Genomic DNA, 144179 nt, shown 5'->3' on the forward strand with positions numbered 1-144179 from the left:
CTGCCCAGCGTCCCTCACCTGCCCTGGGTTTTGCCTCCTGATTTGTTCTGTTTCCCCCTCAGCCAATCCTCTGAGTTCTCCGGCTTGTCCTCCAGCCCCTTCCCCAGGTGGGTCTTGTTTCCTGGTGAGTCTCTGGTGTATTTAAGGCCGGTTTTCAGCTCTGTCTTTGTTGGTTCATGGTGTGTGTGTGTGTGTGTGTGTGTCTTGTCATGTGTGTTATACTATATACTGTTCCTTAGCGTCTGCTCCTGTCTCTGCTTCTGTGTTTCCGTCCACTTTCCTGCCAACACGTGACTTGGACAAGTTGTTTCTTCACTCTCGTTTAGTTTTACTTTTAGAAGTAAAAAAAAAATAAAAAATCCAGTTGCATCCAAAATCCAGCCCTGTTCTCAAAGTCCCTCCCACCACCAAACTTATATGGATGCTTTTCCATCCTATACTCTACCCGTCTCAGATCTACCTGCTTTTTTTTTTTGGTTTTTAAATTAGACAAAAGTTTGGGGTAGTTTCTGGTACCGATAGTACTTTTGGAACCACCTTCCATGTGAGCTGACCACAGACTGAAATGTGACGTGAAACACTGCAGCGTACCAGGAAATACAAAAAGCAAGACGCACGAGTCTTGTGTCATAGTTGATATAATATTGTTGATCTGAAGCAGCCATTTGGAGTTGGTCTTGCTGATTTTTTTTTTTTTAATAAAACACCTGTGTGGGAAGGAGGGAAGAAAAATGTGTGCAATGGAAATGAAATCCAGAGAAGTAACCAGTGCGTACAGCGAGCAGAGCAGGTACAATGTGATGGAAAAGTCAGATCCCTGCACTGACGTCCCTCCAGTTTCTTGTTCACACGCAAACACCATCCTGTCAATGTAATCTGTTGTTTCTGTGTTTGTCGCGTTGAAGATGACATCACGGCAGTTTTGTACGGAATCGCTATGACGACCAGCTACACCGAGGGGGTACTATGTGCAGTGGAAAATGAAATGCAGAAAAGTACCTGGTACTAAAAGCAAGTAGAGTCCAGTGGAGGTGAGCTGTACCGTGCAGCCTAAAACTCCCCCAGGAACTCAGCCTTCAGGGAAATAAAAGAGGATCTGGTTCCTCCAGTGGAAACAAGACTAAGGCTCCCAGTTCCCCAAAAGGATTCCTGTGTTCCAGGGGCAGCTCCTGCACTGGTAAAGCAATAATTGATATATTCAATATTTAAGCAAAACCTATAGTCATAGCTGAACTCATTCCACATCATACAGTTGGAGTGCTACTGATCTGAGTTCTCACATCTCAAGACGATAACTGGGCCTGACATTTCTCAGGTAAAAGTGACCTGCTCTGTTTGGGTTAAGACAAATCAAACCTAAAATAACTCAAGGCAGTCACAGGTCTGTAGTGTGCCTACCAGTGGCAGAGCCTGTATGCAGTACAAAGTTACCTGATCATGGATTCGTTTCGTCCCACAGCCCCACTGAGCTTCTGTTTTTGGTTTCGTGCGCGGTTGTAAAGTTACCTTGGCTGGTGGGCACAGAAAAACATGCAACCAGACATGATGAACACAATATATCTCTGTGTATGTGGGATGCACTAATGTACAGCAACAATTGAATCACAGAAAATATTCTGACCGCAGTATCATAAACTAGTCATGGTTAACCAAGATGTCTTTATGCATTCTGTATGTAAGCATGCAAACTATAGCTGCGTGTACCACATCTGGATGTGTGTGCTCATGAGGGTTTTATCTGCAAGCTCCCATAGCCCCAGACTATTGTCTGACTTTATTGTTTATTTCGTTCTTTGTCTCTTGATGTCTTCCTTTGTTTTGTCTCGTCTCCCTGGGATCAGCCTCGCCTCTCTCTTTCTTTCTCATTCTCTTTTTTTCTCTTTTTCTCCCCCTCTTTCTGTATTAAACCCAACTGTGTGGGGTTTTCTGGGATAAATTGTCCGGTCCAATCTACGATCATCCTTCGCTCTCTCTCTCTCTCTCTCTCTCACACACACACTTACACACACATATATTATCACATGTAAACACACAGCATGCACACACCACACAAAGAAAACACAGGCCTCCACAGTCTCTTTCTGTGCTGCAGCTCTTCTACCTGTCGCTGTGCTTTCCCAGACAATGACCCACTGTTGTACACGCAGCGCTCAAACTGTGTCATCCAATCCCTTGCTGCTCCCTGATGTCACGGCAACCATCTGCGGCCATTTTGTATCCGTCCTAATGAAGGCGATAAGAAAATGCACTTAGTGTCAGTCGGGAAAAAGAAGTCTTTCTTACTGCTGTGAGACACTCATCATCACAGATTTGTTTTAGCCTGAATTACTTGCACGATTGCTCAGGTTTTTGCTCCCCTGGTGCAGATTATAAACCAAAATGTTGAAGCAATTAGTCGACTCAGAGATTATTTGATCTACAGAAAATGAATCGATTAGGATTTCGATAAATGACACATTATTTTGGTCACTGATTAAGTAAACGTCACAAACATTTGCTGGCTGGAATTTTACTAATATCACAAAGATGCTAAGATTCATTTACTTTTCTCCGTTCTTATGATCAGCAGACAGTTTTTGAAGTGTCAATGCTGCATCTTTAATTTTTATGAATAGGGCATTTAATTCGTAAGGACAAAGTAATTACAGTCCCCATAAAAAATATTAAGACTTCACTGATAGTGCCGCTCCTTTTGCACAAGATGCATCACTATTATTGCAAGGTTTATTAAAAAAAATAGTAAAAAAAAAAAACAACATTACACTACACTACACATCGCTCTACATGGAGGCTCACCGTGTAGAGCATGTACCACGTGGCACTTTCCTGTCTCTCTCTGCTGTGGCTGTGTAGTAGAGTGTAAATGCTGAAAAAAAAAATCAAGTAAGCAAACAAAGAAATAAAACTAGAGCATCCACTTGCCCATCCACATTATTTATATCTTCTCTTTATAAATGGATTATAAGTGGATTAAATGAGCAAAATGAGGCATCATGAGCGTTCACTTGGACTAAAACTGACACTCTGCGACTTCTTCTCCCTGAAACAGTTGTAGAAAAACTTTTATTATCATACAAGAACACAAGGATTTTTTCTTTTTTTTAGGTGGATTTTCCCTTTAACTCGACGGTCAGTTGCGTGGGCCGCCCCCCCGCTGATGGAAACTCCTGCGCCTGTTCCTCTCCTCAGTGGCATTCCTGTGTTAATGCATGTTAATGCATGAATCATGACACTCTGACTCGTTCTCTCTCTTTCTTCCTCTCTCTCACTGCCATTCCTCCGGCTCTCCCTCTCTTTTCGTCTCAGCCCCTCCCTCCCTCAGTAACGGTTTAACCCTCCGCAGATGGGTTTCTTTTGGGACTTCCTCTGAAGTGCTGATGGGTCACATGCATGACGACCAGGTTAACAAGCAGGTAGGCTTGAGAGGAGGGGATAAGCGCTTACGGTCAAAGGTCGGCATAACAGGGAAATCCCACAGGTCAGTGCACAGCCACCAGACCTACACTGCGCTATGTAAAGCAAATCTTTATTTATAGAGCGAACAGAGCAAACAGAAGCTACCAGGTGCTTCAAAGAACAATAACAGACAGGAAAAAATGACTCAACAAAAACATGCCGCACATGCATACAGAGTAAAATTTAAAACAGCATAGAAATGAGCAGTAAAATAAGCAATAAAAACAAACTACAAGTAAGTAAAATGGTGCGGCTGATGAAATGTAGCAACGACAGCAAAAAGCCTCATAAAAAGGCAGAAAACATCAGTTGCACATAATAAAAGAAGTAAAACATGAGAGCACAGCTATGATTCATCGCTGGAAAGTTAATTTAAAAAGGTTTCTTTAAAGGCATTTCTTAAATATTCTGCTGAGAGGACACCAGCTTGCTGCAGTGAAGGCTTGAGGACAAGCCTACGGTTGAAAAACATCTCCTAATTACTACCCGCATCTCGGTTTTAGACCATGATGTCCTTGTTGTTGTTGTTTTAAATGTGCGTTCTGCCTGGGAAGCAAACCCAGGTCATGGTGGGACAGAGAGCAAAGCCTCTACACCTTCATCATCATCATCACGGAGCTTCCTCCAGCCATCATCTGCTGGATCTGATGAGCCGATGGGACCGGTGCTGAGACGGAGGATTGACTCCGCCCGGACTTTAGCTCATGTTATCTCTCCTGTCCTTATCTCATCTGTGTAAGTTAAAAAAAAAAAAAAAAAAAAAAAAATTCTTGGGCTGCCGAAGCCTCTCCACATGCCAGTGATGTGAACGAGGCTGAACCGTGAAAGCCACAAATCTTGTTGCATTAGTCGGCGTGCAAAATGACTTTTGTCACCTGGCAATGTTTGCTTTGAAAAGGTGCATCCCCGGGGTTGAAAAAAAAAAAAAAAAAAAAAAAAAAGGAAAGGCAGCAGTTTAACTGACCTTTTAAACTCAGTCACACCACGGTGGCGTCTTCCTCGGAGTAAATCACAGTTCTGGCTGTAAATGTCTGTGAAACTCTTTGATCACATGGAAGAGAGAGAGAGAGAGAGCGGTAGATGGAGGACCGAACTTGTGGAGTTTTCCAGCTCCGCCGCAACTGAACAGGCATTTTTGGGATGTGCTTTGTACTCTTACAGCAGAACACACACATCACATGCACCAAAAACGTATGTCAGCAGATTGCCATGGCTTCCGAGATCATCTAACTATTTTTGAGTGTCAACCCAATCGCCGGAATTAAATGTTGTCGTTTCATGTTGCTGCAAACCCACAAATATGTTCAAATGTCACTGTTTCTGATCCCAAAGTAAAGCAGCAAATCACAAACAATCCAAACTTAATTTGAGAGATTCTTCTGTGGGTGAGCTTAACACCTCGAGTTTTCACGCAGCATAGCACAGCCAAAACCTTTGGATTCCCAGCCACACTTTGTAAAGTATTGTTCTCACATTCTTTTTGGAGTGTCTCTATCTGTGTGTGTGTGTGTGTGTGTGTGTGTGTGTGTGTGTGTGTGTGTGTGTGGTGGAGGTAACAGCCCAGTAAAGAAGACTATAGCCTCCTCAGCAGGTACATGTCACCTCATCCTGCTCTTTGATAAACACGGACACTTCCCTTTAGCATAGAGCTGTCAAACACACACACACACACACACACACACACACACGCATACCAGTAAATGTGTGCACAAAGGTAGAGCTGAAGAAAGCGACTATGACATGACAAAGACAGGAAAATTGAGAGAGAGAGAGAGAGAGAGAGAGAGAGAGAGAGTGAAATCGCAAACATCCAGAAAATGAGCAACACGCTGAGCAATAAAGGCACAACAAGAAAGAAAGAAAGAAAGAAAGACAGAAAGAGGGAAAGAAAGAAAGAGGGAAAGGAAGAGGGAAAGAAAGAAGGATCTCAGAGAAGCCTCTTAAATAGTGTAAATGAGGTCCCGGTCCCCTTAGCATGTATCTGTTAAAGGTAACAGGATGTGTGTGTGTGTGTGTGTGTGCGTGTGTGTGTGTGTGTGTTTGTATGAGAATGAGAGAGAGAGAGAATAGCAGTAATCCTTGAGGAGACAGGTAATGACCCTGCTGCCTTTAGAGCACACGTGCAAAATCCTCCAAACTGCTCTAATGATGCTGCCACCGGTTTGCCTACTGTGCATGCATGTGTGTGTGTGTGTGTGTGTGAGAGAGAGAGAGAGAGAGAGAGAAAGAGGGAAGAGAGAGAGAGAGATAAAACATTTCCCTCAAGCCTCTTCATGTTAACCTTCCATCCACACTAAGCCGGTGTTTCCCACCCATGAGCCTTTCCAAAACCATCTCCAAATCTGAAATCTAAATCCAAAATCTCCATCTTGGCGTTTTCACACGGACGGTAAAATACAGCTTTCTGAAAACAACGACAAAAGATCGTCACGTGATCTAACGGCTCAAGTTGAACGTTGTGTTTTTAAGCTGAAGTTACGCGGGCCAGCACATGAGGAACAGGGGATTTTGCGCTTCCTTGGGTGTTTTCAGAGTGAACATGGCCTCAGAAATGTGTCGGGATGGACAGGAGAAGCTTCTCAAACAGCAGCGACATCACGTGACACTAAACCCCCCCCCCCTCTCTGAAAACAGCAGCGTGTTTCACTGACATCACAGGGATGAAACGACACAAACAGTAGTGAAACCCGGGCTTTTAGATTAGATTAGATTATCTATCTATCTATCTATCTATCTATCTATCTATCTATCTATCTATCTATCTTTCAAAAAGCTCCAAGGGACTTGTTAAGAGAGAGAGAGTGTGTGTGTGTGTGTGTGTATTAGGAGGTTAGTTACAGGATCATCTCCTACCGTCAATGAGGTGTGAACCCCGGTCTTCTCACCTCCACCCCTCTCCCACCCTCTTCTCCCCCCTCCTCCTCCTCCTCCTCCTCCCCTTTCCACCAGCCCAGGTGTCAAAGCCCCCACTGAGGTGACACTTATCACTGCTCTGGGAAAGAGCTGCTCGGCTGCAGCACACACTCGCACACACACACACACACACACACTCGCACACACACTCGCACACACACAGATACGAGAGGAGGATGACTGTGGGTGGAAAATGTCTCAGATCTAGACGACGATGACAAAACGATGAAGAGTACTCGACGATAGAAACACGACGTCAACATGCACAGTAATTTTCCACTATTACTCCAAATATGACGATACTCAGAATTTATGCAGGTCATGTGAACTGCATATTCTGTTTAGATAGGCCTTTCACCAAATGTAGCATTTTCTGATTAGGACATGTGGGATACACCAGCATTATTCAGGTTTTCGAAGCACTCTGTGGTCATGTATACAGCGCATCCAAAAAAAAAAAAAAAAAAAAAAATGTGTTTGACTATGACTTTTCTCCATGGCTGTGTCCGCGCCTGTTTATGATCAGCTCTGTGTGCTGTAAACAAACCAACTCGCAAACAGTTTGCAAAGGCCGGGGTGGAGATGCACTCACAAAGGCAGCTTTTCACATCTGTGGACAATAAAGATTAACTTAAAAGAAAAACCCACATTTCTGGTCAGAAGGAGAAACACACGCCGACCTTTAAACATTTTGAAAGACTTGGGCATCAGCTGGGTTTTGGATACGCGCAAATATTGCAGTGTCGACCGTTTTCAGTGAGGTGATAGAGGGGCGCTGTGCTCGCACGGTGGAACAAGTCAGAGTACGCACGGCTGGATTTAACGGAAATACTAAACGGATATTCATTTTCATTAGCCATGTTAACAGCTACATAGGAATATTGCTTTTTTTTTGGAATAAGGCCCAAAAAATGTAATATTTTGTGCATGTAAACGTAATCAGTGAGACCTTGTCTGATCTCAACAACTTTTTAAATGTGAACATGTGATCCACGGGTCTGGAAGCAGGCTACATGAGACCAACACTGGAGCCAGAGTTCATTTTGAACCAAAATGGCGACGGATGATTCCTCTGAGTGTAAAACTGTGTCTGCTCCCGGTGCTGGTTTGTAAACCTCCGCTCTCCCTCCGTCTAAAGCTGATCTACTATTCACAGATCTGTGTTATCTGGTCATACTCGGCTCAGCTGGCTCAGCATGTCGGGTCTCAACTCGGTGTCTCTCTCACACACACACACACACACACACACACACACACACACACACACAGAGTCACACAGACATTTTATCTCTGACTACCTGACTAATGTCTGTTTTTAGGCTGTGTATCTTGCTCTGCCCTCCCTCCTCCTTTCCTCTGAAGATAAGTGTGTCACTCATACTGCACAGGATGTGTGTGTGTGTGTGTGTGTGTGTGTGTATGTGCGTGGTGCTAACCTGGGATGTTGAGTCACCCAATACAGGGCAGATAACGCAGCAGACAGACCAGCAGACTGTGTGTAACAATCCCAGTCCTCCATTCAGTCGTCAGGACAACAAGAGACTTGATGAACCCGGACTGGACTTATACATTATTCATTATTATTCAAACCTTATTGTTTTAAAAATGGTTCACTCTGCACTGGGCCACAAAGCCATCAATCCCCGGTCTACCACACTAAAAACTTGACTATGTTTGCAGTTTCTTAGATATTATCAGGTGGGCTAGCCAGCAGGACACAGAGGCACTGATGAAAGGTAAAACTGGAGCTCATGGGGCTTCAGAGAGATGAAGATCACTTCAGAGGGAAGGGATGAGACTTGGTTTACCCATTTTCTACCTTAACAAGTGCAAACAATATTCCTGTGTGAGGATGACAGTGATCAAATGTTGGAGAACTGACCCGGTGAGCTGGTGGAGTGACACCAGCTGAAATGTCTGCACTGCCTGGGAGGGGACGGGACCGATACTCTGCCACCAAGGTGCCTTTGAGCAAAGAACGTAACCCTCAACCAGTTTGATGGACGTTTACAGTTACCAGCAATGGCAGACTGGACTGCAGTTGTACTCCAAGCAGCTTCGGGATGTTAACAACTGTATGAATATGACTGTCTCTCTCTGTGCCACAACAGCACTCACTCAAGCCGGTGCTGTAAAGATGAGTCGTATTAGTTAAACAAACTAGTCAATGTGGTCATGTTGAAAAGCCAAGTGATTTGCATTCCCAAATGAATCATGGATGTTTGCATATAAAATAGCATTGCACAATGAACAGATAGAAGCTCTGACATGCATTGCGTTTACAGGCGAGTTACTCATCGGGCTATTCACCAAACATTGACAGTTATCTGATTTAAAGGATTAAGGATTAAGAGAAACAAGACAGCTAGATTTGTTCTCGAGAAGTCAAAGTATTGCACCACATAAAACTGGGATTTCTGAATGGAATTTTACGTGTTCATGTGTAGGGAAATAGGGTGAATAAGAAAACAGATGTAATAAAGACAGGAAACACACATTGTGCAACGATTGGGATGGCAAAACCTCCAAGTTTTACAAGGTCGCTGAAGAATGCTGAATAAATTTATGTCAGCATTACCTCTGATGAAAATGGGTTGCAATGGACATTAGGGTTCCATTATGGCTCTGTTCCATAGACTTAAATAGGAAGGAAACGTAATTAATACTCATTGGTAACACCGTCGTTTACCCTGCCATTCATGCCTAAATATGAATGCAAATGCAAAAGGTCTGTCCTGAGTGTAAAAACAGCCAGACCTCAATGAGAAATCTCAAAAAGTTTCAGGTTCGTCTAAAGCTTGTGTTTCTCTGTGTTTTTGATCAAGCCCGGTTTGGCAGAGTAGGAGTTCCTGTTCCTTTGTGACACATAGAGCAATAGCAGCATCTCTTGTTAAAACAGATCAGTGTGTGTCTGAGCTTTCCACTATTTCTGGCGCAGTGTTTTTATAGACCAGACAGCACCAAGTTCAGTCCAACAAGTATTTCATTACATGTTGTTTCGAGCGGGATCGGTTGTTGTAGGTCAAACAGAGAGGACCCAGCTTTTATTTGCTGATTCCGCCAAATGGCTTTTCTGATGAGCTCTCAGGTCACACAAAGTGGAGAAGTTGTTGCCGCAGCTCTTATGACAGGATGACGGCTCCACTGGTGTCTTGTGGTTCGCTACCCGTTGCTGAGAGAAACACGGAGTCGGTGCACGGCTAAGATGTCAGCCTGATGTGAAGGTTCATGTGTTTGAGGGTTTAAGTCGCCTCATGCTGTGAAAACTCCCAATCAAAGCAGAACAGGACATCAGCATGTTTTCTTTGTGTCTTTTCTTTTTTTTTTTTTTCTCAATCTGCTGAAACTTGAGCCACACTCAGCACAATGACTGGACCTTTTCCCCATGTCGTTTTTTTTTTTCTCTCTCCATCTCTCTCGTGTCATATTGGACAGTAGACTTTGCTACAGACAGAACATTGGAACGGTTTCTCTGCAAAATGAGTTGTGGGTGCGCATCCAACTTTTCCTCTGGGAAACTCCTGCAAAAAGGAGACTGATGTGGCCACCCAACCTTCCCCCTGCCTTGGGACTCTTGTTTGCATCGCTGTTTCTCTCTGTGGCTTTTTCCACAGGCATGTTAATTTTCCTCTGAGAGTTTTGCGAACCTTTTATCGTACACGGGGCAGAGGAAGACCTCGCTCTTTTCAGGGAGCACCAGTTGCGTGAGTGTCTCTAAATCAGATTCCTGAGGAAAATGCCTCTGGCAAACAGGATATTTGAGAAGTTTCAGACTGGAATGGGTTGGCAGGTGGTATTTCAATTGAGTTACTATAGGCCTCTGTTTTGAGTGCTTTCTCACATGGACACTCAGCTCAGTTCTGCATGTTCCCCAGTGAAAATGGAGTGGTATCATCACTTGCAGTGTCTACATAATTAGTGTTATTCCTTTAACTGGAGGTGTCATGACTTTTTGCATTCCAGTAATAATGGGTGTCACCTCTTGTGGACCCTGTGCAAATAGTCTGTTGCATTGTCGTTTGTGTAACTGGAGGATCATCACTTGCAGAATCCCTATAATATAAAATGACTACAGTCACCACTTGTGGCTTCTTCATAAACGGTGTCATCCATCCCTTAACAGTCCTAATCACTGCAGTCATGTCAGCGCCTCTGCAGAGGACACTATTTTCTTGTAATGTGTTTATATTGACAGCTTGCCCATATTAACTTGTGGTGATGTTAGTTATGATGTCATTTTTATTTGTCATATTGTCACTGTTGCGCCCCATTTGACTGTGACATCCTCTGAGGCGGCCTACACCACAGATCTGCACTAAAAAGCAATAAAACAAACAACAACAAAAAAATAACCGCAATAATTTTTGACCTACACACATAAATGAATTTATATGTAAGGATGGGACTGTGTTATTCCTTGTACCTTCCAGGAATGGTGACCTGGTTACCATTAAAAAATATACATATTTAAGTTAGACTTCATCTCAGTTCTGTCCAGTGGTTTGTGTATTTTCCGAACCCAGAAGTTCCAAACCATACAATAGAAGTTCAGTTCATATCTAAATATCAATTAATCCACGGGAAGTGACTTCCTCTGCATGGAAAGCAAGGAAATATTGTTTTATTAATTAATTATGCGCGCGCGTGCGCACACACACACACACAACCCCTTACACCTGACGTTTTCATGTTTGTAGTGACTGTATCACAGTTAATGGTATTTCAGATTTCCTGTGGCGTCATCAGTAATCCTGTAATATTCCTGTAGGGAGCTTTGGGAACAATGCAGTGAAATGCATGTACTGTCTATATTTAGATAATTATAAGAACAAACAGAATAATAAGAAGAGGAATAATAGGCTAGTAGTAGTAGTAGTATTAAGACTATATTACTAAGATTATATTTCTTTTTACATAAGCATGTCTAAAATCAAATTGTTTTGAAGTAAACCGGGGAAATGCAAATAAATTTAATTTCACATTTAATTTGACACTAGAATCAGAAATACTTTATTGATGAAAAAAATTTGTGAAAGAAAAATTAAACATCTTTTAGAAACCTGTCAGTGTCTTTTACTTGTTGTGTGTGTGTATATGTGGCAGCTTCATTGTGTTGGTCAGCTGCAGCCGAGAGTCAATGGACGGCTCCTGGAGGATAAAAATTAAGCCGTTTCCGCCGCTGTACCACTGAAATTATTAGATCAGTAACTGCACCATGACTGAGTGACTGGAACAAAAATAAATCTCAGAGGGTACATTCAGAAAGAGCACGCTAAAATACTGAGAATCACACTTTTAAATGTAGAACTGAAAGAACAAATGTACAGAAATGAAAGAACAACACACACACACACACACACACACACACACAGAGTCTACAGTCCAGCTGCTAATCTCACAGGTGATGTGAAACCATCCTAGTCCCAGATAAGATTTATTTGTGTTCTCAGCAGTGAAACCCATGAAAAAAATAGTTGTGTTACAAATTGCAGATACCAAATGTTTACCTTTAAAACCAGCCCACACCCTCAGGATCCTGTGACAGGTTGTGTTACTGCTGTCTTTAAGCCGTCAAGAAAATGAGGATGGTGATGATGATGATGATGATGATGATGCAAGCAGCAAGGAGAAGAGCAACTGCGCCCTCTGGTGCAGGCAGGCAGTAACCACAACACGCTGGTTGATGGGAGAATTAGAATTTGCTTCTGAGACTGCAGCCTCTTTTCCATCGATTGCTCTGATTGATGCAGTGATGTTAAATCAGAAATCATATGGACTATAGAATCTATTATGTTCTATGCTGGCAAATGAAGCAGCCAATCGGTTACGTTGTTGCTGAGCAACAGGTGAGACGATGGATAATTACAACAATATTAAAAAAGGTAATGAGGAATCTCTCAGAGAGGAAAATTGACCCCTGGCCCTTGTAAAGCGAAAGGGGTGGATCAAATGAACTGCACTCGATGTGCACACACACACACACACACACACACACACACACACACACCTGACTGCAACACTCAAGGTGGATAAAAGGGCAGATTCTTATTACTTGGCTTTCTGTTAAAAGCATGGAATTAAAAAAAAAAAAAAAAAAAAAGCTCTGCTCCTCCTCCTCTTCCTTGTCTTCCTCCTCCTCCTCCTCCTTCTTCTAAAGCTTATATATATTTTCTTTTCTTTTCTTAATACTCAAAGACATGTTACAGTAAAAAGAGATAAAATCGTATGAAATAAACAATACCACAAAAAATAAAGTAGTAGAGAATTTAATAACAATGACATAATTTAATAAATGGTGTCGGTTAGAGGCATGGAGGCAAGGAGTCAGATGTTGTGATCTTTATAAAATTTAATTTTGGAGATCTCATGAGTTGTACTCTAGCGCCACCCTCAGGCCAAGATCTCAAACTTGCACTCAAGGTGTCACAAAATGTAATATGTTTATGTCATGTAGTATGTTTATGCCTGTCTTGTAAAACTAAATCACAAAGCGGTGATGTGACAGAAAAGTCCTATCCCTCCTAGCAGAGACCCTGAAGATTTGAAAATGTGTGGAAAATCTTCATTCCACTGAGATTTTTTTTTTTTTTTTTTTTTTTGACAGATTCACAGTTTAAAAGCAAAATCTGACCAAAGATAAACAGATTTAGAGGTCATGTCTCATTCATGTGCATGGCAGTTTCATGGGAACACGTCCCGCTCTCTGCTTCACCCACCTATTCACAACCATCCTCTCATTAAAAACCAATGGGATGTCCTGCAGCATCCAAATGGCCCCTAAAGCAGTGACTGATGGTCCTAGTGGTGATCATGAGTGAGCTGCACACAGTTTCACTTTGACACCATGACGCATGAGATTTCTGGGTACTGACGTCCTCAACATTCAAGCCTCATGTCATCATCTGGGGCCGGCAAATCTGAAACACATCTAATGAATCTTGAATCTTATTTTTTTTTTTTTCCATTTCTGGCTTTTGCTCACAGCTCGTCATGCTTCGCAAACATTATTTTCACCACGATGAACCTTAAGGAATTATATGTATGGATTCCTGTGTATATGCATAGCTGCTTTTCCCTTCATCTAAATGTTTCATATGTTATGTGGGATAGCAAGAGTGCAAGAAGAAAATAGTTTTCCCTAAAAGTGTTAAAAATGAACCCACAGCGAGTTACTGCAGTAACTGGCAGTTTAAGGAGATACTCAGTGTTTCATAATCCTTCTACCCCTTGAATAAACTTAACATGCATCAAAGCTGGAGACTAATTGGCCTATCTTGCTTCAGTGAGGTTATTTTCCTGCAGGGAACTAGTCAATGCACCATCAGTCACCAGCATGCACCAGTAGGAGGCACCATTTGGGCTCCATAGGGGACCCTGGGGTTTTTGGCTATGTTCACCATAGAGAGAGAAGCATGTATGAAGAAGAAAGCCCCTGTTAGCCGTGATGTGTGTCTGGGTTACCACAGTTAATATTAATATTAATATTAATATTTTTGTATCTCCACACCACACAGGTTCTTGTGAGTGGAGAGGAAGAGGCAGATTTTGAAGACTAAAAAACTCATTAAAAATCTGTCAATCTGATCTATATAATAACCTGAAATTGGAAAATATTTATTGGACTTTGCTTAGCCCAGAATAATGTGTATACAAAAACGTACATATTTTTGGACCCCTAACTGTATTCGATATATCTAAATATATGTATTCAAAATTAATAAATAAATAAATATATAGCATGTGTTTTTTCAAGTGGAGGGCATTGTAAGTAAATATTATAAAGCGCAGTTGAAAAAATTCAAATTCAAAAATGTTTCAGCTGGATAAAACAGAAATGTCCCTCTCAACTTCAAATCAAACTTCAATTCATTTTCATTCATTCATTAAGTTGCTTATCCTTATTAGGGTCACCGGGGGCTGGAGCCTGTCCCACTGCTCACTGGGCCAAAGGCAGGAACACACCCCCCCCCCCCATCGCAGGGCAGATCAAATTCAAGTTATAAGTACAACCTTTTCTTTTTAAGGATTTTATTGGTATTTTAGTTCAAGTTCAAGCTCAGGTTTATTTTGAACTCAATATCACCTTTAACAGTCTCAAATGGTTTTATATGCCCACAAGTTTACAACAAACAGGACGACACCCCCTGACTTAATCCTTACTCCATTCCTGGCCAGACAGGTGTGCAACAGGCACCACCCAGAGAGCAAAATGCAAACATTACACTCATAAAGCAAATGAAAACACACTAGCATTTCTGCTTTATTTGACGTTGACAGTCAAGAGAGACAGGAAAGACAAGGGAGAGAGAGCGGATCACATGCAGCAAAGGCTCCAGGCCAGATTCAAACCCACAATGCAACACATTAGTTTCAATTTACCTATAAATTAGATGTAAAATATTTTGGACTCATTATTTTTTTCTTCCACGTGTATTCTTGTTTTACTTATTTGGATAAAACACTCCATCTATCCAGGTGCAGTGTCAATTCAACATCCACTTCCTCATGGCCTGTGGTTCACCGAGCCACACAAGGCCTGTGATTGGTCGGTTTCAGCACAGTCCTCCCACTCCTCCCTGTCTCCAGCCTGGGATTGGTGGGAGTCAGTAGGCAGGACCGTCCTCACAGGAAGGACTGTTTTTTTTTTCTTTTTTTCAATTCGTTCATTCACGTATTTGCATATTTCATTCATATGTAAGTGAACACAGCACAGTGCTCCTCTATTTTTTTTCCCACTCCTCCCACCTTCTCCTCCCTCATCATCCCTCTCCTCCACCCTAAACACCCCCATCCCATCCCATCCCATCCCATCCCAAACCACATCTCTTTCTCTCCTCCTCATTATGCCGGATGAATTGCACTGCTAACTCCCCTCTGTACACCTCCCCCCCTCTCCCTCTCCCTCTTCCTCCCTCCTCTTCTCAGTTTGCTCCCATCTCTCTGTGGCGGTGTTGCGCTCCTAAACCCCTCCCCCCTCTCTCAGTCCTCCTCCTCCTCCTCCTCTCCTCACTGGGTGCCGTATGGGGCGATGGTTGTGGTTCCTGTTGGTGATGTCTCCAGAGCTTACACCAGCATACCGGCAGGGAGGGATGAAACTGCTTCAGAACTACAGAGGCTTGTTTCGATTAGGTAGATAGATAGATAGATAGATAGATAGATAGATAGATAGATAGATAGATAGATAATGAAAGAGAAGACACTGAGAAGATTTGCACAGGAAGCTGTTCATTGCCACTAGCAGCAGCTCCAGCCACTGGGAACCCTGCGTCTGTCTCTGACTGCTACAACTGGACAGGGATTAACAGCAACAACAGGCCAGGAAGTAGACTGAGCCCACGCCATTCAGTTTCATCTGGGTCATCGCCATCGAGTCCCGTACCCAGCCAGGACACAGACTTATCTCCTTTTGGACCGGGCTGCAGTTTGCAGTGCTGCCGGCCCCGACGGACCAACAGTGGATCAACAAAACAAAACACTCCCTGCCATCTGAGGTGAGAGACGATGATCACGTGATTATAAAATGTATAACTTATTGTACAGCATATGAATGCACAGTAGAGCATATTATGTGTGCCCGTACAGCTGTGAAATACACTGGAGTGTACACAGATAAACTCTATTTCAAGTTTTGACTTGTTCTGTTATTATATCCTCCCTCTTTGTAGCATTTACTCATGCTATTAAATACTTGTATTCATGTTATTTCTACTTATAATAACAATTGTCATACTAAAATTAATGAATGAGCATATCAGAATGAACGAGAAAAGCCCCCTCCGCTCCAAAGCAACCGCAGAGACACAGGATGGCTACTACAATGAAACAGCACCTCTCCCTGATTGGTGGAACGGGTGCAGCTCAGCGGCTCTGATTGGACGGTTCGGCTGTCCGGTGTGGCAAACACACACACCGGCCTATTAGCTTGCAGTGCCGCTCGGCCGTGTTTGTTTAGGTTCGGAATAAAGATGATGGAATTTGGAGAGGGTGAAGGGCAGCGGGGTGGGGAGAGGGGGAGACAGATGGACGGAGAGATGCAGAGATCAACGACAGGAAGGAGAGAGAGACACACACACACACAGAGGGGGAGAGAAAGAGAGAGGGAGACAGGACGAGAGGGGATTGGCTGTGTTAATAAAGGCTGTGGTGAAGGCATTTTTTTCCCCTTTTAGTTGAGAAAATTCAAGTCAAGCACATGAAGTATACATGATCTCATTAGACAAGTGGCTGCAAATATATTACAGTATAAAAAAAATAATAATTACAATGAATTTCGATGATCAACACATCCCAAAAATAACAAAAAGCTAAAATCTGAATTATTTCCAGTGTGCAACTTTCAGACTGTTTCATCAATATTCTGCCTCTCAAAGCAGAATTTGAAAATTGTTCAGCCGGTGCATTTTTCTCCAAAATCTGTAAGACAAAAGTAAACATATACCCAGAGTGTGATGTATGCCTGGTCATAAATTGTTGTCATTTTGGGTTAATTTCTCCAAAGGGCGCTGTGTCAGCAGTGGTTAGATGTAACGGGGTGACTCTGCATCTCTCCACAAACACACACACACACACACACACACACAAACATGCCGGAAGAGAGAGAGAGAGAGAGAGAGAGAGAGACAATGAGGCATGCAGATTGTTTAGGAGTGACTTCTCTCGTCTTGTTGATCCAGTCAGGGAGCTAAACAGTCGGGCGGCGAGGCAGGCAGCCAGGCGATGAACCACACAATCAATCGGAGAAACAGTTAGGCACAAACAATGAGTCAGTGAAACAGCAAATCAAGACATACACTCATAGAGACACAGAGGAGAGGAGAGGCAGTCGGGCAGAAAACAGTCAGATCAGCAGAGAGGCAAACAGAGAAAGAGACTGACAAATAATAAATAAATGCATAAATAAATAATAATAAATCTTCTCTGCCTGATTGTTTCTCTGCTGATCCGACTGGGTATCAGAGGAATGACCATTCAGAGTGAGACAGGGACACAGCCAGTGTACAGACAGCCAGGGAGTGTACCGATCTGCAGGAAAGCAGTCATATGATCCCCGGTCAGCCCTGAGCTATTAGAGAGAGAGAGAGAGAAAGGAGCAAGTAGAAACAAACAGGGAGAGAGAGAGAGAGAGAGAGAGAGAGAGAGAGATACAGTGAAAGTGACACGCAGGGAGAGACAGGCAGCATGGCAAACCGAGAGGAAGAGACAGAACGAGAACAAGGGAAAACAACAGGAGAGAGAGAGAGAGAGAGAGAGAGAAAAGGCCGGGGCCCCTGTTCTGCATCTGCCTGCACAGCCTCCACCTCGTTCCCCCTCGCTCTGGGCTCTAATGGATCCAGCACCATGCAGTTTTGGTGGGGTCGCAGGCGCCTATAAACAGCGTATGCCTTGCAAATTAGTGCTGATGTAGAGGCTGCCGTCCTCATAGGCTACTCCTTGACAAGAAGGTAAACATATCTCCTTTTTTTTTTAAATTTTAAAACAAATACATTCTGTGTATCCGGCAAGAGAAAGGGAATTTGGAAATAAGGTCATTCTGGTGTCTTCTGATATAGCAGTAAGAAGGATCTTGTGGCAAAAACATTTATCTCCCATGTATTTATTGTATAACTCCTAAGGATCTCATACTGTGGAATATATGTGGATGGTGTCTGTATGAGTCAGTGAAGAGGAATGTAAAACACAGAGAGATGAATGTTTGTGACCTAGACTCTAGATAAGGGACTACACCTTACATTACATTCTAGGGCGATGCAGATACTGGCTGATTTTTGCAACATCAGTTTCCATTTCTACTGAGGACAAAAGTGCCTATCTGAAAATATCACTCGTGCATGACATTTGCACACCGTGCCATACTGAAACTCCATGGAAACGCGTACCCACCCTAACCATTCAGGGGAAATGAAGACAATGTTGAGAGACATGTGCTTTAAACAGTCACCCAATTTGAGCGTAAAAAAGATTCCCATGAATTAAACTGACCAAACGGATCCAAGAGAAAGTAATAATCCCTTTTTGTTCTCCGCTGTTAAATCTACTTCAGTCGCGAAGTGATGCAGATGAAGAGGGAAAGCAAGATTACAGAGGGATTTTTAAGCCTCGGTACGTGTATTTTTACACAATGCGTGCCAAGAGGGCCAAGTCAGTATTAACAAGATTTTTTTTTTTTTTTTTAGAATCTGGATACATATATATATTCTTTATTTTGCTGCAATTGTACATTAGAGCTCATACAATGGAGACAGACATGGAAACAGAAGATAGAGGGGGTTCATGTTACATTGGTGGTGAGCCACATTCAGATGCCCGATACTGAAATGATATAATCTGCTCCTTTTCTGTCCGATCCAACAGGACATCCTACGTTGTTCATTTTTAACAAAGACAATTATTGGGCAATATAGGACTGATTTTGCTCAGGTCATCCCTATTTTCTGTAAAGATGTATGATTAGAAAAGAGCTTATCTACCAAAAGCCATCATATTCCCTGTATGGTGATATAGTATAATATTGATGCGCATCTTTTTTCCCTCTCTCCAGTCTCCCATGTGTGCCCGGCCACCACTGTAAATAAGAATTTGTTCTTAATGACTTGCCTGGTTAAATAAAGCTTAAATAAGTGTGTTAGTGGGTCTTCGTCTCTCTTCTCTGTTCATCTAGGCTGCCCTGCTCTTTCTGACGCCAGGCCAGCAGACCAGACCAAACCAAAGCTGCAGACTCAAGGGCCAAGGCCAGCTCGCTTTGTGTACCCTTTTTTCTTTCCTCCGGTTCAACCCGAGACAAGACGACAGCACCAGTCCGCTGCAGTTCAGGAGCCAGGCCCAACCTGTGTCATCATCACTCCCTCAGTTCATGCAGAGAAACTGGGCCAGGTCACACCAGACCAGAGAGACTTAAGGACTGGGGGATCCTCCTGCTGCTTTATCCTCACTGCACCACGACACTGAGGAGGCCTTCAGTGACCATGTACTCGCCTCAGAGTCTCCACCGCTGGGGCATCACCCACAGCGAGAGCATGGAGCGCTTAGCCTACAGCCAAGGTAGGCTGCTAATCGCTATTTAAATTACTGACCCATTAATTACTGACTCTTACTCCTGTCACTTAGACGAGAAGGTAAAATGAAAAAGTGAAATGTCAAGAGGAATTTTTATTGCAACTGAACTGAAGCTTAGTGCAATTAACACTTTTTGAAACACTATTTTGCACTTGCATGTGTTGTGCACTGTAATTGATACATCAGTGGTAATTCAGTGCTTAGCAGTGGCCATGTGGCGCAAATGTGGCTGCCACTGAAAACTGCAGTGTCCACATCCTCTTTAATCTTCAGCTCCGGGTGCAGGGATCCTCAGTTCTCCAGCTGCAGTGTCACTTCCTCATGGCCCAGTGGTTCTCTGATCCACACAGGCCTGTGATTGGTCGGTTTCAGCACAGTCCTCCCACTCCTCCCTGTCTCCAGTCGGGGATTGGTGGGAGTCAGTAGGCATGACCGTCCTCACAGGAAGGACTATTGTTTTCCCTTTTTGTTCATTCATGTATTTGCATGTTTCATTCATGTGTAAAGGCTCGTGTGTGTGAACATATGAGCAGATAGAGGAACACAGTGCTTCTCTATCCATCTATCTATCTATCTATCTATCTATCTATCTATCTATCTATCTATCTATCTATCTATCTATCTATCATACTACCCTTAACCTACATTGCTGTAATATTTTTGTTGGATTAATGCACATATTTATAGATAATGCACTTTTTTCCCCCAAATTTCTAGTGCAAATTTTTAAAATTTCTTATGCCTTTTTCTATTTGTGATAATTTCACTAATGTTTAGAATTTAATTAGAGTTTGAGCAACTGCAAGTGAACCAGTTTCTCCTTAGGGATAAAAAAAAAAAAAAAAAAAAAAAGCTAAGTACAACACTTTACTCAAAGTAAGGGCCATTTTTGTGCAGTAACCCACTCACATCCCCTAGGACAGGGTATTAGGGGCATTGCAGGGGAAATAAATTATGGAGCTGGGAGAGCGGGGGTAATATTCCAAGAAAAAACTCAGATATTCTCTGACATTAAAGTGGTTAATTTATGAAAAAACAAAACAAAACTCTGAGATCATATAGTCACAAAAACCTGAAAATTCTGAGATTAAAGTGGTAAATTTAACAGAAAAAAACTCACAAATGTATGAGAAAAAACTCAGAAAAACTGTTTCTATACTATCAGATTTAGTAACGAGGACATGCTCATGACTTTAGCCCAGAATCATAATATTATCATAAGAAATCCTAAAATTACAAGTATTTCCTTGTTACTAAATCCGACACAGCAAACGTCAGCGTCTGCAGTGTGTGGTGGATCCAGCTTTGCAAAGTGAAGCCTGATGTGGTTCCTTTGCCTAAATAAATAAATAATAAATGAATAAATAGATAAATAAATGAATCTCAGAATTTTTATTTTTTTCATCATAATTTTGTGACTTCTTTCTCATAAATTTATTACTTTAACCTCATTGATTCTCTTAGTTTTTTTTTTCTCTGAATGTTACCCCCTCCTTTTGCTCCATATATTTTTCCCCCTACAATGGCCCACACACACCGCCGCACAAATCTGCCTGTTTTAGAAATGTTGCCGCAACGGGCAACATTTGCCACCAGGGAAGTTGCCCGCAGGTTAGTGAAGCCGTGCAGTTTCCGGTTCGACCAGCAGGTGGCGGCCGAGCGGCGCCCCTCCTGCCACTAAAACCATTACGTAGTGCTTTGTGGGTCTTGTGAGCTTTTTGACACCGCCCCTCCCGACGGGGTGCAGCGGGACCAGGAGGCAAGTGACGGCTATAGGTGTGCTCGTTGTAAACAAATCTCTACAACAACACCGCGATGAATGGCGGATATTCATCTCCCGGACGGGTACGTTGGAGTCGCCGCTGATTTAAAACATGTAGACGGACGCCTACGTTTTGCCGTCCGGTGTGGGAGTTGATTTCTGACACGGGTTCCGTCATTGTTTTGGCCAACGGCAGCTTTATCACAGACAGTGATTATGCTATGATGGTCGCCCGGTTGAATTATCCATAAAAGCTAGCGTGCTAACTTTAGCCCAACGTATGAATCTGCTGCTTCTGGCGTCGAGCAACAATATCGATTATAGTTTGAACATGGCATCGCCCGCCGAACACGACTTGGCTCTGGCCGAAGCGGATGGCAACAAGGAAAAGGCTCAGGTGTTTGGGATTTTGAGGCTGCAGGAGGAGAAAGGTGCCGGGGGAGAGAAAGCTAGCGGCGGTGTACGAAGTGGAGGAGGAGGAGGAGGAGACGGGCGATGGCAGGCTCCTATCTTCGCCCTGGCCAGGAAAGCATCCGAGACATTTTCAGGGAGCATTCACGTCCTGCCCAAAGTGTCGGAGCACAGGACGTCCCTGCCCGAGGAGTGGACTGTCAAAGGTAAATCGTGTCTTAAGGAGGTGAAGAGTGTGTAACAGAGAACAGGATAGCATCATTAATTGATTAATAACGCACATGACACCAATTATGTCCTCTTTTTTTTCACGGGTAAGATAAAGTCTGGACCGGTGCACTCATCCAGCCGTGATGACACACAGATTTCCTGAGTTTTTTTTTCCCACCCCATCCCATCACTGGCCCTCGTAAACTGAATTAAATAAAGCAAAGCAGTGATCAGTCCCATTTTACACGGTTGTGGTGGTCTTTGCTTTACAGTTTTCCATGTGGAATTTAATATAAATGTAGATAAACCTCTCTCTCTCTCTCTCTCTCTCTCTCTCTCTCTCTCTCTCTCTCTCTCTCTCTCTCTCTCTCTCTCTAATTACACCATTTTACTGTTTATTTAACCATTTTATTCTGCAATAATATATACCTGTAGGACTTCACAACTGTTCAAAAGTGCAGATATGGTGTATATAGGTAGAGTTTTTTTTTTATGCATGCTCAATTTCTTATTTCTGGATTTATTGATATAATACTTTGTAGGATTAATGCACGTATATAGACATAATGCACACACTGTTTCTTCTTTACAACTACATTTTATCATTAAATGCACAAGCAGGATTACTGCACATATGTAGACATAAGGCACACATGTATTTTTTCTTTCCAAGTTTTTAAGGCACATGTTTTTGTGTTTCTTGTAATTTCATTCTTCTCTTGAGAATTTGAACCACTGCATCTGACCCAGTTTCCCCTCAGGGACCAAGACAGTATCTCTAATTCTGATTTATACATCTACCACTGTGTGGTTAATTGATTTCTCATAGACTGCAGATGGTCACACAGTGATGCTCAGCTGATACTGTTAGTTCTAGTAGCTGTGCTTTAGTCCCCAAGTGTCACATGTTGCACTGATGCACCGATGCAAACTCTGCTGTATAATTTATCTCCTTTCATATCTTGTGAATAGGACACCTTGCTCTTGAGGCGTCTTAGCTTAATATTTAAAGTCTGCGTGTGCATCACTGCTGTACTGAAAATTAGCTTGATTTCACGAAGAATCATCCCGCCAGTCAACTTTGAGTGAGGCAGGATTTGACAGCAGAGGAGGCCTAATGCTGTCGAAACTGTCAGATACTTTCCTGTCAGCCAGTCTCACTCTCAGCCTCTCTCTCTCTCTCTCTCTCTCTCTCTCTCTCTCTTTCACACACACACACACTCACACGCTCTCTGTCTCTCTTCACCATCCAACATCTCCAAGGAGCGATGCCCACACACACACACACACACACACACACACACACACACACACACACACACACATACACACACACACGGCTAGAATTTCTGTTGTTTTGGAGATATCCATCATAGATCCACATCTAAATTCTGTAGCCGAATTCAGGAAATTCCAAAATCAGCTGGTACTGGTGACAGTAACAGTTCTCTTCATAAAATCCTAGAAGCATGCGAAGAGATGTATTTAATTTTCTGAAATCTAGTTTTCTGTCCTTTAATTTAATGATAATTATGGAGGGTGCTGTTTTTTACAAGCCCTTTGGACTGTTTTCTATTTGCTTTTTAACTTGGATCATGTTTTCTAGGACTGGGGCGGTGTATTTCCTGATTTGATACTATCACGATACTTGGCTGCCGATTCGATTTATTACGATTTTTGTTTTTTGAATTATCCTCTAGTTTGTGGATGTAAAGTTCCATAAAGCTGTGATTATCTTAGAGGTCACGATAGGTCATTTTATTCAGTGATGTCAAGTTTTTAAAAATGGCCTCACTACAATGAAATGGTTACTATGGGAGCTAATATCATCACACATGAATCAAATGTGGCTCACTGAATCCTCAAGAGTCTCAGCTTTCCAGTCAAACCCAATTTATGCCCCAGTATGTTTAGGCCCCAGAATGCAGAAACACACCATTTTACATTAGGCCAACGTAACACATTTGTACTACATGCAAAAGCCTGCTTGCTTTGTGCCCCAAACCGCATGGGATCAGCATAAGAATCAGAATCAGAAATATTTTATTGATCCCCGGACGGAAATTGGGTAAAGTGGGCATGTCTGCAAAGGGGAGACCCGTGGGTGCCCGTACAACCCATTTTCATTCAGATATCTGGAGGTCAGAGGTCAAGGGACTTTGGAGCGATTTTTAGTCCCATTGCCAACAACCTGGCATGACATGCTTGGTTGTGGACAAGGGGACATACCAAGAGATGCTAACGGATTCCTTAGGACATCTAGTTTTATATGGTAACCATATCCTCTTTACTTTAACTCGATTCAGTAATAATAATAAAAAAAGGGTAAAACATTGTTTAGAAAATTGATTGTTTCCCAGTGCTAGTTTCTACTGTCATTTAATTTTCTGCATCAGTAAACTAAATTGTAGGAAAATGATCCGTGAGAATGAAAATGCCTGTCTCTCTGTTGAATCTCGAATCAAAATGAAAGCTTTGAATAGACCCACACTGTTCAGTGATGCTGCTTTTTTAATATCCGTGGCTGTGGCCCTAATAGTCTGACAGATCATGGTACAGGTAGAGGCTCTGAGTGGCAGGTCAGCAGCTCTGTTAGGGACGACATCAATCCCCAGAATTCCCAGTGCTCAATATTACCAAGGGCCCCTGATCCCCATGTAACCTTTAAGAAACTGCAAGTCGGCCTGCTCTGCCAGTGAAGTGGCAGAAAGGCCAGGCTCGGCATTGCTAGGCACCGTCCCTGCATGTTCACGTGAGCTTGTTTTATCCTGCTCTGGAGCTTGTGGGCTACATATTAACCTGGAGAACAACATGTGGAGTAGTTACAAGCATGCTGGAGGTTAAAGTGACAGTTGCTTAGGACTAGTAACAGCCCAAGGCAGATTTAATGTGTGGGGTGCAAACTTTGAATGCCACGCCTTGCGTCTGGTAAAAAGCAGTTAATGCTGTGGCTGGAGCAACAGTGACACTGGTCTAGAACAGACATGTTAAGACGTGATTTTACTGTGTTATCAAAATTTCTAAACAATCTAGGAAGTCAACCAAGTCGCAGAACCTGGAGCTGCTCCAGTGGAAGTGACAGTGACTGTGTAAATCCAGCAGCATAACAAGACGTCTGTTGTTTAGCCATCCAGGTGTGTAAAACTGGCAGAGGCCTACCCAAAAGACTGATGCTGTCATCTCTGCCAAAAGTGCCAAAGCCCTGAATAATGGATCTGGGTGCTTAAATGAATGAGACGTTGGTATCATGCACTGGTTGATGATTTAACCCTCCTGTTATCTTCAAATATTTTAACATTTTTTTAATCATTTAGGGTGAGTTTGACTCCAGTAATCTAAACCTCCAGAAAGTGAATATAATAAAATTTACCCAAGCTTATGTGTCAGGTACTTTATGTGTCATGTTGACTACATAAATAGCCTTTTAAATAAAACATAACCTCCCCCACTCACCTCCCCTTATACATCAAAGGTCTTGTGGGAGTCAGGTTTTCCACTCTCAAACATCACATTAACTATCAGTGATCCTCACACTACTACAGGTGTGGTTATGTTGATATTTTTGGTATGTTTTAATCAGCTGACACAGCCTGGGGTCAAACTGACACCAAAGAAACACAGATGCATACAAAATGTGTACAGGATATTGAAATCATAGCATCATATTGATTTTATGTTTACCCACTTCCACTTGTCCCCATTAAATTAGGAAAAGTCATGAAACATGAAGCCAAAGAAACAACGTTAATCATTTATTTAGAGAGGTTGAGCAGTGAATTGGGTCAAAGTGACCCCAAAGAGAATAGCAGGGTTAATCCATTTTAAATGAAGTTGATAACAAAGCAGTAAAGTGAAGGGCTCTGAATACTCTCTAAAGCTGCTGTATGTGCTTTCTGCTGTCGGGTGGATGGTGCTGCATTTTTCTACTTGAGTAGATTACTTAGTGATGACATTAGCTTGTAAGGCTTTCACCCGGCTAATAGGTCGGCAGGGTTGTTTGATGATACACAGGTCCCCGAGATCGAAAACCAAGTCTGTTTTGAATGGTTTGAGGGCCTGTCAGACGTCCTGTACTCTGTCTTCACCAGCCTTGGACCTTATTACTTGACAGTTACTGGACTGTTTTTTTTTGTTTTTTTTTATTTAATTTAATCACATCCTCATGCCCACTGTCAGGTTTATTTTTATCTGTATGTAAATGAAGACCATAATCTCATCAAGTTTTCTTATATTTTGTGAGTTTTAGCAAGCCATGCAGTTACGTAGTCTCTTCAAGCCATTTGGGTTTCATTTTAAAGTAAATAACCTAGAGCTGGGTGATATCTGGGATTTCAGATATTGTAATATTATGATAAGGCGAAAGTGTGATAAGTCTTTTCCTGGTTTTAAAGGCTGCACTATGGTGAAGGGATGCAATTTTCTGAACTTAGACTGTTTCAGCTGTTTTCATATTTACCTCTACCTGCTTGGTCATCATATCCACATGACTGATGAGTGTTTAGCAAAAATCATGTGTGTAAATATATCATGAAAGCTCCAGCAGTCATCCCTACAATATTGTCACAACATCAATATCCAGGTTTTTTGGTCAAAGATATTGTACTGTTTGCCCTAAAATAACCTTTTCTCTCCTAAACTACGGAAGAACACAAATTGAACCGAATCTTATCATCTTTGGATAATAAGATCTTTAGATAATCTTATTATCTTTAGATAATAAGATTTCAAGATGTCATTCATTTGAAACCTTAAAATAGACCTAATTGTGGATTTCAATTTATGTATGCAGGATGGTCAACAATTGCTGGGTACATAAAAAATGGATGTGGTGGTTGAGGGCTGGCATGCTCGAGTATAAACCAGCAACCAAAACAATGACAGTAGAGCACACAAAGATGACACTGGAGTCTTGATCTTAGTTTCTAACATCTGTAACCGAGATGTGTCTGTCAGTGAAGGTCAAGTGGCATCCACACAATTGTTTTATGAAACTGTGGACTCACCAGAGCTCTTTGATGTTTTTCTGAAGACTGCCTGAAGGCAAATAATTCAGGCTATCACTCATCAGCTAGCCCGGCCTGATGTGGTGATAATTTGCATAATATTGCATAAGAAAGTGACTTTCTTACTGTAGAACATTAAGAACAAAAATACATGACTCGAAAACTGACTCAAATATTGTATTGGGAGCTCTCGTTGATTCCCTTCCTTTCCCTCCAGTCAGTAAATAAATATTTATTTACTGATTGATTGAAATCACATTTTATAGACGCCCCTTAGTGGGTCTTTTGTGCAGACAAGAAAACCAAACAAAGCAAGAGCAGTAATGATGTGTACATATCACAGAAACATGATTAATGTAGAATCGAGCCAGGCACCTTAACCAGGTTTCTCATAATCAGAGTAAAGATATAACAGAGTTATTATAACTGAGTTATGACACTGACCTGGGTTGACCCAAAATCAAAATCAAATCCACTGTGCATGTAAACACAGCCAATGAGGAATAGTGATGGGGGGACTGAAATGGTTTTCCTTGCAGTATGAAGTTTGTTAATGCATATACACAGTTTTTAAATGAAGGAGTTGGTGCTGAATGGGACTTTGGTTTTTGCTCTGGTATCAGCTACCAGGACATCGCTAGTACCAGGACGTCCCTAGTGTTTGTGTGTGTGTGTGTCTTCTCCACAGCCCTGCGAGACACCGACTGAAATGTCATGCACTCAGCCTCTAATCATCTTTATCCCAGACATATACAGTTGAGTGAAAAAGTGTTTGCCCCCTCCCTGTTTTCTTATTTTTTTGCAGGTTTGTCACACTTAAATGTTTCAGATCATCAAACAAATTTAAATATAAGACAAAGATAACACAAGTAAACACAAAATGCAGTTTTTAAATGAAGGTTTTTATTATTAAGGCGAAAAAAAAAATCCAAACCTACATGGCCCTTAGCATACTTCTACTTCATCGTGGTTGCTGTACGTTTTGACCATTTGTGTCTGTCTCTTCCTCCCACAGCCCTGCGAGACCCGATGGCCATGGAGCGAGCCAACCTGCTGAACATGGCCAAGCTCAGCATCAAAGGGCTGATCGAGTCGGCTCTGAGCTTCGGACGAACTCTGGACTCCGACTATCCACCGCTTCAGCAGTTCTTTGTCGTCATGGAGCACTGCCTCAAACACGGCCTCCGAGGTAGGACGCAGAGAGAGAGAGAGAGAGAGAGAGAGAGAGCATGTGGGTGTCATTTTTAGGTTTTAATAAGCCGGTTTTTCTCTCCCTCTCCCTGCCACCAGTGAAGAAGTCTTTCCTGGGCTTTAATAAGTCTCTGTGGGGTCCTCTGGAGCTGGTGGAGAAACTGTGTCCCGAAGCAGCAGAGATCTCAGCTTCTGTACGAGACCTACCTGGACTGAAGTAAGGAACGCGCACACACATGCATACACACACACCAAGTTTATTATCGTTAACAAGAACTAACAAAGTAACGAAAACTAGGTGTGAGAAAACATTTTTGTTAACTGAAATGAAAGTAAAACTGAGGCTCAAAAAAACAAAAAAAAAAACGGTAAAACGGTGTTCATCTGTTCTACACGAACACACTTTCAAAACTGACACTTGGCACACACAACGGGAAACTTAACAACTGAAACGACTGCAGCAACATGAGCCAACACACACACATGCACAGTAGAACAACATGAGAATGGGACGTGAACCAGTGGAGGGAAGTACCTGAGCGTGATGTGCTTTCACTTCACCTTCCCTCTCACTGCTGCCTCACCCCTCCCTCTCTATTGTCTCTGTCTCTCTGGCACTAAACCACAAACGCTCTGAGTTCATATGCAGCTTGCTGTGTAGATTGGTTTTAACAATAACACTGAAACAAGGCGTTTATCTAATAACCAAGTCAGATAGTAACTGTTTGAGCCGGTTTGCACACTGCAGTGTTTTCCAACAATGTGCCCAGAGCCTGGAGAGGAACAACAGAGACTGCAGTTGAAGCGGTGTCCCCTGGTGGCTGCGGGGGAGCGCAGACCCCTGCTGGCCCTCATTCGGGCCCTTTGATCTCCCCGGCCCACAGTAATCTTTATCAGTTGCTAAATAGTAAAATGTCTGGAGCCGGGGATTCAGCTGAGCGACGTGCAGCTTTTGTCTGATCTGTCAGAAAGAGGAACAATGCAGCTGTTAAAGATGGAGAACAAACAGACTCTCTGTTTCCTCTGATGGTGCTGAGTCAGACTGACAGACGTGTGGCAGAGGCCTGTTTTTCTAACGGCCAGTGTGGACCTAACAGTCGTAGGCCATAGGACAATGCATAATGTGCCTCCGAATTTTGGTGTTGTTGCCAAAATGATGGTGAGGCTGAATGAAACATGCTGGTTGAGGAAAACGTAGAGTAGCTTGCTCGGTATTAGGGGTGGAACAATAAATCAGTAACGCAATACACTGTGATACTTCCTCTTGTTATACATTATCGATACACTTCGACTTGCTTTGCGCAGATGCATATGTGAGTTCCTAGCTGGAGTATTTGTTCCCAGCCTGTAGGTGTTTTAACTGGAACTGTTCTGCCATGTTCATGTTGCAGATTAAAACTTGAAAACACAACTGATTTCTGCTTATTGGACAATGATTTTGCCTTTTCCAGGGTATGTGTTTCTTCCTCAGTTACAGATGTCATGAGGTATCATACCTGATTATGTATTGCATATCGCACAGTCGCCTGTATTGTGACAACATGGTTATTGTGAGTAAACTACTGCCAGTTTTCCAGCTCAGTAGTCTGCGACAAAAGATTTAGATCCTTGGAAAAATTCATTTTGAAAATGTTTATGGCAGAATCAGTAGGTTGTGTATGCGTCTTACTATATAGTTTTCTAATCACACACTCACCATTTAAAATTTTTAGTCACTGCACAGTAACACTAACCACAGGAGGATGGTGTCAGCATAACATCCAAAACACAGAGGTCAAAATCAGTGGCACCCTTAAACAATATTTAATAAATTCAGCTCAAATTCAATTCAACACATTCAATGCAGATTTCTTTAAATAAAAACAAAGAAGTGTCTGTGAGAAAATTCTTTTTTTTTTACACTCATCTCAGTTTCTAGAAACTGTATTTCCTCTTTTATTGTGATATAAATAATGAGGCTACACACATGTAAAATACGAACGAACAGGGTAGGACACAACGGCAAAACTTCAGAATATCAAGGATCTTGAAATTTTCTGCATGGAGGAGCAGTTCAACGAAAGAGAGAGCAAAAGTTTTCCAGTTGTGTCAGACATTACAGGAAGAGGAAGCTTAACAAAATATTATGAAACATAATAAAAGTATTTACTTTTCTTTTACAGCCATTTTTGCTCATTTTCATGAAGCATGCCAATAATTCTGGAGTTTGCTGTGTGTGTGTGTGTGTGTGTGTGTGTGTGTGTGTGTGTGTGTGTGTGTGTGTGTGTGTGTGTGTGTTTCCCAGGACTCCGCTGGGCAGGGCCAGGGCTTGGCTGCGTCTGGCTCTCATGCAGAAGCGGCTGGCAGACTACCTGCGACTGCTCATCACCAGAAAAGACCTGCTCAGGTACACACACACTACTGAGTGTAGATTAATGAGAGAAAAAATGAATTTAAACGATTGTAGCATCAGACTGCAACATAACAAAAGTGATAAAAAGTGAAGGGGGTCTGAATACTTTCTGAATGCACTGTATATAGAGCTAAATCCTCTAAATAATGTTTGTCACTGTCATGTCTGCGTCCTCCTTCCCAGTGATTTCTATGAGAATTCAGCCGTGATGCTGGAGGAGGAGGGGGCGGTGATTGTGGGCCTGCTGGTGGGGCTAAATGTCATCGACGCCAACCTCTGTGTCAAAGGGGAGGACCTGGACACTCAGGTAAACACAGAACACACAGAACTGGGGTGGCGGGTCGGCCCGCTGGGAGAGGCGCTGAACATTAACTGGAGTCGATGGGGCGGAAAAGCCTCTGAAACAGCATCAGGCCATGTGACGGCGGCAAACGCTGCTTCTCAGTGTTTCTGCTGCCTTCCTAGCACTGAGTTTTTGCCATGTTGATGTCTTTGTTGTTTCGTTGTTTTAAGGTTGGTGTGATCGACTTCTCCATGTACCTGAAGAATGACATTGACGATTACAGGAGTGAAGAGAGGTACGCTGTTGTTTTTTTTCTCTGGATTTTGTCTGTTGATCTGTTTATGTGTTTTTCAGTCCCTTCCCCGTCTCTCCCCATGTACAGCATGATGGTGCTTTTCAGCTTACACAGCTCTGCTTTATCTCTGTTTCCATGCCAACAGGAATAGCCAGATAGCAACCATCTTGGATCAGAAGAACTATGTGGAGGAACTGAACCGACAGCTCAAGTAAGACATGCACTGGCTTTACATAGACAAAGTAGTCCTTTTTTTGCCCTTATTCTGACAAAGACAATATTGCTACTAAGCCATTTACATGGCTAATGAATAATGAATATTCCACTAATATTTACATGCAGACGTGCATCCTTCAACTTGTTGAACCGTGAGAACACAGCCTTGCTCTTTCATTCGTTCAACCACCTTATTGAAAAGGTCGGCATTGCAATATTTGCCCATATCCAAAAACAAGTTGATGTCCAAGTCTTTCATAATCAAGAGTTGGTATTCTCCTTGCAGCCAGAAATGTGGTTTTCGCCTTTTTTAATGCATCTCTACCCCAGCCTTGCAAACTGTTGACTAGTTGGTTTGTTTATAACATACAGAGCTGATCATAAACAAGCATAGACATAGTCATGGTGAAATGCACATTCCTAAAGTGCTGTTTACATGTCCAAAAAATGCTGCCAAAACCAGAATAATATTGGCATATCCCACGTCTTAATTGGAAAATGATACATAGAATAAGGCCTAATTCAGAATATCTAAACAGAATATGCAGTTTACCTGACCTGTATCAACTTCTGAATATTGTCATATTTGAAATAATAGTGGAAAATTAGTGTGCATGTTGGTGTAGTGATTGAATCTTCCACTGTAGGTTAACGTACTGACTTACTAACAGTAAGTATAGGTACAAACCAGCTGGTTTATGAATTAGGCAGGCTGTTGCAAACGGGTCTTTTCAAAATGTTGTTCCTATCCTTAGTTTAGCTTGTTCTAGTCTTTTTTAATTAACGTGTTGCCATATGTGTTGACATAATGATTGACACAGTATGAAGCAGTGTCCCACGACATGTCTTGAATAAATCATTTTTGGCTGATGATTGACACGGGTAGGCTTTGGCACATCACTGCTGTAAAGCACAAAGAAAGATAATTATCATTACTTTTTCTCTCAGTATAAATTTGTTGATTCAAACTGCATTTATGTCAGCTTTTTTTTTTTTTTTTTTTTAAATTGTGACAGCTTGTGTTGACAACTTGTGTTTGTCCATATTGGGAGGCATTGAAGCATCTTCCACTTTGAATTGGTGTGTGCCATTACTGGCTGTTAATGAGGGTCCCTCAGTGGTTAATCTAATGGAAAAAAAAGAAATGGTCTTGTGGTGGCATGCATTTTTTTCATCTTAAGCTTCAGACAGTGGCCTTGGCTGACCCAAAAGTTGTGACATTCTCCTGTACATTTAAATGCAGTCAGCAAATACCAAATGTTATTTCATTATTCATCCATGTAACTTCACAAACAAGAAAAACTCAAAACAGCTACTCTGAAAGCATCTGTGGGAAGTTTTTTCCAGCTATGATCATCCTCTGTTCAGAAGCCCAGCTCTGTTGACTGTGGCTGGGCTTTTTAAACCTCTCAGCCAGGAGCCAAAATCAGAGACACTCTCTTAGGGAGCCAGACTCATTTAAACAGACTAGTGCTTTTGTCATGTGGAGACCAAGCAGAAACAGGCCTGTCATACATTTTGGTCTTGAGAATGTTTTTTTTCCCATGGCACTATTGCCAAGGCAACGCATGCATCGAAAGGCAAATTCAGGTCAGTGACAAAGTCAGAGGTGAAACACTTCAGTCCTGTATAGCTGGGTGTGCTGTTACACGTCATCCACTTCATAACAGCACTTAAGAAAATCATTTTCTGCAACAGAAACAGAAGCTAGGTTTAACATGGAACATAAATAGCTGTGATTTTTGACTCCTGCAGTATTTTTTTCACATATTGTGAAAGAATGCTGTGAGTACTAATGCAGGGAAACGAGGCCTGATGACTGAATGTTGGTTGTTGCTGTTTGCCTCTGTGTGTCCAGCTCCACAGTCCATGGTCTTCAGGGCAGGGTGGATTCTCTGGAGAAGTCCAACTCTAAACTCATAGAGGAGGTAAGACACCTATTAGTTTAGTTCAGAGGAACAAAGTACCAAGAACACTATCCTAATATTGAGTTGCTCTTGCTCTTTGCTCAGTTTTACATCTCAGATTTCCCAAGCATGAATGGAATTGCTCTCACTAAAATGAAAATCTGTTCACTCTGGTTTTAATCAAAACTCCACAAAAGTTCATGGGAGTTCCATTCAATCTTCCCAAACTATTAAACATAGATCTTGTGTAATCAGGGTACATTGTGTGGCAAAACCACCAAATAGGAGTAGTATCTGTAACTGATGGCACAGTGTTGATGTCAACATTGTTGATATCAGACTGTTGCTGATATCGGATCGACTGTGTATTATTTTCTTCATCTTGGTGTGTGTCTGTCTGTTTGTGTGTTTAGTTAGCCATCGCCAAGAACAACATCATCAAACTGCAAGAAGAAAACCAACAACTGAGGAGTGAAAACAGTCTAATTTTACTGAAGGCACAACAGCATTTAGAGGTACACATGCACATACACATATGTTAATACCCACCACTCACACAACAGAAAGAAACATGGTGTCTAAATAAGACTGAAACCAAAGCTAAGCCCAAAGCTGGGCCAGCTGTGAACTACCACAAACCATCACAAGTACAGATTTACCGAGAGGGAAACTGATACACACACTTGGTGTTATTTTAGTTTTTTTATCATACTTATAATGTTATCAACTTTAGGTGACCCAGGGCGACGTGTCAGTGGAGAGAGACACTTACAAACAGTCTCGTCAGGGTTTGGATGAGATGTACAACGAGGCCCGAAGACAACTGAAGGAGGAATGTCAGCTCAGACAGGTCAGAAGGCTGGACTGTGTGTGTGTGTGTGCACATATAAAATGTGTTTACAAATTACTCATGTGGGTGTGTGTGATAACGGTTCATTTGTCTGCGGTGTGTTTTTAGGATGTGGAGAATGAGTTGGTCGTCCAGGTGTCAATGAAACAGGAAATGGAGCTGGCCATGAAACTTCTAGAGAAAGATATTCACGAAAAACAGGTCAACATACATTTACTCCCCTCTCTCTCTCCCTCTCTCTCTCTCTCTCTCTCTCTCTCTCTCTCTCTTTCTCTCTCACTCACTTTCTCTTCCTTTTGGCTGTGGTTTTAATGATCATACTTCCTTTCCTTTCTCTTTAGAGAGGAACTTGTCTGTCCTAACGTGTATGCTTTATGTACAGGGAATTTCAAGAGCGTGAAGGAAGTAGTCAAAATTTGCTCAGAGAAAAATAGACATTTAGCAGACACTCTCCCTAGAGTGACTTATGGAGTGCAACAGTATAAGGACATGACAAAAAGGTTTAATATGCAAATGTTACAGGGCAAGGTCTCCATGAAAGTTGCATCCTCCAACCTATTTGAGGTCTGCAGTGAGAAATATGGAGTGAAATTAAGGACATTTTATGATCTCTTCTGACCTTTCGAGAGCTCTTAAAGTAAATTGATTAACTTGAACACGTTACAGCTTTTATACTTTGCATCATATATCTGTAATTTCTTATCTCTTTAATTATCTCCCCCTTTTTTCTTTCCTTTTCTTCCTCTTATTTTTCTGAGTGTATGCTTCTATTTACTTATGCCCGGTGTTACTCTAGACTTTGATGACAGAATATATATTATGTTAAAAATAGAACTGAGTATCCAGCAGAGCCATATAATATCTTTTTAAACACTCTGGACTTACTCTGTGGGGCAATAAACATCCAACATTAGTCGCCCCAGATGTACCTCTACCATCAGTGTCTTGGCCTTTTTCTTTTCATCATCCATAATTGAAAACGTACTAAATTACTCTTTAGAAATGCCAACCCACATTTCAAGGGAGGGAAAAAAGATAATATCATCTTTATTGTCCACAGATGTGGAAATTTGCCTTTACAGCAAATCCAAAGCAAAACAAAACACTTGGTCAGCAAGCTGCAGTAATATAAAGTAGAATTTTAAGTCTGCTATTTAGAAGACAGAAACAATGGCATGACCATGGTTGGGGCAGGAATGAGTCTGTGTTTGCAAAAACTGTCGAGTTTCTGTTGCTGTTTTACAAGGTGCAGTGATGCAAGGCAGCTTTTTTCTGCTCTGGTTAACAGGACACACTGATCGGACTGAGACAGCAGCTGGATGAGGTCAAAGCCATCAATGTAGAGATGTACCAGAAGATGCAGGTACACACACACACACACACACACACAGAGAGAGAGAGAGAGAGAGAGAGAGAGAGAGAGAGAGAAAACAAAACTGGGCAAACTTAGTTTAGCTGGACTGCCATTTCAATGTGCATCAATGAAACTGAACATTTTCTTGTCTGCAGTTCCATGTTTCTAGTGTCAGTGCCTCAGCGTCTGCTCTGGTCAGTTTTGTTTAAACTCACTAAACAGCCTTTATGCAATTTGGTCGCCTCCCTACAGGATAGTAGAGCTTGTCAGCAGTCGTTTTGTGTGGGCTGGTCAGGTCCAGCAGGTCAGTTGTGCTGGACGCTGCACGGCTCCTGGGAGCTCAGACCCGTCCTCTCCTCTCCTCGCCGGAGCAACTGGCCTGCTGGGACTCCTACCAGCCGTCTTCTCCCACCTCCTGGGAGCCCTGCAACCTTCTTAAAAGAGATTATTTTTTAGGTCCTGCTGCTAAACAGGCCATAAATTCTGTCATCCATGGGCTGTGACAGTCACTTTAACTTGAACTTTTCTAGCAGCTGGGAAACAGACGAGAATTGTCTTGGTCTTGAGAAGCGGCAGCATTTATTACGTGACACGCTGCAGCCTGTTACTGCGTATTTACTGCCAGATTCTCAATTCACAGCTAATCTTTTCCTCTGCTCCGCTCATATTCATAGTCTATTTTCTGCCACTCTATGCAGTGCCCTGTTCTTTAAAGCAGCTACACATATCTTATAGGAGTACCTTTCATGTAGATGTCATTTGAAGAATGAGGAGAGGGGGGATTCTGGGATTTGATGCACTAGTTGATGACTCCAAGCAGTTCACAATGATACATTACGTTATCATAGTTGTTTAAATTGGAAGTAAATTTGATATTAATGATTGTGCGACCTCTCATGTGTCCAGTGTGTCCAGTTAGTTACCTAAATACAGTTCAAGCCCTCAGTATCCGTGTCCGTAGCTGGATATTGAGCAGTGGGGGGGTCAGTCATAAGTGTCTCAGTTAGCACCATTCATGATTCTTAGCCAGCCCCAGTTGGGTGTTATGCCAAAAAAAAAAAAAAAAAAAATTAAACTTATCTTCTTGTTATTTGCATGATAAAGGGAAGAAGCAGAAATACTAATACTAATTATGCTGTTACTACTACTAATAATGACACTAATTCTCATCCATCAGACCTCTGATGAGGGAATGAAGCAGAAGAACGATATGATCAGTCGTCTGGAGGAGAAGACCAATCAGATCACTGCCACCATGAAGCAGCTGGAGCAAAGGTGAGACACAGTGCCTGAAAAGGCACAGCACACTCATCTCAGAACAATTTAATTATTTTCTCTCATGTCTCCACCCCCACCCAACAGTCTAAAATAGATTCTCCACTGCTCCGTGAAAACATAGTAAGTCATATGACCCTGAGACTAACTTAAAAGTCACTGCATAAAAATATGGGAAATAAGTTAGTTTGCGTCCCTTCAAAATAAAGGTTTAATGATTCAGTTATTTTGTTTTACAGCAAGGATTAAATACCCTTAATTCCATTTTTTTTTAAAAATGAAAAATATGAAATATGTTTGCTTTGTGGTTTGTGTATCTGCTTTTAAAGTAAAGTTGAACAAAATATGTTTAATTGAACAAATATATGTTACATTTTTTTTTTAAAAAAAGTTTAATTGAACCTATTTCCCCTTAGGGATCAATAAAGTATTTCTCATTCTGATTCAAAGTACAGGCTTACATGGGAGCAGCATTCTGTAAAGAAATACAGTGGAAAGAATCAAATGGGATTCTGATCCACGGCCCCAAAAACACTCAACTTCCATGTGGTTTCTCTGATCTCTAGACAAGATGATCTGACCTGGGATGCATGCCTCGCATGCCAGTTTATGCAAATTCATGATTTCTGAAAGTCTACAATGTCTATGGGTCTTTTGCAAGTCCTAGTCTAGAGCTATGCAGAAGAGAAACTAAGGGAACCGTGAAAAATGATTTGAATAAACTCCTCCGTCTCATCACTAGTACCTATGAAACTACTTCATCACATGACATACAGATACCATTGACAGAAAAAAGTATTTGGACAGTGAGCTAATATTGTACAGTGAATTTAACATGAAAAGATGAATATGAAGTAAAAAAAAACAGACTGCTTGGTTTTCTGCATATTAAATCATACTAAAAATGCCAATGCTTATGCTGTATGTCATGTCTAATAAATTAAACTAGATATTTTCCTGCATGCCAGTTTGCTCACTTATTATAGAACTATGTTCCTGTGTATAAATCCTTTGCATTCATCAGTGATTTTGGAAACTTCTACCTAGCTGTGTGCTGGTTGGTTGATGTCATGTGACCCCGCCCCCTCACTCCTCCAGCTTTGTCATGTCCCAGTCAACACGGTCCATCCCCCCCTCCCCTTTTCTATTGGTTTAAATTCGTTCCATCCTCTTTGTGATTGGTTGTGAATGTTTTTTGCTGCTCTGAAGGTTTTTCTAGGCCAGTAGGATGAACACAGACCCCGGTTACACTTGTCATTTCAACAGGATTTTTTTTTTCTTTTTTTGCTCTGTTTGACTGTCCTGAACCAACTTTCAAATGAAGGAGTCTGGTTAAGCCATACTGTTGTTGTTGTTGTTGTTGTTGTTGCTGATATGGCAAAGTTGGTTATGTTGTGATTGAAGCCACCGTTTGAAATCAGATGATTTACCAGCTCATTAGAGATGAAGCTCCCTCTTTGATTCTCTCTTATTCTTGAGAGATCATAATGCTGTTAAATAGATCTGTGAACACACGTCTTTGCTTGCCAGGCTTAAAGGTCTCATGTTGACGCTACATCCACCTGACAATGTCAATTAATGTGTCTCCTGTAAGTGTGTTTTTTTTTACCTGTCCACATTCCTTTTTCCTGCTTGTCCTCTCCATCTCTTTGCATCCTTCATCTGCCCATTGGACTGCAGTCAGATCTAAACTGTGTAGAAGCCTGGCCACCTGAAAACAGGTTTTTGTGTGTTGAAGCCTGTCGTCTAGCACCTCCTGCTGTGCACGCGATGGAAAAAAAGACTCATTTTTAAGTGTTAAGTGTAACCGGGGCCACTTAGAACACTGATGTATTGACATCCTTTCTTCCTTCCTTCCTTCCCTCCTTCTTTCCTTCTGTTCCCCTCTTTCATACCATCCATCCATCCATTTTCCTCCCTCCATTCTGACATCATTTTATTTCTATTTTTAACTCCTGATTTTGTTCCTCCTCCTCTCCTGAGCAGCGATAAAGACCTGCTAAGTCAGACGCGAACACTAGCCATGTCTTTTGTCAAGTGTGCCAGCACAGACACGGAGCACCAGTACAAACTAGTCAAGGACATTTCCTTCTGAGAGCAAACACGCGCACATGCACGCACGTACAGGATACATGATTGCCTATGAATGACTGAATGAATGAATAAATGGATAACTTAAAGGAACATTCCTGCTTTGTTTTTCACACAATGTTCAGATGGTTCCATGGCCCGAGAGCAGCCACGGGGAACAGCAAGGTGAAACTGGGACGCATAGTTCGGTTCTTTGATAATCACCATACCAACATCAGCAAAACTGTGGGATTCATAGAAACCACTGCGACACGTTCCATGATTTTTGTTTCATGCTAAATGAAGAACATTATGGCCCAGATTTCACGTTGCCATGGCTCCCTTTCATTTCATCGATGGCTTTGTTTCTCGAGCCAGAGAAGCATCTGAAAATTATGACAGTTATACTTTAATAGATATTTCAGATAAATTGTGAATCAATGGTATACTTCTTTATTTGTGCACTTACATGCTCAGGCACACACACACACACACACACAAACACACACACAAATGCTACACATTCTTCCTGTTGCCAGTAGTCGGTTTATATGCAGTATCACTAACGTGCAGGTAGTTGACTGGATTTTGGCTCAGAGATGTAACCCTAGCTTTGCAGAGGGCGTTCTGTCCTGTTCATTGTCATTGTCACATTGAGTTAGAATAAGTACAATGGGCCTCCCCATTCATATCCAAACTACTGAGTGGTTTTATCCTGATAAACCCACAGCCACAGATTTAAAAGAGTTTGGTGGTTGTAGTTTAATAAAGCGGCGTCCGTGTCAGCTACGCAGTGGTTGCTAAGTGATTCTGTGCCGCCTGATCTTTAGGATCTTGGTGACCATGACGACGCATTAGGTTGCATTTGTTGTTCCATTTTTGCAGCCAGCACTTATTAGGACTAGAGCACAGAAATAGAACTGAGTAGAAGTGGCGTGGGCCTTTGGTTCACAGCAGGTCGATGTATTTCCAGGTGGCTCCCCCTTGCCAAAGCAGCAGCTGTACACATTCACTGATGCATCGGCAAAAGAGTTAGTCAAGGTCAGTGAAGGCAGTGGCTTGCAGAACACTGTAAGACACTGGATAAAAGACATTTTAAAATAACCTTGTGGTTGTTATAGCTCACTTTTTTCAAATAACAAAATATAGTTTGTTCTGGGAGTAGCTGCATCTTATCTGGTAACATTGGTAGCTTTTGCAATAGCTTTATTTAACAAATTTAAACAAAAAAACAAAAAATATAGTTAATTAGAATTAGTAAACATCATCACTAATTTGCCGGCCCATAATATGACCTGATACAGCTGTCTTTCAGCTGCACTTGGTTGAGCGACTGAACTGTGAGCTACAGTGTCAGCCTCTGTTCAGATCATTAGTGCGGTATCTTTCATTCATTCATTCATTCTAATATAGATAAAGATATTCAGTCGCTTCCCCCATAGATGGCTGTTAGTTGGCCTGGTAGTAGCCGTAGAATCGACCCATACAGCGCCAAATCTGCTCAGTTCAATTTGTGTGGTCTAGAGAGGACAGTTTCATCATGGCCAGCTCAGTCCACACGGTCAGTGCACACCGGAGTGCAGCTGTGCAGCCTCTGATGCATGTTGCAGCCATAGAACTTGAATGGAGTAGAGTGGTCATCGTTGTGTTTGCTGAGGCTGGCACAGAATAAAATGGTGATTGTAGTTCTATGCTGTAGTGATGAGTCAGTAGGGCTGTAAAGTGTGTACTGTGTGCATCATCCTGTGGCTGCAGTCTGAAAACAATTCTGAACCTGTTTCGCGTGTTACAGTTACGTGCACTTAAACTAAAAAACTCAACTGAAATGTGACATTAGCGATGAGGTTACCATAGCATCATCAGAGACTTAGCTCCTCCAGCAGACATCTGCAAACTAGCAGGCCTACCTGGTAAGCATCGTCAAACATACCTAATGTCCTTTAGTTTTTTAGTTTGCCCAAAGTGTGTTTATATAGAAGCTAGCCCAGAAAAATGACAGTATATATAAAACTGTTTGTCAATCTGGCCATCCTATTATGTTAATTCACATGGGACAGACTGTTCTACACCATTCAGGTTCTGTGGCTGCAAATTTAAGCTGCACCTGCACCCTCTGCTTCTGATTGGCCAGCCCTCTCCTTGTTGCACATCCTCCTATAGATACACATGTTGAGGATTAGACGGTCCAATCAGGTTTTACAGATTTTAACAGCTGTTAACAGCGGGAAGTCGTGTGTGTGTGTGTCACGCTTTTGTTTCTGCTTTGACATTTGAAACAAAACCGATGAGGTCCGTTCCAGTGTGAAGACCTGGAGTTACGTGGTTGCGAAACGTCTGCATTGTTGTCAAGGAAACCTGAAAGTCTTGTTCATATCCTGTCTTGACATTACTGTGTGTATCGACTTTGTGATAGCTCAGGAAGTAATCATTCTACCTATTCTAACTCCATGTTCCTAGTACTGTAACCTCCTGTCAGACTGAAGACGAGTAATGACTCATTACAATGTTAAAAAACAGACAGCTACTGTCTTTTACCACCATGACCAATAAAAATAGATGTTTTGAAAATGCTTGTTGTGGGTTCGGTCTTTAGCATTGGTTTGTTATCAGTGTTGTTGGCATTTACTGTAAGTATTGTAATATTTAAGCTCTAAGTTACCAGACATTGTAGTTCATGGGTGTTGTCAGGTTATCCTTCAGATCTTCTAACATACAGGCATGCAGCTGTATCTCGACATTTTTCAGGGCTAGTGCAAACTGTTATCTTTGCGTTTGACTTCAGACACGTCACGCTTACATGCCAAGTAGCGTCCATTCCCTCTGAGCGTGCCAACGTACGGGCTCAGGTCCCGTTGGTTAGCTGGCCACCCTCTCCTCTCCTCCTTTCACCCTCTCTGTTCACCTGTAGGCACTTTCCCTTGGCTGATTTGACCGTTTCAACACCCATTTTTATTTGCACCTTGTTGTTGTGTTTACTTCCTGCCCTCCCCTTCCATTTCACACCCCTCTGTCTTCCTCACTGTGCACCATTCCTCCTCTGATTTGACTCATTTCACCCCTCCCTCCCTCCCTCATCCCAGTGTGTTTTACTCATTGGCATGGTTATAGTAGTACCAGTTACAACCACTCCCCTCCCTCCTGTCATCTTCATTTATCTTGATCTATTCATCCGTCCCTCTATACTTTCCTTAATCTTTCCACCCCAATACCTCAGTCCTTCCCTCGCTATCTGTCCTCCATCCTCCCCCCTACCTTCCTCTCTTCTTTTTTCCCTCTCCCTCCATCCTTCTCCCCCCCGGTTTTTTCTCTCCATGGTCCTGAGTTTGTCCCTGGTTATAATGGTGCAGATTACAGGAGGCAGAGAGGCACCGCACCTCAGCCGAGGAGGGAGCCAGACGCTTCAAACTGGACTTTGCCAACAAGGCCGACAGCCTGCAACGGCAGATCGCACACAGAGAGAGACAACTGTAAGCGAAAAACACACAGAGAGGCAGACTCATGCACACACACACACACACACACACACACACACACACACACAGTCTGTTCTGCATAAAACAAGGCAGCATACACACATTTACATGTATAGTTGTGTAGGAAGTTAACCTGGCTTTTGATGTGGGTTTTTTTTTTTTTTTTTACCTCTTGAATTGAATCTAAGCAAGGCTCTTTATTTGAACTCAGGATCGATGTCTCACATTTATAACGCATGATTTTACATGCATAGCTAAAAAAAACAGATTGTTCGATTGACTCTTAACATGAACCCATTGGAGATGAGATTTTTTTTTCTGACAATACCAATGTGGTGATTTATCTATTCATGTATCAAAAGAGAATTTTACCCATCATGCTTTATTTTGCACTAAGAAATATAGAAATCATCCTGAGTCCTACCCCTCATACAATCCTAAATTAATCCTGTTTTAATAGAATGTTAGCCAGTTCTAAATTATCTTGCAAATCCAAGTGGATTGATTTCTCAAATTTTGGATGTATTTAACTATAATAGAAAAGTCTCTAAAATTTAGATATGTTAAATGTGTATGTATTTACAGTTATGACTTTAGCCCATACTGCATCATTATAGTTGTCTAAATTTTATGCATTTCAGTTGCATGCCAAATTACCTCTAAATTGAATTAGGTCATTATAACTTAAATTATCTTGTATGACACTGACTCAACTAGAACTAAAATAAATTGAATAATATTGAATGTATACAGTTTGTGCCAATTCATTTCACAGCTGCTAATTATATTACTGTCAAATGACAAATGTCCTTAAGAGTGAAATGGTCATGCTCTCATTTTATTTGCTTGGACTCGCTAATGTGAAGCCAACTTAATTTGAATTGGTTCTGTATTTGTAAAATATTTTACTCAAATATTTTACTAAATTTCACTTTTTAGTGTTTTTTTCCCTTCCTGTTGCTTAATGAATTATCATAGAGCCTGATCTGTTGATGCCTACATCCATGTCTGGAAATGAGTTCATGGAGATATCATAAAAAGCCATGCTCATAATCCGACTAATTCAGATTAAACCTGCCTTTTTGCAGGGTTTGACTGAAGTAGTTGTGTTGGTAGCAAGTTAGACTAAACGTGAAGCTTTCATCTTCCGAGGTTACTTCAAATGATCAGACTGTCTAACTCGATCATCAACATGTGAGGACCAGGGTCCCGTTCCCCAGCGTGTTGATGTTCAGCACAGTAGAGACGGTTCTGAGCAAACTGAGCTTAACATAATAGAAACCACATAGAAACAAATATAAACCAGTGCAGCAACTAAATATAAAGTCTAACCAGAACTGCAGCATCCAGGCCTGTGACAGTCAGACATGATCTCTTCTCTCCTTCTCCTTCTTTTGTAATTGTCACTCATGCTTACATTGTTGTTGGTGTTGTATATGTTGTTGCTGTTTTTTTTTTTTTTTTTTTTTGTAGCCAGCAGCTGGAGATGGATCTGAAGATTGAGAGGGAGTGGCGCCAGACGTTACAAAATGATCTGGAAAGAGAGAGAGACACTGTGTCACAGCTCAGTGCAGAGGCGCTGCAGATAAATGGATTGAAAAAGGTAAAGAAAGAGAGGGAAAGACACCGCACTTTGTAAAGTAAAGGTCATATCCGCAGTTTGTACAAAAAAAAAAACAGTCATGTGACTGACGCCTGAACCCTGAATGACTGCAGTGAAACTAATTGCAGTCACATCTTCCATGCAAGCCAAGAGATGCTCACATGGTTCAGCAAATCGCTCCACCAAACAGGGAAAGCCAACATTTTCAATCAGCTCGGCATGCACTGCAGTAAACTCAACAAGTCTGTAACTCTTCTATTTGACTCTTGTCATTGTCATTGCCTAATTTAAAAAGCAAATCTGTTATTTGTGCATGGTGTGTAAAGTGCTTGGTTAAACTGGTAATGTTGTAATTAGCTCTGCTGCTCCCATCCATCCCTGCACTTGGACTGTAAACATTACAATTAACTGTTTGACTGCTTGTAGTCATCAGGTCAGAGTAAATCCAGACTTCAGACATCAACAGCTGCCTCACTGCTCACAGCTGGGTGACGCCTTTGTTAGCAGATGATTCCTAGTTTGGATAAATGGATTACCTGTAGCTGATAGAAAACATCACCAAATAAGAAGAATTGGATCTGATGGACAAACTGCTTATTGGATCAGTGCATCCCTAATTGGAGTTGTGTGTGTGTGTGTGTGTGTGTGTGTGTGTGTTATTGTTCCTTAGGAGTTCCATCGTCTCCAGGATGAGAACATTCAGCTGAAGACCATCTGTGAAGACCAGGAACAAGCTCTGGAGGAGCTGGGCTCCAAACTCAGCGAGTAAATATTCCCTGGTTGCGTGATTTTCTGGACCATATCAAGTTGTGTGCTGCTCTGCATCAGCCTCTGTGGAAAAATTAGCCCAGTCACACACACCTGATATTCTCACAGAACTACTACGTGTTTATTTTGTTTGTTCTTTTTTTTCAATGGCAAAATTTGCCTTGTGTTCAATTTTAACTGCTATTAAAATGATCTTTTAATGTCTTAAATCTCTAGTGTTTAGGATCTAAACTCATTGTCCTTTCTGTTCAGTTAGTCAGTATCCAGTCATGCCATATTAAATAACTAATCATGTTTCCAGTCCATCTGTGAAGACTAGATACAGGCCTTAGAGGAGCTGAGCTCTGAATTCACACACAGAAATATCATAAATATTAAATTAAAGGGGCAGCAGTAGCCTTGATGCAAAGTGAACTCATGTTGTTTCCTTCTGTGATGAAGCCAGACAAGTTGTGGGCGAGCTGGACAGTAAAGTCTACCAGGAACCGTTCTAAAGGGAAAAAGAGAGAGAGAGTTTTGAACAGTGGTATTTAGTGCAGGTAATGTTCTGCTGACTTGAGAATCGTGACCTGTGTGGGTTAATTATAATTTAATATTTTTTCTTACTACTGCCTGTCTTCTGTTCCTCATCAGATCCAAACTGAAGATTGAGGACATCAAAGAAGCCAACAAAGCTCTTCAGGTAAGGCCGTAGTCAGATAAGAGACAAAAACTAGACCAAAAAAAAAAAAAAAAAAAAAAGTATTTATTGCTTGTATCAGACAAAAAATGAAAAATTAACCTCACCACACTCTCGTCACATGGTGGTAGAAAAGGATTGGCCTGCTGCTGCTGTTTGGTTCTCAGTTAAATAACAGCGCCCGTCTAATTTTGAGTCACAGTCTGTTGTCCCGTGTCTACAAGTAACTTACATCCAAACATTTTTGAATGAGAGCCATATCTGTAATTTATTTTCCTTGTTCTTTGTCTATCTTGAATTTTCTGCTGTCTCAACCAATAATTGTGATGCAAATAAAAAATAAAACATACAGCAATAATTGTGACGACAGTAAAGAGGCCCTGTTTTCTGATGGACACTCAAGTACAGTAACATAACAGCAGAAGACTATTTTATGACAAGGTAATTAAACCAGGGTCTTTACTGTGTTAGGTTCCCACGCTCAGGCATGTTTCAAAGCAGTGAGGGAAAAAAATGCCAGATATATGTGAAAAAATATGAATGGCTTCTAAAGGAGGTTGGAAAGTACCGTCTAACTGGAACCGTCTTTTATGTATCCATAAAGCAGCTGATGTTGCCATAGTCATGAATGAAGTGTTTTGTTGTTTAGTCAGGTGTGTCACAGAGTTCAGGTGAAACACTGATGTGTTGTTCTGTTGCAGGGGGGGCAGGTGTGGTTGAAGGACAAGGAGGCCAGCCACTGTAAGCTGTGTGAGAAGGAGTTCTCCATCTCAAGACGAAAGGTCAGCTGTCAAATGGTCATGAAATTATAATTTCATAGGTGTGATTTCAGAGGGGGGTTGGCTGGGAAAGTGGAGAAATCCTCTTATATATTACATGTTTCCAGCAGCAGAAGAAAAAAAAGAAAAACATAAATCTCCCAGATTGCCACTTGGAACCATAATATAATTTCAGTGACGGATGTTTTGGTATTTAGCATTATTGTTGTAGTTGAGGTTTGGTTATGGCTGCTGACTGTCTGTGTGCGTCTCCCTGCAGCACCACTGTAGGAACTGTGGCGAGATCTTCTGCAACAGCTGCTCTGACAACGAGCTTCCTCTGCCCGCCTCCCCCAAACCAGTCAGAGTCTGCGACACGTGCCACGCCCTCCTCCTCCAGCGGTGCTCCTCCAATCCCACGTGAGGAAGTCCCACGCCCTCACCGGAACTGCCTCAATCAAAAAAAAAAAAAACAAAAAACGACATCCCAACCCTTGAGCACCCGCCCTCCAACCCTCGGTCAGATCCATCTCCCCGGTTCTTTACATTTCAACATGTTTGCTGCTAGGACTGGACCACGTGCACAAAGCTGTCCAGTAGACCTCTTGGTTTGACTTAAACACAAGGTGGAGAAGTGTCACTTGTGCATCATTTTATTGTTCTGACATTTCTGGCCTCCTTGTTTGCTGTCACTACTTTTTCTACATTTGTTCTGCAGTGTAAAGCATCGAAACATCAACATCGCCTGCCAGTTCAGACAGAGAGGAACGGGCAGCGCAAACACGAGGTGTCAAACACATTGTAGTGGGAGTGTCGAATCAGTTGTAAGCCCAAAATAAGATACTAAATATGCATCATTTGGAGTTGGACAGGGTAAATTGTACAGGATTGTTATAATTTAGTTTATATTTCAGAAACCATGACAAATATCACAAACAGACCTGTGAGCTCTGTTCCCTGTGAGATGACCCTCTTTGAGTCAGCACAGAGGGCCCAAGAAGACCTTAGGACCATAATTACTGCGCTTTAGGTTTGAGGCTCTCACTGCAGGCAGCACAGTTGTAACATACAGGGTACAGTTCAGTCAGGGAGAATCAAACACCACAATATCTCTGATGGAATACCTCAGTGTCAATATTGTAGCAATGGCTATTCATGTGTGCATAAGACATTCACACCAACATTTTTGATAAACACTCATCGGTAATGTGGATATGACGGCCAAGCAGGTAGAGACAAATAATAACACAACACCTGATCCGGTCTAATAAGTTCAGAAAACTGCATCGCTTCACTGTAGTTCAGCCTTTGAAACAGGGAAAAGACAACGTTAGTCTTAAGTCATGACGCTACAACAGGCAAAATCCCAGATGATGTCTAGTCTCATATCACGATAATGATAAAATATGGATTGATTTCCCAGCTGTAGGTCCAACAGAACCACACATGCAAACAGATTTGACTGAACACAGTTTTTGCTCTACCTGACAGTGATGAGCACCGCTGCTTTGTTGTGACCAAACCCCCTCCGGCCGGTAGTGCAGTGAGTAGCCAAACTGATTTCAGATCAGAGCTGGATGTGGGCAGACGGTTGCATGTCTCCCTGCTCTGTGGTAACATCAGCAGACGTCTGGAGGCTTTAATATCGGCATGACTGGTAGTTATTGTTGAGTTTAATGAGTAGAAATCATCTTGTCACTAAGACAGTGGTTTTTTTTTTTTTCTTTTTCCTTTTGGAGAAGTGAAATAAATGTGAACATAATTCTATAATTATAATTTAAACAGGCACAAAAGATCAAATTTTCAACTGATTGATGTGAGAGGCCAAACTTGATTTATTTCTGTTTGGTGAGCTGTGTGAAAATTGGACCTGTGCCACAAAGGGTAAATCATTTTGAGATGTTGTGTTCCAGTTTAGGTGCAGCCTTCTCCCTCGAGCGACAAAGTGACATTGCAGAACGAACGAGGCCTGCCAGGCAGATTTCCTCTCCTCTGCATGTCAGTGTAAAAACTGCAATGCAACTGAGACTGTTTGAGCACTAAAATGAATCTGCCAACTCATTTCCGGAGCTTGTTTCTCCCTCCTGACAATATGCCCACATCTGACTTTACCAGGTGCCATGTTAAGCCTCATGGTTCCCCTTGGCCGTTCAGCCAGTCACGAGAAAAGCAGATCTGTATCTTTTGTGTCTGTGCAAAAAATACCAAAAAAACCCTCCAGAATCTGCTTGTCATAGTGCCAAACTGGGCCCTATGTTACTTCAGGATATCTGCACTCAGAGAATCTGAAATGCCAGAATGTCCCGAAAATGTTTCAAACTAGCAACACTAGCCAATGCTAGCCAGACATGTACTCAGTCTTCCCTCTGTCTGGATTAAAGGCACATTTACCTGTTTTATATGTTTGTTTGAAGCACTAACGCTGCAGCTGCTGCTTCAGAGACGGAGAGGAGCAACGAGAAGCAGCACAGCAGCTGATCCTGTTTCTGGTGACTGACCGGCTGCTGTTTGGCAGTTAAACTGGAAACTGTCTAACTCGTTACTGCTCGTTGAGGAGAGACTAAATGGAGTATTACACACTTACACGGCAGAACAGTCACATTTGCCAATCCTGTGTTCTTTGTAAAATACAATGATTAATCCGAGAGTATTTATGTTTTTATTCTGTTTTATGCACAATATTTTGTACTTTTAAAAGTTCAAGGAAGTTAAAGGAATGCTCCAACTTTTTGAGGAAAATACCCTTTTTTTCAGCTTACCCAGACTCACTTTGACTAAGCTAGGCTAATGACTCCCATAGACTTTAAGTCTTTATGCTAAGCTAACATGAAATGCTATCCAAACCAGTGGACGTACGGAGGTGAAAATGATATCAAACATCTTGTGTCAGTCTGGGCAAGTTGGGAAGAAGGTATTTTCCCCAAATCTCTGAGTATTCCTTTACACATGGAGTAAGATACACAGAGAATGCTTGAACCACTTGAAGTCAGTAGTACTTGGAGGAGATGGAGCCGTCTTGGAAGTCCCACGGTTTACCTCTTCTCCGAGGCTCCACTCCCAACAGGGGAAGTCTGGAAACTCTCGCTCGGTTCCGCTCCCCTGTTAGCTATCAGTACACTCAAAGAAAGGTGCAGTGAAGTTGTGTATATTGTGTTACAATGTACATCAAGTGTTTTATGATGACTGTGAAGTGTACATAAAAACAAATGTGTACAGCGGCCTCTGCATCACCGCTGCAGGACGGTCGACTCGTGTGATGGTTACCAGTGTACATTCTGCTTTTGTACTCGGACACGTTTACAACCTGTGATTTTACTATAACTGGACATACTCAATCCCATGAAATAACATCACAGGCCCTGGGTCAGTTCAGGAAGTTATGGTTTTTATCCAAACTCAAAGATTTAAAAGGCTACTTATGTTTATACCCTATCTACTGGACAATAAGATTATAGCACTATAAAATCAACTGATGTTTCTCTTCACATTTTGACTGATTGAACTGAGTCTGGATTGAGCCAAGGCCTCATTTGTAATGTCTCTTATAGTCAATCCCAGTTCTGAATGGGACTTGTACAGTGTTGATTCCACTGTATGTTGTATGTATGTTGGTTGTCAATCAATGTGGCCCTTTAGCTTACTAAATGCTGCCAGTTGTGTAACACAAACTCTATTGCCAACAATCTGTTGCCTATACAGTTAAGCAGTTTTTGATTAAATTATAGACGATGATGGATGATTAATGGAGTTAGCCATTGTTTCTGTGTGGACGATTGAACCAATTTTATTTTATTGTCTCTCCCATGTGGAGATGTATTGTGTTCTTGTTTCTCATTTCTGTCTAGATCTCCAAAAACAAACAAAGCACGATGCTTACTGGAGCCACGTCACAGGAAATGAATTTTGCATGATCTGGGGGGAATTACAGGATGGTTTGTTTGTTTGACCATTTTCCCAAAATCAATTTAAGTCTAATACAAACATACAGAGTCAGGGACACAAAAAGAGAATTAAATATAAAATTTATTAGGCAAAATGTACAACAGCTGCTTAAGCTATCTTACAGCTCAAATATAGAGATTTTCATTTTTTATTTCCGCTCTTTGAGAGTGGAATATAATATTCAGCTTTGTTTTTGTTTTGTAATGAACATGTGAAAACATTCATAGAAAACACACTGACTCACATTTATCAAACATTTCAAAGCAGGCAAGCTGATGAAAAGTCACCAGTATGTTCAAATCAAAATCTGTTGCCCTCATTCACTCGGTTTTGTTTTCATGCATAAATCAAACTGAAGGCTTACAAAGACAGAAATTACAGCCACAGAGGGGGCATTGGCTGAAAACGAACCTATAAATCAGTATAAACTCAAATACAACCCAGTTTCTCTCAAGTTAAATAAAAAGACTGTCATTTTGGCTACTGCCTTTAGGAAAAAAAAATTAAGAAGGGTGCCCTGCAGTCTTCTTTTCTTTAGACGCTGCCAGCTGTTACTACCCAAAGAGCCTGTATCGCCTGACACACTGCTCATTCTCCTCAGTGATGTGCCACAATCAACAATTCATTCGTTTTTTAAGGAGGTTCTTACAGTGTCTCCATGCCCAGCCACAGCAGTGACATGACAGTCACAATGATTCTGCTCCAACAAAGCAAACAAATCCTGCTACATCTGTGACCCGTGAAAGTGCGCCCCCTGCTGAATCTTCAGTTGCTTATAACTATAATGAAAGATGGAGCACGATCAACGATGGTGGCGTCCAATAACATAATTTAAAAATTAAATGCCACATTCTAACTTTATCTACACGGGGCAAAAAAAAAAAAAAATCCCAATCCAAATTTTAAAGCATAATACATAACAGAACTTTACATGTTGCACCTTCAGCCAGGCTCGGTCCCTGCCGGCTACAACCACCACATACTGAGGCAGCCCTAAACAGGAGGGATCAGTGGTGCGACACAACAAAAGGGAAGCTCTTTTTTTTTTGTTTCTTGTAAAAACCAAAGTTGTCGGTGACTTTGAATCAGCGCTCCTGCTTTGAGACACTTGAGGAGTAAATGAGGCCTTAAAAGATGTGGGACAAACGTCAGGATGGGTTGGAAGAATGGGATGATGTCATCAGAATGCACCTCGCAGCCCGCTGCCCCGTGAGCCTCCACCTCCTCCTGAGTTACCATAGTAACCACCGCCACCACGACCTGAAAGGTATTTAAAAAAGTAGGATTACTCAGACAGGTCTGCATAAACATGATCACATTATTTCTTAAATGTCCATAACACACTGATGTTTGACAGAACTACAAGATATGGTAAGAAACAGTATACATGGAGAAATTAAAAATTACAAATTGTTAAAACAACACACTCCAACTAAAGCAATGACTATTGTCAAGTAAGATGTCAGCTTGATGCCTCCATCCCATGATAATTTTACTGGGACTGAGAACTTTAATTTTCCAAAACTGAACAGAATATTAACAATTCTTGTGAAACTACAGCAGTCTACCTTTATTTTCAGGTAAAATAACAGGTGATTCCACACACACAGTTACCAGAGAGGATGCATCAAAGACCAGAAGTTGAAAATTAATAAAGCTGCTGAAAACTCACTCATCTCGGCTGCTCCGCTGGCTGTCGAGTTGAGAAACAGCTCGATGTAGCGGTGCTCTGTGGAGAGAGCATCAATCAACCAACCAGTTTACAAAAAGCTGGATCTCTAATTCCTGTTGAAATGATTATGAACCCACCTAAATAAATTTTCAAAGCACCAGAGGTCCACTCTAATCCAAACCTCACGCTTCATGAATGAAAAATACTTGTTTTTTGATCAATGTTCTGACTTACAGGAGGGTCTTTCCTGAGCACAGGGCTTCTGAATCACATTAGTCGGTTTAAGTAGGCTTAGTACCACGGCTGTGTACGCATAAACTTTAAAAAAGCATTAACAAAGCCTCAAACAAACAAGCCTTGAACAAGAAATCAAGCTTGAGTGGCTCATCATGGATCGTGGACATGACATTATTCTGTCTCCATCTACAGCTGGTTCACCCCTTCAAGTAGTTTTGTCTTGCAACGTCTACAGCACGGTGTCCCCACATTACAAGGTCAGGTAATACTTGCACTGTTACAGCGTGGTAGCATTAATAAGTTGCGTCATAACAGTCAAAGTGAGGAGCAGAAGTCGTACGCATGTGGTTCTTGTCCTTGGACATGGCCGCCACAGCGTCTTCATGAGAGCGGAACTCCACGTCCGCCTCACCGGTCGACTTGCCGTTCGGAGCCACATCGATGTGAACCCTCAGCGGACTCAGAGGAGCGAAGAACTGAAACACACACACACACGCGCACAGACAAACAGGAATAAGCAGACACACAGACTGGCTTGAATAACTTCATGTCCACACATCACATGGAAATGTTTCATTGATTCTCACAGCTGTTAACATCGACGGTGTTTATCTAAATGTAAATACAAATGAACATAATGGCTTTTTACATTTGTTTCACTGACAGACAACAATATACAGCATGAAAACATGACATGCAAAAATATCAAAACAGGCAACCATTATTGGTCATGTATTGAATCTAGCTTTTAAGTTTCTCATGGTTAGAAATCTTTGAAGAAAAATTATATCAAAGTGTGTGTGTGTGTGTGTGTGTGTAATTCTTACTTTAGCTATGTCTCCCTCTGTAGCGCGGAATGGCAGACCCCTCATGTGGACAAAATGACCGCTGTGGAAGCCTGAACCAGCATCACTTGACCCACTATAGCCATGGCCTCCCATACCTGTGCATCCACGCATGCACGCACGCACACGCACGCACGCACGCACACACACACAAAATGCATCTACTGGTAACAAACACTATTATCTGGGCTGTGGAAAAGTATCTAATGTGCACCACAATCATCGTGATACTGAAACTGATCACAACTTCTCAGCGGCACAAGAACCATCTATCCAGAACAGAACCAATTTCTGTTAAGTGCAGAAAATTAACTCTGGAAACATTAAAAAAGTAAACATTCTCCACTATGGATAACTTAATTTATTTTGAATTGGGCTCAGAACCAGTCAGTATAATTTACAACAGTGATTTTCAACCAGGAGTCTTGAGATCACTTATGAGAAAGGGGGGTGTAATCTACTATACTAATTTATTGATCATGTAGTCTACATTTTTTCCCCAGTGTGACACATTTTGAAATGAATAAACCCCTAGAACAGTTTCAGCAGTACATGGCAGCCTGTAGCAGGTAAATAAATAAGGTCTTTACCTCTTCCTCCCCTCTCTCCTCTGACCCGGTCATCAAACATGCCGTTGCCAAAACAGTAGTTGTTGAAGCCGTTGTAGTTGTCGAAACCACCGTAACCTGACACAGAGAGGAATGAAAACACACAGGCAGACTTACTGAGTCAAACAATGGGCCCACTGGATAATCTAATGAACTCCCTACCAGTTTTTCCTGCCTCATGAAAGGGCCTTAATGCCACTTGTGGGCCAGTTAACAGAGCCAATTAGCTCTGTACCATAAACCGGGGCCCTTATGTAGGAAGACAAATAGGCCCCAAATAGCATAGATAGCAAATCAAATGATATTAAGCAAGACTTCCAGGACTTTGTTTGTAAATGGATTTTTACTGGCCCCACTCGAGATCAGCTGTCGTATGAGTGCTACAGTGCTTCCGTCTCCTTTTGTCCTGACATAGCTTTCAGTACTTAAGTGGCTTGATTATAATTAGGGTGTTATGAAATTTTTTTTTAAGCGGCTATCAATTCAATTTAATTACACAGTCAAACTAAACTAAGACACTACAAAACAAAGTGATGCTGACCTACTTTTGATTTAATGCCTGAAACACTGAGGTGCCAAACAGATCTGCCTTGCCTTCTAGGAAGCTCTGAACTATTGTCTCATCTTTGAGTAATATTATTTGGCAGATCAATCTGTTTAATTCTGGCCCAGAGCAGTTAAGGCAGCATATCATTTTGTTCCAGTTTTTGCTGAAGACTGCTTGTCATATTGCCTCTCACTGTAAACAGCACTTAATTGCTTTTTACAGCAGCTTTACTATCATTTTTCCATTCCGGCAGCTGTGGCATTTTCAAATTACATTTTGGCAACTGCCAGACAAGTCTCTAGCCAAGAAAATCCCCGCTCACCTCCTCCGTAGCCTCCGCCACTCCTCATGGTGTCCATTAGGGCTCCTCCACGGCCAGGCCCAGGCCCAAAGAACCCTCCTCTGGGCCCCCCCATCATAGGTCTATCATAGGGCCCCGGTCTCTGGCCCCCCATCCCACGTCGGGGCAGCTCATAATATGCTCTGATCTCATTACGACTGCTCTTAAAAATTTCTATATACCTGGAGTGGGAGAGGCCCATGGGGTGAAGGGGAGGCAGAAAGGAGGGTTAGGATGCAGAAAGGTCTTGGCTCTTGTTATATACATACATGTAATTTATAGAGAGAAAACATAAGAAGACAAAAGACAAACACTTCATGTTACCCTACATTAGCTGGCTACCTGTCTTAAATAGTCTATTATAACAGGACTAATTCACTCTAACCTGGAACTAAGTATTTGAATGACTTTGAAAGGCTCAGCCTGGGGGCACTGATAAAGAATTTGGACACTGCATTATTATGTAATGTTAGCTAAAACAAATTGCTCCATAGCTGCTGTTAAGTAACCAGTGACAGCGTCTCACCATGATGGCACAAAAGTCCATAGTGCAATCTGCCCAAACTCTCTATCAGTAGATCTACACTTAACAACTGCAAATGATGGCTTTTAACTTCATCTACACCCATCTCACCACTGCTAATTACACTTTAGTCAAAGAAATCCTTTTAGGACTTAGTATCTGTTACATTAATGATCATAAATGATTTAACAGTGATCATAACAGGGCAGCAAATATTTCCACAGTTAGATGGCAGAGGAAAATGGAGTCTGATGCTTTTAAATGGAGACTGCCTTGACTGTTCTCTGCTGCATTTCAACAGTTACTCCCCTCTTCCCAAATAAATGAGCTGCATGATACATGTATGAAAGCTAAGTGAGATACCCTCATTACTGATACAACTATCCAGTATACCCATATGCACTTATAACCCCATTAAATAAAGCCCCAAGATCATAAATGCCCACAAGACAGTAAAACAGTCTATGGCATAAAATAATCATACCATCATCCCCAATATTCAACACATACTGTAACCATGGTTACTACAGTTATATCCCTCCCATTAGAAATTTAAAAAGTATAGATTACTCTACCCACCCAATTGATAATGTACCATAAATATCACAGTCCTCTTTACCATAGTTATTCTAACAAACCAATCCATCCTTAAATCATTCAACCATAACACAGCCCAACCCAATTTTACCATAATTACTCTAATATGACAACCCAGTAATTTCTATGATAGAAGCCCAACCCAGTCCATCCCGTCCCTTTCCCCTCTGTCCCACCTGTGCCCTATTCTTTCCTTGTGTTTCCCCAGAGCCTTTTCTGCTATCTCCTTTGAGGCAAACTGCACGAAGGCTTCCCCTGTGCTCCTCCCCTGGTAGTCCACTGGCAGAGTAATCCCATTTGGCACGATTCTCAACCCTTTAACCCAAGCACACATAAATACATAGATAGGTAGGTAGATAGATCGATTGATAGATAAATAGATAGAACAACACCCACTGCATCACTGGAGCTTATAGTATTAATATATCAAATAATAAAAGTGAATAAATTCTTATGTTATCATGGTATAAATTACAGTGGAAGTAACTAGTATCAGTGCATTGAGAGGGGCATCTCACATAACTGGGGTTACAGCTATAAGGTGCCCAGTGAGGAAGAGGCCTCACAGACAAACACTGGTCTGGAATCAGCATGAGCCAACAGAATTAAAACAGATACAAAAAAACAAACAAACAAACAAAAAAAAAACACTTCCTGCATTGTCACAGGCTTTGGTTCACATAAGAACTCCTTCATGTATGAACGGCACTTGAGAATCAGAAAGAGGTGAATTTCCCCAACATCTGATGTTTAGCCAAAATGTTTGTGATGGTAGGTTTCATACACAAAACCAATGTTTTTTTCTTGTAAGAACATCATTAAAAAGATTACCAGCACAATTATCATTCATGAATTGTGAGTAACTGTGCCGTCTCTATCCATTTTAATTCTGTGGCGTTAACTCTCCTGATCAGAGAGCAGAAACACAGCACTGACCCCAGATCAGTGCGCTGAGACTGTCTCCCCTCAGCCCAACCCAACCCATCCCATTCCCAATCCCCACTTCAGATAGCACACTGTCTGGGTAATAACAACAAAACACACTAATAGGTGTTAATATCACATTAACGTGGTGAGATCACACTAAACATCATCGCAAAGAACATGTTAATCAGTACAATATGACTTTACAAAGAGAACCAAGAATAAACTAGGGCTGGGCGATGCAGTAGTATTATCAACAAAACTGCCATATGAGACTACATATTGCTTTGAATTTTGGATATGGTAATATACATGTGGTTGGTAAAATCCATATGGCTGATATGGCATATCATTTCCTGGCTTTAAAGGCTGCACTGCAGGTAAAGGATGCATTTTTCAGAATTTATTAGACTGGCTAGCTGTGTTATTTTCCTCTACCTCCTTGGCTATCATATCCACATTACAAATACCTTGCAAAAGCACTGATAGTCATCCCTGCAATATCATCACAATATCGATACTGAGATATTCAGCCAAGGACAGTGACATTTGATTTTGTCCATATCGCCCAGCCCTAGAACAAACATACATTAGGCCTTACAACTATAACACAGACATGTTGAAGCAATGCAGGCACGCAATCCTGCCAACTGAAGGCCTGCTCATTGATACATGAGGCCAAATAAAGTTAGATACCACAGTACTATGTGAGAAAAATCAATTATATGAAAATGTTAATTATAATAGTTGGCAAATCAGTACCTTTCAAAATTATGATAATGTATAATGGCTCTTATGGTCCACATAACAGTAAGATCACCGTAGTCTTTCAGTCATGTGTAGTCACCTCTACTCTTACAAAGTAAAGCTCATTTAAGTATTAATCATGATTGTTTTACTATTGATAAAATACACATTTTCACAGATTCAGATATCTAAAAAACCAAAGTTTTAAATACTAACAAATCATAAAGCCAGTGTTTCTCTGGCAATTTGTATATCAGATGGGACAAAAACACACAGTTCTACCAAGGGGGGAAAATAAGGAAAAAAAAAAAAACTCTTTTTGAGAGTGGCTGTACTAGTGATTTTTAAAGATACAGTACAAGGAAAGCCATACTTCTCATTCTCATTCCACTGTTTAACAAATGGCCTGTTAATATTAAGTTATCCAAATCAAACATGAGAGATGGGAGGCTTAAATGAAGAAGCAGAATATTTAACTTGCTGAAGTGGTACATAAATTTGGCTGAGTGAGAAACAGGGAACATAAAGCGTTGGTTATGTGCAGACGACACAGGTGACACACTTCACACTACAGCTCTGCTTCAGGCAGTATTTACTTATAGCCAACTTTCTGTGTCCCCTGCCTCTATACAGCAATGTTGTGAGCAAATTAAACCATAATTCTGCTTTCAAGTGGTCTCTCATTTTTCATTTACATTTTTTGCATTTCTACGGCTGGTTTTCTCACTGATCACTAGTGTATATACAGATGTAAGTGACTCTAACAATGGAAACCTTGCTAGGAAAGCCTGTCTTTGTTAGACAAAGCTCTTTATAGCCAAAGCAGGCTAGCTGTGATAAAACATTTGGCACCTAAAATATTTTAAAAAATCCCACAACTCTATAATTTATGCGAAGAAAGCACTTGAATCGGCTTGTATTTGAAATGTGCTACACAAATAAATTTGCCTTTCTAAATTTCATTGAGCCAAAAGCCATGCAACTGTGATGAATGCTAATTGAAAATGACAGTGCCAGCACTTCAGAGCATATTATTTGAGGAACATTACATCAATTGAGTACAACTTTGTCTAACTTTTAAGTCATATCTTTAGCATTCTCTAAAATGTATAGTTTAAAATGTTGGTACTTAGCTCCAAAAGCAAGGATTCCCTCAAAATGTTTTCTTTCAGGGCATCGAAAATGATTTTCACTTTGCATTCCTCTCTGAATTAAGTGGTACATTCTGGTAACCAACAGGTACACCGATACAAATTTGATCTTGACCTGATATTTGTTAGTGTTTTTTTCTACACTGCTCGTATTTATGCTGTCATTGAACAATAAAATGATATAAGTAACTAATTTTATTTAGTAATAGATTGTAAAGTGATGAGACGCTACTTTCTTGAATATTCATAAATTCAATTCAATACATCTGCGTCACACACACTTGTATATGTCTGTACATCTGCTGCTATTTCCTTCATGTAAAAGTAAACTGAAAAGAAGGCAAACCTGGATACACAGTCTGTGTGAAAAACAAGGCTCAGATCCACTCAGATTAAAGTAAACGATGAAAATTAAACACAGTCTGTGTGCATCTGTGCATGTACCTGAGAAGAACTGAACGATCTCTTCCTTGCTGCAGCCAAACGGCAGGCCTCTGAGTCTCAGCATGCAGCCACTGCAGCCGTCATAGTCAGCAGGGCCGCTACGTTTCAACACCCAGTCCATCTCACTACGGTTTGACTTGAACACTGATCAGACACACACAAGCATAGGCCGTGCGCACACATGTGCGCACACATACACACATCAAAATCAGAAATATTATGTAAAAAAAAATTCTCCGTTTCACCAGAGATTCATTTGAAACTCAACATACACAGACTATACAACTAAATGTGAAAACCACAAAAAGGTATTTTGATGAGAAAAAAATGAACATATGCAAAACATCAAACAAACTAGCAAAATGTGACACACATACAAAACTGATTAAGACAACAGAAAAATTTGCCCTCCTGTAATAGCACATAATGTGCAATCACAAGAAAACATTAGAGCACCAACACTCACTGGGCCGCTGATCTGTAACAATCATCTACAGAGCCTACCTTCTATGTATCTGTGTCCCATGTATTTACGGTCCTTGGCAATGGCGTTCTTGAAATCCTCAGCTGTCTTCAGCTCAACAAAAGCCTCTCCACTGGGACGACCTTCTTTTGAGAAGGTGAAACACACACCATTTACCTTCCCCACGATGTCACAGTCTGCACGAAAAGGAGATTGCCTGAGATTTCTTGAAATTGAAGCCTTTTCTTAGAAACTGATTCCTGTTTCCTGCAGAGGATAGCCATCTCATAACATTTGTTTACTAAAACTGTTGAAAGTTAATTGTCTTTAATTTGGTACAAGTTTACATCAACACACAAATTAATAGTCTCTGCTCTGTTTAAGTGCTATAGACTCTCATACAAGGGAACCAAACGCACGCACATTTCACATCTCTTAGCTGTCAAGGTGATTACATACACACACACACACACACACGTGTGTGTTTGGGTACAAGGTTTCTGCTACATGTAATTGATTGTGGCACACCACCACGGCAAAATAAAAGCCATGACGCCTTCGGAATGATGATTTTTTTTTTTCAAATGTTTGAAATGATAATTTAAATACGCTACAATTAACTTTATTTTGAAAAATGAACACTGGAGTTATCAACCGCCTGTTTAATTCTACTGCTGTGCGCTTGCAGAGGGAGAGAAAAGGGCGAGAGACAGGTACCTAAACCAGATTAAGTTTAATCCATTTTTTGTTTAAGCCTGTGAAAACGACCCTAATGTTATCGCTAATCATTAACATTGCATTGTTATCGGCAGTAAAGTTTAACGTTAAGGATGCACAGTTTGGCCTTCACGTGTTACGTTTCACATAAGTTTTGAAAAATGGTATGACATAGCTTAATGTCAGGTAATTTTCTGTAATGACTCATTCAGGTTCCCAAGGAAGAGAGTCAGGTAATGTTAGATAAAGGAGGCTCAATGTTCTTGATTTATCATAACATTATGCCCTCAAATTCTGAGGAATAGAAATGATACTGATGTGTACCTTGGCAAGTGTAATATTTAAATGTTCCTAAAGTACACAGGCAGAAATAGTGGAGGTGAGTGGAGGAGAGAAAAGCGGAGGTGCAGAGCAGGAGGGTGTGTCTTCCTGCTCTGCAGGTGAGCATGGTGAGGCAGGAGAGGGCAGCAGGGAAGAAGAGAGTGAAGGAGGAGAGAGAAGGAAGAAAAAAAGTAAGCACAGGGAATCCGGCTGGGACCCAAAATGGATCGATTAACCTTAGAGCTCTTTTTCAAAAAAAAAAAAAAAAAACAGGAAAGATAAAGTGCTCTCAGCCAGGCTGCACACTGTGCCATTAGATAGGGATACAGTGACATCTTGAGATTTAAATATAGTATTTATTTATAAAAACATTCAGTTTTAAGTTGTCATTTAAAAAAAATCCTGGAGGAAACCCTTTATATATATATGTATGTATGTGTTTACATGTATGGGTGTGTGTGTTCTAACCAGAGAAGAAGCTGGCCACCTCTTCCTGAGTGCAAGACCAGGGCAGTCCTCTGATCCTCACTACATAACCCTCGTCGTTCAAAGACATCCTCACTGCCACAGAGCGGAAACAGAGTCAATTATTGTGCTAATACTTTGATCATGTAACAACACAGACATGTGGCTGAAAGCCCATCAGGTCACCATCGAATAGCACTGCACTTGCACTCCATTACCACTGTATCCTGCTATATCCTGACCTACAACCATGCTGCTTATTCAGTAAGGGTGGGGAAAAACTGATTCGCTTAAATATTGTGATTCTTCTTCTTCTTTTTTTTTTTTAAATCAAGTTGTTTGTTTTTTACTGAATCAATACATAAATACATATAAATACATATATCTAATCAGTCCCCAAGTATCACAATAGTATTGAATCAGGAGATAAACATATTGTCCTAGCCCTATTATCCAGTGAGGTTCCAGGCAAAATGTATTGACAGATGCATGAAAAGCACTTCCACTGAGGGCTATGACATTTTGTACTGTCCTGAGTATCTGCATTTGTCAAACTCAGTGTCTCTTTGAGTAATAATTTAGCTATTTTTTCAAGTTTTCCTCTCTGTTCTGTTAAACAGGCAACAAGGCAGCCAGACATGCACATTCCCCCTTTATGTTGTTGTTTTTTTGTGTTTCACATGCATTTGCACAGAGAATATTGTCATCAGGGCACTGACACTCAACTATGGAAGAAACACTCTGTTCAGTGCAATTCTTACAATACTAAATCTTTGCAGTAAATAAAGTGCATGCAGTCCTTTCTGCTGGTGGGTTGGGTTGGCTTCTGAAACAGCCAAACTGTCTTGGAGACTGTAGGAAACCAGCTAAACAAGTACAACAACCGAAAGATGCTGATGACAACTAGTTAGCAGCCATTGATTGAGCCACAACCATGGAAGGCAAAAATCGCACGAACCAGGACTTAACACCAAGTCACTGCAGCAGTCACAGCAAATTTTAAAGTTAATTAAGTTACATGCTCTTCCCAACTGAGAAGTGTCGCTAAAACTAGCTTGAGGTTAGCTACCGAACCTAGCTAGGATAACAATTAACGTTACAGCTTTATAACCAAACGTAACCGCACAGACATCCACTGTCTCTTTTAAGGCCTTTGGTTATTTCGTTATAACATTTTACAGCGAAGAGTCAGCCAATGCTACTCCTATAAACCTTCGTGCTAGCCGTGCTCTCAACTTTAGCTAGTTGCAAAGCTAACTTGCTAACGTTAGCAGTTGCAGTTTGCAGTTCGCTGGCTAGCGGCTAACGCTAACTGTAGGACACCGACATCGGTCAAACGCACAAGGCCAAAGAGTTCAATTCCCAGCGCTGTTACGATATCCCCGTGCATGAGAAGACGCCGATATATGTGAAGATGACAAATATCAATGAGATAATGTCAGAAAAGGGATGATATTGTCTCACAGTCGCTTCTTGTCCCCTGTCTCCTGTCCCCTCAGCCTCAGGTGACACAACTGCCGCTCAGGTACGATGTCGCGAGATTAGGCGAGTTGTTCTCGGAGCGGAGCCTGAGCAATGGATATGGGAGAGAGAGAGAAAAAAAAAAAATCAACTCTGTTACCCTTCCATGATGTTTCCTAACTTTGTGTTTCATACTGTTTTATACATGTAGCCTACTGTTGTCACATTATTGCACAAATAAAAAAAAAAAAAACGAATAATAAGGGGGCAAATACATATACAGACAACCAGTTCTTAAATAACAACTTCTTAATTAGTTGATCTGACGGAAGTTATGCGAACTCTCACTTTGCTTTGACATTTGACCATTTTTCTGCACAAAATGGACCAACTGCGTGCCGCCTACTTCTCTCAGGAGGATGAGGAGTACAAAAACTATTACTGCAAAAAGCCATACTGCAGTTATTGCAAAAGCCAGAGAGGAATGTTGGCGGAAAAATGTCAAGTAAGTTCATGAGTTATCTTCCAGTTTACTTCCATTAATGAAACATTACACTCGAGAATTGCATGGACTCACATTATCCTTAAACTAAGGATATATATTAATCACTGCAGTTTTTGTCAGTATCAAGTGAAATAAAGGCCCATGTGTGATACAGGTTGATTTTCAACCGGTGTTTTGTTTTAGTACAAGCAGTGTCAAATGAACTTGGTACCAGTCTGAACTTGCTGTTGGTCCCTCAATGCAACATAAACATTTGTTGTGTCCGTCAGCTGTAGAAGGTCTTTATCTAATTTTCAGTTGTACACACACGCGCGCGCGCGCAATCACACACACTCACACACACACACACACACACACACACACACGCACGCACGCACGCACGCACGCACACACTAGAGTGTAGAGCCCGAACCCGTTGGGACCCATCGGGCAGGATACAGACAAAAATTTAGAAATTATGATCATGTGACGTCATTGTCATTTTAGTGAAACTCTAGTGTATTGAATAAAATTGACGGACCTATACTGTCTGATCTGGGCAACCTCCTATACAGTACTGGAGTTTACCTGACGACACTGAAGGCAACATGTAGGCTATTAAATGTAAATGTAACCCTGCGATGCAAACAAAGTGTCGGGCTCGGGTCGGGTTTGGGCAAAATAATGCGGCCCAAACTCCAATCTGCACTCTAACACACACACACGCACGCACGCACGCGCACGCACGCACGCACGCACACACACACACACACACACACACACACACACACACACACACACACACACACACACAGGGATCTGTTGAAGCAAGTTGTCATACACCTGTCAGTGATTTTAAGCCGATTTTAAGCCGAAACTGTGGACATAAGCAGGTCCGGAGCGGGCTGGGCTGGCTGCGGGGCCAAAGCCAAAGCCAAAGCCCGGCTGTTAGACTCAGCACACCCCGCAGACCCGCGGAACTCCGCCCCGGGGTCAGAAGTCCACCGGCAGCAGCAGGTCGATCACCTTGTGGAAAAGCTACACAAGTTCTTACCGAAAATCTGCTTTTGTATCTCAGTTATTCCTAATGGAGATTTCAGTATACACGGTGGACGCCTTCACCAACTTACCATTCAAAGGAAACCCTGCGGCAGTTTGTCCACTTTTGCATGTAAGTATTGGAAAATTGAACGTTTTTTTTTTTGTTTTTTGTTTTTCCAATGTAGTATTGGAGCTACATGCGCCTGTCCTGTCCTGCCCTGTCCTGTTGACACTGGGCGATTATCCCCCGTCAGCCTCTCGGGAATCAACAAAAATGCATAGCCTATTCCAAATGGAAATTTGCTCTTTTTTTCAGAGGTGGTTTTAGTGAAAATTAAAATTGCATGCTAAAAAATCTGATCTCCTGTATTCCCTATTGCTTACTACATTATGAACTAGGCCATTGAGATTATTTGCTTGATTAAAAACGTTCAGTTCAGTCTTATAGTTAGCTCAGCTTTTGACTAAATGTCTGTCTGATGTAAAGATGATGAAAATATATATACAGTATAGCCTGTATGATGACATATGATGGTAAACCACTAAGGAGACCACATTTAAGTCAATTGTACCTTCCTGATTAATTAATTACAGCAGCAATTGTATTTGTTAGATCCAGCATACATTCAGTCCATAAATCAGTCAGTCTTTTCATCTATCTATGGTAGTTTGCATTGAGCAGGCACTGATGATGATGATGGTGATGATGACGATTACATGTGTGTTTGTGTGGCAGTGTGCCATAATGATTCTACATGAGGAGTATGAAGAACTGTGTGATTTTGCAAATGTCGCTGTGTGACAGGAGCTGACTGATGAGCTGTACCAGCGGATAGCAACAGAGATGAACCTGTCAGAGACGGCTTTCATCACCACCATCAACCCCTCGGACAATTTCACCACAGGTCACATGTGATGATGTCTGTTTATGTGTTATGCATTGACATTATGCCACATTTTATTCACAACTATCAGTTTGGTGCGATTATAAGGATTAAGCAGGGCAACATGTATTATTAACAGTCTCGTCTTTAACAATTAAATAAAGCAGAAATGCCATTTCTGCCATTTGATTTGGGATTAAAATAGAAAACATTCTTTTATCACCACAAACAATCCAGAGAAACTACAGAGAAAAAATGCAAAGCAGATTGATAGTTTGTCATACTGAACATCATGCCAAGTTAGGCGGAAGACCTCAGATTTACTGCCATGCCAGTTTCTTTCAAATCCTCTACACATCTGCTTACTGTATTCATGCAGATATCATTATTAAACCAAGGTTTTGAATACTCCCATCTGTTTTTTTTTTGTTTTTTTTTTAATATATATAATTAGTGGTGCTATCATGTTGACTGTATTACAGAGGGTTGAATTTACAATGTCTGTCAAGTCGTTAAAAGACCCTTGCTGCTCAGTGAAAGAAGTGAATGCAACCGTGGCACAGAGGTGACAGGCGGGACGAGGAGTGTCACCTGGGAAGTAATGAGAAAATGGCCAGAGATGGCAGTGGAGTCGGGAGAGACGACTCCGTGAGAGACATCTAGGCTGTGAGCTGAGATAAGATCCGAAGTGTTGCCACTGGAATGAGTGGGTTTGAATGAGTGGGTTGAATGGGAACTAGATTGTTATGGTCTGTCTGTGTCTAGACTGAAAGAAGCTGCGTGGGCGGGATAGTATACATAATGGGAAAAGCCAAATTAGTGCTGTCAGAGGGAGAAACAGAGCCCAGGTTATGGTGTACAACAAGGAGGATTAGAGAGGGCTGGATCATGTAGTCTCTGCTGAAATTTCTACACTATCTGAGTATCTTGTCATACATATTTTTTTAAATGTTATATTTTGGGCATTTCTGCTTCATGAGACAGTCACAGTGGAGAGAGAGAGAGAGAGACAGGAAAGACAGTGCAGAGAGAGGGGATGACATGCAGCAAATGAGGTCTGCGCCCAGGCTGCTGCGGCTTAGCCTTTTTTTTTTTTTTTTGTGGTATGCACTCCACACGGTGAGCCACTGGGGCGCCCCCAGTCATATTAACCATAACCTTAGATTGTCATTGTCGTCCATCCCTTTCTGAGATGAGCTGTTTCAGAGTTTTGTAAAAGACTGAGGTCAAGAGGTCAGTGGAAGGGGTTAAAAAAAACACACCTGTCAGCAGCAGTGAACAATGTTACATACACAGCTGAGACTTGCTTTGTTGAGATGTAGCACTGTGACCCCCGGCACTGTGGAATGCTAAGCAGAGCCACTGTGTCCGGGTTTCACAAATTGTACAAATTGTAGATTTCCGCACAATAGAATAATTTAATTCACTCTTATTACAAATGACTTGCCCTTACATTAACGTTTCAACCTAGGTGACATAACTACAGTAGGGTTATTTGCAACCAAACAATAGGACTCAAAAGACACTAACAGGACGCTCATGCCAAATACATTCATATCTTATTTATCTATTTATCTGTCTATGTATATTGATATAGATAGATAGATATAGATATAGATATATAGATATGTGCCACAATCAGAGTACAGTAAACTGTCTATTACTATTTATATGCAATAATCTTTTTACACTGAATATGTCTTTTACATTGCAGTGATTTACAAATGGGATTAAATCGTCTTTTTCTCAGTAAATCAATCAGTGTCTTTATTTGTCCCCAATGGGGCAATTAGTTTCGCAACCGAGGAAGCACACACAACAAAGTATACAAATACACATGACATAATAAATTACAATTCCAAGTGCACATTATAGATCTAGTAATAAAAAATAAAATAAAAAATAAAAGATCACTTGAATTAGAGAGATAATTTCAAATTAGGAAGACTGACCTTATACACAAAAGTCATCCAAGTCAGTGTGTTTCTAATGCATAGTGAAATAACTCGGTCTCTTTGAGCAGGCAGTTCATTTGCAGCACTGTAAACAGCCATTGTTATTTTTTTTTCCCCAAAGAAACATACCTTTGGGAATATTAAACTGTAGAACAGGCATTCTATTGTTCCTTGTACGGAAGGGTAGGAGTGTAAAAACTTCCCATTAGACAACAAGGCTTTGCATAATTTGGAACAAAGTAAAACCGCAGCAATCCATTTTCCTCCAGTGAATGACCTCACTGGGAGGTATCCTGCCTAAGATGTGAGTGAAAGAAAAATAGAAAAAAAATGTTCAAACACACTGTAACAGTGGCACCAATGTGGTTTGCAGACATTTAAGACATATAACATGATGTAAGAGTGTCATTAGTGATGTGTTTTACTGTAAGAAGCCCGTCTGACAACGTGATTGGTCTACAGGATCGAGGTTCCGCCTCCGATGGTTCACACCGACCAATGAGGTGAAACTGTGTGGGCACGCCACTCTGGCCTCTGCAGCAGTGCTGTTTCAGATGAAAAGTAAGATACAAAAGGACACAGACGTAACCCAACATCTAATTTATAGATAATTCTGGTCATTACCAACGCAAGACTTAGTTTCCTAGATCTTGCCACCATGCTGATTAATTGTGTTCAATTTAGCATCAATTAATTCACACCTACCTCCAAGTTGTCCAAGATAATGTACGGCAAAACAAATATCAAGAACTGTTTGCAAAATAATTAAAATAACTCATATTAGACAGTCACACACACACACACACACACACACACACACACACTTGCTAAAAAAAACTTCACATACGGGAGCATTCACACACGTTCTGAGAATTTCATCCTGACATTTCAGCAGATCTAGGTTGCCCGTTGCATCTGTGTGCAGCTTTATGCGTAAATTGTGCATGTGTGTGTTTTACCTCTGTCAGAGAATGTGAATCCCATGCTGGTGTTTGAGACTCTGAGTGGAGATCTGTCTGTCATCCAGCAAGGGGAGAGCATTGTCATGGACTTTCCTCTCAACCCACCCACCCGTGAGGTAAGGGGGTAGATATTAAAGGCAGAATGATTTAGGATTTTCCTAAAAAAAAAAAAAAAAAAAAAACTTGTATCAAAATATGTACATGAGGGAGAGGATGAGGATGAAGAGCAATGTTCTGATGGTCTGTTTTCTGCTGTACAGATAGCTGCCAGTGAGACAATTTTTTTTCTTTTTGCTAGGATGGTGAGGTTACATTTCATTTGGTCGTCATCCTAGGAAAAGAAAAGGAGGGGCCAACTCTGAATGTTGCCAGTGCATAGTGAATGATATGATATGATACTTACAAATATCATAAGGAACAACTAAACAGTGTGTTTTTATGGTCATTCTCAATGTTTCTTCTCAGGATCCCAGAGAGTTCAGAGACATCATCAAGGTCAGTAACACAGCAAACACTTCCTGTGTCTAATCAAGGGCTTTAACTGTGGTGTGTGTGTGTGTGTGTGTGTGTGTGTGTGTGTGTGTGTGTGTGTGTCTGTGTGTGTGTGGAGCAGCACTGACCTCTGCAAGTCAGCGGACCTGTCTGTGTGCACCACAGTGTTTGCATTTGTGTGTGTGTGTGTTTCCATGCAGGCAGCTGTAGGTGACCACCCAGTCCAGGATGTCTATCTGAGCTCCAAAACCAAAAAACTGATGGTCCGACTGGCTGACAGCTGCGACAGGTTACCATGCCATGCCATTTTATTTTTTAAATCACGAGACTTACAGCCAGTCCAAATTGATCACCAGCTTGTTTCCAGCTGGCCCGCATGACAGGGCTCATGGATCTAGGTTTGTTTGTAGATGAGCTGTGGTTCCTGAGTGAGGAAATGTAATTTACTCAGTTTGGCTGTCAGGAGCATCTGCTCGATTTAATTTGGCACATCGCGCAGCATCCTTACTGGTTGTGTAAGCTTACTGTATGTGGGGCAGTGTAACTGGTATGTGTGTATGTGTGGGTGTGTGTGTGTGTGTGTGTGCTGTGTGATGAACCAGCCTATTCAAATATAAATCATCTTGACTGGTCGCTTTCACTCACTTTTTCAAAAGAATTTACTTCAGCACTTGAGGGAAAGACATAAAATTTTGACGTTTTGGTGTTGTTTTTTTTTTTTTTTCTCAACTTGTACATTATTTTTTAGCACTTTGCTGAGTAGACCTCTTTACCCCGCATTCATTCAGTTAGCCAACATTCACACATGTAAAAATTGATTGTCAGTCTGATGGATGTTGCAGAGGGAAGCAGGTTACTCGCTCACTCTCCTACGTCTTTCCCAGCAGAGGAGATTCAAACAAGTGACCCTTAAATCACAAACCTTCTTGTGCTCACACCCACTTTTTTCTTCACTGTACGTGTGTGTGTGTGTGTGTGTGTGTGGCTCCTCCAGGTCCGTTCTAACAAGCCTGAAGGTGGACCCGAACACTCTTATGGCCAGTGAGAAAAGCAGCAGAGTGCAAGGAGTCATCCTCACCATGAAAGGTGGGCGGGACCACAAGTACAAATTCAGACAGATTAGGATTGACAGATTTAGTCTCATGACAGCACGGGGCCACACAGATTACAATCTGCTGTGACTGTCATAACTAGACAACAAGGCATCGCTGAAAAGCCACTTTTTTAGAATAGCCTACAACATGTGACTCTCTCCCTCCATGCTCCTGACTGCCTCCATTTTTTAAGTGTCATTGATGTTAAATGCTCTGCTTGTGTTAATTATTGTATTATTTCATGCTATTTTTTAAATCTCTTTCTACTGTAAAGTGACATTGAGTATTAAGAAAAGCACTATACAAATAGATAAATTGATCATTAGTTACTCTTTCTGTCTGGTTATTAAACTGTCAAACTGTTAAACTGTTGATTGATGGAAGTCAGTATTTTCGTCACTTTCTCCAGAACAGTGCAGACTGAAAAACACAAATCCTAGTTGATTAAATTGCCACGGCCTGTGCTTCTTTGTCGGCCCACAGGCTCCCCAGGCTGCCAGCCCGGGTATGACTTCTACTCCAGATATTTTGCACCATGGAACGGCATCCCAGAGGATCCTGTCACAGGTGGGACGACACAGCGTGCACAAACACACATGCATACACACTCTGCACAAAAGTATGTAGCCAGAATCAATGTATTGCAGTTGGAAATAGCTGTTAATATGCAGAAAATTGTTTTGCTCCTCAAAAAAAAAAAAAAGAATAATTGTGATTGCAATATCTCGCAAATTAATCAGCGGGATCCTTTTAGTCAACATCATTTACATTCATACACAAAGACTTGTACATGAGGATATAACTGCATGTTACATTCTTTATTGTTTTGGCTGTCAGTCACTTTTGCAGCAACATCAGTGAATGTGCAATGTGTCTCATGTGATACTGATCATGTATCGCCTGTCCACGCAGGTTCGGCCCACACTGTCCTAGCTTGTTACTGGTCTGATAAACTGGGCAAGAGGAAGATGCTGGGTAATTACCATTATCAGTATCACATTGTTAATATTATGGATTTTACCAGCAACATATGAGCCAACAGAACTTCCAAAGTCTAATAGCTGATGGCTGATGTTGCTGTTCCACCGTTAACAGTCTATTACCAAACTGTATTCATGTCTTTGTAATACTTGACACAAATATAGTCTTTTCATGTGTGTTTGTGTGTGTGTGTGTGTAGCCTATCAGTGCTCCAGACGAGGCGGGGAGTTGGAACTGGAAGTGAGGGATGATGGGAGAGTCAACATAGCCGGACAGAGTGTCACCGTCCTGCAGGGGACGCTCAAACTCTAGACTGACACTTGGTGCTCGTTAACGGGCTGGGGGGGCGAGGGAGCGGTCCCCACACTACAGGGGGACGGTGTGTGTCCTCACACACAGAGAGACAGACGCGTGCCACTGTGAGACAGATGAGACGACTTAAAGTGAAAGACGTACCACCGTCTACACTGCTATAGACAAGGTTACTGTTAACAAAAACTGGGTGTGATAACACATTTTCCTTAACTAAAATAAAAATGAAAATGAGGCTTAAAAAAAAAAAGATAATTAAAGCCATATTGTGAGTTTACTACTCTAGTTGAAATAAACAAAAATTGGAGTCTTTTTCATCTTTGTCTATTTTGTACAATGTTTTTAATGTGTTTAGTTTTTACTGCACAAATTTTCTGACCTTTTTGAATCCCGCCCGACAAATACCCATCTTACAAATATGATTAAAACTAACACTGAAACAAATAAAGGCTAAACTGGCAAAGCCACTTTAAAAATGGATTAAAACAAAACTGAAATTGAAAACATAAAGTCAAAACTAAATAAAAATAAAAAGTAATAAAAAATACAAAACTATAATAACCTTGATTTCAGTGTTAGAATGCTAACTAACGGGAAACAAAACTTTTAGACTTTGTTAGAATTAATATTATTTATTCACAGAAGAAACATTTTAAAAAATGACAATAAGAAAGTTAAAAAACAAATCCTGCACACACAGCCTGTTGGAAATCAAACAGATGAGAGGTATGAGCAGAAAACTGGACGGTGTCAGCGGTTTTAAGTCCTCAAAATGAAATAAAAAGTTTGAAAATGATTATCTAGTTGAGCCTGGAAGTCCATAAAGTCCAACAGTTATGACCGGCTATGAAATCATGAAGTGTCCTTTGTGATCACTGTGTTATCACTGAGCTGAGTTTAATACGTGCGGGTTACATTTCACTGAGGTGTGGCCGTCTGTACTCGCTCACCAAGACAGAGGCAGCAACTGAGAGGGGGAAAAAAAAACTCCACCAAAGCCGCGGTTTTCCTTTTGTTTTTGCTGTTTCTGACAACCGAATGTTGTAAAGTCATCATTTTTGGAACTGGAGTCAAATTATGTATGTGTCCATTCCCATACATTTGTTTTGCTGCAATACAGGCTAGAGCAGCTTGTTATTCACATGCAGCCCAGTCACAGCATAAGAATGAAGTACAGTGATAAACCAAGAGGTAAAGTTATTCTGACACGATGTAATAACTCCAGCTGAGGTCTGGTTTTCTGAATAAGAAACAATGAAGGAGAACAACTGGCCTGCCCTCCACTCTGCCTCAGAGAGGATCTAGCTGAGGCTTGATGGTGTGTAGCTTCCCGGGAGGAAGTTCACTTTAGTGTCCATTTGCTTCACATTTAGCATGTCACTCCCTCGAATTCAGTTCTCCTGTTCTCCAGGGGTGTGTCTTTCACAGCGTACGTGTTAACTATGACACTAACAATAGCTTACATTACTGCAAAACTGGAATTCTTCAAGTGTGGTGATTTAACGCAAATAAATAAATAACCAGAGCACACAAACACATAAGCAGCCATGGTCTCAAGGTGTCTAGCTTACAACAAGGTTTGGTCTGTGAATGTCCAGAATCGCTCTTTCTGCCGGGACTCTGTCGGAGGTCTTGTTTTCCTCGGATACATCACATTTCCATAAATACAACAGATGCTTCTGTGAAAACCAGCTGTCCAAAACCACAAGTCACAACACAAAAAGCAAACATGCAGCACGAGGAAAGCCTGTTCTGCTGGTGACGGTGGATTATCATAGGAATGATTTGGGTAGTAAATAAACAGCAGCACGTTGACAGCGTTTACACGGATTTGAGTATTCCAGTTATGATTTTAAGCCCTCATCCTGGTTTTGATAGATCCTATAATGCTAGCTGGAGTGCTCCAAAAGAAACCAGGATATTGCTGCATGTATACAGCTTGTCCCCGTTTCTGACAGCCCGACACCGGTCAGAGTGGAGGACATGTTTAATATTTTCTTCTTCTCTCATCGCTGGCAATAAGGTGGATAAACCAAATCTAAAAAGCAATATTATCGTTTAATAGTGTTAAGCCTGCTGTAAACCAAAGTGGTCTCATTTTCAATAGTCACAGTCAAATTAATGTAAGGTTAACATTTAGAGGAGTATCACTTTAATGGTGTGTGTTGTAAACATCACAGGCGCCTGCAGTAATCAGTAACCAGGATACTAGTATTTATATGAGGATGTGAATAACCAGATTTCTCTGTTTCCCATGTAAATGCCTTATCCCGTATATCAGGGGTCACCAATCATGTGCCATGGAGGGCCGAGAGGCTGCAGGTTTTCATTCCAACCAAAAACTCCACCAGGTGACTTCACTGATTACCTCACCTTGTATCAGAAAGGAGGAGCTAATCAGTGAAATCACCTGGTGGAGGTCTTGGTTGGAATGAAAACCTGCAGCCTCTCGGCCCTCCATGGCACATGATTGGTGACCCCTGCCGTATATGATCAAAACTGGGATAGGCCTCATAACTGGGAGTCCATGTAAACGCAGTCTCTTCATATTCTGAGTAAGATTGGGTCCAGAGTGTGAACACTTTTCAGTGCTCGCTCCTGAATCTGTTTCAGTTTCAGTATATATCAACTAAACAACTTTTAAACTTCCATTTCTGAGGGCCTTGGATTATGAGCGTTCTATTGCAAAATCAATCATCTATGATAAAAAAAATAAAAAATAAAATAAAAATGTCCCAAACACAGTGCAGGAGAGATCAGAGGTAGAGCCTGATAATGTAAAAGTCTGCACATTTTTCCTGGATTTTGGACAGAAAAAGATTCTCACAGTGGAAGGTAAGAGCGGCTGAAATAATTTCCACACATTTTAAAAGCGTTGGGGCAAATTTTTTAAGAGGCCAACATGGCGACTGTGATTGTTTCTGACTTGTTGTTTGCTGGACAGCTGGCACCTGCTGCGAGGCCACAAAAGGAGGTTCAAGTCATTTTCAGATTATTAAGCAGCTAAAATCAAAATCTCACAGTGTGTTTGACAGTAAAGCCTGTCCATCACGTGAAGTGTCAGTGTGACGTCCCGCTGAGGCGTCACAATTATTTTCTGTTTCTTACACATTAGAGAAAATCAACGTGAAAAACCATGGGGGGTGCTGAGTCACAGGCGCATGCCGGGCAGCATCTTGTGGGCGGCTGGAGGGAGCTGGACGCTGTGATGACAGAGTTCAGGAAAACACACACAGCAGACACAGGACACACAACACACACACACACTGCACGCTCATTACACCACAGATGAGCGGTCTTTCAGAAAACAGCTGCACAGTCGAGGCAAACCTGGGATTCTCAGGTCAGTTGCTATGGTAACTTGCTCTCTGAATCTAACCTGCGCAGTTGCAGGTTCACCTGAACTTACCTCGAGATATTCATCAGAAAACTGGTTGAGCTGCAGCATTTTAACCTGGGAGATCGCTGTCGGACATGGCGTGCCCTTTTCTGTCCACATTGAAGACCAAATTATTATTTTTTTGCAATAACCAGTTTTTTTTATAAAGTCTGTCTTGGTGAGGCAGTGAAAACTCTGGGTTCTCTCACCCTCATTTCGAAGGGGTTAAATCATTTCAGATTTGTTTTGGCGTAATGACAGATTAATATTTCTATACTTTAGTTTGATTAAGTTCACCTGTTTTGTTTGTTCCTCATGCATATTAAAATAGGTACTAACCCTCAGTTGAATCACCGGCACAAGTTGGGCTAAATCCTCTGCACCGCATCGCCTTGAACTAACTGGTCGACAGATTTCAAAAGGTCTTGTTGCAAACTAGCTCATTCATTGAACTACATAAAACTTAAAAAGTAACACTGGACATATACAGGACTGTAAAGTGGAGTGCTGAGTGAATTTTGAATTAAATGAACAAAAAGCCACAGTAGAGGTTATGTTAGTAGAGAACATCATGTTTTCTTATGGCCCTTTTCCACTAGTACCTACTCGGTTCGACTCTACTCGGTTTAAGAGCTTTTCCATTAGGTGGTAGTAGCAGATACTATTTTAGGACCTACTCAGCCAGGGCTCCAAGCGAGCTGAGTCGAGCTCTGAAATGTGACATAAATGCCGTGCAGGCCTTTGATTGGACGGGGAGCGATGACACATGAGAGTGACTCCTGCACAAAAACCCAAACCCGGCATTAAAAAAAACAACAACAAAAAAACGGCAACAGCGACCGTGCGCATTGATCATCACTGAAGTTGGCAAAGTCGGAAAATGGCAAGCAAACCGGTACTGCGGTCAAATGAAGAGGTGGAGACTTTTCTGTGCTTGGTGGCGGCCCAAAGAGTTCAGAGGGAGCTGGACGGTGCGCCTCCTTGCTATGACGACCCCACCCACGGCGAGGTGCTACTCAACTGTAATGGAAAACCATCTAAACTGTGTCAAGGCGAGTAGAGTCGAGCCGAGTAGGTACTGGTGGAAAAGGGGCATTAAACAGCTGAGGAATTTCCTATTGAGTAACGTAAGAGGTGGTAACTTTACTGTTAGCAGTAACAGTGATTAGTCATTTGTGGCAAAGTAATGCTGAAGGATAACCGTAAAACTGCTCTTGCTAAAGGATATCATGTTCTCCTGTTGGAGATGGTTGAGCAGTTTCTCCAGCGGAGCGTAGCGTCGCAGCGTGGCGGCAGAGCCCACCATCAGCAGCTTGTGTTTGGCTCTGGTCACCGCAACATTCAGCCGCCGCCAGTCCTTCAGCAGCTCTCCTAGCTGCACAGAGACGGAGAGAGACACCGGGTCAACGCTGATCGAGAGTCTACTTTTGTTTTCCACTGTCTTTTGCTCTTTTTTGTTTTTTGTTTATTTTATTCATACAGAAGCGAGATGTGACACAGGAAATGGAGGGATTCTTACGCTTCCTTCCTCTGCAGTGCTCCTGACAAAGGAAATCACAATAAGACTCTTGTCACGTCCTTGGTATCTGTCGACTGTGTTAACCTCCACGCCACTGAACACAGGGGACTGCAGCAGGGCAGAGATGCTCTTCAGCTGCTGTCTGTAGGGGGCGATCACACCGATATCACTGGACTTACAACCTGCCTAAAAAGGAGATGGAAATAAGCAGGCATTAATATGACAGGTTATGACCCTGGAACCAAGTTGGGTCTTTTATAAAAAACACTCTATTGTGTTAAAATCCTGGAGCATCAATAGTTGCATTCATACCTTTATCAGCAGCGTTAGCAACATGTGAACGAGGGCAGCCTCGGTGTGGTTGCTTACGCCTCCCTGCTCCACTGACTCCAGCGCTGGAACCTGAGGGAATCAGTGGAGAGAAACCAGATTCACACCAGTACCCCTCCATCTTTCAGAGATGTAGTTAAAATGATCCCACATGTTTTTGATAGGTTCCTGCAGCATGTTTGCAAATGATATTGAGCACTTGTGTGAGCTGTTTGGATTTCTTCTGCAGTCTTAACATGCAGCAGTGGCTAAAAAAAAAGCACATAGTAATGAGAGATGTCCTGATACCAATATTGGTATTGGTATCAGGACATCCCTGATAGTGATGCTTGATGAACTTAGAAGATTTTCTCCTGCACTTGGACATTTAGTGATGCATTTCTTGATTTTTCTTGATTTTACTGAGTTTAAATGAGGTGCATTGCTGTGATTTTGCTTCTACGGCTCTCTTCACTCTCAAACCCACTAGTCCTGTCCCTGCTAGGACAGTGTACAGCTGTGCAACCAAGTGAGTCATCTATACAGCACACTCTTGAGCAAAACTAATGAGCTAATGTTAATAACAGTGTCAAAAATGATAATAAACAAATGTCTAATGTATGAAAACATTAGCTTGCTGGACACATCAGTGATTTCAGAGGTGTAGATGGCACTCTGAAGCACACGTATGTGACTTCCTGCTCGATCAAAAATCGAACTATACAGACTTGTTGTATGAATTGAAAGTGGCATCAAATTAGTGGCTCGTTAAAAAAAACATTCTTCAGCCAAGCCAAAGTGAAGATGATTTTTTCTTGTAAGCTAAAACTTATTTTTGGCTATTAGGAGACAATGTGAAAAAAATCGCAGCTGCTTTCCTAGCTGAGAATATGCAGCATTTCTTTCATCCTAGCGGACGCTGCAGGGACTTGAAAATGCTACAACACAAACCAACAGCTTCATTCAAGAAAAAAAAAAAGAATTCTCCAGTCAAATCCAATCATGGCACTCCTCATTTCATCTCGAATTCACCAAACCCAGTTCCCAATTTTCTCTTTGAAATGTAAAGTTTACCAACCAGCGAGGCATCCAGGAAGCACACTGGGTTACTAGGCAACAGGGCAGCCTGTATCCAGGCCAGGTCCTGCTGGGGTTGAGTGTTAGAGTGAGAAGCGAGCTCTGATTGGACGGAGATCAGAAAGGGCAGGGAGAGCAGTGCCGAGGCTGTCCTCTCTGATCCACACTCCAGCCGTCCCCCGTACATCAGAGAGTTACTGAGGGACATTATCTGCCTGGAAACAGACACAGATGCACACAAACACACAGCATTTGAACCTGATCGGAGAGGGTTGTCCTTTTTATCGTCATCCAAAAAGCTCTTACACTGCTGATTTCGTTGTTGGGACACTGGCAGCGACCTATTTTCCTACCGATACTAAAGCAAGACAATGGGAGTAAAATTTCTTTGAAAATGATGCCATGTATGACTCTAGAGAAAATCGGTTATACCCCACAGGGAACAGAGAGTACATTTTATAAAATGTGGCACCCGCTATTAACATTTTTTGAGAAACCCACTACAGAAATCTGAGTAGCGATTTTTTTTCTACATGCAGTGTTGTGTACAAGTGTATGTGTGTGTGTGTGTGTGTGTGTGTGTACCTGTTCATCCGGTACTGCACATTGAGTTGGACCACTGCTTCACTGTGGAGCTCCAGACGTTTAAACAGACTTTCATCCATCCCGAGTGACCTGGAAAGAAAAATATACAAACTGATAAACACATACTTACATTTATCTGATATTAGTTTAGTATTCTGACTTACATTAACAGACCTTCACTGCAAAAACTCAAAATCTGCAAAATTTGTTTCTTGTTTCTAGCTAATTTTCACTCATTTCAAGTGAATTTTCACTTTTTCCACTGGCAAATTTTGCCAATGAAACAAGCAAATTTTCACTTGTTTCAAGCAAAGTTTCACTTGAAACGAGTGAAAATTGTCTAAAAACAATTTACTTCTGAGGTGATCATGTCTTATTTTAAGTGTAATGAGATATTTTGACTAGAAATAAGACATTTTTGACTTGAAATAAGACAAATAATCTTGGTAAGATTTTGCGTTTTTGCAGTGTTTGTCACAGCAGCCATTCTGACATGAAATACCAGGTAAACACAGGTGTGACTAATGATGTTAATTAAGGTTTTGGTGTATTAAAGTGAACCAGAGCTCCTCCAGTGAGCCAGCATGAACCACACCAGGGCTTCATACCATCACTAACACCTGTGCTGACGCTGCGGTGCAGGTCAAACTGGCTGCTGTGGAAAAGGTTGCTTGTGAGGACAAACCCTTAACATTTTGTTTTTTTCCAAATGCTCTTATTTAAAAGACATTTTGGCTTTGCTTGCCTGACACACAAGTCAAAGGGCTTTTCTTGCTACAAGCATCTCCCACCAATCAGGACACTGCACAGTAGCATCAAAACTGGTTAATGATGAAGTTGATTAATAATCAGGACTGTATTCTACAATTACACTTCCAGGATTAGACATTTGAAGCATCACTCCTCAGTGAGCTGCCTCCTTAGTGCAGGTCTGCTTTCCACTAGTTAAGTATCTAGTTATAATTATGGATTTCCCGTATTTTTTAGGAGTCTGTACACACTGATATAGGCTAATAAAAATAACGTTTATTTAGTAAGAAAGTGAAAATACTAAACAATAATATGCTAAGTAGGACTAAATAAATTTAAATTTTGTTATATGAAAGATCGCCCCCCATAGTGTCTGCTTAGAAAAATTCTGGCCCTTGGACAAATGTTGTTGGTGACCCCTGCCCTACATGCTACACCTTCACTCAAACCATAAAATTATTTAATGTAACAGGTTAAGAGTTCACAGATTTCTATTTTTCTGTTGATGAGGTGTTTGTGGTTGATAACGAGTAAAAACGTCTTATGCACGCATGCCCTAACCTACAACAACTCACTTCTGTTCTATGTTCTCTTCCCTGCAGGGGGACACACCAAAGAAAAACAGCACACACACACACACACACACTTTACCTCGCCTCCATGTTTTGCACTATTGGTGGGAGCTGCTGGTGATCTCCCACCAGGACAAATCTCTTGGCGTAGAACAGCGGGCCCAGACAGATAGGCTGGCTAATCTGCGACGCTTCGTCTACGATGCAGAAATCAAACCGCCGCCGTGAGAAAAGAGGGTGTCGGATGCCCATACAGGTTGTTCCCACAACCAGCTGGAGGGGGAGAGAAAAAGAGAGCAAAGTCTGGGTTTACCTTTCCTTTATTCACTGGGGGGAAAAAAAGACACATTTTTCAAGTAAAACCTTTAAGATATTCCACTTGTTTGAGGTAACTGTGTCAAAGCAAGCTACATTATCATGGAACGTGAAAAGTCTTGATGCAGGAAAAATGATCTGCAGATGAAGCAGGGTTACACTTCCAATATCCTATCAAGTGCTTGACTACAATCACTGTATAAACCAGGTCAGCTCGTAGCTGCTGCGCATTCCTCAGGCCTCTCCTCACCTCCTTGTTATAAAGCTGCTCCAGCTCTGACAGAGTGTGAACTCCCTTCCTCCTCTCGCTCTCCTCTGTGAACGGCAGGATGTCTGGATGGACCTGGAGACGGGGCCACAGACCGAGAGACAGACAACAGGAAGACAGAAAGAGAGATTGTTTGTTTTTTCCTGTTTTCCCATATCCAGCTCCCACTGTGCCATGCACCACTGGGAACCGGATATGACTACTAATTATAGCAATACTTATACTAATAATGATAATAATGATAAATCAGGGTGTCTAGAGGTTTCCTGACCTTCTTCAAAACAGATTTTAACGAAATTCATGGCTTTTTTTGGACTAATACTTTGAGTGTAAAGGTCCTATGTTTGTGATCGAGTGCAGAGGAAGCTTTTTGGTAGGAATGTGGTCGTATCATAACTCAACTTAGTTGGTGTTGTAATAAATCTACCAAATACCCCCCCCCCCCCCCCCCCCCCCCCCCCCCCACAGAACTTCACAGGTACAGTAAATATAAGAATTTCATAGGATTTCTCTCTGCTGGCAAGTCTGACAGATAAAGTATGAAGTGACTCAGATTACTGTATAAAAAGAAGTACATAGAAATACATGGATACATGAAATTAAACAAAATGTTCTACACTGAAATTGACATCTCACAAATTCAACTTTATGAGTATTTAATGACTTTTAAGGCCTGATATTTGTAAAATTGAATTCAAGACTTTGTGAAAGACTTGTTAATGCCCAGTAAATGAACCTTTAACATAAAATATACAGATTATACCATCATTAAAATTATACTATTTTGGAGTCTTAAAATTTTCAATAATACTCCAGTAACACTCCATTGCAATTTCACTGCTGATTAAATGACAGAGTCCTTGATGGAGACGTCAGCTGCAGCGCACCTTGTTGCCCTGTCCCAGGCGCAGGAAGCCGACCCGGAAACGCTTGAGCTTCAACAGGATGTTGTCAACGGCAGAGTGCGTGTAGCTGGTCAACAAGACACTGAAGCCACATGCGTGCAGGATACGCACCTGAAATAGAAAGAATGGAAGAGAAACAGAGCGAGAAAAACAGGGATGAAAATATATAGACCAAGAGGAAAGGAGAGAGAGAGACAGAGTGAGAGCAAGAGAGAGGGAAGAGATGGAGGTGGACAGAAGAGAAAATTAGAGCTATTCATTCATTCATGCATTTTTTCCTTAATATAACCTTAGTTATGACATAAAGTGCTTACTAGAGCCTGGGTGGGTGTGATTAAACTTTTAGCAAATACCCAACATCTAGAACTGGTTTATCTTTACAACTGTTGTTTTGGCGGAGGTACACACTCTACTGAGCGCTTTCTACTTTTAGTGCCTGAATCAAAATCAACCAAATCATATTTATTGGTCACTTCACAGTAACATCTGGTGCATCTGGCCAGATGTTGGGGTTAAAGCATGGTACAGCTGGGGGTAATGTGAGGGTGGGGGCTTTACCAGGGTACAGATGGTCGTGGTCTTGCCTGTGCCAGGCATGCCGACAATCAGCGTGAAGTCTTTAGACAGCAACACCTTCTTCATGGCCTGCTTCTGGGGCTTATTCAGACCTACACACACACAAACACACACACACACAGCAATCACATAGAGCAAGTTAATTTTACATGCATTGACGATACCATCCTTGCCCTCACTGAACAGAGTCTCACCTTTCAGGATGTCGGCCACAGTGTCCTTGGCCTCTCTGGGCAGAACAGAACTGAGACTGGAGATAAACTCCGGGGGTCGGAGGTCAACAACCAGCTCCCTCAGACGATCACTAACACAAACAGACACAGACACACAAGATCCAGTCACTGATGCAGCTCGAGCGAAAACGGACAAGCCCTATTACCATGAATGCTACCAAAAACCCTGAAACAAGGTTTTGCTTGTGGCAAGGACTCACACAAAGTCCCACAAAATGCACTTTGCATACTGGAGGCCCTCAGAGGGGAAATTATGTTTTCTGAGTTACCTCTGCTTTTCATTACAAGGACATTTACAAAATGAGATTTGTACAGATGGTTGATGTATGGTCTCCAGTGATGAAAAGATGTCTCCATCTATATTCTTTCTGTTTGGAGATGTCAAACGTAGTGAGCAATGGGTCCCATCACTGCCCTCATTATGTGAGACACGACTATGTGCCTCAGGGTGAACTGCACCAACACACAACTCACTACCTATGAAGGTGATTTTCAAGTACTATCAAGTTTATTTATTGTACTTGGCAACTACATGCGGTGCTATGACTGTTACATACAATGCTGTTATCACACACCGCTGTACGTACCTGTCTTGAGAGTTTTCCATCAGTTTGGACAGATTGGTCAGATGAGTGCTGAGGCCCACCACGCCCTCATCTTGGTCCAACCGAAACAACACACCACTGAACTTGGACAAGTCTCTAACACACAGCAAACGAGAGAACAAGAGTCAGCTGGGTGACCGAGCAACCGGTGTATTTTAAGCCTTGCAGATTCAATTTATTATCCTTTAGTGGTCCTTCGGGTGGCACTAGTGTTGCACGGTATACCGTTACTGGAAAGGTATTGCAATACCTTGCAGTTAAAAATGGTGCTATAACATTTTATTAGTCCTGATACTTTAATTATTACAGTGTCTAATAAAGAGCTTATTTACAGCGCTCTGTTTCCACTCCCTGCAGGCATAGTGGGCATGCCAACTATTTTTCTTTTCTTTTTTTTTTTTTTTTTATTATCATATGCACGCCGCAGCTTTCAAGGTGACAGAACGAGAGGCATGCATGCAAGTACAAGTGCTCTTGCTGATCGTCCACGGCTTTTTCACAAAGCAGACACATTTGGTGTGATATATGGCGTTATTTCGCTTACACAGCTGACAGTCATGGCGAGCCCACGTTGACCACAAAGCCTGCCTGTAAAAGATGTTTTAACCCTCCTGTTATGTTCAAATTTACTAATATCTTTTATGTTTGGGGCCAATTTGACCCCAGCAATTTAAACCTCCACAAAATTATTATAACTAAAATTGTTACCAAAGTTTATGTGTCAGGTACTTTATGTTTCTTTGTTGACCTAAATAGCCCTTTAAATAAAACATAACTCTCCACCACCCCCAGTTATACATCCAGTATTCCTGTTACGCGACTATGGAAAAATATGCAAATCACCATAAAATCTCACTGATTGATCTAAAATTGGAAAGAAATATTAATTTTTGGTGTTTTAATGGCTTTATATTATTTCTAAGTAGAGATTTTTGTTATTTATAACTGAAGCGTTACAAAGTGTGTACAGGACATTGAAAACATATCATCATGTGAATTTCATGTTTACCCGGTAGTACCCATTACATTAGAAAAACTCATTAAATGTGAAGCAAAAAAAAAAAAAAAAAATGATGTTTATCATTTATTTAGAGACGTTAAACACTGGCTGGAGTCAAACTGACCCCAAATATAATAGGAGGGTTAAAACCACACAGGCCAAGGTAGCCAACACATTCAACTTGGTAAAGCATCTCACCAACACTCATTGGTTTCCATGCTGACTAGCCTGAGATGATGCTGCAGCTTCATGTGAGGAAACAAGAAATGAAATGGAATGAAAAGAACGTCTTTCCGATAGCTCAGTGGGTTTGCTTTTGGAGCCCAGCAAAGTGGAGCCAGCCATGTCAAAATTACATAATCTTATTTTCCATTAATAACTCAGTGCTTGAGTGAGCAGATCACTGCTATCATGAAACCTGCAAAATGTCACACACAGTTCAGTTCAGATCAGATTTACTGTCACCCCAGCCATATTCATAATAACTACACACACAGAAGAGTTAAAAAGCTATTTAAAAATAATATTATTAGTAAATATAAAACAAAATTATGAACACTAGTGTATTTATGAACTGCCTTGAGACCCTTTGTATGTATAATATACACATATTTTGTTTTTGTGTCTTTCATTTACTTTATTTTATTATTTTAAGTGAGTTGACGAAAGCTTAGTAATGTAAGAAGGACAGGCAAAATAAGCTAAGGCTTCAGCCTATACCTTTTCGGTCAGTGTATATTTGTATAGATCTTATATTTGTTTTGGTTTTCCAGTGCTGAAAGGAAATGAAATATTATTTATTGTTTAAAAAAAAGTGTATTTGATTTCTGCAAGTTGAAAATGACTGAAATAAAATTCACTAAACTAAAAAAACTAAACTAAGAGAGAGATGTCATTTCTCTTAGGACCAAAGTGCTGAAACATTAACATGACATGTGCATCACCTCAGGAGACATCTGTACCCATCCAGTCCATTCATGCAGGTGACTGTGACTGTGTGTATTTTGTTCCTCACCTGTCCAGAGTGCAGCTGATCGATGTGCTGCTGACATCACACAGGTAGCCCGTTGCCAAGCCAACCATACGACCATCTTGGTCACTGACAACAATGCGGTCCCCGGCGGCCAAACCGCTGTTGACTCCCTGCTGCTTCACTCCTTTTCTCTGGAATCGATGAAGGAAAACCCCTTCAGACGGAGCGGTGACGGGGCCGCTGAGCTGCAGGCCGCCCACACAGCTGCCACTCTTCTCTCTGGTGACACAGGTCAGAGCAAACTGAGTTCAAGGTCCTACGTCAACAATCAACTACAGCAACTGGGTGACCAGAGCAGTGACGGTATCTGGTGCTGCATTCTGTTCAACTTGAGGAAACTTTTGTTCTGCAAACCTATGAAAGGACACGTCTTGTGTGAGCAGACAGTGGCTTCTGCTGCAAACTTGAGGGACCAAATTCGTTACAGGAACTGACAAACAGCACTGAGTCACGCTTCTTGACGATGTCCATGTTTGTCTGAATTTGAATCTGAAACAGGTTCTTGATGCCCATCCCTATTTATAACAGGAGCTGAATCAATGACTGTGCTTATTTCCTATTTAAGCACAAAAGCTGTATATGTAAATGTATCTGTGTTTCTTTGTCCACTGTGCAGCCTCTCACCGCTGCTCAGCGCTCTGCAGCCAGATGTGCTTGCGGCCGTTCTTGGTCTCCATGGTAGCAGCCTCTAGGCCGCAGAGCAGCAGCCAATGGGAAAAATAGCTCAGGTGTGGCGGGGTCAGGTGACCCGTCTCCTGCTGCAGGAACTCCTGTACGACATCCTGGGGGACATCTGAAGAGCCACTCTCCAACGCTCTGATGAGGAGCGAGGGGCCGAGAAGAACAAGAAGAGAAACAGTTACAGACGTGGAAGAGAGAGAAGAAAAAAGAAGAATGAAGAGGAGAATGAAAGAACATAAAACATGAAGACTTTAGCGATCACCTCATTTTTGAGATTTCTCTAAGACTGGAAAACTAAATCCTGGACGTTTTACCTCTCATATAAAGCACAGTTTCTCCTCTGAGGACAGTACTGGCAGGTCTTCCTGTTGGTCAGGATGTCAGGCAGTCGAGACAGACGGCTCTGCTCGGTGCTCTTCTCCACAGAGCGGCTCAGGTGATGGACCAGGGTGTTCCTCAGCTTCAGCAGCTCTGAGGAACACAGAAAGGTTTGGTGGTGAAACGGTGGAGAGGAGGCTGCTGAGTAAGAGTGTGAGAGGACAGGGCTCTTCTTCTGCTGTGGGCTGTTTTAAACACACCAGGTCATAGCTCTGTTTGAGCGGTTTTTGGTTTTTAAGAGTATCAGGGATTTGATGTCCTGCGTTGATATTGTAGTGTCCAGCCAACTAGGGAAATGCTAAGGTTTTTTTTAAAAAATAGTTACTGGGCACTGCAATATGACGATAACACACATATTCTCTTAAAAGCTCTTGTTCAGACTGCAAGTGAATCAGATTTGTTTCTCAAATCAGCAGAGTGGCCTCACTGTTATTTGCACGTGATCAGATTGGATTTGTGTGTCCAGACATAGCCAACGTAGCTGCATGGGTTGCTATGGTAACAATGTAGGCGTCAGTTTCTACATGCTGCAGATGCGGTTTATCAATATGAAGGCATGAGAAACGGCGATCTGTCATCCTGCCGTCCAAACCATCACGCTGTCAAGTCGTGGTGCAGAACATCTCCGTCGCATTAGACAAACTGACAGAGAAGGCTGATATTAATTAACGTATCCATGGTAACAGCAGGCGCTGTCAAGCACGTCCATCACTTTGAACTGGAACTGTCGCGTCGCGTTCCGAGTGACATAACAGAAATTTCGAAATCCTATTTGAGTGTCCAGAGCGTTCGAGACTGAGACGTACCTGGAGAAATCCGATTCAGATCCAAAAGCACCTCAGATGTGGGACGTTGGATCTGATTTACAAAAATCACATTCTGTGTTTTTTTGGTTTTTTTTGATAAAAAATGCATTTGTGCTGGCAGTCTGAACAAGGCCAAAACGCACTGGGAATACACTGCAATAGGGAATGGAAAAAGACTGTATTATTGTTAATTGTGCAGTGTGTGTGTGTGTGTGTGTGTGTGTGTGTGTACCTCTGCGGTCCATGCGGCCAGCCACTACAGGGTGCAGATTGCCAGTCTTCAGATAAAGCAGGAAACCAGCTTCAGCATCATAATGCCGCTCCATGCTCATCAGAGTGTACAGGATCACCTGAACACACACACACACACACACACAAACACACACACACACACACACAGGCAGAGGTAAAGGGAAATAAGTGGGGGACGACGGTGTGTGTGTTTGAGAAACCTGATTCAGCATCACTTGTGTTTCCCCAAACACTAAAGGGGCACAGTCTGCCTGGCCCGACTGAACTGCCGCCCAGTTTGAAAGAAGGAAAAAAATTATTTCCCATCAATCACTGCTTTCTCCACCTTCAATTTCTAGGGTTTCCCCCAACATATTACGGGTCAGGGTGGCCTGTAAAAGGTGTGTGTTAGCAGCCACCAACCTGACTGCGGTGCTCTATCGAGTTTGACTCCCTGCCGGTCTTCAGCTCGAGCGGCATGACTCTCTCCAGCGGTGTTCTGCTGCCGTTGTGCCCTCTGTGGATTCGAACCCGCGCCGTCACGTCTATTTTGCCTTTCAGGCCAAAGCGCGGCGACCACACGTTCTCCTCGATGTCGGCCAACTCTGTAAGTGTGACAACGGACGGAGCTCCTGCGCTGCTCGGGCTGACCGATCAACAGAGAGAGACAGAGATATATTAAGAAAAACAACAAAAAATTCACTCCCGCTAGACTTTACTTTCCAAAGTAAGTAAACTGAGACTAAATAAGACTAAAAATATCATGACTGATGAGAACAAAATAATGCATTTGTACTGAATGTAAAAATCCTAGAAAAAAAAAAAAAAGAACCTGTTTTCATTAAAATATCTTGACGTCAGGGAACACTTTGAAAACCATGCCAGATTTTCCCTCGCCAGGTCATATGGTTTTTTATTTATTGATATCTTTACTTTAAATCAATTCAGTAACAAAAAATAAATAAATAAATAAAATCTATAAGAATTGTGATACATAAGTGAATCAATTTTTTTCCCAGCCCTATGACAAAGGTATAAAATAGATGTTATGAACACATAAAATCAGGTGTGTGTATCTTTTGCATGAAAGCTGGTCTTTGTCTTGCTGGTTATCTGTGTGTGTGTGTGTGTGTGTGTGTGTGTGTGTGTGTTTCAGTGTACATACACTTTGAGGCTGATGGTTTTCGGTGTTGATGAGTTCAGATATTCGTCTGCCCACTCTTTTAGGGAGGGCAGATAATCATGCAACTCCTGTTTCATCTCTTCCTGACTCACACCCAAACTGTACCTACAGAGGGACACACAGAGAGGTAAAACACGTGCACGCAACATCAGGTGAAAAGGCGATAAATACATCACAATAAAAAAAAACACTGTAATAATAATACTAAGACAGAGAAATGCTGCTGTTTTGGCTTGAGAAAAAACGCCTTGTGATGCCATTTTCTTGCTTGTGACATTGGCCTCCACTTCTAAGCAGAAGAAAATGCATGAATTATACGTCGGGGGTGTTGGACCTTTCTATAAAATCAAACTTTGTTTCAGAACAGGGTCCCAGCCTGGTAATGAATTTGAAAAACAGATATCAGAGCACCTGTCACAGTAAGTGCTGAGCCATTAGCACTGGTCATCCACCCTAATGACCTTCTACAGATAAAAGATGGTAATTTTGTGTATGAAACAGCAAAAAAAATATTTTTGCCTCTTTAAGTAGGTAGTTTTGTTGAGCTTTACATGTCCTGATTCCAACAGCAACTCCAAAAAACCTCTGTTGATGGAGGCTTTTCACTTTTGACGACCGGAGAAATGGCAACGCATCAGAACTGTAGAAGAAAATCTGCTTTGCCCTGATCTTTCGTGTAACTACCCGTCAGCTGCCAGTCACACACAGTCCAGTGACGCTACACACACACACACACACCGCAGCCTTGTGACACATCACGGCCAGGCCAAACCACTCACATGGCTCCCAGGTGCTGAGGGCTGAGGAGGACCTGCCCGGCCACATTAGACAAAGTCTCCTCCGAGAAATCTTTAGCCATGGCAGCCCGCTGAAACACTTCATGGACCATGGTGCCGTTCAGCATCTGCTTTGAGCCACCATCAAAACTCTGTGTTGGGGCAGGAGAAGGGAGAGGGGTAGGTTTGAGGCACGAGAGGAGCAGGAGTGGAAAACACTGACTATTTATTCAGTGACATAAATAACCAGATGTGAAGGTGTTTGGGCACTTATGTGATGTTTATCATTAAATCAATTATTCTGGTAGGTATTATGATTGTGAGATAGGTAACAATTTTAGTGGTAATGATCATTTTCGCATCATCATTTTCATTTCACCGAGAAAAAAACCTGTGATGTATTTTCTGCTGGTGTCTGTAAAAGACAAACATGTTCTGTTATGTTTGGAGAAAATGATTTGTAGGCCTGAGTGTCTCTGAAGCAATTTTCATTTATATCAGTATTTTGTCACACATTTTACCTTTATCCAAAAAAATGCAGCTTTCTGATATTTGGATATTTCGATATTTCACTAGGCCAAACTGTGATTTTGATTCATTTTGATGAAAGGTTAAACCCTCGTTCAGGCTTTGGATATGCAGTCAAATGACAACAAACCTGCCAGTTCAAATATTAGACGTGGTTTTAAACCAAACCAACCGACCAAAGCCCAAACAACGACAAAGACATCACACTGGAGAAAATGTGAGGCCACGTACCTTGAACATGTCCCCCAGCACAGCCTGCCTCATGCAGCGGATGGAGCTCGAGATGCTGGTTCCTGAGATGAGCCAATCAGGAAGCAGAACCAGGAAGCCCTGCTCCCTGTCCACCAACCAGGATCCACCATCACAGTGGCCCTCCAGGTGCACCACATCGCCACGGGACACTGGGCTCGTCTCCCTGGAAACACACACTGAATTAATTTTGAAAATCTTCTAAAAACGTGTGCATTTATGTCACGTCTGTGTAGAGGAAACTGGCAACTTCCTTTTGAATTTAATGCATTTTTTAATTTAGGATGCAACTATGCATTACCATCCGTTTTTCAGCAGACACGTCTCAGTTGGTTGTAGTGTTTTCGAACAGGAGACGGTCAGTATTTTTTGACCAGGCCGCTCCTCCACGTCCAAAACCCAGTACCGATTGTTACGGCCTCCAGAGAGGATCACATGGTCTGGTACCTTACTACAGGGAGAGATAGAGAGAGAGAGAGTTGTTAAAAGACAAAATACATACGTGTGTGTAGTGTTTTGATCGATACCTGTCACTTCACAGAGTGGGCGGAGAGGTGAGAGTGTGAAAGAGAGGGTGCAACAGTGGCTAAAGACACTATGAAGTGATGAGGTGCTCTTTCTTCTTTTCCATCTTTCTTGTCTCCCTCTACTGTATATCACCTAACAAAGGTAATGTACCATAAAAATAATCTTAAGCGGTAGACGGACTCAAAAAACAAGAAGGTCTGGGGGAGAATCGAGCCTCTCAGCATCTTTCTCTAAGCCTGTGTGTTTATTTATGTTCCTCACAAGGGAGCCTTGTATTTCTCCTTGACAGGCCCGGTGCTCTGATCCATTTGCTCTTCAAACCAATTCTCCTCCACCACATCCTCCGCAGGACAGGCCGATGTCACTCCTGCATTTTCCTTATCTGTGAAAAAGCCACATACGAAAACACGTTGACGAGGAATTACGACAAAATGAACACAGACCAAGTAAAGTTCATATCAATAATTATTTTGCAATCCAGGTTTTCCATTTTCCAAAAGCATTGTTGTACCTCCACCTCCGTCTTGGTCCGATGATGTCACAGCAACTTTGTCTTGGTCCGATGATGTCATGGGTGCTCTGGTGAGTCCTTTCCCATCTACACCCGCTTTTCCGTCCTCTGCTCTTTTCTGCAGTGCAACTGTGAGTGAGCTTGGTTTGTGCGTGAGGCCATTACGAGTGTGTGCGTCACCTTTACACGCATGAGCGCTGAGATTGTGCGTGTGTGCGTCCGGACTAGAGTGTGTGCGAGCTGCTGCACCGACTGTCTCCACACCTGGCTTGGGCTCTGTTATGACTGTGAACACAGATTCCTCTTCATCTGGAGCTCTCCCTTCCTGCCGCTGCCCTGACGCTCTCAGAGACTTGTGGGAAACCTCTGACACTGACGTCGCTTCCTTTCTGCCGTCACTACACATCCTCTGATCGGCTCCGGAGAAACTCAAACGCGGCACTTGACCTCCTGACCTCTCAGTCCGAGCAGTCGACTGGATGCGCTCACTGGGCAAGCCAGGTTTCTTCACGGGGCCAATGCCAAACCTTGATACATTTAGGCTGTTATTTGCAGGGCCAATCAGAGGTGTTAGCACCTGTGTGTTGGCAGTTCTGGGCCTCTTGGCATTGTGGGATTCTTTTGGGGGGCTGAAGAGTCTTTTCAGGGACCCAGAGCGTCTCCCTCCCTCCTCTGTCATCGCTCTCCTCAGTCCCAACCCTCTGGAGTGGGGACTTCGGCAGACGGGAGACAGCTGGCCGGCCTTCTCCCAGCTGCACGCCTCTCTGGGCCGACCGGGGTCTCTGGAAGGAGAGGAGCCAAGAGGCCGGATCTGACTGTCCGGGGTCTCAGGGATGGATAAAAGGAGGTCCGGGGAGGAGGGGAGGAGGTTGTCTATGACACCGAGGATGTTCCTCTTGGAGGGGGAAGGACAGAGGACCTGCAGCTCCGTCTTGCCATTTCTTGATAGCTTGGTGGGCGACGTTGAATCCTGAAAGCAACACAGTGACAGTGTTTAGACAAATTAAGAAAATGAGAGAATGCACTCTCTACTCAAACAAACACAAGAAAATAAGGTAAAAAAAAAAAAAAAAAAAGAGAGAGAAATAACAGTTAAAAATATAGGGAAAAAATGAATAAATCAACAAAAAACAATCCTTCCAACCTTCTGTTTCTGAGTGGAAAAGAAGGACGAGATGTTACTCTGCCCTGCTGGCGTCACCTGCAAGACAGAAACCACAAAGAAACAAAGTTTTACAGGACAATTATTTGGCAGCATTATGAAACAGGATGGCCACACATTTGACTGAGAATTTAATATCATGATGGAGTTTAGAGTTAAGAAAATAAGATATCATTGTGTAAAAGCTTCTCATTGGCTCTTTAAACCAATGGGGAGCAAGTGTACTGAAACTAATATCTATGTCAGCGGGCAAACCCTGAAACCCAATGAAATCACCTCCAGTTTAGAGAATCGTTCTTACATTGTTAGTTATATTCATTTTTACTCGCAGCAGCAGTTGGTGGTTACAGGCAGACGATGCAGTTTCAAGGGGCGGGGCGCTCCACTTTGTTATGATGTGGTCAAGAAGGATGAATGTCACTCACTTCAGGCATTTCAAAGTGTTATGTTAATTCTATGGCTTATTAATCTTCACATGAACTGTTAGGTTAGCAGTGTTGTTTAAGATATTGGAATAACAGTGTGACCCGGGCAAAGTTGTGTCAGTATGTGATGTCATTATACACTACTCACAAAAAGTTAAGGATATTCGGCTTTCGGGTGAAATTTCAGGATGAAGCTAAAATGCATTATAACCTTTACAGGTGAACTTAATGTGACCTTCTGTAAACTTTTGAATGCACATATCCAACTGTTCAATGTTTCAGTACTTTTTGCACAAGTTGCTGTTCTCTAACAAGGAGCTTAACAGCAAAATTCACATCAGGTGTTTGATGCTCCAGCTCATCGAGGTCGTATCATTCGGGAACGGCTGCTGGAGACTGGGGTACCTCAAATGGAGTGGCCTGCACTTTCTCAGACCTGAATCCCATAGAAAACCTATGGGATCAGCTGAGTCGCCGTGTAGAGGCTCGGAGCTCTGTACCCCAGAACCTCAATGTCCTGAGGGCCGCCCTTCAAGAAGAGTGGGATGCCATGCCTCAGCAGACAATAAGTCGACTTGTGAACAGCATGAGACGTCGTTGTCAAGCTGTAATTGATGCTCAAGGGCACATGACAAGTTATTGAGACACTGACATTTTTTGTTGTGGTATACCCACCACTGTTGTTGGCTTTTGTTTCAAGAAATTGTTTGAGATGAGGAAATCACCAGTGTATGCTTCTACTTAAATGCCCTACTTTCATGATATAATATCACTGTAGCATGAACTTTTTACATTTTCCATAAATTTCAGCCAAAAGCCAAATATCCCTAACTTTTTGTGAGTAGTGTATGTGAACTGCTCTATGAAAAGAAAGTGAAATTACAGCTGTGTTGGTAAACCGAATATTATCTGACTCTGACAATGCACAGCGTTGGAGCTGATTAGATGTCAACATGAACAACACACCTCATGATCATAAATTCACGCTGGAGTGCAAACCTATGACATTTAACTTCACCCTCAGTGTATTCAAAGTGCACAGCGCCCAAAGAGTCTCTGTGCACTTCAAAATGCGGCAAAAAAAAAAAAAAAAAGTTAAATGTAAAAGTAGATAAACCGACATACACAGGTAATAATGTTGCTATGACAACAAGGGTGTGAATTTGCATGTTGGCTGAATGTTTCGTTTCAAACACCTGTGACATTTAGATCTAACAATGAACATTTAGATGCTGATTTATGATGTACATTTAATATTTAGCATGTAAATTTAACATTCCACATTTAGATTTGATATTTAGATTTAATGTTTGGATCTATACGTAAAAAAAAAAAAAAAAAAAAAAAAAAAGATGATGATGATGACACGTAGAAACTGGTTTGTTTCTATGTGAGAGCCTCTGACTGCATTTGACGCACCTTGTTTTTCTTCAGCTTGGTCCTGTTCATGGCGGCTCTGGTTGTTGTTGTTGTTGTTGTTGTTGTTTTATCTGGATGGTGTCTCTCACGGCAGGTTGAGCCGGTTACAGGCCGAGAATGAGCATCACTCTCCGGTGGACCGACGGAAGGCTACGGCTACCGAGACAAACCAACCAGGGTTTAAATACAAAACGTGTTTATTTAGTGAACCGACGGTCCCTCATGTCCTCACCGCGGAGAGCCGTCAGCACCAGGGTCACTTTATTCGTGAAACTACCCGATATTAGCTCGATATTAGGCGAAATCCTCTGGTAATTTCTTCCTTCCCCCTTTCAAAACAAAACGCTGCGGCGCCAAAGTTGCTTTTTCGCGCAACGGAAATGACGTAAGAAGGCTTGCCCGATCGCATATCCTGCGGTATTTTTTTTTTCCTAGGACGGCGAAGTCTTTTAAGCGGTCATTTTGGCTCATTGGTTAAAGTTAGGTTTAGGCGTCAATTGGTTATGACTAAGATTAGGAAAAAGCTACGTGGAGAAAAACTAAGTCAGTTAGATCAGGACTTCGCCATCCTAGGAAGAAAATCTCCTGCTCAGATGCTCCAGCGCTGCTTCTTCTTCTTCTAGTTTAACTGGCCGTTGACAGCCAGCTTGCAGGTGCACTACCGCCACCTATCGGAGAAGAATTGGAACAGTAGCTAGGAAGGTTAAAAATTATGAATTGACTGTATTTTCCCCATGTTGCACCTCTTTGGAGGTTCCCTTCAGTGCCACCTGGCTTAGTTTTCTTTAATGCTGATTCCAGTTCCTCTCTTCTTCATCGCAGCAACACATGCTGAACAGATTCAGGATTTACACAATCAGATTTTTGATAAACAACCATTAGTAATGTGGATATGATGGCCAAGTAGAGAAAAACAAACAAACAAGCAAAAAAAAAAAAAAAAAAAAAAAAAAAAAACAGAACTTCTAGGACAGACTGCTAAGTTCAGAAAACTGCATCCCTTCTCTGTAATTCAGCTTTGAAAACCAGGAGAAGATGGCACGCAGACGATATTACAATATCCAAAATCCCAGACAATATTATATATCACAATAAAGATATAATACTGACACATCATGGCTCAGCCCACTACATCAGTCCAAAGTGGCCTGCGTGCCGTTTGCTCCCATCCTGCTAACTCAGTTGTACTCTGTTCATGGCTAAAACAGGGAGGGTAATAACTCCTAGTTTATGATGCTTTGAATATTTTTGAAATTGAGCAGTGAGTCACACGGTGCATCCAAAAAGAAAGAACTAACATAGATAGAAACTCAAATTATCTTGAAAAAATACTGAGTCTGATTACAGCTGTCATGAATGTCCTGAAACTAAGCCTTTCTAATAAACATATTTTATTACCACACACTTTGATTTAACACTGACATCACATGTCAGTTACAATATAGGCCAATAAATGAGCTCATCAGTCAAATTTGTAGTTGTCTCTGCCCAACAAATGACCTTGATCACTCAGTTGTCATGATATTATCCAGCATGTGTCTTCCCAACATGTCTGTTCAGGTGTACTTACATAAACCAACCACTAGAGGGCAGTGCGGAGCCACGTCAGAAACTACCACAGGCCTCCACTGAATACTGATGCAACGTTTCTCCTGTGGGCCTGCATGCAACCTCTGCTTGTGCTGTAGCTGTAACATTTATTCTACGAAATGTTCGATTTCTAACATTTCACATTGGGGCATGTTGTTTTATTCTTTGAAGACCTTTGAAGACCTCAGCTGCTCTCCTAAGATAGCTGAGTTATCTATTTTTTTTTCTCTCGTTTCAGCAGACAAGGCAGAGCACAGTGTTGCTGCAGGACAGGGATGGCTGTCACAGAGGTGTAACCTGTGACCTTTCAATTAGAGAATGATCTCTATAATATCTGACATGAAGGTTGCTATTAAAATCATTTCTTTGTCTCAGGTAGATCGTTCTGCCCGGGGCACATGCTTTAGCACACATTATGTTAAATAATCACAGGCAATTAGCTTCATCCAAAGTAAGGTCGACCTTTTAGTAGTCCAAAGCTGGCACTGATTTTTACTGCATGGCATGCAGACTCTTTCAAAATCTTTCAAAATCTTTCAAAAACCAAATCTCAGTCCAGTACAAATCAACTGCACTAAATAAATAAAACTAAAATAAAATTGAGCAAACTTCACTCATTCCCTGCAGGAACACAACGAGGCACACCTGAGTTCTTGTGGGAAGAAGGATCCTCTGCCACTGAAAGTTCATTCCTGTTGTTGACTTTATTTTAGAGCCAGAATTTACCATCATACCTGTTCCCTAATCAAGCCCAGCTCGATAACTAATCATGCAGCTTTAAGGCGGCAACAGTTCAAGTTCTCACTTTTGGATACTGCTGCCTACGGTCAGGCTATTTTACATGGTGTATGCTAAAGAGAGCGACACAGTCATGAGATGAGTAATCAACGGAGGCTGTGACGCAGACTTAGATGGATGGAGGGTGTTTTTTTTTTTCATGTTACAAAGGAAAGCAGGGGGGCTGGACTGAAGTGGGCTCAGTTTGTGGGCAGCAGAGCAGCACTTAGAGAAAGAGAGCGGTAATAAAGCAGTGAAATACAGCGTGAGTCAGACTTCATCACTGATGGATCAGTTCAATCATCAAGTTCCTGCATGCAAATCTGTTTCTCTGTCACGACCACCTCACAGGCCACGGTACGTCCGTTCCAAATGGCTGCCAATGAGCATCAGAGATATTTTCCCTCTTATTACATAAATTAAACTCTTCCACTCTGCTGGTCTCACCAGATGGGTTTGTCAGTACAAATTCACGCTGCACTGGCCCAAGGTCTCCAAAAATATCAAATATGTCTGATGAATTTCAGGGAAATGTGTATAAAATGATGCTCAAAACATCTAGACATTTTCTATTTGATGTTACAGTGCAGCCATAAAACTCCTGCATCTTGGGACTGAACATTTCACCCAGAGGCTGCAGTGACAGTTTTGTGTTTTTTGTGTGTACTCAGATACAGAGGTGGAAGTTACTTGACTCATGTTACTGTAACTGAGTGGCTTTTTGTGTACTTGTACCTTTTTGAGTATTTTTTAAAGCCAGTAACTTCACTTTTACTTAAGTACATTTTTGCTTGAGTGTTGTACTTCACTATATTTTAAATCAGATCCAAGAGACACTTTTTACTTTTACTGCAGTAGATTTTTACTGCGCAACTTCTACTTCTACTGCAATCAAATATCAGCAGAGGAACAGTACTTCCACATGAGGAGCAGTTTGAAGTACTCTTTCCACCAACGCTCAGATATGTTAACCTCAACAGAAATTATAAGGTCATATCAAGATTATTTATTTATTTATGCATTATTTATTTATTTATTTATTTTACATGTTGTGGTATAATATCTTTCAACAGCAGCCATCTCAGCGATCTTCATCAACCTGTGAGTCTGTCCAGCATGCAAATATCTCTTGGTGGATGAAGACCTTCTCTGATCTCTCTGGATTTTCAGCCAAGTGCTCTCCAGCTGGTGTGTCGTCTGTGGACCAGCTCAGTGACTGTGAGTGGACTCTGAGGGGATGCATCTCCTCTTGGACTTGGAGCAGGATGATGATGATGAGAAGACCATCTGGGCCTCCAAATCCCATATATGCAAAACGTGTGGTGAGCTGTCATGGACCGACGTAATACATGGGAGTGAGTGGTCAGAAGTGATTCAGCAGCAGCAGTAAAGTTCCTCCTGGGGCTGGAGAACGAGTAGAAACAAAAAGACAAGGCTGATTAACCTCCACCCACTGAGGTCCTAACATTTTTCTGGTTGTCGAGACCAAAGCAGCAAGCAACTTGTGCCACAAAGACCGAAGTCAGTGCGGTTTGCTCCAAGAGGTCAGAAGTCTGTCTGGTCTGTGCATCTTCAGCTCAGAGGTCAAACAAGCAGAACCTGATGGATCCAGTGCCAAAGGCCATTTCTCTACAAAACCTCTGGAGCAGAAGAGCTGTGAGAGCTGTGGCTGCTTCTCTTGGCTCTTCATTGTTCACACAGAGCCCATAAAAAAAAAAAATCATGACACAAATTGCAATTTTTATTCCTCATGATAGTTGTCACAGTCAAAAGGTGCAAAAGGAGTTAAAGGTGCAATATTTAAATTTATGGAGCGTTATGACCATCAATGGATATTCCTGTTTGTGTTTATAGAGAGAGACAAGATAAATAGGATTTTATTTATTATATTAAGCCCCAAAAATAAATCAAAGAGGCTAGACTGATTTGATGATTTTCAGAGCGTGAAATTTTGCCAGCTATCAGAGTAATAATGGATTGACTGGTGATCAACCACATCTGTGAACCCCTGTCGTTACGTCTTTGACCCGTAACCTAATATCATTATTTATTTATATATAGTAAAGTGTAACTTGTTCCCTCCTGTGCTAACCCATTTCTATGGGCTGACACCGCGGCTGTGAAGGTATAGAAGATAAAGCCTGCAGAAAACTCAGAACAGACAAAATGGCATCATCAAGATGATATGAGCTGACCTTTCGTCTATCTACAGTCTCAATTTTTAATTTTATTCTTATGTTGTTCAAAGACATTTCCTGTGTTGACCACTAGATTTTATTATTTTTTAAATTATTCATATTCATTTTTTCTGTGGGTTCAATGTTTTTTCTTACACAAGTCTTGGCCACAAAAATGGTTACGTGATCATTATGACTCATATTTATGACTTATAACAATTTGTGCATTTTTCAAATGCATCAGCCAGTAAAGTTTCTGAATCACCTGATGCATGTATATTAAACGTAAGGTGTCGGCGATATTTGGTTGGCTTCATATCCTGAGTGTGAGTTCAGTTTCACTTGGAGAGGAGAGGAGAGTCCTGATTGTTTTCATATCCACAACTGGAATGTGTTGAAACCTGAACAGCTGATTAGGGATTTTTTTCCTCTGCACTACTGGCTCTAATAAAGGCTTTGGGTGTGGAGAGAAATTCTTGTCTCATTCCTTGCGGTTTCTTGCTCCAAGTTAGACAATACACTGTCACATTACCCCCTTTTGCGTATCGAAGACTGACAATGCTATACGACATTTCTCTCGCATCAGTTCGAGATACGGGATAAAATAGTTTGCCGTTTGTCTACAAATGTGCACTGTTTCCCACAGGTTGTCACTTCACTGTGGCAGCACCGGGAGAAGCGTCACTAATGACTACTTTATTAGCGGCAAGCCTGGTAACTCATATTTTTTTTCAGACGTTAAAATCTCTCTATCCAACAGCCTGGTTCTGCCACTCTCGTCCCACATTCCCCCAGAACTTCCCCTTTTGTTTCCCCTTCTTTCATTTTTTTGAAAAGTACTCTCTCTTTCTCTGTCTAATCCCTCTACTGCTTCACTCTTTCCATTTCTCTCTGCTAGACACTTTGATCTGATGCCTTGTTGCTTCACTGCATCCAGACTGTATGATGTATCTGGGCCAAGCAGCAGACATCAGTTTCACAGCGTTCTCTGCATCTCACCCGAGACTCAAAGGAGATTTTGAGGTGTTGTCACCTTTTGTTAGGTTGCTAACTTTGTAACGTCAGCCTTTGAAATTGCGCTAGGCAAGGGTTTAATGTAAAAATGTGAGGCAAAGTGGGGCTGCAACACGAGAAGAGCATCCCATCCCCGCTAAGTGAGACGCCACAGACTCTCCCAGTTTCCTCAAATAAAATCCTATTCTAAGGTATGGCTACGAGCAGGAAATCATACATCCACACCTACCAGTTGTTTTCTTTGCTCCAAACCAAAATTGCATTTTTCTATTCGGTTTATTAAGGCTCACGCTGCCCAACAGGCCTCAGAAGTCAGGTCTAATGTTGTTTAATTAAATCTCTGTCCATATATAGAATTATGGATCCAACAGATTTTCTCTGTGAGGAAAATACATGAGGTTATCACATTATCTGACCTGTCACAGTCTGTGATTTAAGCTGGGGTCTAAACCCTGGACGTTTATATCTGCACGCATGTTTCCAAATAATTATTTCACAAACAAAGAAGCAAACACGGTGGCGCACACAGTCTGGTCTCACAGAAATGAGCATGACTTTCTGAGGAACCCCCGGATGCCAAGTAAAGCGGTATTTCTCTGAGGTGTTTATTATTTTTCAATGGAAAACCACCTCAGAATTGATTATGTATCCCATGATCATTTGCCAACAATATAAAAGAAAGAGGAGGAAACAATATAGAAAAAAAAACCCATTGGTGAGTTTTCCTTCCTGGTTGCTTTCAGCGAAAGTAAAGGTATGGCAGTGTGACATGATGTCATAGAAATGCTCAGTGTTGGGATGGGATTTGAAAAATATGAACTTACCTAAAACTTCACTTAAAAGCACCCTTAAAGTCCCAATTAAACAATGGATCCCTTTACTGGCTAGTTATACCTGCACGTTTATACAAATAAAGGCCGAAACAATCACTTGATATATTATTAGGTTCCCTTGTTTTCAAACACATAATTTGTACATAGTGACAGAAAAAAACAGTTACAGGGATAGTATTTCCCATCAAGAGTTTTGCACAAAACGAATTAAAGATTAAAGAGTATCTCAAGTCTCTGGATCTTGTGGGGCTGTCTTAGCTGACACGCCTCTGCAACATTGCGTGGTGGTTGGGGACAGTGCCTCTGGAGTGGCAGACTGGGATGGTGGTCCCTCTTTTTAAGAGGGGGGACTGGAGGGTGTGTTCCAACTACAGGGGGATCACACTTCTCAGCCTACCCGGGAAGGTCTACACCAGGGTACTGGAGAGGAGGATTTGGCCGATAGTCGAACCTTGGATTCAGGAGGAACAATGCGGTTTTCGTCCCGGCCATGGAACACTGGACCAGCTCTATACCCTCCGGAGGGTGCTCGAGGGTTCGTGGGAGTTTGCCCAACCAGTCCATATGTGTTTTGTTGATCTGGAGAAGGCATTTGACCGTGTCCCTCGTGGTTCCCCTGTGGGGAGTGCTCCGGGAGTATGGGGTCCGAGGCCCTTTGCTAAGGGCTGTTCGGTCCCTGTACGACCGGAGCAGGAGCTTGGTTCGCATTGCCGGCAATAAGTCGGACCTGTTCCCGGTGCATGTTGGACTCCAGCAGGGCTGCGCTTTATCACCGGTTCTGTTCATCATTTTTATGGACAGAATTTCTAGGCGCAGCCGGGGGCCGGAGGGAGTCCTGTTTGGGAGCCACAGGATTTCATCGCTGCTTTTTGCGGATGATGTTGTCCTGTTGGCTCCTTCGAGACAGGACCTTCAGCAGGCACTGGGGCGGTTAGCAGCCGAGTGTGAAGCGGCTGGGATGAGAATCAGCTCCTCCAAGTCCGAGGCCATAGTTCTCGACCGGAAAAAGATGGCATGCCCTCTCCGTGTTGGTGGAGAAGTCCTGCCTTAAGTGGAGGAGTTCAAGTATCTCGGGGTCTTGTTTACGAGTGAGGGAAGGATGGAGCATGAGATTGACAGGTGGATCGGTGCAGCCTCCGCAGTGATGTGGTCAGTGTACCGATCCGTCGTGGTGAAGAAGGAGCTGAGCCGAAAGGCGAAGTTCTCAATTTACCAGTCAATCTGCGTTCCTACCCTCACCTATGGTCATGAGCTTTGGGTAATGACCAAAAGGACAAGATTGCAGATACAAGCAGCCGAAATGAGTTTCGTTCGCAGGGTGGCCGGGCGCTCCTTTAGAGATAGGGTGAGGAGCTCGGTCACTTGGGAGGAGCTCGGAGTAGAGCCGCTGCTCCTCCGCATTGAGAGGAACCAGTTGAGGTGGGCATCTGTTTCGGATGCCCCCTGGACGCCTCCCTGGGGAGGTGTTACAGGTATGCCCCACCGGCAGGAGGCCCCGGGGAAGACCTAGGACACCCTGGAGGGACTATGTCTCTCGGCTGGCCTGGGAACGCTTTGGTGTTCCTCCCGAGGAGCTAGCGGAAGTGTCTGGGGAGAGGGAAGTCTGGGTGTCTCTGCTCAGACTGCTGCCCCCGCAACCCAACCCCAGATAAGCGGCAGACGACGATGACGACAACGAATTAAAGGCAGGTCTTATAGACGCCTGTGCAAAATAAAAGCCTGGGCTGTTACTTGAAATTTTAAGGTATTGCATGACTAAGGCAGAGCAATGAAAACGGTTTTCATGGTATCCAAATTGGGGCATATTTCAGCAGCATGGACAGAGAACAGAGGGCTCTGATTAGTCATTTGTTTAAACATCACAGAAAATAAAGAAATGCATTGATTTACATGCCAATTTCTAGCAGGTAACCAAGAGGTGCTCACACCAAGCAGAAGGAAAATGTGGCACAAAATAAGGTCCGACCATGCCGTCTAATTTCAGTCTTGGATATCATGCATGAATTAATTTGTTACCAGAAAAAAACACCCACAATCACAGACATCATGTGTACTGTAGGCTGTTGGGCGCTTATCTAAAGCAGCTGGGAGAAATTCTTTCATAACACACTGTGGAAAATCATGGAGGAACAAAGAAGTTCACTGACTGACTCTCATACTCACTGAAAGGCAGATTATGAACCAATCAGAGGTTGATGACACGCTTTAATTTGCAGGCACGGTGATGATGTTGCGACCTGACAACGGCCTTGACAAGAGTCAGTTTTCTAGAAATAACGGACCACAGGATGCTTTAACTGACCAATCAGAGTCAAGTAAACTTTGCCTATGACTACAACTCGTAATTGTGTAATTGGGTCATTATGGGTGACTAAACACTTAGCTGTAAGCGTTTTTTTTTAATTGTGCAAATTTTTCTCTTTTTTTCATAAACAAATGTCCAAATGTCATACATTATTTTGAATGAATCAGGACAATCCCATTAATTTGTCTCATAGTTGATTGATTATTTTGATCCTGAAGTCTCAAAAATGCAAACAAATCACAGACAAATGCCGATCTGTCGCTGATTTGGCTGAGTTTTAGCATCTGCCCAGACTTTATTATGTGACGCGAGGCTTTCCGAGCATGAGGAGCTGCTGCCTACCAGATGTCAACAGCTGTCTCCTCGTACTCAAAGCCTTGTATTTTAAAGTATTTTCCTTCCCTCAGATTATGTTTACAATCATAAGGAGCCATATGCCAGTCATCCTCCTGCCTGCAGGAGGAATGACACCTGCACTTTGAGGCAGTCATTTGGTGCCAGGCGAGTTCCAGTGGCACATTCTCATTTGACCACATGAACCAAACTACAGGAGTAAACACTAAAGCGGTCCAGAGCAGAAATTCTCATTACGTTTATGGAAATCATCTCAGAGAACTGAAGTCATCAATTATGAAACAGATACCCGAGGCAGCCTCCGAGTACAGCTTTAACTTAAAATGGTTAATTTCGATTAAAACACAAATGAAATTGCAGCGTGTAACACTGTTACACAAAATGTCTGTTTGATATGACTATAAATCAGCATCACACATATTATCTTACATATGCATGCTTGTATACACATATGGTACACAGTAATAATAAGCGTATTAGTGTTGCTAACAGCAGCTATATGTAAATATAACTGTTGAAAATCTATAAAATATAAATAGTGTTTTCAAATAGCTTTATTAATACATGAGTGGATGATTATGAAGGGATAACATATTAATTGCTTTGCTGCATATCAAATTTGAACTTTATTAAACCTTAAACTACAGGAGTATTGCACACCTTTGTTTGTGTGTTTTACAGGTGTGCAGGTCTCTTTTTTTCTAAGCTAGTTCATGGATTATTCAACAGAGAGAATAAATGGATTAAAGTAAAGAAATATGGCATCATTACCAACTGAGAGAGAGAGAGAGAGAGAGTGATCAATAAATATGTTATTGGGGGATGACAGAGAGGTTGTAGCAGTGTGTGTGTGTGTGTGTTGGGAAGGGGGAGGGTGTATGGGGGTTTGACTGACACATTTTACCCTAATCAGCTCCCTTGGGATGGTGTGTGTGTGAGTGTGTGTGTGTATATAAAAATACAAACACATCACTGTGCGTGTGCGTGTGTTTGTGGATGTGTGCACAGTGTCATGGATTTATGCATACCATGTGTGTGTGTGTGTGTTATCCTGCATGTGTGTGAGTGTGCGCCTTTGTTGGTGTGCCTTATGAAGATGAGGACCCCGTGCTGTATCAGATGCGATGAAACATGGAGGCTCTTTAATAATTTACTGTAAATGAAAGTGAAAGATTAATGAGTGCGGATTCTCTCCTCCTGCTCATCCTCCGTCTTTGTCCAGTCCTGTTGTCTTGACGTCAGTGTTGTCTTGTTCTCCCTCCTCATTATTACAGTAATATTTATCATGGCAGACAAAACAGGACATTAGGCACACATGTGCATACGCTGCAAGAACCTTACAATACCCATTACATAGGCAAAGCCAGTTAAAGGAAAAAAAAACATCCTTATATGCTTATAAAAGCAGTTTTGGGTGATGCATTCGTGGCCAAACACACATGACCGTGTGTCCACTGCAGCTACAGTTTGACAGCAGAAAATATATAGCTATCTAAAACATCAATGGTAAAAATCAAGTTTTCACTCAGTATTAAAGGATAATGTTGTATTAATATGTCAATACCCCTTGTTTATAACCATAGGCACAACCTCACTCCTAGTTTTAATCACGAGAAACACCACTACACCACTGCTCGTTTTCAGTCTGAAACAACATTATAAATGTTGAAACTTACCACACAGTCAAATAATCTCAACACTGTCCACACAAAAATGGTTGCAAAAGGTGCAATCCTCTTCTTAAATTTTGATGATGTTCATGTTGTCAACTCAGAAAAATGAACGCTCTTTTCCTTTGGTATTCCCTTTGGAAGAAAACTCTTCTTCTTGTGAGCATTAATGTGTCCTGAGTTGACGCTGTGAACACCATATTGTTTTCTATGTTGATACAGAATGTCATGGTGTGTAAAGTGGCCCTCCAGACCTAAGCAGTTCCCTTGTAGTGCAGTATAAAACAGACTTTATAGGTTTAGAAACAAATTCCTGGAAGCCTTACTCTCAGGCTTCATCAGGGGCCCTGACGAAGCCTGAGAGTCGGTACCCGGTGGTCTGCTTAAAATAAATTATTTTGCTTCATTCAAAAACTGAATGCCTTCGTTTTTTCCATGCTTGTCAGCATCAGCTTAAGATTAACATCAAGCAAAACATCCAGGATTTTCTTTCTAAATGGACTTTTACCTGCCCCATTAAAGAGCACCCGGTGCCACCAGAGCCGTGCTGCGCTCCCCTCCCTCTCCCTCTGTGAATAGACTCTGCGTACAGTTTTACTCAGACAGTGCAGCACAAAAACAACATCTGGCTTAACACTTGAAAAATGCTCAGGTGTACGACTTGTTGGAGCCAAAGTCATGGTTTTGATGTGATCCTGTATTTTGATGAATGATGCATAAATATGAGGGGTGGAAGTAGATCCATTACTGTTAATGAATTGTTGTTGGAACATGGTGTGCGGACACTCCCCTTTCACAGTCAGCTGATTGAGGCGGTAATTGTGTCGGCTGGTGCTTAAGAAATGAGCTCTCTTGAACTCATTGTTCTTTGGTTTGCAGCCACATGTTTTTTTTTTTTTTTTTTTTTTTTTTTTGGACCACTGAGTGACAGTAACTTTAATTTTTTTTTTTGTCTTTGTTTACCTACCTTAATCTCAACCCTGGCGCACATCATCTGGTAAGAACTCATTTGTTAGTTTGTGGAAAATAAGAAAAATGTAGCATACTGGAGTCTGGAAGAGAAAGAAAGAAATATGACAAAGAAATGAAATCAGTGTTTGAGCAACCACGGCGCATTTCAAAGGGCCAGAAGGGAGCAAATATATTGTTTGAAAATTGCTCTTTTAGGAATAAACCTCCCAATAAATACACAGAAAACTATGAAGCAAAATAATACATTTATAATGTCAATGAAGAACCACAAATAAAGGGAATGAGTGTGTAGACTGAACTGAAGAGGAACATCTTCAGATTTTGTTTGAATCATTCTGTTTCCATAAAACACTTTAATCAATAATTAAATGATGCAAAACAGCCAGGCAAATTAACATGTGCTAACATCTGTTTAATCGAATAAAGCGCAGCCTCCTGTGGATGCATGTCCTGCCGCATCATCATCATCCGACCGTTGCTACGGGCAACCGGTTTGTTTGCTGGCTGCAGTACGTGCTGGCTGTGCGTAGCTCTGCAAAGATGGACAGAATCTGTCAACATAGTTATAATTAGCTGAACCGTGCTTCTGTTTCCTGTCTAATATGGACATTCAATTCTTTGTACATATGAGACAAAAGAACATTTTGATTTCTTCTGTCCACTTTTACCTGTTGACGTTTCCACCATGACAGCCAGGTCTGTCTGTCAGACGTCAGAGATTAAAGGGCAGCTGGTGATATGATTAATTCATGTTTTTTTTTTTTTTTTAATGGGCAAATGCATTTGTATTGCAAATTATCACATTTCTTTGATTCAATAAGCGATTATATAAACCTTTCATTGCATTTCAGTTGATACCCACTTCTGTTGCTCTACAAAGGACTGTAATACTTTATAATATAATACTCTGTTTTTACTCCTGCTTCTTTAACCACTGTCAACAGAAAGAAACTCATCACACACAACACCTCAAAAATCATTGGTCTTCCACCCCTCACCTCTTACACCTCTACAAAAAAAAAAAAAAAAAAAAAAAGGAGGTATAACTATTTCTGGGTGCAAAAGCAACCCACCACAGAGGAACAATGGACGAAGAGACTGAGGCAGGTGTACATGAAGGAGGAAATGAAAGCACAATTGCAAATGAAAAAGGATATTTTTATGCCAAGATGGACACCTGTAATTCTGTATCTGGCTGACTAGATATGAACGTATGTGTAGCTTTTCCTGATTTTCAACTGAAATGTGGGAAAACAAAGCACATCCGACACATCCCGTCAATCCACACGTCACACTGCTCCAATGAGGTCGCAGGTACCGGTGCCTGAGCTGGAAAAGGAGCCATTTCAGTGGCACTGACCAAAATCCTCCTGTAAATGCCACGTGACAGTAGATTGCGTGTACATACGTATTTATGTGGACTGAATGGCTGTTTTTATGTGAGGCTCAATACAAACTGTGCGCATCACAAGGGGCTGATGGACGGAAATGACATAAAGAGCTAACGTCACACTCGCACGTTTCATATCACAAGTACCAAGAACAGAACGTGATGAAATGAGAATAGAAAGCACCTCATCTGGGCTGTCGCACGCTCTTCAGTCGAACGTCAGAATGATTCAATTTATAATTTATTCAGAGAGAATCCTAAGCTTAGAGCCTTTAATGCAGCTCAGATATTTGTGGAAAAATAGCGCCTCATGTATACTTTTTTCCACAGAATAAGCCATAAAATGTCTATAAGCACTGATTATCTGCTTCTCCTACGCTGTGATATTGACTTTTGTTGCTGTTTAGACATGGGAGAGAGAGAAGTGCAGAGATGGGAGGTTGTCTGGCAGGTTTTGATGCATTTTACCAGAAATAAATAACCAAACACGTGTGGGTGATTTGTCCTTCGTCTATTTTCTGGTGCTGAGTCACAGTACAAGGTGGGGGTGTCGCATCTCTTTGTCTGCCTCTCAGTAAAACGTTCTGATGCTGCTGGCACTAGACATTCACATGTTCCTTTTTAATTAAGAAATCTGTGACGTGCAGCTTAAGGAATGCCTCCCACCAGCAGGCAGTGCACCGTCTGCATCCACTTTGTACTGGAAACATGAAGAGAGGGTGGCATGGAAGCATATCCCTGCAAAGGAAAACTCTTCCTAACAAGACAGTCTCATGTTCAGTTTTGAAATACTGTGAAAAAGGTAATCCGACTTGTTTCTAATGCAGTTTCACTTTCACTTAAGGCAGATCAGCCAGGTATTATCAAGAAAATGACTCTTGAATGAATGAATGAATTCTTTGGAAAGAATTTGATGTTAAGTGAAGTCCATTTACACACACTGTGTTTGCCTTATTGTGCAGGATAAGGTCAAGAGGTTGAGGCTGATCACTTCGGGTGGCCTTTGCCGTCCAATCAGCAATGACCTGGAAGCGCAGTCGAGTTCATGTCTTGGTTTGTAGGTTAGAAAATGTACAACAATTATGGCCATCGACAGAGAATAAGCCCTTATCAGTAATGCATGGTGCTTTTTATGTATCTGAACATATGGCTGGCTGATCTTATACACGGGGTAATCGCTTAAGGAGTATAAGGAGTAAGGAGTAAAACACAATAGCTGAACCCATGCACTGTTCGAACGTGGCCTGAGGCTAAATGGCAACCCACCGAGAGAAAACGTAGCTCACATGTTCAAGAGTCAGCTAAATTTATTCCCGAGAGATCTCTCTTCTCCCCTCTCGTCTCTGGAGGTGAATACTCACCTGTCATGCCATCAGCATCAGAACATGTCCAACACAAAACATTTTTTCTCACTCAACATTCAGGGACAGGCTGTTAGCAGGTTGAAATGGAGTTCATCCGACTCTTGGGAGTGAGTCACACAAAGCCACAGGGAAGATATCAACGCCAGATCCAGAACAGCAAGCTGACTTCCTGAATGCTTCCTCTGCATCCCGACTCTTACCTAGATCCAAATCAGGGGGTCGTATAACTCCTGCTGAACCTCTGTCCCTGCACACCTTGCAACCTTTACTGATAAGTGGTTTGGAAAATTAAAAAATGAATGAATGAATGAATGAAAGTGCCACCTCCCTCAGTGCCCTCTAGGTGACGGCGCTCCCTATGGCTGTGCCAAGACTGTGGTCTTCTTCTAAGCTCATCACCTCAATCAGTGAACACAAATAATTGAACTCATATTCATTGGCTTTTCACTGTCTGATGTTGTTTAAGAGCTACAGATTTTTCTGAAATTCAAAATTCACTGTATTCAGTCAGGACCATATAATCCAGGAAGGAAAAAAAATGTAGTGTTTAAAAAGACAAGATCACTTTGAGTTTTCAGCAGACTGAAAAACTGTTAAGGCCATTTAAATATCAGATTGCATTGAGTGCATTTATTTGAGGTATACTTTTACATAACATGGAGTGGCAAAATCCTTCTAGTGGGTGCAGGCAGATTATCACTATTAACAGCAGTAGTATTTATTTTTATGATTATTTTCCTCAGTTTCAGTGAGTTTTACCCTAGAGTGGTCTTAATCCCATTTCTCTGCTCTTTCTACTTGTACATTTTTGGAATTTTCTGGCATGAAAATGGTCAGATCCGTACACACTCAATGGTACAAAATATTGGCGATTAGCTGAAACCCTGTAAACACACTCTGCAAATTGCATCCTCATGCTTCAACAGTTAACTCAACAGTTAATTCCAGTGTGTTCCTAAACTTCCGCGAGCCTCAGCACAGCTGGTTAGAAAATGATCTGCAGCCGTGCTACTGAGCCCGACCAGACACTGGGTGGTGGTGTGTGTGAGTGTGTGCATGCATCAGAGTAATATACACACACGGTAGCATGTGTGTATCGCCGATGGAGGAAGATTTTAATTTCCAACGACAGAGTTGTTCATCCAAATCCTCTCTCTCTCTCAAAGCGTGAAAACATATGGCCTTCAAATGTTTGCATACATCTGTGCAGGCGAGTTGGCCAGCGCAGACAGATCATGTCTTTACATAAAAGTGTGTGTGTGTGTGTGTGTGTGTGTGTGTGTGTGTCCGTGTGTTTTCTGATGAGCATATGCAAGCATGTGTGTTTGTGCATGTTGCAGTGTATGAGTGTGAGTGTGTGTGTTTATTCTGTGAGATGCGTCAGTAACTGGGGCAGAACTGATTGTTGCTGATGGCTGTAGGCAAACACAGACCTACATTCTGCTCTGCCGTACAGAGGGGGCGGGGGGAGGGGAGAGGAGGCGGCGCGGGGCAAAAATTTGGGTCTCTCCTTCATCCCTCTGCCCCTTATTTCCCTCTCTCCTCGATCACAACCTCCCACACCCCTTTCTTACCCTTTCCCATCCTGCGCCCTCTCTCCACCTGATCGTTTTGTCTGGTCTGTCCACTTGACAGGCGTATGGTCTTACTCAGCAGAGAGAGAGACAGACAAACAGACAGACAGACAGACAGACATGTGACTTGGGAGAAACAGAGACAGGGGAGATGAGGACGTCACGGATCCAGACGTGCACCACTCCTCCAGCTGTGCACATTCACTAATGTATGGTGTAGACAAATAAAAAATGCATTCTGCAAAACGTGTGTATGTTATCTCATTATGTTATGATAATGAAGTTTAAAATGTTATTTTTCTTATAAGAAGCAACCAACTCTACCAGCTAGACAAGGAAGATTCTCATGTTTACGGTGCAAAAAAAAAAAAAGGTTTCAAGGATTTTATTGAATCAAGTGTCATTTTCTTAACACTAGTGGAGAAATCAGTCTGGTTCTGCCTTATTTCAAGATTTTAACACGTCACTGTAGAAAAATCTGCATCAGAAAAAAGTGGAGTTGTGTCCCCCTATGGCATGATTAAAAAAAAAAAAACTTTTTATGAAAACTTTACCACTATAATCTAATTCCAAACAAGCTCCCACAATGATGATTAAGCCGATCACACACTGATAAAGCTCCCTGCATTTTGTTTTATCACAGACATTGCAAATCTGTCATCTGTCGTGACGTTGCCTCGCTGGCGCTCCGTTGACCTTTAGTAACACATTTTACATCAACCACACTTTACAATATAAACTGAAACTGTAGAATTGAAATTATAGTATGGCTGATGACCTCGTCTGGCAATTCCATGACTCTCAGTTTTTTTATTTTTCTCCTTTTTTTCTTTGAGAGCCATTCCCCTCAGCAACCCATAGGTGTACTTTTCAAACAGCATTTAATTTTACAGTCAGGAGAAGAAGACTAATGATATAGAAATGGAAAGTTCCCCAATGCAGGTGAACATGAGACTGAATTAGGCAACAAACAAAAATGAAGAAATATGAATTAGTTTAGGTAATTTAAATACCCAACTAATATATTCCAAGGCACACTGTCTCCTTCCAAAATATATTTTGACAGAGAAACTTAGAATATATTTTGATAATCTTCCATAGGCATACACCATGCAGCTATATTCACAACCCTGATTAGTTGCAGTTTGTTTTAAATGAGCCAGGTGTGATTTATTGAATTTTCTGACTCTGGAAACGTGTGTGTGTGTGTGTGTGTGTGTGTGTGTGTGTGTGTGTGTGTGTGTGTGTGTGTGTGTGTGTGTACACTCTTTGTGTATCCATGCACTGAAAATATGTCATTATGATAAGTCTATCTTGTATTCCAACTTTGCAGCCTTACCTCAGTGCACTTCCGGTCAAGTTGTTGAGCTGCATTATAAGTTAATTTTGCTAATTTACAAAATTTTGCTTGACATCTATATGACTCCTTTTATGCTAAAAATGAAACCCGTTTCAACTCATTTTCCCTTGATTCAAGTAATGTCTTGAAAAAATGATGTGCCTGTGCCTTTAGATAATTTGACTAAAATATTCTCCAATGAGCTCGATTAATCTGCATATAAACTAAAATGCCCTAACAAACTTGTCCTTTTCTGCTCTCTCTCTCTTTGTCTCTCTCTCTCTCTCTCTCTCTCTCTCTCTCTCTCTCTGTGTGTGTGTGTGTGTTTGCCCTGTTGTCCCTTGGGAGCTGCGGTCTGAAGGTGACTCAGCGTCTCCAGCAGGTGTTCGGTCTGTCGCCCCCCTGGGTGAAGAAATCTGTTCGTCCTTCCTCCACTTGCTCATCCTCCTTTCCTGCCTCCTCCAGTCTTTGTTACTGTAACTCTTCTTCTTCATCCCTGTCACACTACATTGCAGTAAGGTAACTCTCTCAGCAACCTTTACGCCTTCCTAATCCTCTCTTTAGCCTGTTTTCTCTTGACTGGCACAGAAAGGAAGTACCTGCTGTGGTAGTTCCCTCTCTGATGTCACATCCCGCATGTCTAACCCTGTCTGCCAAATGCACACTACAAACTAATAAAACTATTAAAATAAACAGCGGCATCAAGAGACCAACGTCAAGACGTCTCCTGCCACTTTGCAATTTCAAATTTGTAAAACAACCAGCAAACAAATTATAAATTAAATGCACACTGTTTTCTAGAAAACTGACCAAAAGCTCCACTGAGTCAAATATTACTAAACTAAATGGGACACCAGTTGAAAGAGTATCTTCTTATGAATACTTTGGTTTCTGGTTAATAAACGAACTATGTCCTTGAAGGCAAAACTGGCATTCTTTCACACAAGTGAGGCCTGTCTTACCCAGAATTGCAGAAAGCAAAGTTTTCAGTCAACCTTTTTATCTATTATGGACCATGGAGATATAATATCTACCATTTTGCTGTTTATTTATAACTGGTGATCACTTTACACATCATTATATTCCATATGAGAAAGTTGGGAGGCAGTCGTTGGCTATGAGAAGAATCACAGTCAGAATCAGAAAGACTTTATTGATCCTTGAGGGGAAATTGGGTAAAAAGAGAGAACAACACTGCATTTTAATGATTTACAAAGAAGGTACACGGCTTTTTAATTGTGGATCACTGTCACATTGCACTATAGGTCCCAATACTGTGTAGTCCTAGAAAATCAGCGTGTCAGAACTGAGATTGGGAAAATAGCTTTTAAATATTACATTCCACATAAATGGAACAACATGCAGAAATCTCTGACATTAGATATGCTAATTCCCCTTAAATCATTTTAAATCTCCTCTGATGGACTTAGAGCCGTGTAAACGTACTTTATGTGTTGAACTAAGGCTGTTGCAACATTTGTGTGCTTTTATTCTTTTCATTTTTTATGTTTATATTCTACATGTTTTTATATTGCTTTTATATTTTACAATTTGTTTTGCAACTATGTGTGTTTTTATTGTTTTATATGAATCATTTATTTTTATGATAACTGTTTTTATGTATTATAATCGGGGCATCCTTGAAAAGTGAAAGCATGCTCTTAATGGCCCTTTCCCTGTGGTAATAAAAGTTTGATGAAATACAAAAAAAAAAAAAAAAAAGAAAAAAGTATCTCAGCAGATTTGTCAGTTTAGTTTTGGTTTTCATGAACTTCTCTTTTACGCTCGATGAGAGCTGATTCATTTGTTTTGCTGCGAGGAGCTTCTGCCTCCTGCTCGCCGCTGCATCGAGGAACAATCCACTGCACGGCAAACTGCACACACTCAATACTTACGGCTTTGAAATAGAAATAGGCTTTGCAGGTGTCAAATATGCTCTATTTCTTTGGACAGGGGTTAAGATTTTCTTTATATCACTATGATGGTCACTAATATTTCAGTGGATTTTTGTGCTCTTTAATTGTCATAATGTATTAGACTAAAGTTTGATATGAAACAGGCCTGTTGACTTTCTGTGCTTTATAACCTTTATAATACTAACTTCTATCATTTATCTGGTTAATTACACCACGGTTTTAGCAACTTTCTGTCTTGCAGTTAAAGACATTCCAGCGGATGATAAATCCAATTCTCAAAAACAAAACAAAACAAAAAAAAAACCCTTCACTGTGCTTCAACACGAGCCGCTCACATCTGCTCTCAGTGCATCAGTTGCTCAAGTTCTGCTGCTTCCTCTCAAAGGAAATGCCAAGTCATCAAATTTTGTGGTCAGCTGACATCTAACCCCTGACCCCGTGCACAGGCAGACTCTGCTGTGCATGTGTGTGTGTGTGTGTGTGTGTGTGTGTGTTTGCTCTGGCCATGTATCAGCAGCAGCCTTGGTCCCTGTTTGTGAACGTTTCATCAACTTAGAGAGAGAAAGCAGAATTCAAAGCATTAACATCAGCAGAAATAAAAAGGTCAATCAACTCTGACCTTCAGTGGCGAAAGCTAGGGCGAGCAGCCACCGGCATCAGCACAAAATATTTTCAGAAAGTCTATAGTTTCTAAAAAACCACTGATCCATTCATCATATAACTTAGTAAATAATGTAAAAGTGTTTTATGATGTACATTAGGAATATAAGTCTCACACATGAGCCTAAAAAGGCAGATAAACTATTTTGCCTTAGGACTTCAGGTTATTAAATCTTTAAATTTAATTAAAGACCTACATGAGCAAAGACGCACCAAGAAGCCTTTTCCGAAAAGCACTGATTTAAAAGAACCTGTCATCCTATAACTTAATGATTAATATGAAACTTATCTATGATGTATTTTAGGAATGTAGTTATTATATTATACCGGCATAAAAAGGTGAGGAAATTGAATTTAGGGTTAGAGTTTAAAGTTTTTCCACTGTCACATCCCATCCAGATGTAGGTGATTTTAAACCGTTTAACGCCACTGAAGGTAAGTGACACTGAGAGTAAATTATTTCTGCAACAATAATAATAATAAAGCTATAACTACAGTATATCTGGATCAAACCATCTTGAATTTTGCCGAAGAGGGATCAGGTTGGGACTTCACAGAAACAAAATGACCAAATCGAGAGAGAGAGAGTCCTAAACAGGCTCGGACAGCAGCTTCAACACGTCTGTTATCCCAGCTTCACCTCGTCGCCGCTGTAAAATAGGTCAGCGTGAGTCACTCAGCCCACTCCTCAGCTCCCCACCTCCTGAGTGCCTCGATGTCCCTCTGCACCTCCCCATCGTTCTGTCTTTCCTCTTCAGGTTCATCTCATACCTGATCATTTCAGCTGTTTCAGTGGACCCTCAAAGCATTCGATGTATCTTGTGTGTCTTAAATTCTTAGGGCGATTTGTCGTGAAAAGCATGACAATCTGTTGATCACTGAAGAGAGCAGCTGACATTTTGGTGAAAGTGACCATGCCACATTAGCTGTAAGACATAAAAAGAGGCATATTCGACAATTATGTGACATACACTGTTGTAGCCACGTTAATGGCTAACGTTTGATGAGCTGGGTGATCATTCGGGTTCAGCAGAGCCAAAGACACACTCAGGTTAATTGATGGTACAGCCGCACAAAGACAGCAGGATCAAACATCACTCTCATCACTGAATTGTTGGAGTGCCACAGAAATCCAAATTGCATTGCAGCGATGCATCACAGGGAGTCAAGTTTTATTTCTGCAGCACCATTATAGCTTTCGGAAGCTGCTCATACACAAAGTAAATTAAGACATACTGCCTAATTAACAGGTTATTACAGAAACAAATACACATAGACACCAAGCAAACACACATTAGCACAATGTTGAACTCTGAACCACTTCTGACACATAATAATAATCATGATACTGGTAATAACTATGATCATGATATTAATCTTCATTATCCACCGAATTGCCTTTGACTTCACAAGTTGGTTACACTTCACAGTAAATCACAATAAGTTTAATTTATTATTTTTATTTATTTTCCAGTATCATTTATTGACAAGACAACCTGTGGCCCATTTTGGATGGACAGTTTTCTCTACAAGGAGCTTCTGGATGAATCTTTCTTGTGTATATGTACATATATCTGTATATGAAATCATCCCCAAACTACTAGAGGTGGAGATTCCACACATAAAGATGATTTTCTTCAGTTCTCATGCTTCCCTTTGTTGAAGCTGCACGCTCCACAGGTTTGTGATCTCAGCTCACCACACCCTCACAGACTCTCGTTCCCGACCAAATGTCACAAAATACAGAAAACAGATCATAGCCTCGGGCCATCAGGCCACAACAAAACCAACACAAGGAAGGAACAGAGACTCAAAATCCAATTTTATTCCCTAATATAATGACATTAGGCTAAAAAAAAAAAAAGGAATTAAAAACAGTAGAGTAAATTTAAAAACTCCAATAAATGCTGCATTAATGTCCAGTTCAGGATTTTTATCTATAGACCTCTTACACAGAGTTTCTGCGGACCAGTCTCTCTGTCTTCACATGGGCGCTAGGAAAGAGAAGACTTCTAAATTTAGACTGTGCTTTGCAAGTGTTTGTTTTTATATTATGAAAGACCATATCACTTTAGCACACTATTACTTCTTGGTTGGTGTTGTGGAAGACAGCCCTTCTCCTTCACCACAGCCGATAAAAATCAAAGTTGTTTGATGTGAGCTGGAGCCTCGGAGTGGATCAGCCTGACTCTGAAACCTCACACTACCCTGAAGCCTGGGCAGATTCTCGGGTTGGCTCGGCCTTGAACCGGGAATGCCGCCCCGATCAGAGAGGCTGAAATTGGCGCCGACAAAGCCCCAGTGTGGGGTCACCTTTAAGCTCATAGGAAGGCTGTTAGTGCGACGGCAGCATGAAGGCAAAACGCTGCTTCCCCGGCTTTAGAGTGAACTCTGGTTACCTCTGAGAGGCCGGAGCCAGATGATCGGTGAAGAAGTCAAAGCCATCAGATTCTGTTCAGAGAAAAGAGGAAGCAGATGAGAAACCAACGAAAGACAGCAGCAGGACTGTCAAGCATTTTGGCAATGATGACCTGTGAAATCCAGATAATAAAATGTATCCTCAAAAACCTCTGTTGTGCATTAAATATGTTTTTTTCTGTCCCACTGACATGCAGCTTTTTCATGAACTGTTCAGCAGCTTACATACAGAAAGTTATAATGTCTGCATAACATTTACATTTATGGTAACATTTTTCAACATTTGGTTTTCATGTGAGTTTTAGTTTGGGACACTGGGAGATTTGTGTTTACCGCTGTGGTTTTGTGCTGTGAGAAGGTGATGACCTCATAGATATAAAATAATACAACACAGATATGCATGCCATATGGCACAATTACAAGTCAAACAAACAAGCAAACGCATTGCACATTGGACAAATAAATCATTATATCTACCATAACATTTCTCTGTATATTTAATTGCTTGTGATACATTCTCACACAAGTCAATGATGTTGTGTTCAGCCCAATTCAGTGAAAACCACAGCCCTGTTCTCTTTTACTTCCCATTTAATTTTAGCTTCATCCTTTTTTCTCTCATATCAAGCAGTATTAGTAGTCCTCATATAAAAGCACAGGAGTCAGGGCTTTGGTTTATTATGTCATGACACTTTATCATCCAAATTCAAATACAATTAAGTGCAGAAGGTAGTTTTCCAAGCATCCAAAATGTTCCGCATATTATTTTCCCCCTCAGAATCAATTTGACCCCGCTCAATAAAATGGCACTTGCCACAAATTTCCTGATGAAAAGTAAACCACTGTGTTTGTTTAGGCTTTTTAAACCCCAGACTGGCTCACACTGACAAAGGCCTGACTGAAACTGTGTGAATACGGTATCCAATAAGGTAATGCAGGTCATTCTACCACAATACCTCATTTCATTTTTTTTTTTTTTTGTGTTTTCTGGTTTACCGGGTCTTGGCCAGTGAGCCAACAATCTATTAAACTATTTCCAGTTGTATCACTCTTCAGTAAAATGACACATAATCAGACGCCCGTGGTGATGGGCGAGTCCTAGTGGTCCTGAATGACCTCAGATTCAGCAGCACCAGTATTTTATTTTGTGGCACAATCCCATTTATTCCACTGAGCTGCACAAAATAGCAACCCTGACTCCTAAAAATTACGTTCCCATACAGCTAAACTGCAATCTTAGGGGTAAATGTATTTTGTTGCAGATTACATTTGTCACTGTTGTGTCACAAATACATTTCTAATTACCAACAACACTCTACTTTACTTTACTTTAGTTACTTTATTTACCAAAACTACTTGGTTGAGGTTAGGGAAAGGTTAGGCTTTGGCTTAAAAACCACTTAGTTAAGGTTAAGGAAAAAAATTAACACCACTATTGCTTCATGTTGTAGTCGAACTTGGGTCACCTGGTGAAAGCTGCTTGTTTGGCCAATCCGCCACCCCACCTACCTGCTGGCACTGTCTTGAAACTAAGGAATTATACAAGCTTTAGCGATATCTTACAAGCAGATGTAATCCACAACAAAAATATGTTCACCTCAAAACGTAGCTCAGAATGCAGTTTAGTTGTATGAGAATGTAATTTTTAGGAGACCGGGCTCCAAAATAGTCACACAATTTGATAATTTGCACTTTTTCAGAACTTCCCAGGGATTTCATGCAATCATACAGCAAAAACCACAGTCATCTACTCATACACCTGATCTCATTCTAGGCGCTGTGTCTAAAATTTTCTGCTCTGGTCAAGGTGACAATCCCCTGAAGCCGTGATTCAACAGTCTGAAGTTTCTTCACAGCTCAAAGCAAACAACAGGGCCGTCTGTGTGGGAGTCTGTGGAAACACGTGGACCGTCTTCTTTTTCTCCAGAGCAGTCGGTTCCACAGGCTGGAATGCAGTAAGACCTTGTCAAATTGATTTATCCTGGTTGGAGTCGGTCACTTTACCATGCACAGCTGTTAATACACCCGCGCTGTTTTCATGACTCCGTGAGACGTGTTTAATTTCTCTGTCTGTGAGGAAAGACCTCAGGAAAGGTACCGAGGAGGTGAAGAGATGAAGCCAGAGTCGAGTCCCCTTTCTAAACAAATCATACACATCTCAGGAAGAAGAAACAAAAGGAGAGCTATAACACCTGATGGAATGAAACTACTGAAAGACAAAGTAAGCTGGGATGACTTCTGGCCTGAAAGAGAAGCTACTGGCAGATTATCTCACCACCACATCTGCATCAAGGTTATTATAGCTAACTAAAACAAAACTAAAAACTACAACTAGGTGTGAAAAACACATTTTAGCTATATGAAATAAAAATATAAGTAGACTTTAGAAAACAGCCAGACAGGGTACAAAATTTGCTTGTTTCACTGGCAAAAATTGCCAGTGGAAAAAGTGAAAATTCACTTGAAATAAGTGAAAATTAGCTAGAAACAAGAAACAAATTTTGCCAGTGAAACAAGCAAATTTTCACTTGTTTCAAGCAAATTTTCACTTGAAACAAGAGACAACTGTCTAAAAACAAGTTACTTCTGAGGTGATCATGTCTTATTTTAAGTGTAATGAGATATTTTGACTAGAAATAAGACATTTTTGATTTGAAATAAGACAAATAATCTTGGTAAGATTTTGCGTTTTTGCAGTGAATAATAATAATAATAATAATAATAATAAAAACTAAAACCAATATTAAAATTAATTAACTAAATAATACTGAAGCACTGTGGAAACTATCTGAAACTAAACTGAACTGGCAACAAAAATAGACGCTATTAAAAAATACAAAACTATAATAACTCTGGTTTGCACTGAGACAAGTGAACATATATACATGTTTAATTCTCCACTCTCTTTCCTTCCTTACCTGAGGCCCAAATTATACTAGCATGAGAGAATACTTCTTCCAAATCTATCAAGAACTCAAAAATGTGGTGTAATAACCCTGGTGCTAGGGCTACTGCTAGTTTGTCTTCGTCTTTCTGCGATGCTGAACTACTATCCCCTCCTGGTATGGAGTTATTTATTAAATAACGGCAATAATGGCATGTCAGCTGTAGTGTGGTGTGTTGTAGGACACAATTACACTGCAGAAATACCTTATAGTCATGTTTTGTCCGTTTATTCATTGTTTAGAGATCTTTTTTTTCTACACTTTGGTAGTGTAACTATGTTTTGACCTGCTGGTAAAGCTTCGCTGAACTGAACTGATTTTGATCCAAATAATAAAGTTGTTGCTGTGACTGAAAACACGTGACATCCAGAGAACCGCTCCTCCAAATCCAAGCAAACCGTAAAATCTGCTGGCTGAGATGACTTTTACAGTAGCCAGGCAGTCTCTCAACTAACTGCACCCGCCTGAAACACACACACACACACACACACACACAGACACGGGAAGGGCTAGTCCAGGGTAAGAACATTACTGGCTATATCATATCCATTACATCCTTCCTCCTTCAAGGTCACCATAGAAGATCATTACAGTCACACAAAAGTACACACACAAACCCTCAGAGAGCGCACACACACACACACACACACACACACACATACAAGCACATATTGGACATGCTCACACAGGCGTGTCCCCGTTTCCTCTTTTGATGCGTCTTAGGATGTTAGGATGTGACGATTTATCTGTTTTTGTGTGCTTTTGTGTGTTTGTATGGTTGTGTGTGTGTGTCTGTGCTTCCTATGGATTGCACAGCATTGTGCCTGTTGTCAGCTGCTCAGCAGACACAGGGACTCACACAGACATTTCCTCTCACTCAGGGGCGGCTTGTTCCACAGAAGGTCCAGAATGTCGATGAAGACGTTGTGGCCATTTTGCTTTGTGTCCTGCTGATGTTTTTTGCTGATACTGACGGAAATCTTGCAGTTGTTTTGTACGATATACCAGTAAAGTAGGCATACACTAAGTAAAACAACACTGTATATTGTTTTTTTTTTTTTTTTTTTTGTAATTTTAGTAATTATCCTCAGCTCAGTCATCAGTTGCATCAGCTGCTCAGCTCAATTTTCCCGCCTTGACCTAGAAGAGTGTTTCTGGAAACAGGAAGAGGTCATGAGGTTATCAGAGGCTATGGCAGAGAGGAACACACACACCACACCCACACACCCATCCACACACACACACACACACACACACACACATTCTGCATCTGATTTTTTACACTGTTTACAGTTGTATGCTTGTCATGTTGCTGACACAGAACTTGAACTGGAGTAGAAAAAGACGTTCACATTTGAATCAACACAGCAGGATGGTCGGAGCAGCAGCCATTTTTCTCTCATCTTCTCTCATCTTGCACAAGATACGTCACTAACACCAACATGGCCGGCACCTTGGCACATTTCACCTTGCCCCTCCAGAAAAAGGAGGTGAAAGTATTAAAAGAGGTGAAACTCACTACAAGTTAATCCACTTAGGTTAACTTAATGTTAATGTTGGCTTCAGCGGCTCTGGATTGCTTGTGGAGAGTGAAACTTACAAAGTCACTTATGCAACTTTAGTGTGAGTGTGTGTAATCTTTCAAAATGATGTATTTTCACAGAATCTTACTTCGACTTTCTTGAAAATCCTCCTTTAAACTGACAAACATCGCATATGTAAGTCATAGCACAATTCAAACAAAGAAATTATTTGTGTGACGCTGTTAACTACCGCACATAATTTTCCCAAAATGAGGTCCCATGGTGGTTCGGGGGAAGGAAAAGGACTTTGTCTCTCTTTTGCACTTGGCTAACCTCCATGTGAACCGGCGTGCGGCACGTGGCTGACTCACTGAGATGAGAGCGTCTGCAGCCACGACCAGCTGAGCGGTGGACTGCGGGGCATGGACAGGCGCCTTGTGCACCATCTCTGCTGTCTTGCTGCTGGAGGGGATCTGAGGATCGTCGGACCAGTTGGTGGTATTAATGTTGACCACTACTTTTTAGCAAGCGGCCACAGCATGACAGATCCTCTCAGCTCTAGTGCGACACACACTCTCAGAACATAAAGCACACTATTGTACCTTTGGGGTTACAGAAACTTGGAGCAGTACTCTCCATCAGTACAGCTTCTGTACCCTTGACATCAGATACTTATGTTGCCCTTTTGTAGGTTGTACCTTTTAGAGAGCAGTCTTCTTCCTATATTATAACTACAATACTGATGGCATAATTTTATCACCTATTTTTCATATCCACAAATCTAGAAAGCTTATTTCATTTTAAGGATACTCAACCATAGCTTACAAGTTTTTACCTCTTTAGGTATTTATTAATTTATTCATTCTTATCTAATTATTAATTCATTGTATGTGATCTAACAACACTGTCTTCTGATATTGTACATTCACATATAGAGGAAACGGTGCATACCTGTACTTTTTACTGCTTGGGAACATATATGTGCCTTTTTGGTGATGAAAAAGGGACACATAATTACCTTGAGGTCCAATAGATAATAAGAGGGGGTACATTTTTGTAGATTGTACCTTGGGGGACAGAAGTGAAGTCCTACTGTACGCCTCTTTCTGACAGGGCACTTTACAGCCCTGCTGATGTGCACTGTCACCACAGGAACTGACCACAGCAAGCAGCTCTGTGACTGCTCTACTCTGTTCAGGTTCTATGGCTGCTGATCTAGGAATCAGAGTTTCTGCTGCTGTTGTGTTCCTCATCAGCTGGTGGTGACCTTAGACAAGCTGATTGATTGGGAATTTTCCTTGTCAAGGAAGCAGATCCACGTCAGACGACACACCCAGGTTTGATAACCTCTTGGCCTGAGGAAAAAACTTTTTTTTTTTTTTTTTTGGTTATGAATTTATACAGAATTATGTGTGGAGGGTCTTTGACCAAAACAGTCACTGACAGTCATATCATTATCAGATCATGATTATAGCACTAAAACCAATAGACAGATTTAATATCACACACAGGCTAAGAGATAAATTTAGATACTACTATTTTAGATACCGCAGACACATTACACGTCACTGTAGAAATATCATAGGAATATCATAGGAGACACGGAGGTCGCTACAAACTCACAGTTGACAACCACGGACACAATAAATTAATATCGGTTTATTATTGGAATTTTACAATGATTTCTCTCTCTCTCTCTCTCTCTCTCTCTCTCTCTCTCTCTCTCCCTCACACACACACACACACTGGCATGTGCTTATTCTGTGTCCCCATACCGTTGTCAGGTTGCTAAATGTATTTGACATTTACCCCCAAGCCAACTTTTTTTTTTTTTTTTACTCTCTGTGTGTGTGTGTGTGTGTGTGTGTGTGTGTGTGTGTGTGTGTGTGAAGAGGATGGTGGGGGGATCTCGTTGTGGTGTGTGTATCCGCGTGCATGAGCGAGCGTGTGTGTGCCCATGTGACAGACCGTCCAGAGTTGTCCAGCCTCCTTTTTTTGACTCCCATGGATCGTATTACTGGCTGCTCTCCCCGCACCGCTGAGCCCACCGCCTCTGCACCAATCACAGCCTGCCTTTGCCGACACGCACGCGCATGTAGGCACGCGCGCGCACAAACACACACATTTACACATGCACACACACATACACACTATAGGCACAGTCTGTGATCCATCGCTCCGGTTCTCCGCTGCCTTACATGCGTCCTCACCGACTCCGCGTCGCGCTGGCTGCGCCACGATGAGCGTGGTCGTCCGGGTGCCGTCTGCACATCTCACCGTCTGACCCGGAGCCGGGGACGGAGAGAGAGGGAGAGAGAGAGAGAGTGAGAGAGCGAGAGAGAGAGAGAGAGAGAGAGAGAGAGAGAGAGAACCAACCCATCTTTCCTCTGTCACAACCCATCTTCCCTTCGCTTGGATCAGACTGCAGCGCAAACCGTTTCTTTCCGCATCTTAACCCCCCTCCTCTATCTGCATCCCTCCGTTCGCGGTCTTCCGGTTAAAAAAGAGACCGGAGAGCCCGTCGTGATTTCGTGGAAATACATTTTTACATTTTTTTCCCAGCGGGGTGTTGGTACCGCGCAGTCGGTGCGCGCCTCTGCAAATTCCGGTGAACGGTGGATTTGGCAAACATGGAGACCGTGGAGAAGGAATGCGGGGCCCTCGGGGGTCTATTCCAGGCGATTGTCAACGACATGAAGGTAAATAAAAGCCTCTCTACTTATTATGCGCTCCGAGATCACAGACAAACACATGTGCTGTCTCAGAATAATCTTAGAATAATCTTAGAATATCGACCGAGCCGGTGTCTTGTTCCCAAAATGAATCTATACAAGATTAAAACGTCAGCATTTAACCGCTTGTCCAATTCATAGCAATTAATGTGTGTGAGGCTGTGTTCAGACATAAAGGTGACATGATGGCACCGTTGTACAGAGGATGATGCGGGTTGTTGGTGCGAAACCCGCCCCCCTCCCCTTGCATGAATGTCGGTTTCGCATATAAGATGTAGTGCATCCATTATCGGACACCCTGTCTGGCTGCTTCCTTCCCCATTTCCCTGCAGATTTTTTTTTTTTTTTTTTTTTTTTTTTTTTTTTTTACATTGACTCTCCACAAACAGCCAATACACGGTTTTCAAACAGATTTCCAATGCGTCTGCCCAGTGTTGGAACAATGCATGCATATCTCTGCACAAGAAGTCCCTTTGAGCCGCCGATGTGAGCCGTCGATGTACCTTAACTCAGATCTCTAATTCATTAAAAAAAAAAAAAAATGAATGGGCTTATGAGAAATGACATTGAAAATCAACTCAGAGCTGCCAGAATTGTGTCTGTTGATGAAAGTGTCGAGGTTAAGGTTGTGGCTTGGGGAAATTCCATCGCGTTTGAAGTGTGAACCGTGGTGGATCATTGCTTCATCATCATCAACATCATCATCATCATCATCATCACCATCCCCATCATCTCAGTGGTGTTGCCTTTTTGCCCAAGCCAAAACCCTGATGATCACAACAGCAGAGCAGACATGACAAGCCAATATTCAGCCCTGCTGTCTCCTGCTTGGATGTTTCAAGGGATATTGTGCATCTGTATGAGAGTGCAGCGTCATTGATTTTCTGTCAGGCTGATCTGTCAGGGAGAAATGAAGGCGTGAGAAGCCGGACAGCCATCAGACACCGAGCCTTCCTGTCTGTCTGTCTGTCATCTTCCGTCTGCCTCTCTCCCTCTGCCTGCCTGCCTGTCTGTCTGCCTGCAATCGCTCAGAAGGAGATTCTGCAGCTTGATGGCTGTAGCATGGCACTAGAGCTGCCAGGGGTTATCGGTTCAATTCCCACACATGCTACCAAATGTGTGCGCTCATGTTCCTGTAAGACGCTGTGGATAAAAGCGACCACCAAATGGCTCATAATAGACTCTGTGTGTGTATGTGTCTGCCTGTCAGACGCCCAGTCATGCACGCCTTTCTGTCTGTCTGCCACCCTGTCTCTCTCTCTCTCTCTCTCTCTCTTCCTCCATCTAGATCTTTGTTGTTTGACTGCGTTATGTTTGGCCTTAGCACTGAAACATGTGAGATGTGTTTGCAGTTTAAGGGAAATACCACTCCCTGTGATCTGGAACGGGAGTATCTGTAAATGCTCAAAAAAAAAAAAAAAAAAAAGAAGAAGAAGCTCAAAGCAGCACGCATAAACCAGAGCGCTAAGACTCTGATGTACAATGTCATCAAGGACTTTTCCTGGCTTGTAAGGTTTTTTCGTCTAAGCTGGAAGAGTCAAATGAGTTTGAATTGTAATGCAGTTGTCTGATCTGAACCGGCGCTACCTGAAATGATTGTCACTGGAGGTCTACATGTGTATGACCTCATACTGTATGTCAGAGGTCAGGGCTAATGCTGCCCCGTCATTTGTGCTATAAGGAGACATTATTGGATTTCAGATTTTAGAGACAGATGCAGGAATGGAGATGCACCACGAGTTCGATACTGGTGTGGGATGTCAAATTGATTCTGGGCTAGTGCGGGATACTGGGATCAATGATTATCCCCAATATCAAAATCCGATACTAGGAGCCAAGTATAGCATCGTTTTAAACAAATTAAGTTCAACTTGATTGTAATTCTGCTGTGCACAAGTGCAGAGTGAAACAAAATATTGCCAAGAATAGTTGGAGCCAGACAGTTTGAGACTGAACAGGGCAACAAGACAACGAGGTGCAACAGTGCAATGATGCAACGTGTCACATTTTGTAACTAGTCGTGACTTTTGCCACGATTAGTGCAAGTTGTATGATTTTTTTCCCTTTTTTATGCTGCTTAAATCTTGCAGGCTTTTGGTCTGGTGATGGCTCTGAGATGGGCCAGTCAGGTTTATATTCAAAATGCCAGACTCCAGTGAAAAACATTAATCATTCCTCCAATTTTTTTTCAAAAAACCCCAGCTGAGGCTCAGAAATTCCAGCCCATAGTCCCTGTCCTGACCTTCAATAGTTAGAGACATAAATTACATTGACATTACTCCACAGTTGCACATAGAATGGTAGCCACAGAGTCCCAACTCGATGTGGCTACCATTTAGACATAACTGATATGAAAAAATGTTTATCCCTGTGAAAACCATTTGGCTGTGGTTGCATAGCAACATCAGCCCTCTGCAGCATCTTGATTGTTCAGTCCAGGATGAAGGTCTAAAATACTGCAGTGTCAACAGAGTACAGGGTGTAGGTATATAATACTGCAGTATCAACAGAGTACTGGGTGTAGGTGTACAGTGAGTTCTGCATTTAATTCAACAGATGTCAGAAATCAAAACAATGCAGCTTGGGTTTTCTCTCCATTGGGAAAGAGAATGACAACTCACTTATTTATGGTCAGCTGACATATTTACTGTCTGAAGTCTTTTCTCTGCTAAATTAATGTTTTGGATTGGTAAAGTTTTCAATGGAGGACCTGCTGCGTCCCTGTGTAACATGTTATGTGAGAACTGAAAGCCTCTGCTGTTCTCGCAGCTCGGCCCCCCCGCCACAGAGCATCATATGGTGTCATGTTGTAGTTTTAGACCGAGAACGTCATGGTTTGTGACTCTGCGGCACAGTGATATCAATAGAACCATACAGCAGCTAGCATTCTTCTCACAGGCATTTTCTACGGTTTTCTGCACTCTGCATGTCGGACTGTCCCAGTACTTTGATCCTTAACCCTGGGACTTCAGCTGGATGTCAGGAGCGTGATGGTCAGGGTCACATGGCTTTGTATCTCTGTCCTGCTCGCTCGTACACAAACACGCATATGTACACACACAGGCACGCAGCGCCAGGAGCATAGGGCCTAAAACCTCAACGTTTTTTTTTTTTTTTTCTTAAACTGAGGACTGTTGTAGTGACTTGTATATGATGTTTTGTATATTTTTTTTATCTGTCTATCTATCTATCTATCTATGTACACATGCTATCTATATACACACGGTATATATGTACATACATGTATATGTATATATATATATGTAATGTTTTATTTGTCTTGGACTTTTTCTTAATGTAGCATGGTTAAAAAGTCTTCTTCATTCTGTTTTACATTTATTTTTTAAAAATAGTTTTACCACATTTTTAAGAATATATTTTTTTATGTATATTTAGACAATAGTCTGTGCTTTCCAGTAACAGCAACAACAAAACAAATGCATCATCTTAGGCCAAGTTATTGATTATTTAAATATTATTTAATTTGTGTGTCGGCGACATGTTTAGATTTCAGTTAAACGCTCGATATCTGGCAGCTTTTTTTTCTGGGAAGAATCCTCCGCTGCACGCAAAGTGATATGTTTTGCATTTCTGGTTTGTTTGCAATAAACAGCAGAAGAAGAGCTGGGCAGTTCGCAGGAGCGACAGCTGCTGCAGCTGAACAGACAAAATAAAGATAAACTCAAAGATGTCGCAGTCCCGCCCACCTTGTTTGACTGACAGGTGGAACTGCAGTGCTGGGGCACCACAGTGATGACAGCTTGACAACAAAGATGGAGTCCAATAAATAAATAAACAAATAAATGAATAAATAAAGTGAGGGCCTTGTTGATTGCTACTTTGGACCCCCTGCTCCCCCGCACTGAAAACGATTCCTTCGACTCTCGCTGTCTCTGTTCCTCTGTCTCTCTGCTGCCCCCTCTGTTACTCACGCTCCTTTCATCTATAATTCAGAGCGTCTCTAATGGCTCTCCTTGTTTATGTTATCCAGCTGACTCTGAAGTATATGGGTCACAACAACTTGTGCCAAATGGCCATTGTCCTAGTCTGGTATGGATGAATCCCCAAGTCCCCAAAGAGGTGTTCAGTGAATGTCAGTGCAAATGGAATGAGTGTCATAGAGTCTCCGGCCCTCGACCTAAAACCAAAAACACCGTCGAGTCTTTACCTCGCCAGCAGAACTGTTTGTCAGGAGAAACAACTGGCCGAGCTGGCTTGTCTTCATCTGGTGTTTTAGCAAGTGGATGCAAGACTTGAGCAATCATGTGTTAGTCAGTGCTGAGACACTGCTGTGACTAAAATTTAACAGCGCAGATAATTTAGTGCCACTGATACTTTATTCAGAGCGAACTATCTGTGGGCAGAGCTGGAAAGTGAGCAACCCTGCAACAAATCACCATCTTAGCAAGTCATTTGGTCCCATATTCAGTGATAAAATCTTGTTTTTCTCCGGCGCGATGAGGTCATCCCACTTGTTTTCAATAAAATCAACTCATTTCCAGAATTTTCTTGTGTCATTTTCTCGGGCCTAGTGTGCTCATCTGCCTTGCTTCTGTGCCTGTTCAAGAAACAGGCGAAACTGCATTAGAAGCTTTTTTTCACTTGTTTGAATCAAAGCGAGATTTTAATGCTGAATATGAGACTAAATGATTTGTTCAGATGGAGATTTTTCTGCAGTGAAATGTGCTGATTTGCGTAGTTTCACCGAATGAAGTGAATGGGACCAGAAGTAGCATTAATTTTATGTTCTTATGTTTTGCTACATTACAGTATGTACCGTTGATCAGAGTATGTATGGCCCATGCACGCTCACTCGTAGGTTAATACAGATCTGGATTAGTAATGGTAGGTTTGCGTTTTATGAGCTATTCAGGACTTTGTAGAACTTTATTTTATCATATTTCTTGGGGAACAGGTGCTTTTGCCAGGTCTGCTTCTTTATTATATTGTGAAACTGCAGTCCTAAATGCACTAGCCTGCAGAATGATCCTCCAGGGCAGACAAGACAGGCTGCATATACTTTATTATCCATCCTGCTGCTCCACATGTATTATTTATTATTATTTTGACTTGGCTGGAGCTGTGGATGTAATACCTGGTGCTCTGGGGTTTCATGCATGCTCTTGTGTGCACTGAGAACCAGGATGCATGTTGCTGCCTGCCAAGGTCAGCAGATTGAAGCTGTGCTGTTTGGAAAGCGTTTTTCCTTCCCCTTTCACCATCATCTTCCTCCTCGTCCTCCTCCTCTGGCCCTCCCTTCCTCTTTTTCTCCCTTTTTTTTTTTAAACCTCTTTTTCACCATGCACAACCTCCACCCAATTCAGACACATAGACACCCAGTGCTCAAGTGTCTGCTGGGATTGTGTGTGTGTTTCACAGCAGGACACACATCACAAAACATCCACAACAAAACTTTACTGTTGCAATTCTAAGCCAACAATGCATTATGATTTTGCACAGTCGAAATGGTCATATACCGACTTATACTATGATTTGCAGGGCTCTACAGAATGAGAATTTGCCCCTAAAAACAGATATGTGCAAACTGGAAAAATCATTTAAGAGCACAGTGTGTGAGTAAAGATTACTCTTTTGTTACATTAATGCATCAGTTACCTCAAGTTTACAGCACAGACACAAATACAAACACACTGGTCTGCTAACAGAAGAGCCCCAAATATCTGGTTTGTTAAAACTGCTGTTTTTACTCACGTGCCAAGGGCCATTTCCGAAAGCTGCGTCACAATAAAAGCCTCCTACAGGTTTGCAAATGGAAAGCATGTAATAGGAAACTGTGGCCTTTGTGTCTAGCAGGCATGGGCCCATGTGTGATTTTGGTGGTGTGTGTCATTTAAAAAAAAAAGTGTGTTCCTTAGTACACACATGCCCACAGTATAAATATGTATGTAAGAAATTATTTTTTTTTAATAAACTGTTTTACTTGAGCATTTGTAACTGTGCTCTTAAATTTCTTTGTGTGCTACTATTTTTTAATTTTTTATTTAATTTTTTTATTTTTTTTTTAAGTTTAGGAGCACATGTACTCATTGGGGAAAAAACAGCCCTGGTCTGGGTGAATACTCATCTCTGATTGGCTGAAGGGTGTGCGAATAATGCACACATAGTTTGCTTGAGGCTTGAAGTCACTGTTCTTAATTCATTTGTTAGCCATGAAGTTTCATATGTAACCATGGTAACAAACTGAAACTGAGTCACAGACAACACCATCAGCCGGCTTGATTCCAGCTGATTCCTCTGTAGTCTTCAGACACACACACAGATACACACACACATACATACACACACATACACATCATTCACTGTACACTCTTAATACATGGTATGTGCTTTCATGTGTGTGTTTTTGTTTCTGTGTGTGTGTGTGTGGAGGACACGCTGTAGTTGTCGGCCTCTATTTATCGCTTGTGGCTCTGTCTCGAACCTTGTAGTAAAATATGACACACACACACATACACACACAGGTCACAGATGGGTAATGTGATGAGATGCAGAGGTCATGTTCACGGTCAGCTGGCTGTATGCAGCAGTGGCTGCTGTGTAATCTGTTGTTGACAGGAGAACAGCAGGATGAAATAAGGAGAGAACCTGATTGGCTTGTTCAGATAGCAACAGAGGAGAAGAGAGAACGGCTGCAAATGGAAGAGGTCAGTATTGGCCTTTTTCCTCATTCATGCCTCTGTTCAGTGTATTGCCGGCATATAGATTACATAAGCAGACGTCGCATCTCTGCCAGGCTGTGGGTAGAAAATATGAATGGACTTTTTGTTCATGTTTCGATGTTAAACATTATTTTCAAAGCTATTTTTAAGACAGCTGGATATATTTTTGGGTCCAGCTCATCATGACGTTGACAAGATCAGAGTCAAATTGAGTTAATTATTATGTAGATTATCATATTAAATTATTTGAGTCTGTGGTATTTCTTTGCAGAGGCCTTGCTGACACAGCTCCTCATGCTAATGTTTCAAGGTAACAAAAGATTTTTTTCTCCATGTTTTGGCCGCGCGTATGTGCCATTCAATGCAGCAGCGAGCCAGCTGCTTGTGGCCGGCGGTTTCTTTAAAAAAGTATCTTTTGGTGGCGCCTGAGCCACTGCTTTCACTTCACATTTATCACCACGGAACCACAGCCTTACAGAGGACTCATGGACATTTATCAGCATCCTCAACATTAAATATGGGAAGTCGCCAGCACAATTGTATTTTCTTTGCTGCAGAAAATTGCCCAGTCTGGCAACATCACTTGGGCTGAGTATCAGTAATATGGGGGCTTAGATGGAGTATTGGGTTAGGGAATGTTTGTATATTTTTACACACAAGAATTTTTCGAGAATTAGTATTGGTCATTAGTATATTATCTCCTATAACAATGTTGATTTTACTCGAAATATTGCCCAGCCCTGGTTCTCAGGCAATAGGATCACCCTCAACATTGCCATGAAAATTTTGAGTTGATTGAATATCATTTTGAGTAATTTGAACATAATTTGGATAAGTGTCTGATGTAAATGGTGCTGTGCTGCTGGAATTGTCTGCACCTTCTGAAACGCTCTTGTTCATAACTCAAGATAATTTTCCACTGAAACCTGACAGCCCACCCTGAACCCGCCCTCACAAATCTTTTGGTTTGGCCTGAATCCAGGCTGAGCTCGGACCCTCGCTGCACTGGAACTCAGCATAATTACTGTTATGCTGCTGTTGAGTGACTTGGTGATTGACTCGCTGCTATTAGACTGCAGGACGTGTGCGAGCTGATCGTGGTTTGAAGGTGATTCTTGCCTCCGTCCTGCAGAGTCGGAGCTTAGATGCCTCGCAGGAGTGAAGTCCTCGGCTCTGTCACTAATTATGGGAAGCAGGAGGAGGCTGTGGCTTGTGTCGGCCATCTGCACCGGCCAGACCTGTTGTGTTTAAATTCTTTGGCCTGGGCCGCACTTCACACAGAGATTTGCACACAATGCCATGTAACACACACACACACACACACACACACATGCTCGTAGAGGCATGTGGGTTATGGCCAATTTATACTTCTGTGTCAAAATGCCGCCGTTGGTGTCTGTGTCTCCTGTGTAGCCTGTGGAGGCTGCTGCACCGCTCCCAGAGAGTAACCGTGCATAGAGCGACGCAAACTATAATTGGTCTGCTTGGCTGCCTTGTGCATCTTCTGTGTTTTGTGGTTGATTCCCAATAAAGATAAGAGCTGGTCAAAGAGAGACGAGCTGAGGAGGTTTGCAAATATGCTCTGATGTGCATTTGTACTCCACTGCATCCCCAAATGATACACACTGCAAGATGTGACTCAATTCATGATGAGAAAAATCCCGACCAACACACCGCTCTCAGCTCTGCTCCAGAACGCTCGCAAGGTCGGGCTGCTGCTTCCAAAAATGTAGAAAACAATTGAAATTTCTCTGCTACTGTTTCCAGGATTTAAAAAAAAAAACATGATATGAGCTATGACAAAATGATTCACTACTCTCTTAAATTCTTAGCCATCATGAGCGCTTTAGACAGCATCAGTAATTTTGTTGGTTTTGAAATGACTGAATGACATCAGTAACCACCAGCAGCAGTCAATAATAGCACACCAGCTGACAGGTTCTAAAATTAGATGTCGTGTTTTATAATGAACCCCTTAAATTGTTGATTGAAGTCCAGCCTTTTTGTCACTTCAGTGTGGTCTCTTAATGCATCAGGATTGGGAAAAGAACATGAGGAAGATGCAGGGGGAGCACCGGGCTCGGGCCTGACCGCATCCTCGGTCATTAAAGTGGAAAAGCGTAAACATCAACAAACCAGGGGAAGCGGTTGCGAACTGGTCAGCGTCCTCGCAGACACTGTCCATTGTTCTCCGGCTCTTTAAAAGCCTGTGACAATCATGTCCTATGACTCGGGGCCGCGGTGCAACACTGAAGATGCTCTGTGCGAGTGTATCATTAGTCCAGTCTGCGGTGCGTTTTCTGTCTGTGTGGTCCAGGGGACTTCCCACCACAGAGGCCGGGATGCGTGTCAGCTGTCTCTCTCTCCCTCATGAGCCCTGTGTTTCCATGCAGTGCTGCTTCCATCAGTCCTATTGGGATGGAGCCATCCACTCCAGTAACCATAAGCAAAGACATGCAGCAGTAATTTACAGAGGACATGCTCATTCAACCTCAAACAGCTCCCAGGCTGCAAAAAAATGTCCATCTTCACCTGCATTTTTGTCTCATATTTAGACTTGAAATCTTGTTTTCCTTAGAAAAAGTGGACCGGACGGATATGCCATTTTATTTCCAATGCAAATTCACTTGTTTCATGATTTTTCAAAAAGCAGATATCGGTATCTTGCAAAAGAGTAAGAACAAGCAAAACAACAAGTAAATGACACTTGATCAAAGAAAATTTATGAAAGTGAAAATTACTCTGGATTGGACATAAATGAAAAGATTAATTAATTATTAATAATTATTGCTGATGTTGTGACACTAAGGTGGCAATCATATTTCAATCTCAAAGGAGTAAGCAGCAAAGTGTAACACTGTGATTGCACAGACAGTTGCAACAGACTTTGTGTCGCTCCATCTTGTCGCTCTATAACAAGCGGCTCGTCAGACTTGATCTTGAGCTGCCACTCCAGACGCTGCTGACATGAGTCCCGCCGCGTTCGATTCTGACAATTTTGATAGGTCGGGTTACATAGCATGTCAGCTTCAAATTGAACCACACTCAGAATGTAGTGGAACCAACTCGCCGCTCTGAGCTCTGCTGCAGAACGCTGCTGTGAAATAACATAGACACAGCCTGGTTTCTTTAGCAAATTCATAAGCAGCACAGATAAGTCTCACATGTCCAAGGCAAGTGTTTGTGTCAAGAGCCACTATTTTGATGATGTAATCCTACCCTCTATACCTTGTTTGCAGGAAAACCTTGCATAATCAAATAGCTCTTATTTAACGGCAGAAAAGCCAGGGATTAACAAGCTAAAATTGCCAGAGGTTAATATAATTACAACTCCTATTGCAGTATGACTTGAAAAGCTAACAACCTTGATTTATACCAAATGAGGGTTTAGGAAAAGTCTTAAAAGTACATCTTGGAGGCTAAAATTAAAAATGACAGCATGTAAGTCTTTCTGGTATTAGTTTACAAATGAAAATCAAACATCAGAACATGCTTGATTTTTTTTTTTTTTTTAAATAACACAACAGGTTTTGACTCCCAGAACTTTGTGCAGAAAACAAACTCTCATGCTTATTGCTTGAAAAATGAAAAAAAAAAAAGCTGCTTCCACGCAGCTGCCGTGAGGTTTTCAGTCTATTCTCTGACGGTGACAACGTGCCGGTGGAGTCGTGGGACTAGCATCTCCCTCGTTAGAGCTCGTTAAAATCTCCGGGTTTGTTAGGGCCCCGGGGCTCGTTAGGCTCCAGGGCTCGTTAGGCGGGGTGCAGATGAATGGGGAGGGCTGGTCGTGGGAGGCATGGGGGATTCTGGGAGCCAGCCAAGACAGCCGCTCTCACTGAACTCTTTGTCAGGCCTGTCAAAGCCTTCTCATCACACTCAGCTGTTCACTGTAAAACACACTGATCATTATGAACACGCCAGAGAGAGAGCGAGTAACAGAGAGCATGGCAAATCAATATTCTCTTGTGCAATTCGGAAAGAAAAGAAGCTACTGAAAGAACAAACGAGGCCCGTTCATGCTCTATATGTCACATGTCTTAATTTTAGGAGGACACTATGGGAATATCGGTTTGCTTTTGTATTTGGCTGTGTGTGCGTGTGTGTTTGCGTGTGTGCAAGAGCTCATTTATCAATATAGTTTTTCCTGACTCGTGGAGGAAGATGTGATAGCAGAATGAAGGATAATGGTACAAAAATGGAAGAAAGAAGGAGAAAAGAGGATGAGCATATAACAGCGCACGGAGCCTTAGAGAAGCCCCGCCCCTCGTCTCCATCAACCCTGACAGCTATTTCAGATCAAACTGTACAATGAGCGCGCTGTGCAGCCCCGCCAGTGACTTTCTCAGTCACTGGCCGGTCATGTGCTTAAATGGCTTTACATTATAATTTCACAGGAAGCATTTCACATAGAATGATGTGCAAGGCGGAAATAAAAGGTCAACCGTAGATGCCACATATACATCATCTGAAAGCTGGGAACCTGAGGATTAATTTGAGATGCGGCTCAACACTGTGTGTGGTGTTATTATAAATCTGTTATAAACACTGTTTTAGTTATATGTCTCTTTTTTATTTTATTCTTTGTTTTAGGGGTTCTACGTGGTCTTAGGGCCCTAATATGCAGAAACAACCCATTTTAGAAATAGGTGAAAACAACACATTAGTATTGCATGCAAAAACCTGCATGGTTTGTGCCTCAAACTGCATGGTATTAGCATGAGGTGGGCATGTCTGCAAAGGGGGGGACCCGTGGGTGCCCAGAGAACCCATTTTCATTTAGATATCTGGAGGTCAGAGGTCAAGGGACCCCTTTGAAAATTCCCATGCTATTTTATTCCTTGCTAGAATTTACCCTAACTTTAGAGCAATATTTAGCCCACTTGCCGACAACCCAGCATGACATACTTGACATCGACGTGAGGCCTCTACAGCCTCTGAGAGACAGGCTTATTCCACTTAAATCAATCCTCGTCAATTGCGCATTATGCACATTTAATTATGCATATTTGTTATTTAATTTGATTGTATTTCATTCTGTTATTTTCTGCTTTATTCACTGAAATGTTGTGACAACACTAAAACATCTATTGAAGAGCAAAACATATTTTAATGATCTGAGTGCCATCCAACCTGAAGGTGGAATATTCTGATCTGAATCTCAAACAGTTTTCAGCCTTTTGTGAGTCCAAATGTGACTAAAACTCGAGATTGCTAATGATTTTCTAAGCTGCAACACACACTCAGCTCTGCTCAGTTTAGTTTAATTAAGTCCGCAGTTGCTCAGTTGTTAATAACAATTATATATATTTAACTTAGATTGAATGCTTCTAAGAGCCTGAGCCCTAACCAGTCTTGAGAAATGGTGTGGATAACGGAGAAAACACTCTCCGCTGGGTCCCATCAGGCTCAGCCATAAATGTCAAGCACTTCTCTATATGTCTCCGTAAGTGCTGAGGGTCACCGAGGAAAACGTTGGCAGTCACTTAGAGTAAATGGTGTGACAGACACACCTACTCAATACATCAGCAGCCATTTCACACCACAGGACTGGTGCTGATAAAAATATCTTCCAGCACAGCAGGGCAGAGAGGAGAAACGTCTTCGTACCTGTAAGAGCCCAGAGGTTGTCCATCAGCCGCCTGTCATGTGTTTAAATGGCTCTCCCCTTAAGAGATTGCTTTATTCAGGCTTGGATATTTATGCCTGAACCTTTTCTGTGAGTGGAAACCCAAATAAAGTAGTTCAGCTCCAATGCGTTGGCTTGAAAGCTGCATCGAGGTGAGAAGTGCTTCTTTGGACGGAGGACATTCATACAGAGAAACGAAAATCCAAAGAATTTCACTGTAAAGCAGCCAAACCGCAATACGTTGGTTTGCCAGTTTAATATTTCATGTCTTTTCTGTGCATTTATATTTTGCAACCCCATGGAGAATTCTGCCTTTTGGTCCCATGGCACAACTGAGCATCACATTTTTGTTGTAGAACTGCATGATTTATGTTTCACCAATTAATAATCCTGTGATATCAAAGTGCTTGCTGTATTTTCAGTTCTCCGAAACGTTCCTGTGTAGTACAGCAGGTGCTTCTTTGTGCCTGATCAGTCAAAACTTTCCAAATTCGGCCGAGCTCAGCTGATAGAGCGCGTACCACATTATCAGTGCCTGACTGCAGCGGCCTGGGTTTGAATCAGGCCCGCGCCATTTGCTGCTTGTCATCCCTTCTTTCTCCCCTGCCCTGAAAGCAGAAACGGCAAAAGACAAAGATAAAGCAACTTCAGACGAGTGTGTTATTCCAAATGTAGAGACCCATTGGGCCTGCTGGTGGCGCTAGATGGAAGGTCACATTGATGGGGTTCATCCTCTAGGCAACATGAATTTATAAATGTCCCAGTGAGCAAAGTGGAAATGAACAGATCAGCTCAATATTAGAGAGAACAAAATCTTGGAAATGTTTTGGTTCTTAAAAGTGAATTGTCCGTCATTTGGAGAGACTTTGATGATGACAACTCAGACTTAAAGATATAGCTGTGCTGTACCCCAATTTAAGAAAGTAGTAGTTGGTTGAATTTTGTAACTGAGGACCACAGTGAGAGTAAACAAGCAGATCGACAAAGGGGTATTTATTCAGATAGATAGATAGATAGATAGATACTTTATTCATCCCGAAGGAAATTCACATAATTCACTGCTAATTTGAGAAACACTACACTGGAACAAAGACAAATAATTAGGATTAATAATTGTGATCGCAATGTTAAGCAAAGTATTCTGGATAAACACCATGATGGACCTAGATCTGCTTTTTTTCCACACTCTTCCCAAGGACACTGGAGATTTGACAAAGAGAATGTCTAGAAATCTCTGTGATTTGGAAATAAGAGACTATTAATGCGTGCAGAGTCAGAGATACTGTGGATCGGCCGTATTGTTTTTGCTTACATTGAGATATTGTTTTATTTATTATTATCTTCTCCCCTTACCCAGCATTGCTATGGCCTGTGATGAATTAGTACACACAGAAACGTCCCAGAAATCTATTGCATGTGTGAACAGTGAGAATCACAACCCTTAGTGAAAACGTTGGATCTCCTTGTGGACGCGGTTCCAAAAACAGCACAACATGGGAAAGTAAAGCTTGGTAGGTTTTAGCTGAACTGCATCATTAAGATTTAGGTATGAAATGCAAAAAAAGGAAAGATGACAGCATCAGATGCAGCCACTGGAAGACAGTGATGCTGTGAGTGTGTGTGTGTGTGTGTGTGTGTGTGTGCATGCATGTCTGCGGCAGTCTGGCGTACCACACGTCATTGGTGAATATCGCTTTTTCCTGAAATGTCGCACACGTCTGATGTTGCAGATGTTTCGCTGAGAGGGCATCCATGATCCCTCACCTCGCAGCTCGGAGACACAACAACACACAGATGGTTTCCTCTTTCCCCTCATCACTGTGTTTAGATTGGAATTAGCTGCTGCACTTCATCAATTATGCAGCGAGGCAGCCTCTGTCTCCTCATCTGCATGCTGATCCCTTTCCATTGGAGACAGATTACTAGCGGATGGAATGGGAAAGTGTTTGAGTCAGTGTGCAAGGGGGAGAAAATAATGGATTCACTTATTTCACCGTCACGTAGGATGTTAGACTGCAATGTTTTGTTGTCAAAATAACCTTTCTTGAACACGTCTGTCTGTCATCAGGATATCTCAAAAGACTTTTCAGTTGTTTTCCTTGAAATCTGGTCGACAGTTCGGCCTTGGGTCAAGGAACAAATGATTTGATTTTGGTGGTGGTCCTAATCTGGGATTTCTGCCATTTCTGCCTCTGACTTTATCTGTTTTCATAATAGTGAGAGAGACAGGTTCAAATCCTAAGGGTGTATTTGCATGGTCAAGAATTCAGTGTAATGTTAAGTTTCTGTCATAGGAATGATGTGTTTGGGTGTTAGAGAAGATAGAATTAGACAGGCGAGAGATTTTTCAGCTGTAGTGCAGGTTTGTGCTCTCCAGGTGCCTTGTAGTTTTAACAACGGGATGGTGAACTGAGTTGTCTATTGGATTTTTTTTTTTTTTTTTAACATTATTTATGTGGATCATGGCCAAAATTGCAGGATTCAGCAAAATAATAAAACATGCCATTAATTATATAGTAATAAGTGTGTACTAACAGCCAATGAACTCATTCACTAATACTAACTTAGATTTGTCCATTACTGCCAATGATACAAGACGACATGGAGCGATTTATTCATTGTTTTGCAAATATTCTTTACTTTCTGTGTAGTGACTGTGAATGGCAAATTGTCATTGCTGACAGATTATCAGTAATGTGAAATAATCTAAAGGTGAAAACCACAGCTGAGGTTGATAGAGCTAGAGATCATAGATTAAGTGGTTATAACGCCTCTGTCATAAAGTGTTATAAAGTTGTGCGTATCGATGTGGTGCTGCGGTGGCTTCACTTTTCTTCTTCATCATCGACGATCCAGTTTTTCTTATTGTAGATCAATGGGCTCGACCCCTCCATCTCTGAACATACTTCTGTTTCAGCTGCCACTCCCTTTTTGTTTCGAAGTGTCTTCAATCCCTTTTTAGGATTTAAAAGCACCATGGTGCACTCTACACATACAAGAGGATCTGCGTTATTGTGCGGCACTGCAGTTCGCTATCGAGCAGACAAAAGACCAATATGTATGGCAGGAGAAGTGGATACAGATACTGTAATATGATGAATTTCACTCTGCGGGCTACATCCCTCCCCAGCCCTGATAAAAATGAGTTTGATCCTCTTTTTGAAAACTGCCAGCCAGTCGATTATGCATACGAAGCGCTGTGAAATTAGCCTCTTTTGTTTGGTTCTTACATTTCTCTTTTAACGTGAGAATTGGCTCGATTATACAACTAAAATTGGGCTAATCCTTACATCCCTCTCTGCCTGCCTCCGCCCATTCTCTCTCTCCCTCTCCCTCTCTCTCTCTCTCTCTCTCTGGATTTCCTCTGTTTTTTGTCTTGCTGTGGGGAAACAAAGGGAACAAAAGAGAGAGAGGAGGCAGTAAGCTTCTCATCCACTGTAGTGCGTGAAGTCAGGCTCTCTGCAGACTGCTGGGCAGACTGGTGGAGCTCTGAGAAGTAGGCCAGAGGACTGACGGCACCCCCAAGTCTGGAGTCAGGACAAGGTGAAATGCAGGATTAAATGTAGGAATAATGCACGAGGGAAAATGAGATGTACTGTAGTCAGTGCTGCGCTTTGTAGATCAAAGACTGTTGTTGGAAGGAAGGATGGAAGAGAGGAAGGAAGAGTCTCGGTGCGATGTTAGGACCAGGGATGAAGTGGAGAGTAAACGCACTTCAAAACAATTTACCTCTTTATCAGGATGACAGGAGGCACCGTGACCTAAATTCCGGTTGTACATCCCAGTGAACAGGAGGGGTGTGATGGTTCACCCGCCTCACAGTTCGGCTTGTACCGCAGTTTGTAGGCCACGGTTTGGTTTGCATCATAGCTTGGCTTGGAAAAAAAAACGAACAGCTATTTCAATCGGTGTGTTTTTGTGGAAATCAAGTTTCTCATGTAGCTGAATGAGGCTTGTGCTAATGTTCTGTGGACGTTGTGCAGTGACGCTTCAGAAATCCTTTGTTTGCATCTTGTGCAAAAATCAGTTTTTTGAAGGTTTGGGCTGATATCCATCAGTATCAACTATTGCGATATTTATGACAAGATATGATACTTCACACAATGTCAACACCCTCACCCCCACCCCAGACCACTGCCCAAAGTCACAGGACCATAGCAAAACTGAGGCAGAGTAATTAGGCTGACTTTTTAGTATTGTGCCCAGTTATTTGGATGGGATTATTCAGAATGGTGATTTGGTGATGGCTACATTTTTTTTTTTTTTTGAATGTTGGGTCGAGGCTCACCCAAGCCGAGATATTAGCCCTGTAGCGTATTGTTGCAAAATACAAAATTGTTCACTGTCATTTCACATCATGCTCCAAAAAAAAAAACATGACATACAATAAAATAATATAAAAATGTCACGTGCAAGAACTGTGGTGGAAAAACGAAATCACCACACATGTATGGCTCACTGACCAGTTTTCATTGCTGAATTTATGACACAAAACTGTTGCAAAATTGCGACGTCCTTAGCAGTGGTGGAATCAAGCCATTGTTTTGCAAGTACTAAGTAAATATCAAATCCTGGCATTCAAGTCCCAAATCAGGATAGGCAGCTGTCGAGTCAAGATAGGCAAGCCTGAGTCAAGTCCCAAGTCCTAAACACGTAACAATACACTCTTAGGGCTCTATTTTCGCAGACCAGGTGAGGCGGAGGCGCAGCGCAGCTGCGCTGCGCCAGCTGGGAGTGGCCAAGTGGATTTTGCTATTTTGGCACGCCGTGCGCCTTGGCGCAACTACTGCGCCGTTCCTCCTACCGGCGCAAGGGAGGAGAGAAGGCGTGGAGTGGGTTTGACACAGCCGATTCACTTTAAACCAATCAAATGAGCCCCTGTCCTCACCTTTAAAATGCGCTGCGCGAAGGAGTAATGAACGTTCACACAATTGACATGGAGAAAGAGAGCAGCCGCGACACACACGCAGTGAGGCCAGTCTTGGCTGCTGGAATGTCGCTGGAGCTACCTGCCATCCATCTGTCCATCCATCCATCCATCCATGCATCTATCCTTAAATTCGTCTTCCTGAGTCCCCTGTCTTTCCATTACCTACCTGCCTCGCATCTCTCTTTTTCCAGCTCTGTCACCGTCTGTTAAAGTTATTGATTTTTACAAGCAAATATAAATTTTACTGTGAAGCCCCCATTTTTAATGAATGTTTTTACCTCAGAGGATAATCCTCACCATATTCATATAAATACATGTTTGTTTTGCAACTTTTGACTCCCGTCACTTACTGATGCAACGACATACTAGAGATTAAAACAAAATCCGGTTCATGAAAGCTTTTACATTTGCTGTTCTAAACGCCCAGAGTCTGGCAAGGAACCGATGCATTTTACATTTTCTATATGTGTGGAATCAGGGTTTCCCCTAGAAAAAAAATTGGCACCGGACAATATGACCGGCAGGTTTTCAATTTACCGGACAAATGTTTGAAATTCCGGTCAAATATTATCTGAATTTATTGAGCTTAAAATTATATGCAGGCTACATAAGAATGACATCAAGGCATGTCAATTTATATCGTAATATTTTTATTGAAAAGTAGGCTATATCAAATAAAATTAGTGCTGTCAATTGACTCAAGTGCGTAACGTCTAAAATAAATAAATAAATAAATAAATAAATAAATATTGCACAAGCCTGTGCTCTTTTAACATGAACATTGCATACAATTGCAAACAAATGCAACTACAATTTGCAAACAAAAAAACTGGCTCATACCATTTTAATAACGCTGCGTGCTGCCAACTTGAAATCAAATAGATGCAATAAAAACTAAATTCAGCAGCTGAATTAAAATCCAAAGTCTCAAGTGTCTCTCTGCAACTTGCAATGCGCATCAGTCTTGTGACCTTGTTCTCCCCCAGGCAACTTTGCTGCGCGGTTCTGCAGAGAAAAAACTCTCTCTCTCTCTCTCTCTCTCTCTGGTACATTGGAGACAGGGATCACGCAGGCTATTTTTTTTTTTTTAAATAAATAAATAAATAAATAAAATTACGTGAAAATTGACTGTTTTAATAAAATTCAAATTGTGCTTAGAGGGAATATTTTCACCGGGCATTTAAAAATTACCGGACTTTGGCTGATTTTAGGCTACCAGTCATAGTCCGGTGATTACCGGATAACGGAAACCCAGTGTGGAATATTTATATATATGGAAGAAGAACTGTGTAGTTAACACAAGCAGTGCCAGACACCATGACTGGAAAAAAGACATCACGGTACTGGATACATTGTTTGACTGACAGGTGATCAGGTTGGGTTTCCATTACACTGCCAAACGGTGCCAATCTCCTTTGATCTGACATCAGTTGTGTCGGGACAGTCGATATGGAGATACATTTATGTGCTGATTGAGATTATAGCATTGAATTGTGTTTTTTGTGTTTATTTATTGCATTGTTACTGTGCCTGACAATCTGTGAGGTTTTGGAGACGTGTGCGCACTGCCCGCCTGCCAGCCAAAATTCCACTGCGCCGGCCCCGCTGCGCCTTGCGCCGAAAGTAGACGTGGTTTCAGGAGGCGAGCTTTTGGCGCACCTCGGCGAAGCCTTTTGGCACGAAAATGTCACTGCGCCAGGTTGAATCTGTCGGCACCTCCCCCTGCTGCGCCGCCACTCCCATCTCGGCAAACCTCGGTCTGGGAAAATAAGAAACTGTGCGCCCCACGGGTTGCGCTGGTCGAAAATAGCTTTGCGCAGGGTGCGCCTCACTGCGCCACCCTGCGCTGCGCCGGGAAAATAGAGCCCTTAGTCTTTACCAAACTTAATGCCATTTTATAATGAATTTAGTAATGATTAGCATATTCAATTTACACATGCTATGTCATTCAAACGTCTGTCAGGAACTGATTGGCCGATGTCAAAGTCATGTCTGGTATGAGAGGTCAAAGGTAACTTCCTTTAACCTCTAAACCTCAAGTGAAGAGACGAGTCACAGCGTCAAAGTCAAGTCACAAGTCTTGTGTCGTTTTGTCAATTCGAGTCTAAAGTCATCAGATTTGTCAAGTCCAAGTAAAATGAGTCCAAAGTCAAGTCCAAGTCACGTGACTCAAGTCCACGTCCGTGTTCATTCGTACAAAATGTGTGAAGTCTGGGTCTTTTATTGTGATGGCACATAAATTGTTGCTTTTCTGATTGCATGATTACATAATGCAAGGTCAGAGGTTACCAAACAGTTTTTGTTCTGCGACATCACTGATGAAGATCGAGGGAAGAACAGATAGAAGGAATAACTGAAGGGTAAGAGAAGCAAAGGAGAGAAAGGAGGGAGGAGGAGCTCGTCAGGACCAAGAAAGGAAGCAAGGAACAGAGGAGGGATGGAAGGTAGAAGAATATATACAGTGGATATTAAAAGTCTACACACTCAAAATTTAAATAAATTTCAGTGTCTTGGGCCCTGAAATATATAAAAAAAAACAATAAATCAGACTTGGTTTCTGTTTCACTTGCAACCAGCAAAACAGTGCAAACAACTGGTTAGTCATTTCTAACCGTGTATTAAAAATAGAAAATTACATCACACATGCTTCAACCAATACGTAGTGTCTGTTTTAGTGTGTGTGTGTTTTAGCGTGTGTGTGTGTGTGTTTGTGTGTGTGTATGGTTAGACTTTTGGTAGAAACTGCATTTATATATCTATAATTTAGACAAAGGGGGAAGAACAATAGGATAAACTTGTAGTATACAAATTTAGATATAGTACTGATATAAATAGAATAGTGTGTGTCTGTGTGTGTGTGTGTGTGTGAGAGAGAGAGAGAGAGAGAGAGAGGCACGTACACACAAGAGGTAATCATGCATGCCTTGTTGCTATGCAGTTTTTCTGTGACACAGGAAGTGGTGATGTAATAGTATACCAAAAAGCTTTCTCTCTCTGTCTCTCTCTAACACACACACACACACACACACACACACACACACACACACACACACACACACACACACACGCACGCACGGATGCAAGCATGCACGCACAGCTGATGTCTTTTTGCCCTTCAGGCACCGGTATACTCCAAGTCCTACAATCATGTGAGCGCAGTGGTTATGGTCACTGGCTGACACACAGACTGACACACACACACACACACACACATGCACACAAACACACACAAACATACACACGGTCACAAACTCATTCATGATGCATGGCGCTCGGCATGCAGAGATCTGCTGGAGCGTTATGTAAATGCCAAAGCGACTCCTCAGCAGAATTCATACAGTGAACAACCGTGAAACTTATCTCTGTCACTGCAGCCGCTTCAAACGTCTTTCACTCGACTTCGCTTCTCTGTTCGCCCTGAAGTCGGTGTCGTACCGGAGCGAGTCAAACTCCAGCTAAACATTACTTTAGTTCATCAAAAAGCAGCACTTTCCATGACCTCCGTAATTATGATGCCTTATCCGGGTGCTCGTAACACACTTGCTGGGATCAGCACTCGTGAAAAAAAAAATTGTCGATATAGCTTGTAATGAATTATAAATACTTGTGAATATTTATGAGCAGATATCTATCGGAGTTGTGATCTTAATGGCAACTGGTGCTGGTGATAACATCGTGTTCTCGTTAAGGCATCACGAGTGCATTACGAGTCATTGTGAGTGCCTTTTTAATGCGTTATTTGTATGGAAGTGATGGCAGGTTTTTGTAATGCTTTGGTGATATAGTGTGTATATATTAGGATTATAGGGAGATTTTACAGATACATACAAAAGTATCAAATATCCATTGGCTCTGTATCAGTGTGATACATCTAACATGCACACTTTAGCTACACATGTTATAATGATATACATGCATGTACCATATGCACATACAGTATATAATACATCAAATGGTTGTTACATAATGAATAAATCTATACACACATGCAGTGCAGAGATACACCATGCACATATTGTACCAAGATAAAACAGAATCGTCTCCTTTCAAAGTGTTCATCACTGGTTCCTGTGATTTTTCTCCTCCAACTTTATTCTGTCTCCATCTTTGAGGACTGAATAATAACTGCGTCTTCCAGGAATCGCGTGTCAATCAAACAGTGGGTGGGTGGGACTGTGCTGTCCTTCACTTTGGATTTACTGTTATGTTTTTTGTTTTTATAGATTTTTTTTTTTTGTAGCATTTGTGCTTTATTTAGGTAGGGCAGTCGAGAGAGACAGGGAAGACAGGGCAGAGAGACACGAAATGACTTGCAGCACACACACACACACACACACACACACATGGTGGACCATCGGGATGCTCCATCCTTGGATTTTCTGTTGATGGAGTTTGAGTTTCTCTCGTCTTTGTTCAGCCATGGCGTCTGTCGGCGCTCATGCATGCTCCCCAGTTCTTCCTCTTCTTCTCTTTATTATTATTATTAGTGTGCAAGCTAGTGGGCAGCTTGCACACTCACATTCTTCCTACTATATCTTTATTTCTTTCTATCTTTCTTTCTTTCTTTATTTCTTTACGCCCATTTTTTCAGCGCGTAACTCGTCCCGCAGCATTATATCTGGAACCCAGAATCTGGGGAGAGAGGGAGAAACACACACTTTTTTAACTCGCCGAATCTCTGGCATTTTTGGGAGTTGGAAAATAATTTTGACACAGTTTGAAAGCCCAAAGCGTTACCTTTCTCATGATACATTTTATTTTCTGCTCGGAAACCGCAGAAACTGCACAATTCTAGTTATTATTATTCTCTTTCTTTAACAAACCTGAAAAAAAACAAAAAAAACATCACTTCCTGTGCAGCAGGAAAGAGCCACCAGACGCCGAGTGTTAACAACAGCAGATGGAAACTGACCTGGATTTGGGATGAATCACTATTGTATTATAGCAATAAAAAAAAAAAAAGAGAGAAAAACTGTGTTAAAATGACTTGACTTGACTTGGTGACCAATCACAGACTAGGTACATTTCCTGCCTGCTCCCTCAGATTAAAATGGGGATTTAGCAGCCGAGCGCCGTGCTCACCTGTGATTGGCTTACAGAGAAAATTTGGAAAAATGTCCTGTTCTGTGCCTGCAGGCCTCCCTGGTCTGGGCTACTTATCTCACAGCAGCATGCTGGGCGGCATAGCACAGTGTGAGGGGGACAACCTGCATGTAGAGCGACGGGAATGTGACTGCACACACACACACACACACA

At 41.8% G+C, this 144179-nt stretch overlaps 5 protein-coding genes across 12 annotated transcripts in view; 3 read left to right on the top strand and 2 right to left on the bottom strand.

Moving 5' to 3' along the window:
• The first annotated feature begins 15395 nt into the window (after positions 1–15395).
• Positions 15396–49665, top strand: rufy2 (RUN and FYVE domain containing 2). Of its 3 annotated transcripts, XM_030077552.1 has the most exons (20): positions 15396–15860; positions 19028–19407; positions 27824–27997; positions 28099–28216; positions 30284–30385; positions 30575–30698; positions 30905–30969; positions 31115–31180; positions 33044–33113; positions 33506–33607; positions 33826–33942; positions 34051–34143; positions 35231–35305; positions 36474–36571; positions 41989–42108; positions 43588–43717; positions 44388–44482; positions 45119–45167; positions 45866–45946; positions 46203–49665. In XM_030077552.1, exons 2-20 carry the CDS (start codon positions 19332–19334, stop codon positions 46344–46346), a joined length of 1899 nt encoding a protein of 632 aa, XP_029933412.1. In that variant the 5' UTR covers positions 15396–15860; positions 19028–19331; the 3' UTR covers positions 46347–49665. The 3 variants fall into 3 exon arrangements, with proteins under 3 accessions (XP_029933412.1, XP_029933404.1, XP_029933421.1); XM_030077544.1 differs by lacking the exons at positions 15396–15860; positions 19028–19407 and adding an exon at positions 21140–21801; XM_030077561.1 differs by lacking the exons at positions 15396–15860; positions 19028–19407; positions 41989–42108; ... (3 more) ...; positions 45866–45946; positions 46203–49665 and adding exons at positions 21140–21801; positions 38558–41209.
• Positions 49666–49927: 262 nt separating this feature from the next.
• On the bottom strand, positions 49928–62006 carry hnrnph3 (heterogeneous nuclear ribonucleoprotein H3 (2H9)). Of its 3 annotated transcripts, none has more exons than XM_030077602.1 (11): positions 61930–62006; positions 60469–60561; positions 59004–59159; positions 58500–58643; positions 55410–55548; positions 54096–54295; positions 53209–53304; positions 52601–52716; positions 52114–52249; positions 51537–51593; positions 51045–51124 (listed from the first exon to the last, which is right to left on the bottom strand). In XM_030077602.1, the coding sequence occupies exons 2-11, from the start codon at positions 60554–60556 to the stop codon at positions 51045–51047; spliced, it is 1212 nt and encodes a 403-aa protein (XP_029933462.1). In that variant the 5' UTR covers positions 60557–60561; positions 61930–62006. The 3 variants fall into 3 exon arrangements, with proteins under 3 accessions (XP_029933471.1, XP_029933462.1, XP_029933481.1); XM_030077621.1 differs by having other exon boundaries at positions 60469–60564; XM_030077611.1 differs by lacking the exon at positions 61930–62006 and having other exon boundaries at positions 49928–51124; positions 60469–60556.
• Positions 62007–63420: 1414 nt separating this feature from the next.
• On the top strand, positions 63421–70387 carry pbld (phenazine biosynthesis like protein domain containing). Its single transcript, XM_030077635.1, has 10 exons — positions 63421–63581; positions 64257–64356; positions 66753–66851; positions 67259–67368; positions 67718–67747; positions 67945–68033; positions 68739–68830; positions 69322–69405; positions 69751–69813; positions 70019–70387. Exons 1-10 carry the CDS (start codon positions 63498–63500, stop codon positions 70129–70131), a joined length of 864 nt encoding a protein of 287 aa, XP_029933495.1. The 5' UTR covers positions 63421–63497; the 3' UTR covers positions 70132–70387.
• Positions 70388–72620: 2233 nt separating this feature from the next.
• Positions 72621–92594, bottom strand: dna2 (DNA replication helicase/nuclease 2). The gene is made up of 25 exons (XM_030077466.1): positions 92135–92594; positions 90273–90329; positions 89129–90098; positions 88879–88999; positions 88391–88540; positions 88072–88255; positions 87316–87464; positions 86519–86641; positions 85777–85999; positions 85355–85472; positions 84253–84409; positions 83882–84073; positions 83240–83476; positions 81207–81320; positions 80581–80690; positions 80369–80478; positions 79793–79921; positions 78888–78980; positions 78402–78595; positions 77001–77090; positions 76417–76630; positions 75342–75431; positions 75030–75215; positions 74739–74885; positions 72621–73336 (listed from the first exon to the last, which is right to left on the bottom strand). The coding sequence occupies exons 1-25, from the start codon at positions 92162–92164 to the stop codon at positions 73283–73285; spliced, it is 4242 nt and encodes a 1413-aa protein (XP_029933326.1). The 5' UTR covers positions 92165–92594; the 3' UTR covers positions 72621–73282.
• Positions 92595–121119: 28525 nt separating this feature from the next.
• The window catches only part of mtss1lb (MTSS I-BAR domain containing 2b), an 89028-nt gene continuing 65968 nt past the window's right edge, over positions 121120–144179 (top strand). For all 4 annotated transcript variants that reach the window (XM_030077479.1, XM_030077486.1, XM_030077496.1 and 1 more), the window contains exon 1: positions 121120–121654. In XM_030077479.1, the coding sequence (XP_029933339.1) occupies positions 121586–121654 (69 nt within the window). In that variant the 5' untranslated portion in view covers positions 121120–121585. The remainder of the gene's footprint in view (positions 121655–144179) is intronic.

Source organism: Myripristis murdjan, chromosome 3, assembly GCF_902150065.1.
Source record: "Myripristis murdjan chromosome 3, fMyrMur1.1, whole genome shotgun sequence".
In the NCBI taxonomy this organism is placed as follows: Eukaryota; Metazoa; Chordata; class Actinopteri; order Holocentriformes; family Holocentridae; genus Myripristis; species Myripristis murdjan.

Excerpts from the sequence above, each read along its gene's own strand:
- rufy2 (XM_030077544.1), top strand. The coding sequence starts at position 21,465 with ATGAATCTGCTGCTTCTGGCGTCGAGCAACAATATCGATTATAGTTTG. Across the intron at positions 30,699-30,904 it reads GGGAGGACCTGGACACTCAG|GTTGGTGTGATCGACTTCTC; the intron begins GTAAACACAGAA and ends CGTTGTTTTAAG. Across the intron at positions 44,483-45,118 it reads CTGGGCTCCAAACTCAGCGA|ATCCAAACTGAAGATTGAGG; the intron begins GTAAATATTCCC and ends GTTCCTCATCAG.
- hnrnph3 (XM_030077611.1), bottom strand. The coding sequence starts at position 60,556 with ATGTCTTTGAACGACGAGGGTTATGTAGTGAGGATCAGAGGACTGCCC. Across the intron at positions 59,160-60,468 it reads GGTGGCCAGCTTCTTCTCTG|ACTGTGACATCGTGGGGAAG; the intron begins GTTAGAACACAC and ends CTTTTCGTGCAG. Across the intron at positions 52,717-53,208 it reads AGGAGAGAGGGGAGGAAGAG|GTATGGGAGGCCATGGCTAT; the intron begins GTAAAGACCTTA and ends GTGGATGCACAG.
- pbld (XM_030077635.1), top strand. The coding sequence starts at position 63,498 with ATGGAGATTTCAGTATACACGGTGGACGCCTTCACCAACTTACCATTC. Across the intron at positions 68,034-68,738 it reads CTGGCTGACAGCTGCGACAG|GTCCGTTCTAACAAGCCTGA; the intron begins GTTACCATGCCA and ends TGGCTCCTCCAG. Across the intron at positions 68,831-69,321 it reads AGTCATCCTCACCATGAAAG|GCTCCCCAGGCTGCCAGCCC; the intron begins GTGGGCGGGACC and ends GTCGGCCCACAG.
- dna2 (XM_030077466.1), bottom strand. The coding sequence starts at position 92,164 with ATGAACAGGACCAAGCTGAAGAAAAACAAG. Across the intron at positions 90,330-92,134 it reads CCAAGCTGAAGAAAAACAAG|GTGACGCCAGCAGGGCAGAG; the intron begins GTGCGTCAAATG and ends TCTGTCTTGCAG. Across the intron at positions 90,099-90,272 it reads TTTCCACTCAGAAACAGAAG|GATTCAACGTCGCCCACCAA; the intron begins GTTGGAAGGATT and ends TGTTGCTTTCAG.